Source organism: Garra rufa, chromosome 12 (genome assembly GCF_049309525.1).
Source record: "Garra rufa chromosome 12, GarRuf1.0, whole genome shotgun sequence".
Lineage (NCBI taxonomy): Eukaryota > Metazoa > Chordata > Actinopteri > Cypriniformes > Cyprinidae > Garra > Garra rufa.
The window spans coordinates 46,307,600-46,423,724 of record NC_133372.1 but is presented as its reverse complement, the minus strand read 5'-3'; the positions used below and the strand labels follow the sequence as shown (position 1 = coordinate 46,423,724).

Below are 116,125 nucleotides of genomic sequence, written 5' to 3'. Positions count from 1 at the left end.
TAAATTAAAGCTTCTCAAACTCTTTGAAAGAGGTCTCATATAAATTTATAAAGATTTTTTGAAGTACAATGACAGTAACTGCAGTGTTATGATTTTTGAAACTACTCCACACTGAAAAAAAATGGGTGTAGAAACAATTATTACTATAAAATTGCTTGTAAATTATACAAAGTATCACACAGAAATGGCAACACTGAATTAAACAAAATGTTTAAGTAAAAAAATCTGAAATAGTATTTTCTTGCGATTTAATCATCTTTGTTTCATTTAAAACTTTGAAAAATAATTTTTATAGTACAGTACACTGCAAAAAATGCTTTTCTGACTCCAGCCAAAATATCTAGAAATTCTTAAATCAAGAAGGATTTAGTCAAAACGAAGTGTGTTTTTGCTTGCAACAATTAAAATAATCTGCCAATGGGGTAAGAAAAATAATCTAGTTTTCAGTTTTGAAATAAATAAAAAATACCCCCATTGGCAGATTATTTTGCTTGTTCTAGCAAAAACTCACTTAACTTGTTTTTTTCTGAAAACAAGAAAATACTTTTTACTCATCTAAAAAATCTTTCTTGATTTAAGAATTTTTTGATATTTTGGCTGGAAACAAGACAAAAATATCTAAGTAAGAAAAGCTTTTTTTGCAGTGTAGCATGGGCATTTTTTGTGAGGTCATTTTTCCATGCAGGTAAACATTATAGACAACATCATAACCCCTGTTGGGTCAGAGAAGGCCGTGTGTGTGTGTGTGTGTGTGTGTGTGTGTGTGTGTGTGTGTGTGTGTGTGTGTGTGTGTGTACCTGGTATTCATCACGTTGTGGGGACCAAATGTCCCCACAAGGATAGGAATACCAGTAGATTTTGACCTTGTGGGGACATTTCTTAGGTCCCCATGAGGAAACAGGCTTATAAATCATGCACAATGAGTTTTTTTTAGTAAGTAAAAGTATGCACAATCTCCTGTGAGGGCTAGGTTTAGGTGTAGGGTAGGTGTAGGGCGATAGAAAGTACGGTTTGTACAGTATAAAAACCATTACGCCTATGGAATGTCCCCATAAAACATGTAAACCCAACATGTGTGTGTGTGTGTGTGTGTGTGTGTGTGTGTGTGTGTGTGTGTGTGTGTGTGTGTGTGTGTGTGTGTGTGTGTGTGTGTTTGTGTGTGTGTGTGTGTGTGTGTGAGTATGCATGCAATAAGTGAATGTGCAAACACAAAGGAAGCAGCTGCTTTGTGCATTTAATTGAAAGACGTTTATGTTCCGGTGAAACCTACTGACTTACTGATACACTGACATACTAACCCACAGACCCACTGAATTACTCTAATCCTGCGTCCATAAACACACACACACACACACACCCTACGCACTGATAATCTGCACGCAGAGTGATGTGTAAGACGTGTCCTCGTGAATGTCATGAACTGCTCACAGACTCGGGACATAAAGAACCATGACGTAGTGAGGAGTAGAACGAAACTTGGAAATAAACTTGGAAATAAAATGATCTGTCATCAGGAGAGAAAAGGAAACACAAGAAAACTACCTTTTAAACTGAACTGACAACTGAATTCTAAGATGAGCAACACTCCAGAAAAAAAGTCCAGCAAATATGATCATCTGCAGTGACCAAGAATATTTTCACTTCAGTCTCACTTATAAATGCCTGAATGTGATTATACACTGAACATGCTTTTCTTTCTTAGATTTTTCGTCTTGTTTCCAGCCAAAATATCTAAAAATTCTTATATCAAGAAGGATTTTCTAGACAAGTAAAAATTATTTTCTTGTTTCTTGAAAAAAAAAAAAAACAAGTTAAAATGAAGTGAGTTTTTGCTTAGAACAAGCTAAATAATCTGTCAATGGGGTAAGAAAAAAAAATCTTATTTCAAACAAAAAACAAGATTATTTTTCCCACCCCATTGGCAGATTATTTTGCTTGTTTCAAGCAAAAATGCACTTAATTGTGACTTGTTTTTTCTGAAAACAAGAAAATAATTTGTACTTGTCTACAAAATCCTTCTTGATTTAATAATCTTTAGATATTTTGGCTGGAAACAAGACAAAAAATCTAAGTAAGAGTATCATTTTTTTGCAGTGTATCAGATGCAAAATATAAAATCAAGACAGATGCACAGACAAAAGTTTGTTGTGTTTTAAATACTAAATCATTAGATAAAAACAATACACTTTCAGAAAAAAAGAACAAAGCTGTCACTGGGGTGATAAAAGCTAAAAGGTACATCTTGTACCTTATTTACCACTAACTACGCTGCAAAAAAAAAATGCTTTTCTTACTTAGATGTTTTGTCTTGTTTCTAGCCAAAATATCTAAAAATCTTAAATCGAGAAGGATTTTCTAGACGAGTAAAAATTATTTTCTTGTTTTCAGAAAGTCAAAATTAAGTGAGTTTTTGCTTGGAACAAGCAAAATAATCTGCCAATGGGGTAAGAAAAATAACCTTGTTTTCTGTTTGAAATAATATTTTTTTTGCTTACCCCATTGGCAGATTATTTTGCTTGTTCCAAGCAAAAAACACTTAATTTTGACTTGTTTTTTTTCTGAAAACAAGAAAATAATTTTTACTTGTCGAGAAAATCCTTGATTTAAGAATTTTTAGATATTATGGCTGGAAACAAGACAAAAAAATCTAAGAAAGAAAAGCATTTTTTTCCAGTGTAGTACATTTTAATACTTTTATATAAGTACCTTTTAAAAGAGCACAGCAACAGTGACAATTTCAGCTGATTCAAACACATTAAAACTTCATGCATGATAAAGAAATTTGATTAAATGACGTTCAGACATTTAGGAGAGAGACTTATTGAGACAAAGACATTTTGGCATTGCTATATGAAAAAAAAAAAAAATTTTTAAATCACATGCAAAGTGTTTATATGCATGTCTACATTCCCACAATGCAGTGCGTCAGCCACTTCAAATAACGTGTAAATCCACAAGCTGATCCTATTACTGTAGACCCATTTACCTGAAATATCCACTCAGTTACATCACATTTAGAGCACAAGCTCCTGAGAGACAGTGACCGCTATTCACTAGATCAACATCATGTGTCGTGAACTTAAGACCTCGAATCAGTCATTCTCCAAGGTTTTCCAAAAGTAAAAGACATAAAATTGTTTCAGTGAATGTCTTTAATTCAAATCAGACGGCTCGATTATGGCAAAAATCATATTCAGGATTATTTTGGTCAATATTGTAATCATGATTATTTAACACGATTATGACTGGGTCCAAAACTTTATATTACACTGTAAAAAGTTTTCGCCAGTTTCAACTTAAAAACTTAAGTTTAGCTGCTGCCTTAAAATGTTAAGTAAAAATTTTAAGGCAGCTGCTGAACTTAGGTTTTTAAGTTGAATCTGGTGAAAACTTTTTACAGTGTAGTGATTAATTTAAAGATAGCAATACAACAGAAAAAAAGATACAAATTTAAAAAAAAAACTGAATAATTTTATGCACGTCTAAAGTAGTCTAAAAGAAATTGAATGTTGAATGTAAAATAAAAGCATCTTCACTGTAAGAATTAAACATACTTTGTTTCTTATTAAAACTACAAAAGTCCTTCATTCAAGAGCACCGAGTGATTTTTCTCTTTGTATTTTTAAGTTTTATTAATATTAAGCACAGAGACGGCAGAAGGAATGTTATTTGTTGCCGCTTTAAGAGCCACACGGATCCAATATACTGTTACACATGTATTTTCATTCTCAACTGTTTATGATCATTTAAGACAGAACTGACAAGGGTTTACATGAATAATTACCAAGTGGCTCATTTTTAAATATTTTTGCGTGTATTTGAGCGTTTAGGCGCACCTTAAGTTAAAAGATAACTTTACATGTTCGTGTTCTGCTTTGTCTCTGAACACATACACAGAACAGCGCAAGTTTTCTTTCTCGCTTTTAAAAACACAACATCAAAGAAACATTAATAAATGAAGCAAGTCCCATTTTATGAAAGTCACGTTACTGATTTTGCTGATTTGCATGTGAAATTAGGTTTTAATGGAGGAGCGAAAGCGCACCACTGGAAAGGGGGCGGAATGGGGCGTAATAATCGTTTTATCTCGATTACTGCATTTTAATGATCGTTTGAAGCCGAAATCAAAATCGTAACTGAATTTCGATTAATTGCACAGCCCTAATTTACTTCAAATTCAACTGCTACTGATTGCAATGTGCATAATACAGTGTATATATATATATATATATATATATATATATATATATATATATATATATATATATACAGTACCTTGCAAAAGTATTCATACCCCTTCATTTTTTTCACATTTTGTTTGTTGCAGCATTGTGTTAAACCGCTTTAAATTACTTTTTTTTTTTCACATCAATCTACATCTCATACACCATAATGACAAAGCACAAAAAAGGTTTGTAATGACTTGCAAATGCAAATTTATTAGAAATAAAAAACTGAAAAGATAACGTTGCATAAGTATTCACACCCTTTTCTGGGACACTCGAAATTTAGCTCATAAGCATTCATATTGCTTCTAGATGTTCCTACACTTGGAGTGGAGTTAAACTGTGGCAAATTCATTTGAATGAGTCTGATTTAGAAAGACACACACCTCTCAGAAAAGGTCTAACAGCTGAAAATGCATATCAGAGCAAAAACCAAGATAACTGCCTGTAGAGCTCAGTGACAGACTTGCGTTAAGGCGATGATCTAGGGAAGAGTTCAGACGATTGGAACAACTAGGACTCTAGAAAATGTCCAAGCTGACAGAGATGGAGAGGTGAAAAGGTGAGGCAAAGAATGGCAGATAATTGCCAAATGCAGATGTGCAAAGATGCTCACATCAGACCCAAAAACACTTGAGGCTGTAAAGCTGCTTCAACTATGGACTGAGTTAAGGGTATGAATACTTATGCAATCTACTTATTTCAGTGTTTGATTTGTAATAAATTTGTAAAATTTGCAAATCTGTTTTGTGCTTTGTCATTATTATGGTGTATGGAGTGTAAATTGATGTGGGGAAAAACTAATTTAAAGCAGTTTAACATAATGCTGCAACAAAACAAAATGTGAAAAAAATGAAGGGGTATGAATACTTTTGCAAGGCACTGTATATAGGTTAAGAGCTTTTAACCAACTTTTTAAACCAAACACACAAAGGCATGTCTGTTTCCTGGCTCCTGCTTGCTCATTTACTAACGAACTAACTTACCATAAATGGACTATCATCAGCACTTCTAACAACACAGATGAATCCAGAGAAACATCTGAATTCCAGGTTATCATGCACAGGACAGTGACCCAAACACACTACGAGAGAAAGCAGCATAGTGCAATACTCATGACACATCTGGTGAAAGAATGATGCAAACACAACCAGGAATTGCACGCTCACGTTGTACAGGTCAACCAGGACAGGAACCCAAAAAAACCCACAGCCTCACATTTACAAATAAAGTCCATTTTCAAGGAATTCCACTAATCTGGGGTCAAATGGTGTTATCTCTGGAGAGTGAATTGCAAATACTAAAACATTAATAACCTTCCAACACAAACTGATGACAACAAACAAGAATAAGACAGCATCCAACGTGTATTGGAGATTGCAAATTAACTAATATTAACTAGCTCATGTAGATCTGCTCTCAAATGACCCAACTCTCAAATGCAGATGAGAATATCACAATACATTAATAACTAAAACATACACTACACTGCAAAAAATGCTTTTCTTACTTAGATTTTTTCTCTTGTTTCCAGCCAAAATATCTAAACATTCTTGAAAATGGAAGGATTTTCTAGCCAAGCAAAAATGGTTGTCTTGTTTTTAGTAAAAACAAGTCAAAATTAAGTGAGTTTATGCTTAAAACAAGCAAAATAATCTGCCAATGGGGTAAGAAAAACAATCTAGTTGTCTGCTTGAAATAAGATTTTTTTTCTTACCCCATTGGCAGATTATTTTGCTTGTTTTAAGCAAAAACTAACTTAATTTTGACTTGTTTTAACTAAAAACAAGACAATCATTTTTACTTGGCTAGAAAATCTATTTTGATTTAAGAATTTTTAGATATTTTGGCTGGAAACAAGACAAAAAATCTAAGTAAGAAAAGCATTTTTTGCAGTGATACACTCTTAAAAATAAAGGTGCCATTGAAAAACATTGTTTGTCTAAATGGTTTCATACAGAACTTTTAAAATCTGAAGAACCTTTCTGTTTCACAAAAGTAGCAGAAAGTGATTGTGATGAAAGAAGGTTCTTCAGATTATAAAAAGGTAAGAAAGAGATGGTTCTTTAAACAACCTTTGACTGAATGCTTCTTTGTGGAACCAAAAATCGCTGTGAAGAACCTTTTAAAGCACCTTTATTTTTAAGAGTGTACTGTTCAAAAGATCATTTGGGTACATTTTTAAAGAAACGAATAAATCGAGTCAGCAATGGGAGTATTATGATCACTTGTTCTTGTCCTGTTAAAATTCTAGCTGCAGAATTTAGGATGAAATGCAAATTAGGGTTGCATAGGGGCGGAACATTTCCAGGAAATTTCTTGGAATCATTCCAAAAATCTTACAATTTTCTGAAAGTTTCTAAAAATACTGGAAAGTTTGCAAAAAATCCAGAATTATCCGCCCCTTTGCAACCCTGCTGCAAATTATCTGAAGAGTGCCTAGAAACACCAATAAGTAACGCATTACAAAAAGTACAAAGATGAGAAGGTATCAGAGGTCTTGACCAGCGTTGGGGAAAGTTACTTTTAAAAGTAATGCATTACAATTTTGAGTTGCTCCCTAAAACAAGTAACTAATTAGTTACTTTTTATGAAAAGTAATGCATTACGTTACTTTTGCGTTACTTTTTAAATCTGGGCAGGGCTTGCTTGTTTTTAAATATAAATATTTATATTTTTGGCAAATGTAAAAGCCTTTTTACACCAAAAGCCTCATGATTAGAGAAAAGTACATTCACGTCTGTACGGTAGACCGCAGAAGAAAAAAAAACTTCAGCAATAAAAATAAAGGAAAACAAATGTTAGATTATCTTGACTTTTGCTTATTAGTATGATTGAATTGGATCATCGAAAATATAATCAAATAAATAAAATGGGATTAAATACATAAAGGATATTTGTATTATTTAGCATATTTAATTATTGCAGGTTTTTATTCATTTTGAGGAACACTGTATCTGTTTTTTAGTGAGTGAGATGAATGAATGCATGTTCACATTTATTCTAGAACTAAAGTAACATCTTACTCACAATTTCTCTCAACATGGGGACAGGAGAGCTTTTAATCAATAAATGGAGGGAAAGTAACTGGTGTTACTTATTTGAAAAAGTAACTCTGATATTTTCTTGTCAATTAAAAAGCAATGTTTTACTTTACTAGTTACTTGAAAAAGGTAATATTATTACATAACTTGCGTTACCCCCAATACTGGTCTTGACTATATTTCATACATGGAGGTCAAATAAAGAATCAAATATAACTTGCTGATTCCTCTTTTTTTTTCTGAAACTTTAGTACAGAATCATTAAAAATAAAAAGTGTTTGACCAGCCTTGCAAACCTGGTGAGGAGAGCCTATAAGCAAAACTTCAGTTTTATTGCTAGCCAGCCATGATTCTATCTAAAAAATGCATTTGAGACAGCTTCACTTTGACTATGTTTGCATTGCACTGCAAAAAATGCTTTTCTAGCTTAGATTTTTTGTCTGGTTTCCAGCCAAAATATCTAAAAATTCTTAAATTAAGAAAGTTTTTCTAGACAAGTAAAAAAAATGTCTTGTTTTCAGAAAAAACAAGTCAAAATGAAGTGAGTTTTTGCTTAGAACAAGCAAAATAATCTGCCAATGGGGTAAGCAAAAAAAAATCTTATTTCAACAGAAAACAAGGTTATTTTTCTTACCCCATTGGCAGATTATTTTGCTTGTTTCAATAATTTTTACTCATCTAGAAAATTCTTCTTGATTTAAGACTTTTTAGATATTTTGGCTGTAAACAAGACAAAAAATCTAAGCTAGAAAAGCATTTTTTTGCAGTGTGAATAAGCATAGTAACGATTCTTAATATCAAGAAAAGTCGGAAATAAAAACTAAAAAGTAAAGGTTCCAAAATAAATAAAATAAATAAAAACATGACTCAAACAAGCATGTAGGTAGAGGATCAAGCATGCAAGTGGTAATTTTCATACCTGAAACCACTGAAAAGCAGCATCAAGTTGCAAAAAGGAAAGCAACAATTAAAGGGATAGTTCACCCAAAAATGATCAATTTGTTGTCATTAACTTACACTCCCATCATTGTAAACCTTTATGACTTACTTTCTTCTGTGGAGCATAAAGTAGATATTTTGACAAAATATTTTCTTTTGTGTTTTGCAGAAGAAAGAAAGCCAGGTTTGGAATGATATAAAGATGAGTACATGATGACAGATACAGACGAGACACATTTGCATGAGACAGTGGGCTGTCACTCAAGATGTGACTAGACGTGAACCACAGACTATAAAATACATTACAAACACGTCCTTCATGTCTAACTGAACTTTCACCCGTCATCAGGCATCAGTGTTCCGTCATCAGACACAGCGTTCAAATATGAACTTTATACTTACAGTATACTATAGTTATGAAGTTACGTCACTGTACACCAATGCATGCAGTGTATGCACATACACTGAAAAAAAAAGCTCATGAATCTCTTGTTTAATTAAAAACAAACATGAATAGCAAGCATATTTGTGTCTATTATTTAACTATTAATTTAATCTTTGGTAGGAATGAACAAAAAATTGAAAGGTAAACAAAAGAACATATAAACATAGAACATAGAGTCTATAAACTCTATAAAACGTATCTCAAATTCTAGATGAAATGAACCTCTGCCTTGGTTACTGCTAAGATGCCAGGAAGCTTTACAGAACATTTAATTGAAATGCATTGAGCATTTGGTGATTTTCAGTTAAATGTCATAAGGCAGTAAAATTCCAAAGGACATTATTCTTGTATCAATTGTAACATTGCCAAACATTTTATGTTTTATTTTAAAGAAATTGTTACAGACACTACTGTCTGTAACATAACATGAATAAAAACTGCAAAGACGGTCAATCAATATAGACGCGAATGCTACTCAAATTATTACAAGTGAGAACACCGATGCTCCACTAAAAAGAGCGAAAAGCTTGTCTAAGAAAATAATGGAAAGCAACAAATTCTCAAGGACAATTGGTCTGTACCATTTTTAAGACGGGCGTAGCCAAGTGTCAATGGTGGCATGAGAAATTAACACTGATTTATCCATCATAAACAAAGAATTCTAGCTCTGTCACTGCAGGGCAGTTTCCACTAGGTGGCACAGTTTCAATAACAGGGAAAAGCTCAGGTAACTACTGGGTGCAATTCCCTTTTCTGCCACAAGAGGAACATAGTCACACCTCTTAGACCAAAGATCCTCAACCCTGCTCCTGGAGACCAACTGCGTCCTGCAGAGTTCAGCTCCTACCCTTATCAAACACACAAAACCAGCTAAGGACTTCAGGATTGATTGAAAACCAAAGTCAGGGGTCTTAAAGCAGGTTGGAAATAAATTTAGCTGGATAGAGAGTCCCCATGAGATTGAAGGGCTGGGCTTCAACTCTTATGCAGATGATACACGGGGCAACTTTTTGAGCAATTTTATCGGGCAACTTTTTTTTTGCAATATTGTTTGGGCACTTTCCCATTGAAAATGGGTAACAGATTTCTATCTGGATAACTTAGATCAATCGTGGGCCCTGTATCTCACCTGGTTGCCCATTGACGGCAACATTTGCCAAAGTTGCCCGGCAACATTGCTCAAAAAGTTGCCCAGTGTATCATCAGCCTTAGATGCATAAGCATGTACTTCCACCATCTACATAACATCTGCTTACTTTCTGTATGAAGTTAAGATATACTCTCACTTGTCGCTGCATCTCTAAATACAAGGCCGAGTGACTTAAGACACAGGTGACGCATCTCAGTATCTTAACGCATCGTGCACTGCCAACATCATGGGTTCGATTTCTCGCAAATGCATGAACTGATCAACCCATACCTCGAATGCAATATAAAATGTGATCATTGCTGCGCACTTTGACCATTATTCTGATATTGATGGTGTCTGGCAGGTTAGATATGACTCAAGGTAATGTAGTAGTGAACGTGAGGTAATAGTAAAGAACTCTTGGACTAGGTCATAAAGAGAAGGTGGTATACAGAGGACAATGACGACACTGCACAGTTCTCAGAAATGGCGTGTTAAGTGACCTGTTCGACACACTTTTATCACTTCTTTACCACTCGAGATGTTTTGCATGGTTGAATTATGATTCTAAAGCTGCATATAGAAGCACTGCTTTCACGCAGAGTAAGGTAAGATGGTTAACCAACTAAACGTATAGCATTTCAACACCTACATCAGAGTGACAAATATTGCTATCAGAAGTGTTTTTGTATTCTGAGACTGTTTAAAATGTATGGGTTTCTCAGACAAACCTTAATTCTATGATGCACGACCAAGGCCTTGTTTGTCCAACTTCTGACTGAACATCATTCTTGCCCCAACATGCAACTCTGGAGAAAAAACAACAACACAGTAGGTTAGAAAGTTGATCTTTTCAGGTCGTCATACCTTTAACAGGCAGCAGGTGGCGCCTGAGGATTTACATTTATTCATTTATCAGAGATTAATCAGAGACATTCATTTAGCAGACACCTTTACCCAATGCGACTTACAGAACACACTTAGTACAGATACGTATACGATCATCCAGGAAGAACCTGCGGGAATTTGTCTTTGCTCAAGGGCTTGAGGGCAGGGATCAATCTAGCAACGAGTTCTACATTTAGGCCCTAATTTTTGGATCCTCAGCCACACAAATATGATTGCAAAAGAGAATGTTTGAAAAGACTGAACTATTACACAATTCAAAGCCTCACTGGAAAGTCCTGATGTACGTAACTGTAAAAGCGAACCGTTCATCTGACAACAGAAGCATTTTTAATATGTATAGACACTGATTTGACTTTATTAGGTAACTTGTAGAGTAATGTGGTGAGGTTTAGTGGTTAAGGGTATCCATTTTTAACTGAAAGACCGCAGGTTCAAATCCTAGAAGATCTGATTCATGAACTACCACAGGGATCCTCAAATCTGGCCTAAGAATTTGACATTTCTGCAGAGTTTAGCTCTAACCTTGATCAAATAGACCTAGTCAATATCTTCAAGATCGTTAGAAAATCACAGGGTAGGTGAGTTTGATCAGGGTCGCGCTAAACTCTACAGCGCATTGGCTCTCCAGGGCAAGATTTGAGGACCTTGAACTATTCTGATTTGCCAAGGTTTCTACAAGAAGACTGTACCTGTGGTAAAGATGTACTGTAGGTCCAAACATCAGCTGAATGTAGAAAACCCAGAATAGAAATCAACTGGAACACACTCAGAGGGAGGGTTCTGTTTTGGAATTGAACTTAAAGGAGTTAGAAATTTGGTCCTCCAACCTTTATTCTTGGTCTCTTTGCTTGCAACATACTTTGAGTCCTCGACATACCTTGTTTGATCCCCGGTACCAAAGATGTGGATCAAACAGCTTCTTTAACCAAGGGTTGAAAAATGGGGGAAGACAAGACAGGGAACACGTTTATCAAAAACCATACCCAAGCTCAATTCTGGACTCCTAAGTTCAAAGGATATTGTTACTTGTTTGTGACAACCATAGGCAACAAAGTCGTTTTTGGCTGTGAGCATTAATTGCTGTGTTTGATAAAGAGTTCCTACAAATTGACACAGGAACTCAAGAATGGAAGTTTCTTGCATCATCTAGACCTCTCTGGTTCTACTCGCCCCGCTGCAAGTGGGATTCAAACCGGTGTTTCTGGCAAGGGAGGCAAGTGTGCTAATAAGGACGCTAAAGACTACAGTCTCTAGTGTCAGTCACTAGTCAGGTGCATCTTTAGATAAAGAGAGTGAGGTCTACCTGCACAGCTCTTACTAACTGGCCTCCGTTACATACAGAAGAAAATGAATGAATCACCAACGGAGGGTAATGATGTAGATCAGTGGTTCCCAACCACGTTCCTGGAGGCCCCACAAAACACTGCACATTTTGCATCTCTCCTTGGTTTGAAACACCCATTTCAGGTCTTGGAGTCTCTACTAATGGGCTAATGATCTGAATTAGGTGTGCTTGATTAAGGAGACATGGAAAACATGCAGTGTTGGGGGGCATCCAGGAACGTGGTTGGGAACCACTGCTCTAGAGGCAATGTCAGATTGGGAAACTTGGACACTGTGCCCACCAAAAAAAAAGGTCCCTGGCACATAGAAGAAAATGAGGCAACAAACAATCTTTTGGAGTCCTTACCTAGTCTTTGTTGTAGGTGTAGTCTACTGACGAAAGATCTGGACATGTAACAGATTGCTTAAAAACCCTGTAAGGACAGATCCTTGATCCCAAGCCCAAGCTGTTCAAGAGGACCGTCCCTACAAGAGAACATTGTGATAGCGAGTGAAAGCTGTGGGAACAAATTCATTCCAAGTGGAACTGAGATGAGAGACCTCTTTGTCACTGGGGTCCAAGTATTTTTGTTCCCATGCAATTCAATTGCAATGAAATGAGGACGAGATTGCTGGCAACAAAGAAGCTGGTTTAAATCGCCAGTCTCAATGCACTTTATCATCACTTGTTTTCATGTCTATCATTTTAAACAAGTGTCCAAGTTTTGGAAGACTTATCCCGGTCATGATTCCGGTATCAAAGATGGGGCATCGAGTAACTCTAAGATACAGACTTGGAATCTCTTAGAGATACTCAGTCTGAAGTACCTTCAACCCTGTGACACATCTCAGTTGATCCCACTGCACATAGAGTTGGTCTACTTCCAGTGGTATAAAGTTTTCCAATGCACAACAACCACCAGGACCAGTCAAGACCACAGTTTATCATCTGATCCAAAGAATGATGCCACTGTTCTGAGCTACTTGGACTGGCACAGACCAGCACCTTAGTTTTCTCCATGAGGTCTCTCATCCTGCTACTGTCCTGGCTCAACCTTGCTTATCCTCAGTGGGTATCTAGTCAAGAGCTGCAGGGTGATAGGCTGCTGGCGGACAACTCCCTCGGCAATATTTGCTAAAAAGGGTTGGGAAAAAAGGTAGAAGGTAGCAGTAGGAGGACTTTGAATGTCTCATTGCCTGACCCCATACAAACTGTATGGAGTTTTGGCATGTCACATCCCACAACTCAATCTTTGCCAAAAGCCACCAAGTTGGAGAGCCCAGAAAAGCTGAGGAGGTGAAGCGTAAGCACCACAAACAGGGAAAGTGCATGGCTGTGTTCTTGGCTGCCAGCTCAAAATGATTCAACTACAAACATTTGTGTTCTTTTGCAACATAAGGAAAATGTTCTAGCCTCATACATCAGTTATGAAACATTTGTGTGGTTTGGATCTACTGTCTGGCTCCAGGCCCACTGAAACCTCATTGTCCAGCCAAGTGGTTGTGGGAATACATGATAGCTGCTGCCATTAGCAGTGCTGAAATGTTATTTCAATAAAACTGACGCATATTCATATATGGTTTGACAGAAAACCACTCACCAAGAAAACATCTTGCTGACGTACTTTACAAATGACTACAGATTCGATTGGCTTGAGATCAAGCTCAATCCAAGGCTTCTGGATCTGAAAGTCTCTAGCTTGGGTTGTTTTTGTCTTTGATTATTTATGGTCCAGTAGGTGAAAATGGTGTATTTCTTCAACAAGACAATTATTTGAGGAATCAAATCCTCAAATGATCAACATAATGCTAGCAATGCCAAACCATGGGTTCCATTCCCAAGGGATGCATGCAATGCATATAGCAATATAGCGATGCACTTCTTCAGAAGTACCACTGAACGCGAGGTTGCATTCAAGATCCAAACTTGTTTACTAGCCAGTGTTTAGTTGGTCAGCTGACACCGAGACAAAAACAGGGCCCCCTATTGGCAGCGCTGGGTAGTAACTGATTGCATTTAATGTGGTTTACGTAATCAGATTGCAAAAATTAAGTACATGTCATTAGATTATATTACATTTTAAAATATTTCTTATTGATTACATGATTACATATTAACAAAATAGCAATAAATTAGTCATAATTTATTAATTTTGCCTAATTTAATTTTTTCATCTTTTACATTTTCCTTTCTAAAGTAGCCTATCGCTTATATTCATTAATAAAGCCTTTGAGTTTGGGGAAATTCACACAAAGACCAGTCAATAGTCCAAAAAAAAAAAAAAACTGAAAGGCTACACACCATTTTAACACTATATTTACAAAAAAAATTGCACTTCATATTCTTAACAAATGGATTGTATTTTCTTTCTGTTTGTATTTTTGTATCAATATGGTACAAGATTATCTTCTTAATTAATTTGATTGAAATAAATGATTGATTTAAATCCATGTGATAAACAAATTAGGTCAAACGTAATCTAAAATTAATCGATTACATTACCTAAAATGTTTAATGTAATGGATTACGTTACTGAATACAATTTTTGTCATGCAATTTGGAATCAGTAATGGAATACTAAGTAAACTAAATAAATATGTAATTTCTTAAATTAAGATGTAAATGTGTTAAATCTGCAGTATGATGAAATATTCTTGAATAATTGAGTGCTCAGTTTGAAAAGTAAGTCACAGTTATTCAATATTCAGAATAAGCTATTATATCACAATTTGCATTATGATATAAACTAAGCATGTATATCGTTATGTTATTCTCATAACTATGTCTTGTCTGTTATAAGACTGCTCTCTGTCACTATTTACAAGCTCTATTTGCACTATACTGTTGCATTTGCACTACTCATTACACATTTTTTTAGATTCTATGTATAATTGTATTATTTAAACATAATTTTAAAACTCTACCTTTGTATTTAATGTTACCTGTTATGCACCAAGGGTCTGAGAGTAATGCAGTTTCAATTCTCTGTATGTCCTGTACATGTGGCAGAATTAACAACAAAGCTGACTTTGACTTTTGACTTTGATTATGAGAGCACAGTGTTAGGTGTTTTCAGAAGGACACTGTGAGTTTATCTGGAGTAAGCTAGCATCAGTACAGGTCAGGGAATTAATGTCACCTGTCTTTTCATTCTCTCTAAACCCTTATTGGCTCAAAGCCCCAACCACTCACATAATTTCCTGAGCAGACCTAATTCTTGCGGATGGAAACTACTAGGCCATCTTGGAAGGTTCTTAAGCTACAGAGAGAGACACTTTCAACTCGTAGAGAAGAAAGTGTTTGTATATTAGTAGGTCAAGGGGGAAAGCCTCAGCCGCAAGCCTTAATTTATACTTTAGCAGTGGTTCCACCCAATTTAAAGGCATGCTAATCTCAGAAAAGCATGATCCAGATCACATTACATCAATAAAAAAGTACATAAATAATAAATAATGACAAAAATAATTATTATGTATGTTTTGATTATTATGTTAGTATACCTACCCAAAATGGTAGCTGATCACACAAATGTGCAAAACCATCAGATTGTATGCACCAGTGTTCAGTTGAATTTACTTACTGCTAGAAAGAAAGAGATACTATACTTTATGGATTTCTTTTCATGAAATGTGAGCAAATGTGAAAAAATGGTGATGGGAACATTCACATCTGTATTTTCTGTGATTGTGTATTTATTAATCATCATGTGATTTCATTCATTAATGCCTGACATACTGTAAACCAACTCAACGCATTAGTATCGTTGAACAGCACTGACCTCTGGTGGAAGAAACTTGAGGTGAAGCTCCCACAGAATCAGAATCAGAAGCTGGATTGTTTGTTCTTCTTTCTTCCCACTGCTAGAGTCAAAACTGATGCTGAAAAGGAAACCATTCAAAATGTAAAATGCCTTGTCTTCCTATTATAAAGCCATTTCTTTGCCCGAATAACGGTGAAATACGTATTGCTCTTTCATTTAATCCAATTTGATACAATTATTGAATATACAACGAATTTACAATGAATTCCACATAAAATAATCTGCATATCTTGAGATTTCATTGCAGATACTTGGAATCAAATTGTTCGCTGTAGCTGAAGAATTTATATTTATAGCTTCTTTTAAGCACAGAAATAATCAGACTTCACAGAAATCACTGATAGAAACTTCACCTTACAGTCTTTTGCTTCTAATGAATTCATGAACAATAAACTCATTTCTAATTATTTAACAGATAAAGATGCACACCTTTGCAACTTTAAAGCTAAAGAGATATGCGTGGTTTGTGCAGGGCTTCTGTAAGTTTTATGAAGTAAAATTTAAGACTTTTAAAGACTTTTTAGGACCAATTAAAGAAAATGTAACTGGCAGCACTTCAGAGTTTCCGTTACTCTTTTTTTATTAATTTTACATGCAAAAATTGGCTTATTTTCCTCAGTATTTTTTCTTGTTTTCCTGTGCAAATGTCTCTAAAGATTCTTAAATCAAGGTAGATGCAAAAAATGACAAGATAAGCAATCTTGTATTCTGATAAATTCATCAGAGTGAAGTGAATTTATGATTAAAACTGGAAAAATCTACTTAATTCAAAGGGAGAATGAGTTCACATCCTCCATTGACATTTATTTGTGTTTTAAGCATTAACTCACTGAATTTTGTTCTTGCAAAAACAAGATTTCATATCTTCATAATATCTTCTCAAATAAATATATGCTAATTTTTGGATGTTTAGATATTTGTATTGGACAACAAAACAAAAATACTGACAAAAATATTCATTTTTGCACTGCATGCAACATTTCATGTGATAACTTTATGAATTTAAAACTTTCAGCTCTAATTTAAGACCTTTTAAAGCCTTAATTCATAAGTAATAATAAAATAACAAAAATATTAATAAAGCATGATTAAATGTGGAAAAAATCAACTTAATTCAAAGGGAGAATAAGTTTTCATCCTCTATTGGCAACTATATGTGTTTTAATCATAAACTCTCTGAATTTTGTTCTTGCAAAAAACAAGACTTCATATCTTCATAATATCTTCTCAAATAAATATATGCTGATTTTAGGATGTTTAGATATTTGTAAAGACCTTTTAAAGCCTTAATTCGTAAGTAATAATGAAATAACAAAAACAATAATAAAGCATGATTAAAAGTGTCCATATATACAGACATGCTCATGCATGCTTACCTGTCTCTGCTCTGCATCTCTGCAGCAAATGCCTCTCTCTGTGCCGGTCTCTCCTCAGCCGTGTGTGCAGACGGGGTGGAACAGACGGGGTGAAAGCGTCCTTTTATGCGGAACGGTGTGTGTTATGCCGGTAGCAGGGTCGGACCCAGAGCCAATGGGAGGGAAACATGTGCACAGGACCATCTGCAATGGAAAAACAAATCCTGTAAAGACTGGATGGATTTCGTTGAGTGAGGGAAAGCTGCCCAGATGTCGAAAACCTGAGTAACAGATGTAGTTGTGCACTCTCTACCTAACATACAGGAACACACACATAGACACACACACAGATATTAGTGCGTGTATTAGCTGATTAATAAATTCAGAATTTGTTACAAAACCATACTGATTAATTAAATTATATAACATTATTTGTGCTTTAAAAAAATTATTGAATTAAAACAAAACTATTGATGTAAATTGCAAAAGTCATAAAAATGGTGAAAAAAATATTCATTTTACCCTTATGCATGCATATTTAAAATACACACTCAGCTTTATGCATGCATGCATATTTAAAATACACACTCAGCTTTATGCATGCATGCTTAAAAATACACTTAGCTTTATGCATGCATGCATACTTAAAATACACACTCAGCTTTATGCATGCATGCATATTTAAAATACACACTCAGCTTTATGCATGCATGCATACTTAAAATACACACTCAGTTTTATACATGCATATTTAAAATACACAATCAGCTTTATGCATGCATACTTAAAATACACACTCAGCTTTATGCATGCATGCATACTTAAAATACACACTCAGCTTTATGCATGCATGCATACTTAAAATACACACTCAGCTTTATGCATGCATATTTAAAATACACAATCAGCTTTATGCATGCATGCTTAAAAAATACACTTAGCTTTATGCATGCATGCATACTTAAAATAATTGCATGAAATAAAAGCATTAATTACTTTGTATTTTCACTGGCGTTGATGCTGCTTTGGAAAGTGATGGGCAAAGCTTTTACTTTTCACTCTGGTTCTGTGAATAGATCGCCGGTGTTCGTCTTTATAGCTCGGCTGACCGCGTGCCATCCCGCTAATCCAGAAAGAGTTGTAAAGCTCTCAATGAGCTTGAGGAGGTTTATGTGAATGAACACCTGCAACTTTTGTTTGGGAACCGAAGGCTCATACAGTTGATTCTATCACAGGTGGTCGATATTTACCTTTACCTGATTTAGACTGGACCAATTTAACCAGCGGACAGGTGCATTCTACAGAAAGCCTCTTAGGACACTTCTTTTAGTCAAGCAGCACAGACTGAAATGGCAGGTAAGAATAAACCATGTGCACTCACTCACACACAGAAATGAGGGTATTAGTAAATAGGCAATTAAAAGAATGAAACACAAATGACAATTTCAGCATGTGACAACTCAAGAATAGAAAATAGCTCATTCATAAAACTTTACAAGCCATTTGACTGAATGGAATGAGAATGACTTTGAGTGTGTGTGTGTGTGTGTGTGTGTGTGTGTGTGTGTGTGTGTGTGTGTGTACCTGGTATTCATCACGTTGTGGGGACCAAATGTCCCCACAAGGATAGGAATACCAGTAGATTTTGACCTTGTGGGGACATTTCTTAGGTCCCCATGAGGAAACAGACTTATAAATCATGCACAATGAGTTTTTTTGAGGAAGTAAAAGTGTGCACAATCTCCTGTGAGGGCTAGGTTTAGGTGTAGGGTAGGTGTAGGGCCATAGAAAGTACGGTTTGTACAGTATAAAAACCATTACGCCTATGGAATGTCCCCATAAAACATGTAAACCAGTGTGTGTGTGTGTGTGTGTGGGGGGGAGCTTAACCTGGCAGTCTGGAAGAGCCTGTGCATATGGTGACAGCATCTGTGAAAGCGTAAACCAACAAAAACCAGCCAATCACACAAGATCAACTTTCATTCACAATGTTCTTTAAACACAGACAATACTTTCTCAATGAGAGACGGTAAGATGATGACCAAACCAATAAATAATAAAAATAAACAAAAACAATAAATACATTTAACAAATAAAAAATAACAATAAATTACTAATAAAATAAATAATTATTTATCAAATCACACTTAAAATTTCAACTAAAATAAAGTAAAATAAAAAAAATAAATAAAATAAATTGTACATAAAACGTCATTAATGCACAACACTGCATATATTGCAAAATAATATGAAAATTCTAATTTGATTCTTATTGTCAGCAAACTCCTCAACATCACTTCAGAATCCGCAGAAGCTGTAGACTTTCCAAGAGAGAATAACACATTATAATCATCATAGATGTCATCCATAACAGTCTTTCAGCACAAATGACACTTTGCACATACGGTTTGATGATATGGACACATCTTAATAGTCACTAAAGGGGAGACAATGCAGGCAAAAACACTGTTTTTCATGCACCTGTCAAGATTTGGGCTTTTTGGTGTTTCATAAAGTGTTTTTTTAGACTAGTGGAAAGAAAACACCCAAAAGACACTGTTATGTGTTTCTTTTATAGCACTTTATCTGTTTGTGTCAATAGATTTCAATTACAATACATATATTTAAAGGCCGGTTTCTCAAAATTAGTTTTTTTCTCCTACACTGAGCATTAATTCTCCACTTATGAAACACTTACACACACCAAACTTTAAATTTTGATTCCTGTCTATCCTGAAGGTTTTTGCAAAGGTATTTGTTCATATAGATTTGCTTGATTTTATACAACATTTTATTCCTCAAAAATGGTAAAAAAAAAAAAAAAATTATTTATATATATATATATATATATATATATATATATATATATATATATATATATATATATATTGTTTTCTGTCTGTTCTAGGTATTTTCTGAATTATGGAGTGATACGCTGAGATACCCAAAATTCACTCTGTAAAAAAAATTTGACTCTGATATGTAAAAAAAAAAAAAATTAGACAAGAATTTTGAAACTGACTTCATCCAGTGTTTAGATTTTTGTAGACATGTATTCAAAGTAACACATATTTCATTAAATAATGCCTCATTTGCATATTTACAACTAACATTTTAGAAAACGTGTAATACAAAAAAATGTGCAATTATTAATGTAATCAATTAACTGGGTAAGCAATATGATAACTATTAGTTATTTTTTTTTCCATATTCACCTGCAGTGCCTCGCCTTAAGTCAACAAATACTTTATATGGAGGTTACATACATACTGATGGATTTTCACCACGCGGGTGAAATCCTGTATTTTTTTATTTTTTTTTAGTCGAAATCAATCATCAAATTAAAAACCCAAACTTTCATGGGCTGTGTCCAAATTCAGGGTCTACATCCTTCGGAGGACTCATTTGAAGGATGTTACGTCACAGCGCCGCGACGAAGGCTGTCCAAATTCATAGGTTGTGGCTAGAGGGTATACAGCTCAGACCGGAAACTAACAATGAAATTAATTGTTCTACCTATTAGATTGTGTTTTATTAACGTCTACACCTACCCCAACCCTAAACTTAGCCCTTACTATAATACAAAAAAAGTATTATTGTTGTACAGTGTGACAAAAATAACGTTAGACTGATGTGCGCATGCCCAGTAGCCTTAGCTGTATCCCTTGGTTGTGGCTAGAGGGTATACAGCTCAGACCGGAAACTAGGATCCTTCAAATGCGGCCCACAAATATGTCCTCCTTTTCCCCGAATTTGAAGGATGGGTCTGGTGGATCCTTTCCCGTCCTACCTATCCCACAATTCCTTTCGGCAGAGCGCTTCCAGTATTTTCATATAATGGCGGACGAAGCAAGCGGTAGTAATGATGGAAGTTTAAAAAAAACTGCCGTTTCAAAAAATATTTTTTTACAGCGGTTGTCTAGTTTGGCCTTTGGTTTAGCGTTAAGCTTTTTTTTTTTTTTTTTTTACATTTGTATGTATATATGATAAAAAACAGCACTTTCGTAAACTAGCTTCTTTCTTACTGCCTGTGTGAATATCCCCTTACACACAGCTAATTTCTTGTTAGTGATTGAAGGTGTTTTTAACGCTTTTAGGGCTGAAAGAGTAGTTATTTTGTTTTGTGCAGTACAGATAACCTTACTTCTTGCTTAGTGCTGTCACAGTTGCTAGGCGACAGGATATGAGCAACGGGGAAGGGAGGGAACTGAAAGAAGTGTAGGCTGTCCAAATTCACTGACACCTACTTCCAGGTTTTGCGGTATTCGGAGGACCCCTCCTCCTTCAACCTGGTAGGAAGGATCCTAAGGAGGATGCAGACCCTGAATTTGGACACAGCCATACTCACCTCAGTATGAATCACCTGATCTGATCTCACCTGAGTCGCAAATATCACGTGACTGACGGCTCTGGCGTTACAGGAAATGCCACGATAACGCTGGTACGCCGAAGATGTTCCGATTGATCGGCCGATAATCGCTTCTTATTAAACAACCACCGATTTATCAGGTTTCATAAGGACCAAAACACGTAGATTCGGCGTTCATGATTCGGTTTACGATGTTCGCGCCATTCTCGGTATGAAATTCAAACCCATTCCCTGCGCATGCGCAGTTTTCCCTCTACTCTCGCCAATATGAAGAGGCAATATAATTACAATAAAAAACTATTGTATTAAAATGAGCAAATAAAATATAGAAATATATAATAATGAAATGCAGTAAATGACTAATAATAATGTAGTGAAATGATAAATACATTTGTATTACTTTTATTTAATGTCAATTAATAACAACCAAATAGTGAACATATATAAAACATACTTCAAATATAGTTCATTTGTATAATTTATATTAATGCAGAATATAAGTCTTAAAAATATTTTTTTCTTTTGGCCATTTTTAAAAGTTAAAATGCGATCCAGTGTGTTTTTAACAGTCATTGTGATAGTCACAGCTCATTATACTGGATTATTGTAGACTTGCAGGTCACTTGCGGTGACATCCTTTACTATAAGGAAAGTTCTACAGATTGCCAATGTTGGTATGGGTTTGTGAGGAAGGTGGTTAAGATCTTGGCAAAATGCCGATGGCCTCGTCGCTCAAGGTCAGCGCTTTGTTAGTGGATTACAGCGCAAAACACCTGTAACCGGACACACTGCTTTCAGACCTCATCAACCCGCAACAAACCCTCCAGTGCTTCAGGATTCAGTGTGAACTGTGTGCGGAAAACCACTGGACAGACACCAGCAGAAACGAGATAGACCTGAATTAGACTTTACTTCCTTGTGAAGGTGGTATTTATACCAGAATGATATTATCTGGTTGATTTTAGTTCTACACTGAGTTTTTAGCGGTATAAACACGAATTTTCTCGACTGTTTGTGTCAGTACGCCCCCTTGTGAATTTTTAGGAACCATATTGCTATGTTCAACCTGGTACTGCAAACACGCACTTCTTTCAGAATAAAATGTTTATCAGAACGTATACGTATATAGATGAATGTGGATCAAAAATTTAATTCTAGTGCTAATACTCTGTTTAACTGACATGTTTAATGACATTTTGCCTGTATAACAGTCATAAAATATTAGGCTATTATGTAAGGGATAATGTACAGGCAGCCGGTAGTTATCGCAGAAATAAGCCCCGACAGTGTGATCAGGACCCGACGCGAAGCGGAGGGTCTTGTATCACACTGAAGGGGCTTATTTCGCGATAACTACAGGCTGCCTGTACATTATCCCGCTTATTACACGGCTACTTGCCACATAAGGAAAAAAAACTGGACATGAATATGAATTTGACATCTTTTATTGGCATATTTGTTTTAAATTAACATTTTTATCCTTCCGCGAAACGATATAGTACCACGTGACTAACATTCAAACTATGTACGTTAGTAAGACAATTTAAATAGATTAATGTCGAAATTTTCCATTGTTAATTGTGGTTGTCCAGTGTTTGTCACAAGATGGCGCCAAACGGTAATCTTTGTTGGCACAGAGGGATTTTAAACATACAAGTAGTACCGGCTATGCGTTATTACTTTGGAGCGTGATTATTTGAAAAGAACGAACCTGCAAATGTCTCAACTGACCAATCAGAATCAAGCATTCCAAAGAGCCGTGTAATAAATATAAATTATTACGCTATATATATAATTATATAAATATAAATATAAATATTATTACACTACTTAAAGACTTTTTAAAGTATTTTTTGGTGTATTTCTCTGCAAAGTCTTACCTCAGAAACATCTGTCCTGTCAGACTCCGTTTTCGCGCGCTTCTCTGCTTAGTTTAACGGTTTTTCGTGAGTGAGAAGTGTGTCTCATGTTGCTGTTCACATGGTTTAAACGATAACTACCGTTTACTTACAGTATGTGAAATGTTTAATTGTTTTTATAGCGTTAAAGACACAGATTTGCTGTTAAAGGTTTGTTTGTAAGCTTTGTTTTCTCTTTTTTTTAAGTAGTCAAACGTTGTCGAATATGTTCCACAATCGTTGTCGTGTGACCTGACTGCATTTTTCCACTAGGCTACAAGGTATGGTTAACTTTCCAAAATGCTTAATTGCTAAGATTGTATTTAATGTGTGGTTTGTAGAATGCTAAAAACGTAACCAGCATTAACGGAACATTAAGTTACGTTTTGTACTTAACGCTTAAAGGATTAATCCACTTCCAGAATAAAAATTTCCTGATAATTTACTTACGCCCATGTCATCCAAGATGTTCATGTCTTTCCTTTTTCAGTCGCAAAGAAATCACTTTTTGAGGAAAACATTCCAGGATTTTTCTCCATAGTGGACTGTGTGTGATGCTCAACAGTTTGAAGGTTAAAAATGCAGATTCAGTGCATCTTAAAGGATTAGTTCACTTTCATAACAACAATGTACAGATAATGTACTCACCCCCTTGTCATCCAAGATGTTCATGTCTTTCTTTCCTCAGTCGTAAAGAAATTATGTTTTTTTGAGGAAAACATTTCAGGATTTCTCTGAATGGATATAGATGGCGCCCCGAAGTTTGAACTTCCGAAATGCACTTTAAATGCAGCTTCAAAACGATCCCAGTCGAGGAGGAAGGGTCTTATCTAGCGAAACAATTGGTTATTTTTGAAACAAATTGACAATTTATATACCATTTAACCTCAAATGCTGGTCTTGTCTCATCTAGTCTCTGCTCAGTATAATCAGGGTCAATGCAGTTAGGGGATGTCTAAAAACTCCCATCTCGTTTATATCTTCAATGTCAGAATCGTCCTATAATGCTGTTTTACCTTTTGTAAAGGGTATGTAAAGGGTTTCTTTGTATGTTCACTTTGTAAACACTATGTCGGTACTTTTGCAGCGATCTAAGGCGATTTTGAAGTTAGGGAAGAAAACGAGATGGGAGTTTTTAGACGTACCCTAACCGTATTTATCCGAATCACACAGACTTCGTATGCGCTGCGCAGAGTTGAGACAAGATGAGCATTTGAGGTTAAAAAGTATATAAATTGTCAATTTGTTTCGAAAATAACCAATCGTTTCGCTTGATAAGACCCTTCCTCCTCGACTGGGATCGCTTAGAGCCTTTTGAAGCTGCATTTAAACTGCATTTCGGAAGTTCAAACTTTGGGGCGCCATCCATATCCATTATAAAGAGAGAAATCCTGAAATGTTTTCCTCAAAAAAAGGAAAACATTTCTTTACGACTGAGGAAAGAAAGATATGAACATCTTGGATGACAAGGGGGTGAGTACATTATCTGTGCATTGTTGTTATGAAAGTGAACTAATCCTTTAATGATCCCAGCCAAGAAAGATGGGTCTTAGCTAGCAAAACAACTGGTAATTTTCTAATAAAAATAAAAATGTGTATACACTTTAACCTCAAATGCTCATCTTGTCTAGCTCTGTGATGCGCATGTGTACTCTGTGTATTCCAGTTCAAGACAGTTAGGGTATGTCTAAAAACTCCCATCTCATTTTCATCCCACATCTGGGTCTGTACTTCTGCAGCGATAGGATGAATTTGAAGTTGGAGAAGAAAATGAGATGGGAGTTTTTTAACATACCCTAACTGTATTGAACCAGAGTGCAGAGTATGTGTGCGCATCGCAAAGCTAGAGAAGATAAGCATTTGTGGTTAAAAAGTATAAATATTAATTTATTTAAGAAAATGACTGATCGTTTCACTAGATAAGACCCTTCTTCCTCGGCTGGGATCATTTAGAGCCCTTTAAAACTGCATTTAAACTGCATTTTGGAAGTTCAAACTCGCAGGCACTATTAAAGTCCACTATATGGAGAGAAATCCTGAAATGTTTTCCTCAAAAAACATATTTCTTTACAACTGAAGAAAGAAAGACATGAACATCTTGGATGGCAAAGGGGTGAGTAAGTGATCTGTACATGTTTGTTCTGCAAGTGAACTAATTCTTTAATTCAAACAGTATTTTTTATTTATCACGTGCACAGTTATTTACAGAATACAAGTTTGTCTGAGTAGCTGAACAGGTTTACATTTCACTCAGTGTATTACATATATAAATAATAGATAAAGATAAGATAAAGGTAAATAAAATAATCATGACTCGTTTTTTATCATGAGATTTTTTATTGATTTTATCGGAGATACAAAGCCATGTGTTATTTACACAAGTCTAATTAATTCTGATGACTTTTATTCGACATTCCTCTCTATCTCTCCGATCATCACCCCCCTCCAAACCCAGACTCATTCCAGGCTGATTGCGCTCCGCTCCGGGTTTTGCGGTGCGCCGTGTGTCTGTCCACTCCAGACAGCGCACAGCGTTTCACCTTTGAGTAAAACAGTATTTTAGTGAAAAAAAAAAAGATTGAGTCCTATGATTTAGAGACATTAGACTTACGAAAAAAATGATAAAGCTAAAATATTCTTTCTTACAAAACTAAATAACACCACATGTTATTTTTAATATGGTATTATTTGTATTATTATTATCATTGGAGTTACTGATGCTGCAGGAATGACGCTGTCCAGCAGGGCTTTCTCTTTTTTCCCCTCAAGAAAAACAAAAAGTGAACTTCCTGTTTCGGGGTGGTCCACGGAGTCTGAGAGAGGGAGGGAGAGCGAGCAAGAGAGAGAGAGGGAGAGAGGGAGGGGGAGGTCTCGCATTCTCGCGCTGCCGCTGCAACTTTGGGCTCACGGGACCGGCGGCACCGAATATGGAATCGCTTTTCTAAAACCCAACTTTAGAGAAAACTTAAGTGGAGTTTGTGCCGACGTGAGCCCGAAGCGGAGAATAATATTCAGAAGAGGAAAGTTTAACGCTCATATCTACATCTGCATCTGTGTGTGCGCGCGCGCGCGCGCGTGTGTGTGTGTGTGAGGAGAAAGAGGGGCTTTATTGGAAATTCTCGAACCCCCATCGGGACGCTCTCGGCTTTCAGCTCCGCTCGCACAAGTTTTCCAAGGAAAAGTGGAGTTTGCTGGGATCAGCGCAGGGCCACACAGACTGATGAAGGCAGAAGCGAGTCTTCAAAGGTAACGCGCTATTCCTTCGTGTTACACAGATGTGTGCAACTTTGTATTTCATGTTTAGCGAACTTTCACAGGTGTGATGATACTTTGTATCATGTCAGCGAGAAAGCGTGAATAGGATCTTCAGTGCTGTCTGGAGTGTTAATCAAGTGGATTGTTTGCGTATTGATTAACAATCCAAACATGTGTGTCTATTACACACTCACGCTGAGGGTCTCTTGTGTAAATGATGAACACAAGAGTATTTACCAAAGCAACTAAAGCTTATTAAACTGGAGGGCATTTAATGTCAAAATGTCAACAACTTTTCAGCGCTGTTTTATTTTGAGTTTTAATATCTGTATGATCTATTGGATTTAATAATTCTCTTAAACATTATTTCTGCTTGTGAAGCGTGTATGATGGTGGTCTCTCGGGACTTTTGCTGTAGTGTCCCGGTGGTCTCGCAGTCGTATCTCAGACTCTCAGACATTGCAGCTAACTAAGAAAGCAAGTACAGGGTTTATTTGCATGCTTAACTGTTTCATTTGAAACTTCTTTTTCTTCTTCTTCTGCATGCATTTTGTCGTTTGATGTGATAGTTCAGTGTTGGAGGTCAGTCTGTTTTACAGGCCGTATCTCAACAGCTGTTTCTTGTAACGGGAAATACTTGAAGTGCCGAATATCTTTTCCAAATGTGTCTATCTAACCTGAAGCCCCACCACAACACTGACTAGCCTACGTGTCTTTTGACTGAAGGTCTTCATGCAAATACAAAAAAATGTTGCATTATACTGAATTATTTTTTTAAGCCCATAGGCTACATAATTTTTGTCTTGTGCAATGTTTATGTTTGAGTATTTACATTTTTCTTCTATATAAGTGCATTCCCTATATAATCCCAAGCAAACTATTTATATAATCCTCAAAGAATTTTTGCACTTTTATTAATAGGACTTTAATTATCCTGGACAGGGGGGGATTAGATATTGTGTTGTGTGGCATTTGATTGTGGTCATGGGTTCTTAAACACAAACTACATATTATGTGAGATCAAGGGAGAAAGAGCCACTGTGAAAGTTTAGAAGGGGGGAAAAACAAACATCTAATATAATCTTCACAAATCTGCGTAATTGCCGTGTGAAAATCTCAGATGAGTCACTGTAATAGATCAGTAATGAGGGGATGATGTCATAATGCCATAAAGCCCTACCTCTCATTGAATTTTGTGCTTAACATTAACATAAAGAGGGTTATGTAAAGTTGTTTTTGTGGAAGAAAAGGATACAACCAATTTAAAATCAGTTACTGGTCCATTATGTGATTAGGAACATTTTTATTCTGACCAGATTTTGATCAATTGTCAGGCTTGCTAATATGTCAACAGTTGATTTATCTTGTCAGCTATTAGTCATAACTACAGCTGTCATGCTTTTAGGTGCAATACAGGGGCTTTTGCATTGGTGAAGAGTGGTTGCGAATTCACTTCAGGTTGATGTGGTATCTGGTCTGGAGGTGAGAAAGACTCCGTAGGGTGTCTTCCTTTCCCCCCCGAGCTCATTAGTGTTTGATGGACCTGCCTTAGTGCCAAAAGGCTTCCGTTAGCATAGTCGCACTCACACAGATCTGGCCTGAAACCTCCCTCCGAGTCGGTCTTTCAGACAGCTTGAGATGTTACACGCGGAAGTGCTAAAGAGGCGATGCATGTATGTCACCTTTTGCTAACCTGTGGGTGGAGATCCAGAGATTGAACTTGTCAAGTGATAATTCAGTAGTAATGCTCATATAATATCCTGCAACTGAGAGCATTTCACACTTCTGCATGAGAGGCGTCTTCAGCTTTGAGGGTGTTTTGGAGCAACTAGAGCTGCATGGTTAATCTGAATAAAGGGGACATTGCGAAATGACTTAGTGTGGTCTTTGAGGTTTGATTAATAAGTATATGGAGCATGTTTCATAATGAAGCATGGCACTGGGTTCTTTTGCACACGAGCAGCTCGTGATTCATTATTTCCAGTGTCTTGGTAGTGACTCGGTTTGCAGTAAATGCATCAACTTTATGCATCTACTTAGAGTTGGAGTTACTTAAAATGTGGATTTGAAAACACAATGTGTTATCCATCTTGCTAAACTTTTAATGAGAAGTGCAAGTACAGCACACAAAGAAGTAATTCCAATTTTAAATAATTTGATTTTAATTTTGAGTTTATATCTCTCAATTTTACATTTTTTATTTCTCAATTTTCTACATTTAATGTACAGTATATCTCACAATTTTGAGTTTATATCTCTCAATATTTAGTTTATATCTCAATTTTTTTTTCTCAATTTTCTACATTTATATCTCACAATTTTGAGTTTATATCAATTCTGAGTTTATATCTCATAATTCTACATTTATATCTCACAGTTTTGAGTATATTTCTCTAAATTTTTAGTTTATATCTCAATTAAAAAAAAAAATTATTTCTCAGTTTTCTACATTTATATCTCACAATTCTGAGTTTATATCTCATAATTCTACATTTATATCTCACAGTTTTGAGTATATTTCTCTAAATTTTTAGTTTATATCTCAATTTTAAAAAAAAAATTATTTCTCAGTTTTCTACATTTATATCTCACAATTTTGAGTTTATATCTCAATTCTGAGTTTATATCTCATAATTCTACATTTATATCTCACAATTCTGAGTATATATCTCTCAATATTTTTTTTATTTCTCAATTTTCTACATTTATATCTCAAATTTGAATTTATATCTTATAATTCTACATTTATATCTCACAATTTTGAGGTTATATCTGGTAATTTTACATTTATCACAATTTTGAGTTTATATCTCACAATTTTAAATTTATATCTCACAATTCTGAGTTTATATCTCATAATTCTGAGTTTATATCTCCTAATTCTACATTTATCACAATTTTGAGTTTATATCTCACAATTTTAAATTTATATCTCACAATTCTTAGTTTATATCTCAGTTCTACATTTATATCTCAGTTCTGAGTTTATATCTCACAATTTTAAGTTTATATCTCACAATTCTGAGTTTATATCTCACAATTCTGAGTTTATATCTCGTAATTCTACATTTATCACAATTTTGAGTTTATATCTCAGTTCTACATTTATATCTCACAATTTTAGGTTTATATCTCACAATTTTGAGTTTATATCTCAATTTTAAGTTTATATCTCACAATTCTTAGTTTATATCTCAGTTCTACATTTATATCTCACAATTTTGAGTTTATATCTCACAGTTTTGGGTTTATATCTCATAATTCTGATCTTATATCTCATAGTTCTGAGTTATATTCTGCAATTCTAAGTTATCTCATAATTCTGAGTTTATATCATAATTCTACATTTATATCTCACAATACTTTTAAATAGTTTATATTTTGCAGTTCTGAGTTATATCTCTTAATTCTAAATTTATAGCTCACAATTTTGAGTTTATACCTCAATTCCAAGTTTATATCTCATAATTCTGACCTTATATCTCATAGTTCTGAGCTATATCTTGCAATTCTACGTTATATCTCATAATTCTGAGTTTATATATCGCAGTTTATATCATCAATCAGTCCTATCTCAATTCTGAATGTTTTTTCTCAGAACTACTAGAAAAAGTCAGAATTGCAAGATATAAATTCAGAATAGTGAGGGGTAAAAGTCATGTGTAATTAAAAAGTCACATTACATTTTTTTATTTTTTATTTTTTTAATTGTGTGATGGAAACAGGCTTCCTCACTCGTGAGCAACTATAGTGTGCATTTTTTTCTCTCTGTTTAGTCCAAATAGATGTGTGTATTTGTGGGTGGGATGTTCCTTGCTGTGTTTTACTGTGTGAATCCAAAAGTGTGAGAGACGGCGTTCACTAAAGCTCGCCAAGGCAGAATCCAGGCAGGCAGGCGGCAACAAGTGGTGTGTTTTTCCGCCAGATTCCTTTTTGGGGCTGCGCAGCAAGACTCGTGTCACGTGACACTTTCCTTTGCCTCCCCCTCTCGCCCTCTCCGCGGCGTGGAGACCACCCTCACGGGGATCGTAGACCCCAATAACACCCTTTCACACTACGTGAACCTGAAACAATCAACTTTTAATAGCAGCTGTCCATCCAGTCAGCGGCCCGAGCGGCACAGAGCCGGAGCTCAGAGACCCAAGCAGGGAAGGAAGGAGTCAGAGAGGGTAAAACCCGCTAAATACCCCCGTTCCCTCTTTTATGCCCCTCAGGCTTTTCCTCCATCCTCTTTTCTGTCCCTCTTTCATTCATGAAGGACAAGAGAGGCAGAATAAAGCTGAGGACTGATGCTGCGTGTCTTCTCAAGTCTTACAGTGCTGGAGTCTGCTGGATTGGCCTTTCTTTCTTTCTCTGTGTCTTTCTTGCTTTCATTATCTTTTTTACTGCCTTTCTTGCATTCTTTCACTCTTTTTACTTTATTTTTCTTGCTTTTTTGTCTTTTTGCTTACTATTTTTCTGCCTATTTCTCTCTTTTATCTCTCATGCTTTCTGTCTTTCTCTCTTTCTTGGATTCTTTTTTGCCTTATGTTTTGTCTTGCAATCTTTCTGTCTGTCTTTCTTTCTTTCTATGTTTCCTTCTTGCTTTCATTTTTCTTGCATTCATTCTCTTTTTTGTCTTCTTACTTGCATTCTTTCAGTCTTTTTGTTATATTTTTCTGAATTTTTACATTCTTTCTGCCTTTGCTTTCTGTCTTTTTCTACCTGTTTCTCTCTATTATCTTTCATGCTTTCTGTCTTTCTCTCTTTCTTGGATTTTATTTTTTATTTTTGTTTCCTTTTGTCTTTCTTTCTTTCTTTCTTTCTTGCTTTCATTCTCTTTTTTGCCTTCTTTCTTCTTTGTATTTCTAAGTCTTTTTGCTTTATATTTCTTGCTTTGTTGCGTTATGTCTTTTCGTTATCTTTTTCTGACTATCTATTTCCGTCTTTTATCATTTGTGCTTTCTGTCTTTCTCTCTTTCTTGGATGCTTTTTTGCCTTGTTTCCTTTTGCCTTGCATTGTTTCTGTCTTTCTTGCTTTTTGCTTTTGCTTTTTTCAGTGTTTTTTGCTTCCTTTCATGCTTTCTTTTTCGCCTTCCCATCTTGCCTTCTTTCTCTTAATTAAAGAATTAATTCACCCAAAAATGACAACGCTGACATTGTTTTCTTACCCTCGTGTCATTTCAAACTTGCATGATTTTCTTTCTGCATTAGAACATAAAAGTAGATGTTTATCACGCTGTTCTTTCTCCAATGCCTGTAAAAAAGAAAGAAAGAAAGAAAGAAAAACAAAGAGCAGCGTTAACATTCTGCCAAACATCTCCTTTTGTGTTCCACAGCAGAAATACACTCATACGGTTTTGAAATAACATGAGGGTGATGACAGAACCATCTTTTTAAAATAAATACAACTTTTTCTTCAAAGTATATTCAAGTCACAGGCGTCCTCGGATGACCATTTCAGGAGAAGCTTGCAACCAAGTCTGAGCGTTTCTTTAGGGGTCATTCTCATAGTTTGCGCTGACATTAAATGTGGGATCATCTGTCATCAGATTCGGGTGAAAAAATGTTGCAACGTCATGTTTGAACAGAACATAAGCAAATGTATAAATGTTTAAATAACGAAGCGCTGGCCCAGACCACTAAACCACCATTGTTTTCTCTCACCACACCTCTGCCTCTCTACATTGGTTTTCTTTCTCTGATTTGAGATCTGAATAAAGTGGTCAATAACTGTTTAATAGTCTTTCACTGTTTTTTGGACATTTTGCATTGGTGAAAGATGAGAGCACAGAAAGGAACCGCTTTGATTGCAGTGTAGCTTTCAAATTAGAGGCTGGATTATGTTACGAAACCTTTGGACAATTGAGCTTTACAAGCAGCCATTGTTCATGATGAAGACTATCCATGTATTATAATCACGAGTGTTTCAGATGGTGCCATGTTCACATTATTGATCTGCAGATCTCAGATGCTCTGCAAATGAAAGTAATTGCACTGTCGATGTAGGACAGGAAATGAGGAACTGTTTAGGATTTAAACAGCGAGACCTGTTTATCAACTTATTTCTCCTGATTCTACCTTTCACTCCAATTCCTGTTCACATCATGCCATTTTGACGTTTGCCCTCTGAATAAGTTAATCACTTTAAACCAGCTCAGCAAGTTTCAATAGTTGCTTCTGGTGCTTGAAAGAAAAGAAAGATCACTAATTATATATTTTTTTTGCTCTTAAACAGGAATGAAAACAAAAGGACACTTTCCGTTAGCGTTTCTTGCTTCTCAGATGTTTCTTTTGAGAAAAAGGCACTATTGATCTCACTATTAGTCTCCTTCGGAGTGTCAGAAGAGATCTCAACAATGTCCCAATCTCAAAATACAACTCATAGATCTCAATATTAACTAATGTTGCTCATCAAATGACCTAAGCTGCTTTCCATGCTTTCCATTTATTAATGAAGATTGTTGGAATTAATTCCATGCAATACATTTTTCTACTTCAAAATTTCATGATGATGAGGATTTCTCTTGGTTAAAGATTGCTGAAGTAAAATTTCATGCAATATATTTTTTTTCCTCAAAATTTCATGCATAACTCAGTTTTAACTTAGAGTGTATTTTCTTTTTGCTAGTTAATGTCATTGCATTGTACTAAAACCTAAGTTTGCTCACTAAATAGCTTTTAAAACTCTCATTATGCTATATTATCACCAAATATTTCCTTGAATCTTTCAATTGTCAGGTTTTGTATCTCTTTCTGGAACTGATTGGTTCATCTGAGCTTATGCACTTCAGTTTTTAAGTGAAAATTAGCGATAAAAATAATGCTTTTTTCACTTAAAATCTGGTGCATAAGCTCATATCAATGAGACTTACAATTAATCAGCTCCAAAAAGAAACACAAAAACAGTGTTCAATGAAAGAAAATTTTAAAAGGTAGCCATTCGGGTGGTTTGATCCTTTTTTTTGCCAATTCTTTGTATCCGTTTGTAAAATTTACTTGCTAAAATTTTGTTTCCCGGTGTAAGCTAATGCAGAACTATTGGAGACTTCCTTCCCAAACAAGTTAATAGTTGTTATACAGTAAAAAATGTGAAGAGTTTCTTTGCAAAAACTCAAAAAATCATGTTTTTTATGATGTTATCATGTTTTTATTGTGTTATTTAGCTGTATTTTTTTTTTTTTACCTAAATCAAAATAACCCAACTGCAGTTTGATTGAGATTAGTTGGAATGCACAATGAAAACATGATTTTTGAAAAGATGAACAGATGAACACTTCATATAGAGTTGCTGAGTTTGGGGTCTCTCTCTATCTGTACACATTTTCAGCATGTCATCATGTGTGTGTGTGTGTGTGTGTGTGTGTGTGTGTGTGTGTGTGTGTGTGTGTGTGTGTGTGTGTGTGTGTGTGATGACTCACTGGTGTCCGGAGCTGCGAGGGGGCGTGTTTATTATTCACTCGGTTGTCATGGAGACGCTGGAGTTTTGAACTCACATCATTGTAATTACGCGTCTTTGATGTGTTTCTTGCGCTTCGGATTTTTGGCATTTGACAAATTAGATGCAACCCAGAAGAATCATCAAAAGAAAGTCAAATTAATTACTCAGAGTATTTGGCTCCAGTATGTTTCAGCAGCAACAGCAGCAGCGCAGATAATAATCCAGACCCTAGCAGACAAACACGCATGCACAAACACGCATACGCTCACCTATACGCACGGGTTTACCTGCGCACGCTTTCATGTGTTTGTCTCATCGCATAAGTTTGCCGTCACCTCGCACGCATGCCGAGCGCATTACTTCCGCCGTTACGTACACGTATGCGCACACATGTTGCCTTCACTCAAAGGCAAACCCAATTAAGTCTTTACAAAAATAATATTGTTGGCCGGAGCTGAGAGGAGTTGAGTTTTATTAGCACTGGAGAGAATAATGCGCAGCGAGAGAGAGACTGAGGGAGAGAGAGAGAGAGAGAGAGAGAGCTGCAGATTGTTTGAAATGCGCTGTGAGTCAGGCTCTCAGATTTATGCCCATGGGCTGCTGCGGCTTCTTGGGTGGGCTGCACAGACGCAGTCGACCAATCACAGACGCACAAAGTCTGTGCTGCTTTCCTGCTGTTGCACACTGCTGCCCAGACGCTCGCTTTCTCTCTGTCTTTCTTTCTTTTTCTTTTTCTCTTCTTTCAATCTTTACTTCTTTCAGAACTCTTCTTACTAGAAGTAGTTGTCCAAAAATAAAAATGCATGAGTTGCCCACTGTGTCAGAGACTATCTTTTTAAACCCCTATGAGCAGTTTTTTCTTTATTCTGGAGACCATTATTAGTTATTATAGTTAACTAAAACCATCAAAAAGTTCATTTCTTGAAAAAAAATAACTACAAAAATATAAAAATGTACTTATTTCAGCTAGTTTCCAGGACAAAACACCGATTTCTCATTTTTGTTTAGTTTAACTTGATGTAATAAAATAACTAGAGCTGGGCGATATGACAACTGTAAATCACATTTTTTTGACCGATTCTTGATTTTTCTTTCTTTCTTTCTTTCTTTCTTTCTTTCTTTCTTTCTTTCTTTCTTTCTTTTAGAACTCTTCTTACTAGAAGTAGTTGTCAAAAAATAAAAATGCATATTTGCCCACTGTCATAGACTATTTTTTAAAACCCCTATGAGCATTTTTTTAGTGCAATTATTAGTTATTAAAGTGAACTAAAACCATCAAAAAGTTCATTGCTTGAAATAAAATAAATGATAAAATATAAAAATGTACTTATTTCAGCTAGTTACCAGGACATGACAGTGATTTCTCATTTTCTTGATGGATTTCTTAAAACTTGATGTAATAAAATAGCTAAAATTGGGGCTGGGAGATATTGTTTGTTTGTTTTTTTGTTTTGTTTTGTTTTGCAGTGTGGAGTTATTATAGTTAACTAAAACCATAAAAAAGTTAATTGCTTCTTATAATATTACTGAAATAAAATATAAAAATTCACTTATTTCAGCTAGTTGCCAGGACAAGACACAAATTCCTTATTTTTTAATTGTTTGTGACTTAAGGAACACAGGACTATATGTAGCAATAGCTGAGAATACACTGTATGCGTCAAAATGATTGATTTTTCTTTTATGCCAAAAATCATTAAAATATAAAGATCATGTTTCATGAAGATATTTTGTAAATCTCCCACCGTAAATATATCAAAACTTAATTTTTGATTAGTAACATGCATTGCTAAGAACTTCATTTGGACAACTTTAAAGGCAATTTTCTCAATATTTAGATTTTTTTTAGACCCTCTCGGTATCTCTGTCAAATATTGTCCTATCCTAACAAACCATGCATCAATGGAAAGCTTTTTTCCCATTTTTTTTTCATTAAAAAAATTGACACTGGTTTTGTGGTCCTGGGTCACATTTAGTAAAACACAACACAAAATAACTAAAACTGCATGTAAAAAAAAAAAAAAAAAATGAAAACAAAAAATATATAAAAATGAAAACTAATTTAAAATCTCAATTAAAACTAATAGTATGACAATAACACTAGTGACCATCAGTTGTCAGACTAAAAATGGTCTCATTGCTTTGATACTGTGTTTGCGCAGAAATGATTTGTAAAGCACAGTGCTGGTTAAATGTGTTTATGTTGCTGAGAAGTATCAGCGTAGGAATGCACTGAGGATGAGTTACACTGACCCTGTGTGTGTGTGTGTGTGTGTGTGTGTGATCCAGCTCTAGAGTTACACCACAGCCAATACGTTTTACATTATTAGTGCTATTCACTGAAACAGACGTGCTGCTTTTCTTTGATTTGTAGGTTGACGCTGTTTACAGTGAAACTGCAGTATGGGTGAGGTGTATGTGGGTAGTTGAGATTGAGTGTTTTGGTGTAGTTAACATGCTATATTTCATCTAAAACTATTTTAAACAACATTCTTGCATAATTATTCGGGATGCATTTTTATAAGCTCATATTAACTGAGAGTTTGCATGGATTATGTGTAGATTTTAATATTAAGGGGAGACACTGCAGGTGAATAGCGTAAAAAAAATGACTAATAGTTATCGCCTTGCATACCAAATTGCAAACATTTCTTGTATTACAAGTTTTCTAAAATGAAAGGAATTCTGGATATCTTATTTTTGTCACTCCATAATTCAGAAAATACTTAGAACAGACAGAAAACACTATTATTTTCACAATTTTGGGGGGAATAAAATGTTGTATATAATCAAGCAAATTCTATATGAACAAATCCCTCTGTAAAAACCTTCAGGATATAGACAGGAATAAAAATGTAAAGTTTGGTGTGTGTAAGTGCTACTCATTTATGATTTTTCACTCAATGTAGGGGAAAAAACTCATTTTGAGAAAACGGGATTTAAAAATCTATTGACACAAGCAAATAAATTGCTATAAAAGAAATGCTTAACAGTGACTTTTGGATGTTTTATGAAAAACCAAAAAGCCCAAAATCTCCAAAAAGTGTTTTTGCCTGCAGTGTCTCCTCTTAATTTATCAATTTATGAATTAGATGCATATACATTTTAACTTAAAATTGTTAGCCAGCTACCCAAATACCTGTCAGACCTCTGTATTAAAGTCTGTAGATGCGTTAACTGACTTCATGTTAATTTTTATCTCTGAAATCGTTTAATACAAATCATTCAAGAAAAGGCGGGCGTCAGAGGGACAGAGCGAGACGTTTAGAGACGTTTAGCGTGCCGTCGAGAGCTCGTTTCTGCTTGTTCCCAGTTCAAGTGCAGATCTGATAAGAGTTGCTCCGCTCAGAATGTTGTTTTCGTGCCAGTTTGCTCTGTTTGTTTTACAAAAGCAAAAAAAGTCGGAGGAAAATCAGGGCCCGCATATCCTCTGTAATTCCAGCAGGATTCGAGTGTGTACAGGAGATGTGACCGATAGACACGTGAAACCTGAGCCACAGCTCAACCTTTTCATTATTGTGTCACTAATCTAAAGCTTCCTTCAGCTCTGAATGCACTGTGTGCTTTAAACTTATTTGAATGTATTGTTATTGTTTAATAATAACAATTTAACCACAGCAACAACATTTATAATTAATACTAATTCATATATTTGTAGTCATTTCTATTTATTATGTTTAGTATTTCCAACTTACATCTCCAAAAAAGCAAACAAAGTGCAAATATTTTTGGTTTGACTTTAAAAGTCATTGTGTTTTTAGTTTCCTCTAGGGCTGCTTGATTATGGTCAATATTGTAATCAGGATTATTTAACGCGATTATGAGTGGGTCCGGAACTTTATATGATATGAAGATAGCAATACAAAAGAAAAAAAGATACAAATGAAACAGTTTTTTTTTTTTTTGGAAATTTAAAGTAATTAATTAAATGTAAAATAAACAGCATAGTCTTCACTGTAAGAATTAAACATGCTTTGTTTCTTATAAAAACTACAAAAGTCCCTCTGTCGAGAGCAGTGAGTGATTTAGTCTTTGTCTTTTGTTGTTTGATTAACATTAAACAGAGATGGCAGAAGAAATATTACTTGTGTCCGCTTTAAGAGCTGCACAGATTTTCATTTCTGAACCGTTTACGTTCATTTGAGACAAAACTGATGAAGGTTTACACGAATAATCACCAAACAGCACATTTTGACATGTATTTGCATGTACTTGACCGTTTAGGTACGCATCTTAAGCTAAACGTTCGCTTTACTTGTCCGTGTTCTGCCCCGTCTCTGAGCGCATTCACATAACAGCGCAAATTTTCTTTCATGCTTTTAAAAAACGCAACATCAAATAAACATCAATAAATCAAGCACGTCTTACTTTATGCAAGTCACGTTACATACTTTTACTGATTTGCGTCTGAAATTGTCTTTTTATAGAGGAGCAAAAGCACACAAAGGGGCTGGAATCGGTAGCAACAATCGTTTTATCGTTTGAAATTGAAATCCAAATTAGGGCTGTGCAATTAATCAAAATTCGGTTTCGATGATTTCTGCTTCAAACGATCATGAAAATGCAGTAATTGATTATTGCGCCCCATTTCGCCCCCTTACCAGTGGTGCGCTTTCGCTCCTCCATAAAAGCATAATTTCACATGCAAATCAGCAAAATCATGACTTTCATAAAACAAGATGTGTTTGATTTATTAGTGTTTCTTTGATGTTGTGTTTTTAATAGCACGTAAGAAAACTTGCGCTGTTCTGTGTTTGTGCTCAGAGACGGAGCTGAACACGGACATATAAAGTTATCTTTTAGCTCAAGCTGCGCACCTAAATGCTCAAATACACACAAAAATATTTCAAAATGAGGCGCTTGGTGATTATTCATGTAAATACTTGTCTGTTATGTCTTAAATGATCATAAACAGTTAAGAATGAAAATACGTGTGTAACCATATATGTGACCCTGGACCACAAAACCAGTCTTAAGTCGCTGGGGTATATTTGTAGCAATAGCCAAAAATACATTGCATGGGTCAAAATTTTAGATTTTTCTTTTATGCCAAAAATCATTAGGAAATTAAGTAAAGATCATGTTCCACGAAGAGTTTTTGTAAAATTCCTACTGTAAATATATCAAAATGTAATTTTTGATTTGTAAAATGCATTGTTAAGAACTTAATTTGGACAACTTTAAAGGTGATTTTCTCAGCATTTTGATTTTTTTGCACCCTCAGATTCCTGATTTTCAAATAGATGTATCTCAGCCAAATATTGTTCTATCCTAACAAACCATGCATCAATAGAAAGCTTATTTATTGAGCTGTCATATGATGTATAAATCTCAGTTTTGTAAAATTTTACCTTATGACTGGTTTTGTAGTCCAGGGTCACATATTGGATCCGTGTGGCTCTTAAAGCTGCAACAAATATTCCTTCAGCCGTCTCTGTGCTTAATATTAATTGAATGTAAAAATACAAAGAAAAATCACTCACCGCTCTTGAATGAAGGACTTTTGTAGTTTTAATAAGAAACAAAGCATGTTTAATATTTACAGTGAAGACACTGTTTTATTTTACATTCAGATAATTACATTCAATTTCTGTAGCATTGTTAGACTACTTTAGACTTGCGTAGAAGTATTCAGTATTTAAAAAAAATAAAAAAGCATTTCTTTTTTTGCTGTATTGCTATCTTTAAAAGAATCACTAATATAAAGTCATAATCGTGTTAAATAACCGGGATTACAATATTGACCAAAATAATCATGCTTATGATTTTTGCCAAAACTGAATTTCGATTAATTGGACAGCCCTAGTTTCATCCATAACTTGCGGTCTCTCTTTCTGTCACACTTCCGTCAGCCGTGTGGCCGCTAATTCAGCTTGAGGCTTTTATAGTAATAGTCGTTTGTGCTTGTGAGCTCGTAAGTTATTATTTACAGGCGGCGCTGCGTGTGTGTGTGTGTGTGTGTGTGTGTGTGTGTGTGTGTGTGTGTGTGTGTGTGTGTGTGTGTGTGTGTGTGTGTGAACGACTGACCTTTCCCTGTGTGCCGCATCTGTTTCTCATTGAGACACACTGTTCCTCCTCAGAGTTATAATAATTGCGCTCATTAATTACGCACGGACTGCACACACAGAGTTTCAGGACTTCATGTCGCTTTTATGCTCACCGATGGAGATTTTCTAAATAACGTGATAAAGTGTTATTCAGATTGACCTCTTACATTTGAGTTTCCTCATAAGTGTCCCATGTTCTGCTGAGTGTGTGTTGGACGGGACAGCTGCGTGGTTTTCCCGTCCTGATGGTTTGGTCAGGATTGTAGTGGTCCGGGGTGAATGGATGGGTTGGTAAAGTGTCATAGCTGCAGCAGCTGTTGTTGTTTCAGCTACTGACTTGATGTTTTTTCATTCACTCGCATGTAAACGCATTCACAAGTCCTTCTGTCGGGACTCGGGAGGATGTCCGCCTGACTGTGGGACAGTGAGGGTCTCTGATGTCATTCTGAAGAAGTGCAGGTACGTGTTTAGTGAGCGTCTTGTCTGAATACAGTGAGTCAATGTGGTGCTGTTGATGTCGTACTTTGTTCTGTGATGTCAGACGGACGTCCTTTGGAAGTCGGACATTGATCTGGGAAATCTCTTGGTGTCGTATTAGTAGGGCTGGGCGATATGGCTGAAAACTATATCACGATATCAGTGTTTCATATCGGTCGATATCGATAATTATTGATATTTTTATGACCCATTTAAAATAAGGACCAGGAGAAAAATATATTACACTCAAGCATTTTTATTTTAAACTTAACCTTCCTCTGATCATAATCCCCTCAGTTATTAAGACAGAAATGTCAACAACCATGGAAAACTCAAATAATTAAAATGTAAACATAAGTCTAAAGTCACAATATACACTTAATTATCTCTTAATCCTCAATTCAAACCCCATTCATTGTCGATGAAGTGAATGGTCAAGCTAATGTATGGCCCAGAAGTACGGCTTGACCACAGGTCAGAGGTTGTTGCAAAGTACTTGGCTGATTATATTTTTTTCTGCACAGATTGCTGGTTGCCAGTAGCCAACATTACTTCTTTCCCGGTACTTTAGCCTATACTTTGTGTAATAACAAAAATATTTATTTAAGTGAAAAAATAAGTCCAAAACTTTCAACATTTTGAACAATAGGGCCTTACAATCTTTTTTTTTTTCCAGAAATTCTTGTTTTAATTTTTCTGATAATCAAATGAAAGCAAAATCACAGATTTATTTTTAAAAATAAAAATAAACGGAGCTTTACTGTTAAAATTAATACATAGAAGAAAAATTATATTCAGTTAAAAAAAGGTTTAATAATAATAATAGTATTTTTTCAACAATTAAGCGTTGACTCTTTATTTTATTTTTTTATCATATATATTGTTTTATGTAAATTATATAAATGTGAACATATAAACACCTACATTATACTGTACAGTAATACAAGACTAATATTGTTCTGTTACATGTTAAACCGCACTTTTATTTTGACAGGTTGCCGTGAAGTTTCTGTGTGTATACAGTATGAATGATGCTAGTTTCACTTATGAAACGGTAAAATTGACAAAAAGTGACACTCGCAGCAGCTTTGGAGATGTATTTATTGGAGTTTGTCTGTTCATGCTGTTCTGCTTATTGAAACGGTCTTTTTGCATTTCAGTTTTCACAGACACTAGTCCATATCGCGATCTGAATTAATTAACAGACCAACTTTTGATTTATTGGTCCAAAAAGCTACGAATTCCGCGGCATTCCGCCCTATAGTAAAGTCCGTTTTTATGAATGGAGTCCGCGATCCCGTCTGTGAGGAGACATTGTAAACGCGCGATCACGTAGAGACAGAAATCAAATGCCGTCGTGTAAATAAGATAAATAACATAAGGCTATTTAGTTTGTTTAATACAACAACATGGACCCGTTCTGTAGGAAAGATAACCTTAACTTCTATTGTGATCTGGCGCTATGAACTGAACGTTAAAGGGGGGCTGGGCGGGCCGACGAAGAATACAAAATATCGAACGTTTTATCGAACACATTTTTTATTGATATCGATCTCTTGTCTATCGCGATACATATCGTTATCGTTTTATCGCCCAGCCCTACGTATTAGTCATAAGTTGAACCCTGATCAAACCACAACAGTGTTATTACAGACTGAGATACTTTATTTACACTCTTAAAAATAAAGCTTCCAAAAGGGTGTTTTTCCATAGAAGAACTATTTTTGGTTTCCCAAACAACCTTTCTGTCAACATTTTTTTAAAAGAACCATTTTAAAGAACATTTTAAAAATCTAAAGAAACTTTTCTGCATTTGAAAGGTTCCATGGATGTTCAAGGTTCTTCATGAACCCATCAATGCCAATAAAGAACCTTTATTTTTTAAGACTGTAGTGTTTAGTAATATTTTGAGCTAGTTATTGTTTTTATATTTTCTGTTTTAGTAACTTTGTTGTGTGTTTTTGTCATTTTTATTAGTTTTTTTTTATATATACACTACCGTTCAAAAGTTTGGGGTCAGTACATTTTTTTTTTTTTTTTAAGAAATTAATACCTTTATTCACCAAGGATGTATTAAGTTAATGATTAAAAGTTTATTAAAAGTTAATAATAAATAATTTACATTGTTATAAAATATTTATATTTTGAATAAACACTGTACTTTTTAAACTTGTTATTCATGAAAGAATCCTGAAAAAAAAAAAAAATCACAGGTTCCAAAAAATATTTGGCAGCACAACTGTTGATATTATCCAACATTGATATTTCTAATAATAAATCAGCACATTAGAATGATTTCTGAAGGATTTCTGAAGACTGGAGTAACAGAAAAATTCAGCTTTTTATCACAGGAATAAATTCTATTTTAAAGTATATTAAAATAAAAAACATTATTTTATATTGTAAAAACATTTTTCTGTATTTTTAATCAAATAAATGCAGCCTTGATGAGCAGAAGAGTCTTCTTTAAAGACTATCAGAAGTCTTACTGACCCCAAACCTTTGAATGGTAGTATATATATACCTATATAGTTTTTAAAAATAAAGTACATCAGGTTAAACTAAATGAAAATGAGAAATGTTGCTTGGCTGCATTTTTATTTCAAGTATATTTTTTCCATTCATTAACATTTTAAGTCAGTTTTTTATATATATATTTTTCATTTAAATTTTAAAGGTTTAGTAATGTTTTTTTTTTTTTTTTTCATTTTATGAGTTTTTGATTTTAGTTTTTATAAATTTTTATTTCAGTTTTTGTTTTAGTTAATCGGTAGCAATAATCGTTTTATCTCGATTATTGTATTTTCATAATTGTTTGAAATTAAAATCTAAACTAGTTTCGAAACTCATTTTTGTTTTAGTTATTTTAATACATCAAGTTAAACTAAATAAAAACGAGCAACTTTTGGCAACTAGCTAAAATAAAATATTTGATATATTTAAAATAACAGAGTTGCATATGTTTTGTTTTATATTCGTTTTATCATTTTTTATTAACTAACGTTAACAAAGATTAATAAATACTGTAACAAATGTACTGCTCATTGTTAGTGAATGCAATAATAATGTTACTAAATCTGACCTTATTGTAAAGTGTTATTATTTTTGTGCTATTGTTACTATTTTCTGGTTTTGGTTTTAGTTAATGATAATAACCCTGGGCAGAATATCTGATTATGACTGGTGTCTTTTTAATGTTGTCTCGTGAGACTCTTGTGAGGTGTGTGTGTGTGTGTGTGTGTGTGTGTGTGTGTGTGTCACACCTGCTCAAACGGTGTGTGTAGCTCCTCCTCAGGTAACAGACGCTGTGTTTACCTTTTCACTTAACTCTCTGCTGCGGTAAACACCAAACTGCGGGAACCTCACATGCCAATACAGAGACGTTTAGGGCATGATGAGTGCAGGTTTCTTTATTTTCTTCAATAGGAAATATTAAAGAGCTTGTCTCTTTGTTTAATAGCTAATAGTCTTTTAATTGCATGCATCAGAGCTTAATGATTGTTTGTTACTTGCTGTTGTCCGTCGCTGTCAGCTGATAGTTATAATATAGTGGGAGGAGCATTCTCATTCTAGAGAGTGTCTGATTGGACAAGAATTGGTTTAGTGCAGGATGAGTCATCAGTAATTTTGCTTTGTTTTTTTCTGAAGGAAGACTAATAGAAAATAGAAAATAGAAAACATGGTCAGAATCACACACTAAAATGCATTTCAGTTTAATTTGATAAAACTATCGTCTTCACCACAATCCAGCAAAATAAAGGTTTAGCTTTACTTGAAGAAATTATGACAGAAATATATTTCTATTTTTTTTTAATTATTTAAATAAATTATTTTGTATAACAATGTAAAAAAAAAAGTTTAATTTAATTTTTTTCAAAGATTTTATTAAAGTGTTAAAGTTTTAAGAATTTGGTTGATTAGACATGTTTTTGATGATTAAAACCATTAAAATGGAACACAAAACACAAACACAGAGTTTGGGAAAAACTGAATTTTAATAATTAAACCTTTATTTTGCGTCCTTTGGTTTTACTTGAAGAAATTATGACATAAATATATTATTCATAATTTTTTAAAAATTATTTAAATAAATTATTTTGTATAACAGTGTATTTAAAAAAAATGTTGTAAACTATGTTTAATTTTCATTGTTTCAAATATTTGATTAAAGTGTTAAAGTACTAGGAATTCAGTTGATTAGACCTGCTTTTGATTATTAAAACCATTAAAATGGAATCCAGAAAATTTAAAACAGAAAACAAAGAGTTTGGGAAAAACTGAATTTGAATAACTAAATCTTTGTTTTGCGTCCAGAAAAATCAAGGTTTAGTTTTACTTGAAGAAATTATGACAGAAATATATTATTTATAATTTAAAAAAATTAAATAAATTATTTTGTATAACAGTGTATTTTAAAAAAAAAATCTGTTGTAAACAAAGTTTAATTTAAATAAAGATTTGATTAAAGTGTTAAAGTATTAAGAATTCGGTTGATTAGACATGCTTTTGATGATTAAAACCATTAAAATGGAATCCAGAAAATTAAAACAGAAAACACAGAGTTTGCGTCCAGCAAAAAAAGGTTTAGTTTTACTTGAAGAAATTATGACAGAAATATATTATTCATATATATTTTTTAATTATTGAATAAATTATTTTGTATAACAGTGTATTTTTAAAAATTGTTGTAAGCAATGTTTAAATTTAAATTTTTCAAAGATTTGATTAAAGTGTGAAAGTATTAAGAATTTGGTTGATGAGACATGCTTTTGATGATTAAAGTCATTCAAATCTAGAAAAATTCAAACAAACATTTAATTTTTAATAAAACTTAATTAAATTCAACTTAACTTATTTTATAAAATTACAAAAAAAAAGTAAAGTTTTTTTGTTCATAATATCCCTTTTGTCTTTACTACTTGTAAAAGTTTTTATTTTTACTAATATTTCTATATTCTTTTACCTAATATAGGGCATAAAACCGCCTGCATAATAACTATACAAGAAATTCTGGTTAAAATAGATGGAATATAATCATTTTAGCTACCCAGCAGTGTTTCACGTGAGCTACCCACCTGTAGGTTGTTAAACAGTGACTGCGAGAACTCTTTCCCAGAGGAGGATGATGATGATGATGATGCCTTTCCCTGCCTCAACCATTGTTCATTTCCCAGATAAGCAGGTGTGTGAGAGACTCCCTGTGGAGACACCTGGACTCATGAGCTTCATCTGTTCTGTCAGCTGGACACTAGTTAGGAGAGTTTGTGAGAAAGTGTGTTTGTGTGAAAAAGGAATGACCGTCGGTGGCGTATTGCTTTAATGCTTTAAGTTCACGTCTGTTTGTTTGCAGTATTTTGACACTGATTGTCTTTAATGTGGCGAAGCTCATCTGAATTTTTTTGCGGCTCATATGCTCAAGCATTTCAGGATTTTTTTTTCTCACCTTCATCAACAGCTGACGAATTTCATTGGCAGAGCTGCATGATTTTCACGAACAAACAAGTTGCTGGCTAGTCGAACAGTGATAAAACCAGCAGTAAAGCAACACATAAAGATCTATAAAACGGAAATAGCTTGATCTTTGATTCCTGTTGCTAGTAGATATTCTACTTTATGAAGTTCAAACACTATCTTTGCTGTCATTTCTCAGAGACGCTCTTTCATGGCTTAATTGTGAGATGTAAATTCACAGTTGTGAGTTTTTTCTCACAATTGCAAGATTGTGTCTTTTTTTTCTCAGAATTGTGAGACATAAACTCAATATTGCAAGTTATGAAGTCCAATTTTGAGGAGAAAAAAGTTCACAGAATTACAAGTTTATATCATGCAATTGTAACTTTATTTCCCAGAATTGCAAGTAAATATCATGCAATTGTGAATATTTCCCAGAATTGCGAAGTTTATTTCATGCAATTGCAACATTATTTCTCAGAATTGCGAGTTTATGTCATGCAATTGCAACTTTATTTCTCAGAATTGCAAGTTTATATCATGCAATTGCAACATTATTTCTCAGAATTGTGAGTTTATAGCATGCAATTGCAACTTTATTTCCCAGAATTGCAAGTAAATATCATGCAATTGTGAATATTTCCCAGAATTGCGAAGTTTATTTCATGCAATTGCAACTTTATTTCTCAGAATTGCGAGTTTATGTCATGCAATTGCAACTTTATTTCTCAGAATTGCAAGTTTATATCATGCAATTGCAACATTATTTCTCAGAATTGTGAGTTTATAGCATGCAATTGCAACTTTATTTCCCAGAATTGCAAGTAAATATCATGCAATTGTGAATATTTCCCAGAATTGCGAAGTTTATTTCATGCAATTGCAACTTTATTTCTCAGAATTGTGAGTTTATGTCATGCAATTGCAACTTTATTTCTCAGAATTGTGAGTTTATATCTTGCAATTCTGACTTTATAACTTACAATTGTGAGTTTATTTCTCTCAATTCTGAGAAAAAAGGTCAGAATTGCAATAAAAGTACAGAGCTGTAAAATGAATGTGAAACAGCTCAAATTGTTTGATGAGATGTGTTTAAATTCATATTGAGATCTCTGACTTTTAATTATGGACTTTGGCTGATCTGAGCACAGTTTGAGACATTGAGATCCTCTGAAAATCAAGAGGAGACACTGAGATTTCAGTAAAAGTCTAGTTTAGTTTCACCTCGTCTCGTCTTGTCTAGAAGAAATAATGGCTGTTCATCTGAAGGACAGTTGTATAATCTGTGGATTATCTTAATTTGGAGTACCCTGGTTTAAAACATGCATTGAGGGGAAAATATATTTATTTATTTATTTATTTTTGCAATAAAAAAAAATTTTGCTTGCACAATTTGCCCCCAAAAATTGGTGATAATACATTATATAATAATACGGCTATGTAATAATAATAACAATTATTATTATTATTGTTATTACTCAATAAAATATAAAAAATACAAAAAACTAAATAAAATATAATTGTATCATTTCACTGTAAAATAATGAGATTTAAGGGGGAAATTATATTATTTTATTTTACATTACAACTGTAAAATTACACAAAAAAATGTAAAAATAAATGTAATAAAATAAAAAAATTGAAATACAATAAGCAGCACTTATTAAATTGTAGTTTAGTAATTAGCAATTTGATAATCGCACTTTGATTTCTTTTCAATTAATCTTGCTGCTCTAATCCATCAATATATTTCATAAATCTTATTTGTGATTGTTGTGTCCAGTAGGTTAAACATAAGCATTAATGTCTGTATTTTATTGCTGTGGCTGGATTAGGGTTAGTTGCTGTTATTTATCGTTGTTGACTGTTTTCAGTTGGGATTCCTCCAGTTAGTGAAGTTGTGTTTGCTAAACCTCTGAGGTGTGTGTGTGTGTGTGTGTGTGTGTGTGTGTGTGTGTGTGTGTGTGTGTACCTGGTATTCATCACATTGTGGGGACCAAATGACATTTCTCAGGTCCCCATGAGGAAACAGGCTTATAAATCATGCACAATGAGTTTTTTTGATGAAGTAAAAGTGTGCACAATCTCCTGTGAGGGCTAGGTTTAGGTGTAGGGTAGGTGTAGGGCGATAGAAAATACGGTTTGTACAGTATAAAAACCATTACGCCTATGGAATGTCCCCATAAAACATGTAAACCCAACAGGTGTGTGTGTGTGTGTGTGTGTGTGTGTGTGTGTGTGTGTGTGTGTGTGTGTGTGAGAGAGTGTGTGTGGGATGACAGGTTTAGACAAGCCTCCCGTCCGCCTGTTAAAATGCTAATGTCCCATTTGGCTGTAGGGTTCAGACTTTTCCTGATTTGGATCTTCTGCTGCTGCTGTCTGAGCTGGAAATGTGGTTCGTCAGCGAATCTTAAATGTGTTTGTGGTAACATCTTAATTAGAAAATTGTATTCAAATTAGTATGACTGAATCATTTTAAATCAAATTGATGACTGAATCAAAATTTTATTTGAATTGATATCTGAGTCAAACTGATAGGACTGAATCAACTTGAATTTAATTAAATTTTAAATTGATATAAACTGATAAGATTAAATCAACTCAAATTTAATTTAATATGATCGTTTCGACCAGAATCAGATGGATAGGACTGAATCAACTCAAATTGAATTTAATGATTGATTCAACCTGAGTCAAACGGATAGGACTGAATCAACTTGAATCAAATTTAATATGATCGATTTGACCTGAATCAAACTGATAGGATTGAATCAACTTGAATTGAATTTAATATGATTGATTCAAACTGAATCAAACTGATAGAATCGAATCAACTTGAATTGAATTTAATATGGTTGATTCAAACTGATAGGGCTGAATCAACTCGAATTTAATTTAATATGATCGATTCAACCTGAATCAAACTGATAGGACTGAATCAACTCTAATTGAATTTAATATGATCGATTCAATCTGAATTGTTAATTAACATGAATCATGTTTAATATGACTGATTCAGTTTGAGTCAAATGTAAATGACTCTATGAATTTGAATTAAACTTAGTATGGTCGATTCAACCTGAATTTTTAATTCAACCATTTTTTTTAAAATAATGGTTATTTATGATTGATTCAACTTGAATCCGATTTATAATTTAATCATCCTGCATCAAAATTAATATGATCAGTTTAACCCAAGTCAAATTTAAATGACTTTAAATTATATCAGTTTGAATCAAATGAATCAAAATTAAATCAGTTCAGCCTAAATTCAGTTGATATGACTGAATCAACCTGAATCAAATTTATATGATTTAATCAACCTGAATCAAGTTTAAATAACTGATTGAATGATTTAATCTACCTTAATCTCATTTATGTCTGAGTCAAACTCAATACGATGAATTCTGCTAGAATCAAACTTACACTGAATCAAATTGATTCTAATTGAATATCACTGAATCAACCTCACTACAACTAAACTAACTTTAACTATCAGGTCAAGAAGAAATAAACTTTTTAAAATTAATGTTTAAGATTTAATATGAGTTGAACTCGTGACAGTGTGTTTCACAATGTTGATGACTACAGAAAACCATTTTGACCTTTTTTCCAAGTTTCCCATGACACAATCTCACACATCTCTGGCTCTCTGCTGATGCTGAGTTTTGCATCCAGCTGGTTCTGGCACATGTGTTGAGCTGGTTCTGGCACATGTGTTGAGCTGGTTCTGGGTGTGCCAGGTTCAGAACACTGGTTTAATACGTCTGACCTCAGATCCACCGCAGCGACACACGAGCCGCTGAGCCGTGTTTTCCAGCTCCTGATGGAGCGAGGCGAGACTGAAGCGTAGCGGCATCATACACATCATCATCCTTTCCTCGGGAACTTTTCCAGATATTTACCCTGACATATGAAATAATCGTCAGTTTTTCAAATGGAACAGTTTATTAAACCTTTAGACAAAATATTTTTAAAAAGGTTGCGTGAGTATCAGATTTGCTCCATCATGCATGTCAGACATGTCTTTGGCTTATATAGTATGACATACTCAGAATAAGGAGGAAAAAACTGCTCAGTTTAAATCATAGACTCAAACTGAGCAAAAATAGGAACTTGATGCTGATATTCATATGATGAAGTTGTAGCAATAGCCAAAAATACATTGTGTTGGTCAAAATGATCTATTCTTGTATATTCTTTTATGCCAAAAAAGGCTTATCTTACTTAGTATTTTTGTCTTGTTTCTAGTCAAAATATCTAAAAAGTCTTAAATTAAGATGCTTTTACTAGATAAGCAAAATGGCATTAGATGTTTAGTCTCGTTTTAAGCAGCATCTACTTCATTTAGTCCTGGAAACAAGAAAATGATCTGCCAGTGGCGTAAGTAAAATAAAACGAGAGTATTTTACTTACTCCACTAGCCGATAATTAAATTATTTTTTCAAACAAACTGCACTTAATTTAGTTTTTTACCCCTGAAAACATGACTAAATATCTTAAGTAATTTTGCTTATTTAGTGAATGCATCTTAATTTAGATATTATGTAGATATTTTGTTTAGAAACAAGACAAAAAAAACTAGGCATAAGCCTTTTTTTGCAGTGTAGGATATTAAGTAAAGATCATGTTCCGTGAAGATATTTTGTACATTTCCTACTGTAAATATATCAAAGCGTATTTTATGATTAGTAATATGCATTGCTAAGAACTTTATAGACAATTTTCTCAATATTTAGATTTTTTTTTCCACCCTCAGATTCTAGATTTTCAAATAGTTGTATCTAAAAGCTGAATAAGTAGTTGAAAAGCTTATTTATCTCGCTTTCAGATAATGTATAAATCTCCATTTAAAAACAAATTTACCCTTATGACTGGTTTTTGGTCTATATCCCCTCTATATGTAATATGTCTTAGTAAAATGAGATTGAAATGATCCAAATATATAATGCAATGCAATTCAATAATGATTGAGAGATGAACAAATAAACATTCCTCAAAAGATGCGAGATGTTTTAGAGGCTTGGGAAGATCATTTCTCCATTGAGGAAGAGTGAAAGTAAAACTTCTAGAAACAAACATTCCTCAAAAGATAATGATGATCAGATTTGAGACTTTTTCTAAAAACTAATTAAAATCAAGTAAAGACAAACTGATTCAGTCCAGTAAGTGTTCATTTGGAAATATGTGACCCTGGACCACAAAACCAGTCATAAGGGTCAGTTTTTTTTAAATTGAGATTTATGAATCATCTGAAAGCTGAATAAAAAAATCTTTATTATAGTATATATATATATATATATATATATATATTTTTTTTTTTTTTTTTTTTTTGCACACTCAGATTCCAAATATTGCCCCATTCCCATTCTGTTAGAATGGGACAATATTTGAAATAAATAAATATATATATATATATATATATATATATATATATATATATATATTGAGAAAATCGACTTTAAAGTTGTCCAAATGAAGTTCTTAGCAATGCATATTACTGTTAAAAAATTAAGTTTTAATATTTTTATAGTAGGAAATTTACAAAATTTCTTAATGGAGCGTGATCTTTACTTAATATCCTAAGGATTTTTGGCATAAAAGAAAAATTGATAATTTTGACCCATACAACGTATTTTTGGCTATTGCTACAAATATAACCGTGCTACTTAAGACTGGTTTTGTGCTCCAGGGTCACATATTACTAGTTAATCTTACATTTACTTGAATAAAATAAAAATTTGACAGCTAAAACAAAAGTGGACATTGGTACAATTACACTAAAAGATCTTTTCCTATCAGTCAGATGACGGATCATGCATCAAATACAGTGCAGTAAGAACTATGAGGCAATTAATCCTCACACACTTTCACTGTCACTCTAAAGCCGTCATTAACAGGCCTTCTGTTTTACCTTCACATGTTAATTACTCATTTAGCACTGACCGCGCACACACTGGTGTGAGGAAGGAGAAGGCCGTTCCAGCGGTTGTGTTGCGTCTGCTTTGTTGCCCAATACACAAACCTGAGCTGGAGAGAGAGACAGGCAGACGGAGAGACAGACAGGGCTGAGGACAGGCGGACAGACGGGGGAGGGACGGGTCTTTGAAATGACGTGTGAAACGGGGACATTGGTATTAAGTGCTGGGCTCCGGTAGGGGGTCTATTGTTGGTGCTCGAGGGCCCCGGTGAGCCTCATGATCTGCTGCATTCATGTGAATGTGTTCAGGCTCAGGCCTGCAGTCCCGGTCAAAGAGCTACTAATGAGCCGCCGATTCGAACCGCCCACCGCCACACGCGCACATCTACCCATCATGCATCTGGAACGCCTGCATGTACTACTGCGCTTCATGCTGAAAGTGTTATTTAATGCATTCAAATAGATTTCCTATTTGTGTCTGAAACAAGTTTAAAAGCTAATGCAATGATCTGAATATGACAAAATACTGGCCAGTTAAATATTTTGTAGTTGTTGTCATTAGTAATTTGTTGCTGAAAGGTAATGACTGGTCAGTGGTGGTAAAGGAGAAGTTACTTTCCAGAACAAAAATGTACTCACCCCATTGCTATCCAAGATAGTCGTGAAAAAATGTTTTTTGAAGAAAACATTTCAGGATTTTTCTCCATATAGTGGACTTCTATGGTGCCCCGAATTTGAACTTTCAAAATGCAGTTTAAATGCAGCTTCAAAGGGCTCTAAACGATCCCAGCCGAGGAAGAAGGGTCTTATCTAGTGAAACAATCAGTCATTTATTTAATTTTTTAATTACAGTTGATATACTTTTTAACCTCAAATGTGACCCTGGACCACAAAACCAGTCATAAGGTTAAATTTTACAAAACTGAGATATATACATCATATGAAAGCTCAATAAATAAGCTTTCTATTGATGTATAGTTTGTTAGGATAGGACAATATTTGGCCGAGATACATCTATTGGAAAATCTGGAATCTGAGGGTGCAAAAAAATCAAAATACTGAGAAAATCACCTTTAAAGTTGTCCAAATTAAGTTCTTAACAATGCATATTACTAATCAAAAATTACATTTTGATAGGTTTACAGTAGGAATTTTACAAAAATTTTTAATGTAACATGATCTTTACTTAATTTCCAATTGATTTTTGACATAAAAGAAAAATCAATAATTTTGACCCATTCAATGTATTTTTGGCTATTGCTACAAATATACCCCAGCGACTTAAGACTGGTTTTGTGGTCCAGGGTCACAAATGTGCATCTCTGGTTCAAAACAGTTTGGGTATGTCGAAAAACTCCCATCGTATTTTCTCCCTCAACTTCAAAAATCATTTCCAAATCATCCTACATCGATGCAGAAGAACCGACTCAGTGTTTGCAAAGTGAACATGCAAAGAAGATCAAACACCCTTAACAAAAAAGGTAAAACAGCGATGTAGGATGATCTTGAAGTTGGGGGGAAAAATAAGATGGGAGTTTTACAACATACCCTAACTTTCTTAAACCAGAAAAAATGCAAAAAATGATTTTCTTCTTAAGTATTTTTCTCTTGTTTTTTAGTGTAAATATCTAAGAATTCTTGAATCAGGATGCATTCACTTGACAAGTGAAATGACATAAGATATTATGTGTTGTTTTCTGAAAAAATGATCCAAATTTTGTTCGTTTTTGCTTAAAACAAGAAAAATCTTAAAATAAACAAGATAATTTTTCTTGCCCCATTGGCAGATATTTTTGCTTGGGTATTTTTTTCAGAAAACAAGGCATAATACCAAGCAATTTTGCTTGTCCAGTAAATGCATCCTGATTCAATAACTTTTAGATATTTATACTAGAAAACAAGACAAACGTTATCAAGTTATTGCGACTTATCTCACAATTCAGACTTTTTTTCCCATAATTGTTGAGTTATAAAGTAAGTATTTATATAAAATCGCAATTCTGAGAAATAAAGTCGCAATTGCATGATTTAAACTTACAGTTAGATATTTATACTAGAAAACAAGACAAAACTTTTGAACTAATTGTGACTTATCTCACAATTCAGACTTTCTTTCTCATAATTGTTGAGTTATAAAGTCAGAATTGATATAAATTCGCAATTCTGAGAAAAAAGTCGCAGTTGCTTGATTTAAACTCGCAATTTTGACTTTTTTTCTCAGAATTGTGAGATGTAAACTCGCAGTTGCGAGAAAAAAAGTCAGAATTGTGAGATGAAAAGTCCCAATTACTTTTTTTTACTTTTTATTTAGTGGCAGAAATGGGCTTCCATACTGATATATAGCAGTCTAGGATGATATTAAGTTCTCTACTTGGTTGGTTTGTTATTTATTTTTTATTTTTTTTGTACTTATATATATATATATCGAAGACAAAAATACCAAGGAAGAAAATCAATTGTTGCAGTGCACAGCAAGACAAGATGAGCATTTGAGGTTAAAAAGTACAGAAATTGTCTTTTTTTTTTTGCTATATAAGACCCTTATTCCTCGGCTGGGATTGTTTAGAGCCCTTTGAAGCTGCATTTAAACTGCATTTTGGAAGTTCAAACCCGGGGTACCATAGAAGAGAAAAATCCTGAAATGTTTTCCTCAAAAAAACAATTTCTTTACGACTGAAAAAAGAAAGACATGAACATCTTGGATGAGTATATAATCTGTAAATTTCTGTCCTGGAAGTGAACTTCTCCCTTAATAGTGACCTAAACTGTGCGGCGTTTGCGATTATCGGCGTGTGGGTTCGGGACATTGGCACTGGAGCGCGCGTGTGTTTGAGAGAGCGATTGTGCGAGTGTACACGAGCATATTTGCACAGCGTTATCCTGCTTGTGCGAGGCCAACAGAAGTGAGGCGATTGTCAACAGTGGAAGTCCATAAAAATGTGCTTCCGACAAAGCGTGAGCAAACACTGTGATTTACTCAGGATTTCCCAACAAACACTTCAGGAGAGGATCCAGAGTGAATGAGAAGGAGCTGAAGAACCCTTCGCGCTCCTTCAGACGGTGAGACGCTCTCCTCAGCACTGACCCCGGGTCAGACGCGCCGTTTATATCGGGACACTGAGTTTATACGCCAGTGGGGTCCAAATGTGGCCGTTGTGACTGATTCCAGAACAGTTTGTCATGTGGATTGAAAATAAGTCATAAAATAGATGACCGGTGTAAGTTGGAAATTTATCACGTATGATAAAAAAAAATCTGAACTCTAATTTTTTTCATTTTTTTTTTTTACCACTGCCACTGAATTTTTTTATTGCATTTAAGTGATATATTTTTTCAATTCATGCACAGATGATTGCTTTTTGCAAATTAACTGTGTGCATATTTCTGACAGTAATTTGACACAATATTAACTCAAAATTCAGTATAAATATGTATAAAAAAAAGAATAACAAACCAACAAAGTAGAGAACTAAATATCATCCTAGACTGCTATATATCAGTATGAAAGCCCGTTTCTGCCACTAAATAAAAAATAAAAAGGTAATTTGCGACTTTTCATCTCACAGTTCTGACTTTTTTTTTCTCAGAATTGTAACATAAAAGTTAAAAATCATGCAATTGCAACTTTATTTCTCAGAATTGCGAATTTATGTCATGCAATTCTGACTTTATAACTTACAACTCTGAATAAAAGTCAGAATTGCGAGTTTGTATCACGCAATTATGAGAAAAAAGTCTTAATTGTGAGATAAGTTGCAATAACCTTTTTATTTTTTATTTAGGGCTTCCATACTGATAAATAAAAGTCTAGGATGATATTTAGTTCTCTGCTTGGTTGGTTTGTTATTATTATTTTTTTATACATATTTATACTGAATTTTGAGTTAATATGTCAGAAATATGCACACAGTTAATTTGCAAAAAGCAATCATCTGTGCATGAATCGAAAAAAAATTATCACTCAAATGCAATATTGCTTTGGATATTTATTAATATTTATTATATATTATATATAAAACAATATTGTTTAAACCTTGTTTACAAATTAATTTGTTTCATTAGTTAAATAAGTAATTAATAATTACATTTAATGACATTGAACAGTATCAAAACCAAATTAATTTATTAAAGTAATATGCATTAATAATGCACTTCTTCATTTTGTTTGTATAGAAATAAATCTTGGTCCAAAGCAACCTATTATTTTTATCTGAAACTTTCTGTCTAATATTCTGTACAATTATTGTCCACAAATATGTGCATTAATCATTTGCAAAAAGCAGTCATGTATCCATGAATTTAACTGAAATGATCGCTCGAATGCAATATCCTGTTGTTTTAAAGCGTTTGCCAAATGCATAAATGTAAAAGTAAATTATAGTTTTTAATAGAAAACACACTACTTCAGTATTGTAGATCACTGAGCCAATGCAAAAAATGAATTAAAAAATATTCAGTATTTTGTATCATAAGTATAACTGAGTCTTGAGTCTGAGGTTGTTATCAGCTTGTTTTCAGGCTGCTCTCTGCTTTGTATTGAGACTGTATGCGAGATGATCTGGAGAAACATCACAATAGAGCAGAAATCTAAAGCTCTGGAGCAAACAGAAGCAGATTATAGGAGCATCTCCTCTTTCTTCTCCACTCGACCATTAGTAAGTGTATCTAAAACAGCTTAAACCTTATGAATGCTGGTGAAACTCTGAAAGTGTTCATAGAAAATCTGGCAAATCCTGCTAACCGCTGCAAAGCTTCAGTTTGAATCACATTTAATATAATCAAAATGGAATGACTAAACCAATTCTAATAAAATTTAGTATGATCAGTTCTGTATCTTATTTATGTCTCAATCAATTTGAATAAAATTTAATGTGTTTCATATAACTTTAACCAAATGTATGACCGAATCAGTTTGATTCAGATTTAGTATGCTCAATCCAACCTGAATCAAATTCATATGACTAAATGAATTTGAATCAAAAGTTATAATTAAACCTGAATCAAAATCAAATTTATCAAATTTAGTATAATTATAATTATAATTATAATTATAATTAAACCTGAATCAAATTTAGTATGATCTATGTAACATGAACCAATCAGTTTGATTCAAATGTAGTATGTTCAATTTAACCTGAATCAAATTAATATTACTGAATCAATTAGAATCAAATATAATATGACCAATTCAACCTAAATCAATTTGATCCGACTGAATCAGTTTGAATCAAAGTCAATATGATGAATTAAACCCAAATCAAACTGAATCAGATTTAGTATGATCCATATAACTTGGAACAAATTAAAATGACTGAATTAGTTTAAATTCAGATTTAATATGCTCAATCCAATTTGAATCAACTTGAGATTCAGATTTAGTATGATCAATCTAATCTGAATCAATTAGAATCAAACATAATATGACCAATTCAACCTGACTCAATTTGAATCAAATGTAATATTACAAATTCATCCTGAATCAATTTGAATCAAATGTAGTCTGACCAATTCATCCTGAATCAATTTGATATGACTGAATCAGTTTGAATCAAAGTTAATATGATTAATTAAACCTGAATCAAACTGAATCAAATTTAGTATGATCCATATAACTTGAAACAAATGTATATGACTGAATCAGTTTGATTCAGATTTAGTATGCTCAATCCAACCTGAATCAATTTGAATCAAACATAATATGACCAATTCAAACTGAATCAAATTGATATGACTGAATCAGTTTGAATCAAAGTTAATATGATTAATTAAACCCAAATCAAACTGAATCAAATTTAGTATGATCCATATAACTTGAAACAAATGTATATGACGGAATCAGTTTGATTCAGATTTAGTATGCTCAATCCAATCTGAATCAAATTAATATGACCAATTCAGCACAAATCAAATTAATTTGACTGAATCAATTCGAATCAAATGTAATATGACCTACTTAACCCGAATCAATTCGAATCAAATGTAGTATGACAAATTCAATCTGAGTCAATTTGAATCAAATGTAGTCTGACCTGTTTGACCTGAATCAAATTCATATGACTGAATCAATTAGAATCAAATCTAATATGACCATTTCAACCTAAATCAATTTGATATGACTGAATCAGTTTGATTTAGATTTAGTATGCTCAATCCAATTTGAATCAACTTGAGATTCAGATTTAGTATGCTCAATCCAACCTGAATCAATTTGAATCAAGCATAATATGACCAATTCAAACTGAATCAAATTGATATGACTGAATCAGTTTGAATCAAAGTTAATATGATTAATTAAACCCAAATCAAACTGAATCAGATTTAGTATGATCCATATAACTTGGAACAAATTAAAATGACTGAATTAGTTTAAATTCAGATTTAATATGCTCAATCCAATTTGAATCAACTTGAGATTCAGATTTAGTATGATCAATCTAACCTGAATCAATTTGAATCAAATGTAATATGACCAATTCAATCTGACTCAATTTGAATCAAATGTAATATGACCAATTCATCCTGAATCAATTTGATATGACTGAATCAGTTTGAATCAAAGTTAATATGATTAATTAAACCTGAATCAAACTGAATCAAATTTAGTATGATCCATATAACTTGAAACAAATGTATATGACGGAATCAGTTTGATTTAGATTTAGTATGCTCAATCCAATTTGAATCAACTTGAGATTCAGATTTAGTATGCTCAATCCAATCTGAATCAATTTGAATCAAACATAATATGACCAATTCAAACTGAATCAAATTGATATGACTGAATCAGTTTGAATCAAAGTTAATATGATTAATTAAACCCAAATCAAACTGAATCAAATTTAGTATGATCCATATAACTTGAAACAAATGTATATGACGGAATCAGTTTGATTCAGATTTAGTATGCTCAATCCAACCTGAATCAAATTAATATGACCAATTCAGCACAAATCAAATTAATTTGACTGAATCAATTCGAATCAAATGTAGTATGACAAATTCAATCTGAGTCAATTTGAATCAAATGTAGTCTGACCTGTTTGACCTGAATCAAATTCATATGACTGAATCAATTAGAATCAAATCTAATATGACCAATTCAACCTAAATCAATTTGATACGACTGAATCAGTTTGAATCAAAGTTAATATGATTAATTAAACCCAAATATAACTTGGAACAAATTTAAAATGACTGAATCAGTTTAAATTCAGATTTAATATGCTCAATCCAATTTGAATCAACTTGAGTTCAGAATCAACTCAGTTTGACTCAAATGTAATATTTGTACTTTTTGTGAACACACTGATTCTCAAGACTGATCTGGTGGATGTTGTTGCGTGTCAGGACAGTGTCACGATGGGTAAAACAGACAGACGTACAGTGTGAAGGTGAGACGGGAGGTTTAGGGGTGAGACGGGGCGGCGGTGAGACGGATGATTAGAATTCATCCCACGCTGCAACAAAAGGAGGAATGAAAGAGAGAGAATGCAGAAGGCGGAGAAAGTGAAAGGATTGTACGGCTCCCCCCTTAAATCACGGCCTTTGACTCACGGCACAATCGCAGCGCAGAGGAGGGGTGAGCGCAACCCGCCACACTCAGAGAGAGAGAGAGAGGCGTTTATTATTCCGCAGGCTCTCCTCTCCGAGCAGCTCGGGCAGTTTCAACAGGAGGTCAACAATTGATTCAATTACAAGACAAACTTCCCAAGAGCCCTACAGCCGGCCGACTCGAGAGCTCTCGCTCACTCGCTTTTCTCTCCCGCTCTTATCTGTAAATGTTGGCGCTCCTCAGGTAGGAGAGAGTTTAACCTCCTCCAGCTCTCCAGCCTCGTCCCGCTCCGGCTCTTTGTGCGCTAATGAATGAGGAAATAGCTGATGACCCGTCGGGATCAGGTGGCAGGAACCTGTTTTTGTGGGACGACCCTCTTTAAATCCTGATCGGACGTGGAAACGTTACCGATGAGATCAGTGCTGCAAATGTTCATCAGACACGTGCTGGACATTTTCAGACTGGTTTAAGTGTTGTGATGGGTTGCTAGGACGTTGCATTGTGGTTGCTAAGGAATTGGGCGGTGAATTTGCATTTGTAGGGAGGTTTGTCACTCAAAACTTATAAATGAAGAGTTTAAAAGGCCTAATCCAAAGTGCACACATCTTTGTGAACTCCTTTTACACCAGTGACGCATCTTTTTTTTTTTTAAAGCATAGTTTTTTGTTTGGAATTAATTTGTGTGTATGAATTAGTGTTATTTTTGACTTTGGACCATAGAACCAAGTATTAAGTAGCATGGGTATATTTGTAGAAATAGCCAAAAAAAAAAAAAAAAAAAAAACATTGCATGGGTCAAAATGATTGATTTTTCTTTTATGCCAAAAATCATTAGGATATTAAGTAAAGATCATGTTCCATTGGGATATTTTGTAAATTTCCTACTGTAAATATATCAAAACTTAATTTTTGATTAGTAATATGCATTGCTAAGAACTTCATTTGGACAAATTTAAAGGCAATATTTCGATTTAATTTTGTTTTTTGTTTTTTTGCACCCTGAGATTTTCAGATTTTCAAATAGTTGTATCTCGGCCAAATATTGTCCTAGAGATACTATTATAATTTGTATGAATATTTTGAATTGTTTTGATTTTTATATTTTCATTTTAGTTAAAGTTTTAGTAATTTTGGTTTGGATGCAAAAATGTTGCAAAAATAAACTATTTTGAAATAAAATCATTTTCAAATATGTTTATATATTTTCACTAATTTGATTTCAGTTGTGCTTTGTTATTTAATTTCGTCAAGATAAACTAAATGAAAAATAAAAAGCTGAAATAAAATGTCTTTATATTTGTTTTGTGGTTTTAGTTAACTGTAATCACCCTAAACAAAAAAAATGCAAATATTTTATAACAACCCTAAAACAAAAAATAAATTAAATATTTGCAAATGTTTTGTAACAATCCTAAAACTAAAATAAATTAAATATTTGCAAATGTCTTGTAACGGCCCTAAAACAAAAAATAAATTAAATATTTGCAAATGTTTTGTAACAACCCTAAAACAAAAATAAATTAAATATTTGCAAATCTTTTGTAACGACCCTAAAACAAAAAATAAATTAAATATTTGCAAATGTTTTGTAACGACCCTAAAACAAAAATAAATTAAATATTTGCAAATCTTTTGAAACAACCCTAAAACAAAAATAAATTAAATATTTGCAAATCTTTTGTAACGACCCTAAAACAAAAAATAAATTAAATATTTGCAAATCTTTTGTAACGACCCTAAAACAAAAAATAAATTAAATATTTGCAAATGTTTTGTAACGACCCTAAAACAAAAAATAAATAAAAAATTTGCAAATCTTTTGAAACAACCCTAAAACAAAAATAAATTAAATATTTGCAAATCTTTTGTAACGACCCTAAAACAAAAAATAAATTAAATATTTGCAAATGTTTTGCAATGACCATAAAACAAAAATAAATAAAAAATTTGCAAATCTTTTGTAACAACCCTAAAACAAAAATAAATTAAATATTTGCAAATCTTTTGTAACGACCCTAAAACAAAAAATAAATTAAATATTTGCAAATGTTTTGTAACAATCCTAAAACTAAAATAAATTAAATATTTGCAAATGTTTTGTAACGACCCTAAAACAAAAACAAAAAATTAAATATTTGCAATTTTTTTGTAACAACCCGACAAAAAAAAAAAATTAAAAATTTGCAGATGTTTTGCAATAATCTTAAAACAAACAAAAATAGTTGCTTATGTTTTGTAATTACCCTAAAACAAAAAAGAAATTAAATATTTGCAAAAGTTTTGCACCAAAACTATTTAAAAAAAAATCATTATGCTCCAATAAAACATTAAGTTTTTGAAGCATAATATTTTTAAAACAGTTTAAACAGTGTAAAACATTTTCATAATTGTATTTCTTTTTTGTTTACCCTTTTCATAATATTATTACAGAATAATAAATAATTAATAATGAACTGAATGGAAAGGTAAAACACTGAATTATTGTATGATTTTTTTTTTTTTTTTTTTTTTTTTTACAAAAGTGTTCTAACAGCAATGAATATGTTGCGCTCTAATGCTGGAAATGTAAATTAGTCTTGGATGCAAATATTTGACTTTGTGTCGTTTAGCCGCATCAGACAGGTGTGAACAGGCCTGAACACTGTTTATTGTGTTTTGTAGATGAAATGCTGGTGTATTTAGAGTAACAAGAATTTCTTTAAACTGTCAACTGTAAATGCAGTTCAGATAAATAAAACTATTTATGAGTTCATGAGGATGATGATGATGAAGATATGTGTTCTGATAATGATTATCTATCTTACCTAACACTAAGCACTGTGGAATCTGCTCTGTTTCTGTATGCACACTGTATATATATATGTAGACGTACAGTGCGTGTGTGTGGTTGAGTGGAGCTGGAGGGCGTCTCAATGCCACACACAGTCGGACACACACACACACACACACACACACACACACACACACACAGACGCACACACACATGCTGCCGCCAACTTCCTGCTCCCACATTTTTTCCATCTCATGTTCAGCTCTGCGCCTAATTTTTTTTTTTCTTTAGATCGCTGGAAGTTTTCATTTCTTTGGATTATTCTCTCTTTTTCTGTCTGAGAATGTTCTGACTCACAGCTTCACCAGCCTGGAGAAATCAACCTTTACCTTCATAAAGAACAATATTAATGTACATTCACAAACATATGGTTACAAGTATTAGTGATTTTTATTATTATTTTGAATTAGCTTTTACTATTTGTATTTTCAGTTTTTATTTTAATTTTGTGCTTTTGTTTGTTTTTTCTATTTATTTAAATATTTGTATTAATATTTATTTTATTTATTTATTCAAACATTATTGATATACATGAATAGATTTAATGCAAATAATAAAAAAATAATTTCAGAATATTTTGTATTTTTATTTGTAATCTTGTTTATTTCTTGTTTTTATTTTGTTAAAACCTTATTGATAAATATAATATGAATAGATTTAATACAATTAATACAAATATTAAATTTAATAATACTTTTTTGTAGTTGTATTTTTATTTTACTATTTTTATTTTAATCTTGTGCTTTTGGGTTTTATATCTGTTTTTTTTTTAATATTATTTGTTTCTATTAATATTTATTTATTTATATAATATTAATAGATTTAATACAATTAATACAAATATTTTGTTTAATAATACTTTTTTGTAGTTGTATTTTTATTTTACTATTTTTATTTTAATCTTGTTCTTTTCGGTTTTATTTTTTTTAAATCTTTGTTTCTATTATTCATTTTTATAGTAAAACATTATTGATAAATATAATATGAATAGATTTAATACAATTAATACAAATATTTAATTTAATAATACTTTTTTGTTGTTGTATTTTTATTTTACTATTTTATTTTAATCTTGTGCTTTTGGGTTTTATATCTGTTTTTTTTTTTTGGAAATAATATTTGTTTCTATTAATATTTATTTTATTTATTTATATAATATTAATAGATTTAATACAATTAATACAAATATTTTGTTTAATAATACTTTTTTGTAGTTGTATTTTTATTTTACTATTTTTATTTTAATCTTGTGCTTTGGGTTTTATTTCTATTTATTTTAATATTTTTATTAATATTTATTTAAATTCTTTATTAAAACATTGTTGATAAATATGAATAGATTTAATAGATTTAATAAAATATCTATTTTAATAATTATTTTTGTAGTTGTATTTTTATTTTACTATTTTTATTTTAATCTTGTGCTTTTGGGTTTTATTTCCATTTTTTATATATTTTTATTAATATTTATTTTATTTATTTATTAAAACATTATTGATAAATATGAATAGATTCAACACAATTAATACAAATATTTAATTTAATAATACATTTTTGTAGTTGTATTTTAATTTTACTATTTTTATTTTAATCTTGTGCTTTTGGGATTTATTTCAATTTTTTTATAAGAAATAATATTTGTTTCTATTAATATTTATTATATTTATTTATTAAAACATTATTGATACATATAATATTCATAATAAAATATTTAATATAATACTTTTTTGCAGTTGTATTTTTATTTTACTATTATTATTTTAATAGTTTTAGTTTATTTTATTTTTGTTTCACTTAGTAATTTTAGTAATTCAACATATATCAGCAGTTAACCAAGGCAACATTTACTTTATAATAGTTTTACTAATATTTCTAATATTTATAGTTTAATTTCAATTAATAAAAGCGTTTCTTTTTAGTTTTAGTTAATGACAGTGCTTTATATGTGACCCAGGACCACAAGACCTTGGAAATGTATACATCATCTAAAATCTGGATAAATAAGCTTTCCATTAATGCATGGTTTACTATTTGAAAATCTGGAATCTGAGGGTGCAAAAAAATCTAAATACTGATAAAGTCACCTTTAAAGTTGTCCAAATGAAGTTCTTAGCAATGCATTTTACTAATCAAAAATTAAGTTTTGATATATTTACGGTAGGAAATTTTTCTTCATGGAACATGATCTTTACTTAATATCCTAATGATTTTTCGCATTAAAGAAAAATCGATAATTTTGACCCAAACAATGTATTTTTGGCTGTTGCTATAAATATACCCTTGTGACTTAAGACTGTTTTTGTGCTCCAGGGTCACACATTTATATTTATGCATAATATTTATATTAGTATTTATGTTTATTTAGTTTTTAGAAAGTGCATTGTAAATAAATAGTTTAATATTATTTATAAAATATGACGTTATCTCTACAAATGAAGGGCATGCAGGGCTCTAGACTAACTTTTTGCACTGGTTGCACTGGTGCGCCTAACTTTTTTTCTTAGGTGCACCAGCACAAAAGTTAGGTGCACCCAAATTTTCAACCACATCACATTCAACACCGCAGTTTTACAAGTTCACTTTTTTTTTTTACTTTTTTTTAACTTTTTTTTTTTAAATCCCTGTCCATATGGGCAAAATTGAGTTGTAAATGATTAACTAACAATCTGGTCAATATAAAGTTCTTTATTTGAAGCATTTTTTTTTCCCCCAGTACTTTACCCTACTTTGTGTAATAACGAAAACATTTCAGTGAAAAAATAAGGACAAAACTCTCTATTTTAACATTTTGAACAATAGGGCTCCACAATTGTTTTTTTATTTTTTTTATTTTTTTTAATTCTTGTTTTAATTTTTCTCATAATCAAATGAAAGCATAAACATGTATTTATTTTTAATCAAATGAAAAATAAACCTTTTTAATTTTTGGCAAACATATATATGATTTATAAATAGGAATATATAAACACCTACATTATACTGTACAAAAGTAATACAGGACTAATATTGTTCTGTTTCATGTTAAACCGTACTCTTATTTTGACAGGTTGCCGTGAAGTTTCTGTGTGTACAGTATGATGCTTTCTCAAATGAAACTGTAAAAGTGACACAGTAGGTTTGGAGATTGAGTTTATCTGTTCATGTGAGATGCAAATGCCAAAAATTAGCGGGAGCGTCACGCGTGCTTCAGTAGCCTATACGCCTGTAGTAAAAAAATACACGTCTCCACCATTAATACACAGAGGCAAACGGAACATGCAGGATTCATTTTAAACGGTCTTTTTGCCTTTCAGTTTTCATAGACACTAGTCCATATCGCGATTTGAATTAAGTGACAGACCAACTTTTGATTTATCATTCCAGAAATCAACGTATTACGTGGCATTCCGCGCCATAGTAAATTCGGTTTTTATGAATGGAGTCCGCGATCCAGTCCGTGTTTTTGCGGAGGAGGCATTGTAAACGCTTGATCCGTCCTTTATCTCTGATTGGTTTAGACCACGATATGGGTCTAATGTGTGTCTGTTGTTGAGCAACAGGGAGACTTTAAGAGTGACGGAGTTTCGTTTTTCCCCCCTCGAACGGCTGGTCGCACCGGTGCAACCTTTGATTTTTTTTAGTCGCACCATTGAGAAATTAGGTCGCACATGCGACCAAATTGGTCGCACTCTAGAGCCCTGGCATGATCGTGAAATGTTGTTGTCACATTTTCATATTTTTTCCGATGACATATGACAGTGTTGTCAGGATTGTTGAAATGTTGTTGTCAGCTCTTCTAAACTGGTGATTGGTGTTTGTTTAACTCTGGACGAGGCTCTTCTGAAGTCTTTCTGTGCTCTTTATGTAGATGTGAGGCTGTTATCTGCTATTGGGTGTTGAGAGCTGTTTGGCAGCCTGTGTGTGTGTGTGTGTGTGTGTGTAATATGATCGGCGAATCATTGAGGAACAGGCCACACACACGCTGGAATAGCGCGGTAGAGAACAGCTAACACTCATTTAGTTCTCATCTCTCTGTCTCTCAGTGAGTTGATGTGCTCATTTGTTAGTGTTTAGTTATGTAAATGGCCCTCGATGACGGAGCTGTTGTGTGAGTGGCTCGGTTTAGAGCTCCCGGGATCCGTATAGCGAGGAAACAAAAGCTTTTTCACCGCCTGAAAGAAGGAGCTGAAGTGTGGCGAACAAATGAATGTTCCCGTTGATGAGCGATCGCTCGCTCCGTCAGAGTTTACGTGTTCCTGCCTGGGCAAATATTTCAGAAAATTAGTCAACAGGATTGTGGATAGTTTTATGTCCAAAGAACTGTGATTATCTGATGATTTCTTGTGGTTTAATCGCAGCAGGGTTTGTAGGAACAGGCCTGAATGCTGTTACTGTAAGTTTTATAATTGCAGGAGCACACTGACTGTAATTAAATATCAATTTTTGCATTAACTAATTAACTTTTGCATTTAAGTAATTAACTAATGCAACTGCACTTTCAGCTACAAATATTTTGAGTTTGTGTTATCACTTTAAAAATTAAAAATATTGTAAAAATATACACTACTGCCCAAAAGTTTGGGATCTGTAAGATTTTTTTTTTTAAGAACTCTTATATGGCTGCATTTAATTGATCAAAGATAAAGAAAAACATTTAATATTGTGAAATATTATTACATTTTAAAAAAATGCCGTTCTCTAATAATATATTAGATTAGATTATATCAAATGTAATTTATTCCTGTGATGAATTTTTATCAGGCATTACTATAGTTTTCAGTGTCACATGTTTCTTCAAAAATCATTCTAATATGCTGATTAATTACTCTTATTATCAATGTTTTTTTTTTTTTTCAGGATTCCTGATGAATAAAAGGTTCAAAAGAACAGCATTTATTCAAAATAAAAAATCTTTTCTAACAATATAAGTCTTTGCTATCACTTTTTATCAATTTAACATATCCTTGGTGAATAAAAGTATTAATTTCTTGCAAAATAAATAAATGTACTGACACCAATGTTTCTGAAAAATCATGTGACACTGAAGACTGGGGTATTGAAAGTATGCTGAAAATTAAGCTTTTTATCAAAGGAATAAATTACATTTTAAAATATATTCACATTGAAAACAGTTACTGTCAATTGAAATAATATTTCACAATATCACAGTTTTTTCCGTATTTTTGATCAAATAAATGCAGCCTTGATGAGCATTAGAAACGTTTTTAAAAACCATTAAAAATCTCACTGATCCTAAGCTTTTGAGCAGCAGTTTATGTATTTATTATAAATAAAATATAGTATTTATTAGCTTACTGTTTAATATTATTGACGTCCAATTATGTTCAATTATGTAACAAATGTTCATGTTTTTTCTTATGTGATAAAACTGTGTAAGTGAAATGATTGAAGCTAAATGATTTTCAGAAATGTAATGAATTAATATCTGAAAGCTGTGAGATTCCTGCTGATGCGAGTCATTGAAAGGCCATTGTTTGTTACTGTGATGTTCAGGCTGGAGTCCAATCGCACTGTAACACTGAACAGACTCTCACACACGTTCTTACAGATGATTTACACATGCGTATAAACACTCGGAATGACTTTATCGCAGTGCAATGAATGAGTTCTGACCCAACAGGACCACACAGTGAGCCCATCCGCACACTTACAGCACTCTCATCAGATCCGCACACAAACACTGTTGGAGCTTCAGCGCTTTTTAATCATTTAATCAAGTGCCGTCTTCTTCATGTTTTTTTCAAATACTTATGAAATTTCTTCCTTTACAATAAATAACAGGATATTTTGTCTCTAATGAGTGGAATTTTAAAGTGTTTATTTGTATTTGAGTTATTTTTCACAATAATCAGTATTGTGGGTCTCAGCAGATCGTTGACAGTCTAAAGGTGTTTTTTTTTCAGTGATGATGTTCTGCTAGATTCCTCATGTTCATGTTCGTGTGTGTTTCCAATAAGTGCAGTGATAGTTGTGTTTGTTTACACTAAGAGTTCACAGCTGTTTAAGAACTAGACTGACATTTTCTGAAAATGAAAGTGATGCTTGCATCTGGAAAACTCATTGATATGATGCTGAAAAGTTTTAAGTGGTTGCCAGGGTGTTGCTATGCAGCTGTGGGTGGTTGCCAGGGTGTTGCTAAGTATCTGTCAATGGTTGCCAGGGTGTTACTATGTAGCTGTCAGTGGTTTCCTGGGTGTTGCCACACAGCTGGGTGATTACCAGGCTTTTTCTTTGCAGCTGTGGTAGTTGACTTTCCAAGGTGTTGCTATACAGATGCTAGGGGTAGCCAGAGTGTTGATACACAGCTGTGGGTGGTTTTCAGGGTGATTCTACACAGCTTTTGGTGGTTGCCTAGGTGTTTCTACGAAACTGTGAGTGGTTGCCAAGGTGTTACTGTGTAACTGTGGGTGGTTGCCAGGGTGTTGCTATGCAGCTTTGAGTGGTTTCCAGGCTGTTTCTGTGCAGCTGTGGATGGTTGACTTGCCGATATGTTACTATGTAACTGCATAGCAACACCCTGGCTGTTGCTACACAGCTGTAGGTGGTTGCCAAGGTGTTGCTAAGTAGATATGGGTGGTTGATTTGCCAGGTTGTTGCTATGTAGCTGTGAATGGTTGCCAAGGTGTTGCTATGAAACTGTGAGTGGTTGCCAATGTGTTGCTTAGGAGATATGGGCAATTGAATTGCCAGGGTGTTACTATGTAGCTGTTAATGGTTACCAGAGTGTTGCTATGTAGCTGTGGGTGGTTACCAGGCTATTTCTTTGCAGATGTGGGTAGCTGACATTCCAAGATGTTACTGTGCAGATGTTGGTGGTTGCCAGGCTGTTTCTATGCAGCTGGGGATGTTTGACTTGCCAATATGTAACTGTAAATGGGTTCTTGCCATAGTGATTCTATAAGGCTGTCGGTGGTTAACTTGTCAAGGTGTTGCTATGCAACTGTGAGTGGTTGCCAAGGTGTTGCTAAGCAGATATTGGCAGTTGACTTGTCTGGGTGTTGCCAAGTGGCTGTGGGGGGTTGCCAGGATGTTGCTATGCAGCTTTGAGTGGTTGCCAGGGTGTTGCTATGCAGCTGTGGATGGTTGACTTGCCAAGGTGTTACTATGTACCTGTGAGTGGTTGTCAAGGTGTTGCTAGGCAGGTTTGTGTGGTTAACAGGATTTCACACTGAAAAATATTTCTCTCCAGTTTTTCTGTCTGCTTTTTTAGTTTTCTAGTACAAATATCTGAACATTCTCAAATCAAGATATATTTACTGGAGCTCCAAAATAGCTGTAGATATATTAAATCTATCTTGTTTTCTGAAGAAAAAAATAAAGAGAAAAGAAAAAACAATATTATTTTTCTTACCGCACTGAAAGCCCACTTAAGCATAAACTTACTTAATGTAGATTTTCTTTTTAGAAAACAAGACTTAAAATAATTTTCATCACCAGTAAATGCATCTTAAACTTAAATATTGACAAATGTTTGGATATTTGTATTGGAAAACAAAACAAAAATACCAACTAAAAGCTGTTTTTGTAGCTTAGGTGTTCTGGGTGGTTGCCAGGGTGTTGCTATGTTGCTATGCAGCAATTAGAGTGTTATGGGTGGGCTAGTCCTACTCATGACTGACTAAACCAGCACTGGAAATCTCTCTCAGACACACACACACACACACACACACACACACACACACACACACATCAGTAGGGCCGCACATGGTGATTATGGGTATTCTGACTATTTTACACAATTCTTGTGGTCACAGGAACTCTGCTATTATTACAGTGCTATTCTGGGCTAGATTGGTCATAGAGGAAGAGTGTGTGTGAAGGTAAGCACACATGTGTCCAGCAGCTGGATGTTGCTGGAGCTGCTTCACTTCTTCAACCAGTAGAAAAGACAAGCTGATTTTGAGTACGGTGGTGTGTAAATGATGAAATGAATGAGGAGAGGGAGAGCAGATGGAGGTGTGAGGCTGGTGAAACCACAGGTATGGACGGCACAGGAGAGAGAGAGAGAGAGAGAGGTTGGAAAAAGAAGACGCCCTTTACACTAAAGTTTCCTTTAAACAGTTTACCGTTGCCATGACGACAGCCCAGCGATTTAATTCCAAAAGAATCTTTCTTGCGACATTTGTTGCAACAATCTGGCATTCATGTACTTAAATTAATGCTTTTGTGAGATATTAACTCACTCGCGCTACATTTTTCAGCTTGCCTTTTCTCTCTCAGGTCAAATCATGTCATGTTTATTATTTATATAGCGATACAAAATATTTCAAAGCAGCTTTGCAAAAATTAAATTCATTGATTAAGAAATTAAGTTTTTAAAAGTTATTTGTTGTAGTTTTTGTTATTTATGTATATAAATATAGTATATATATTTTTTATTTTAGTGGCTTTAATTTAAGTTTGAGTTTTAGTTCTATAATAACCCCGTTGTGATCAGACTCAAATGCTGTAGAAGTTGCATTTTAATGAGCTGCTGCTGGAGTTAACTAGTTGTAGGTTTAGTAAACGGGTTGTTGTGGTGTTTAGTCCTTCGCTCGGAGGAAATAACTGACTGAAGAATTCATCGAGGGGCGTTTGAGTTGGGTTATGAAAACAAAGCCGGAGTTGGAAAACAACATTTACCATTGAAGAAAAACAGCGATATTGAGAGAGACGGAGGGGAAAAATGAAGGTGGAATCTGGCTGTGGTTGGTCCGATCCCAAACCCGGCCCATTTCTCTCATTTTGGGCCACATCAGGAACGGCTGGCTACATTAGAGCTGCCATTATCCTCTCCAAGTCATAACAGCCAGAACACCCACCTCGACAGAGAGGAGGAGGAGGAGGAGGAGGATCCAGAGGGAGAGGGGGATGGGAGGAGAGATGGAGCGAGACCAGCAGCCAACATAGAGAGAGAGAGAGAGAGAGAAAGAGAGGAAAAGCTGTTGCAGATGAGGGCGTACGAGACTTTAACAACTTTTACACCCTTTTACAGTCTGTCTGCTGAAAGACGCCAATAGAGTTTACACTCAACATCACAGAAAAGATGCATCATCAAAATCACGGATCTGTCACATTTGACTGTTTCTGAAAGAAGTCTCTTCACTGCAAAAAATGCTTTTCTTACTTAGATTTTTGTGTTTTTTCCAGCCAAAATATCTAAGAATTCTTAAATCAAAAAGGATTTTTGTCAAAATGAAGTGAGTTTTTGATTAGAACAAGCAAAATAATCTGCCAATGGGGTAAGCAAATTAAAAAAAAAAAAAAAAATTTCAAACAGAAAACAAAACGTTTCAATCAAAAACACACTTAATTTTGACTTGTTTTCTTAAAACAAGGCAATCATTTTTACTCGTCTAGAAAATCCTTTTTGATTTAAGAATTTGTAGATATTTTGTCTGGAAACAAGACAAAAAATCTATAAGAAAATAATTTTTTGCAGTGTTCCGCTTACCAGAGCTGTATTTATTTAATTAAAAATGCTGTAAATTGTGAAATAGTTTTGTGATTTAAAATAACAGTTTTCTATGTGACTATCTGTGATCAAACCTGAATTTTCAGCATCATTACTGCAGTCTTCAGTGTCACATGACTTTTCAGAAATCATTCTGATATTTTACTGCTCAAGAAACATTTCTGATTATTATCAATGTTGCAAAAACCCAATATTTGTGTGGAAACTGTGATGCATTTAATTTCTAGCAATCACAGATAAATAAAAGTTATTCTAACATTATAAATGTCTGCACTGGCACTTTTGATGAACAGAAGTATTCATTTCCTAACTCCACTAAACTCAATCTGAGTTTTGTCCTAAATAGCAACAAGTGATGAGTGAGTTGTTAATTATTTGGTTTTAATTTCTGTGTTGTTGTTGTTCTGTGTAGCCCCGCCCACAGTGAAATCTCATTGGTGCAAAGTCTTGCTCTAAATACTGTGTCATGTAACACTGAATTGAAACCTGCTTGTTGCTTGAAACATGCAGCATCATGTTTGGTTAGGACAGCTTGTCGGACAAGGTTTCCCAACCAGGTTTGTAGAAAGTAAATGTATATTAGCCATCCTATAGGTCAAACAGAAGAGCATGGTGCTTGCAACACTAAGGTCATGGGTTTGATTCCCAGAGAATGCATTAAAAAAGGACACTGTGGATAAATGCAACTGCCAAATGCATACATTTAAAATGTAAATAAAATGTATTTTATAGAATAAAAAATTTAATTATATTAAACAAGTCTTAAGCAGCATGGGTATATTTGTAGCAGTAGCCAAAAATACATTGCATGGGTCAAAATTGTATTTTTTTTTTTTTATGCCAAAAATCATTAGGAAATTAAGTATCATGTTCCATGAAAATATTTTGTAAATTTTCTACCATACATATATCAAGACGTAATTTTTGATTAGTAATATGCATTGCTAAGAACTTCATTTAGACAACTTTCATGGAGATTTTTTCAATATTTAGATTTTTTTTTTTTTGCACCCTATTTGTATCTCAGCCAAATATTGTCCTATTCTTTCAGATTATGTATAAATCTCAATTTCAAAACATTAACCCCTTATGACTGGTTTTGTGGTCCTGAGTCACATATAATAAATTTGCTTTTATTTTTACACCTAAAATCAAATTGTTAGTGATTCTGTTATGTGCTTTTGTCTTTTCTATTTATGTTTCATTGATTTTATTTTACTTTTAGTTTTTATTTATTGTATTTCCAGTTCAAACTTAAACTCAATGAAAATTACTAATTGGTATTACTTGAAGTTATATGTGCTTTTGCATTGCTAAGAACTTCATTTGGACAACTTTAAAGGTGATTTTCTCATTATTTTGAATTTTTTTTGCACCCTCAGATTCTAGATTTTCCAAACCATACATCAATGGAAAGCTTATTTATTCAGCTTTCAGAGATGTATAAATCTCAATTTTAAAAAATTGACCCTTATGACTGTGGTCCAGGGTCACAAATTATTATTATTATTATTTTTTACAATTTTTAAATAAATTAAAAAACATATTTTACCTGTTTGACAGGTTATTTTTAGCTGACTGATGGTCACACAGTGACATTTTTGTCCCTGTCATGCCTATGATTCCTCTGTGAGTTCTGACAGGTGTGTGTCCATATGTGCTGTGTGTGTGTGTGTGTGTGTGTGTGTGTGTGTGTGTGTGTGTGTGTGTGTGTGTGTGTGGACCTCCCTCATGGTATTTATTAGAGCAGGCAGCTGTGGCTTCATACAAGATCTCTATTTAGCGCTTGAAACTCATTAGCACACGTTACCAGATATACACCTACACACACATGCTGTGTATTGCATATCCATGTAGGTGTCTAGAAAAGTCTCCTTTACTTAAAGTACTATGTTGGTACTTTATTAAACTCCTATTGACTTTAAATACAAGTGCATGATGAAAACAGAGTATTATGTAGTTCAGTAAGCTGTGTTGTGTCAGGTCTAATGCTGTTGTGTGTTTGTGTGTGTTCTGCAGAGGTCTGTGGCTGTAGCGGTGTGTTCGTCTCAATGCCAGTGGATATGCAGCCGCACCAGGGGCTGTACCACTACGACAACACCGCCAACCAGCCGAGCAGAGGGTACGATCACTCACATTACCCACAATCCCACACCGTAAAACACATCTGATTCATATCAGCCGTCCTCCACAGGAACGGACAGGTAGAGCAGAAACCAACAAACAAACAAAACCTGTTCAGTGTGAAGCTCATGTGTTTATAGTTAGATAATGCATATTGTATAGATCAACCGCTGATTCTGGAACACAAATAATGCTTTGCTGGAATTATGCACAGGGTTTACAAAACTTGAGTTTGTGAGGGTCTGCAGGGTTTGATGAAAAGTTATCAGTTGAATCAAAAAATATAAACTTGCATAAGTAATTTAAAGTAAAAAACAAATGTGTTTAAATAAAGTTAATATGTATTTATTTTAAATAATAATTATTGAAAGAAAAAAAGTGTATAAAAAATGGGTTAGTAATAGTGAATAATGTAATAGCCTTAGTGAGCTATAAGTTGTTTTGGCTCTAAATTATATATATATATATAAATATGGGTCAAAGACGTTAAGATGTCCACATCAAGAGAAATTTACAAAAGTGATTTTATGTCTATAGAAAGCATGTTAAATGTAAGTAAAGTGTCTACTTTTAAGGTTTGTCATTTTTTTTGGACAATAGAATGTCCAAATTTGGTTGAAATAATGTTACATTGTCATTCAGTGTAACAATATTTATGCAACAATTTAAACAACATGTTTATTCTGACTTATATAATAGAATAAGGGAGCATATTACACTTTTATTGTGTTTTAAATGAGTTAAAACTTCTTACTGACAAATGGGCAAAACCTAGGATAGTGGCACATTTTAAAAATGTAGAATTACAACTAATTAGAAAGTAATTCATCTTTTAATATGTCTTAAATTGATTTTTGTTGGTGATTATAAATTATAAATTATTTTTTTTTGGTGTCTTCTGTAAATGAGGGAAAAATGTATGATACTAAACAAACATGCAATTAAATTAAACAGAAAACATTTTTTTTATTTTTTTTTGAAAACAACAATTTAAAGCAGTATTTTTGTTTTTATGCTTAAACCCTTTATATATATATATATATATATATATTATATATATTTTTTTAAATATTTTATTATATATATATATATATATATATATTTATTTATTTTTTTTTTTTTTTTTAAAGGAACTACAGCTTTTTTTTAAATTTAATATTTATTAATTATTTACAATTACTTATGACTGGTATTTTTCAAGGTAATTGTCAAGTTTAAGTATTTGGCTCATTCTCTCTGATCCTGATTATTTTTTAACTTTTTATTAGAAACTAGAATGCAACCACAAGAATTTGACCTTTGCAGTTTTTTAAAACAAAGAAACATATTAGAATTATTTTTAGTTGGTGGTTTTGTCGATCTAATGATCATGCTCAGGTTTATTTAGGCTCTTTTGAGTTTAATGATGGTTATTAATGATGAGGTCAGATACAGTCTCTCGCTCCTCCTCCTCCTCCTCCTCCTCCTCCTCCTCCTCCTCCTGCTGAATGCCACCCATGTTGAGCCGGCGTCAGACACTCGCTCACTCTCTCTCTCTCTCTGAGCTTCTCTGTGTCTCTCGTCCGCTTTCTCTCTCACAGCTGCTTATTACTGGTCAGAGAGCAGAAACTCTCCGCATGACTGACCAAACCAGACTCAGGTTACCTCAGAGAGAGAATTGAATTTTAGAATAACAACTTTATTCTGTCGTGTCAAACAAAAAACAATCAGATCTTAATAGAATAGTTCTTACAAAAAAGTCAAACACTGTTTAGAAAAGTTGACTACTTTGTATACGAAAACTTTGCAAAGGAAAAACTTCCTCAGCGACCCAAAAACATAAATGAAAGTATGTCTTTTACCTTTTTTTTTAGTACAAACATCCGAACATCCAACCTAAGTTCACTTGAGAAACAAAACTGTTTTATTTAGAGCATTTATACAAACTAAAACAAGCGAAACTTGTTATTTTTTAAAGATAAAATCATATTAGTAAAAAATAAATAATCTAGTGAATCTAAATATTTCATATTTCTCTTTTAATAGCATTTTAGCTTATCAGATCATCTTTTAGGAATGTTTAGGAAAACAAAGGAGAGACAAAGATGCTCATTAAGAATATGATTATTTCCAAAAAGAGAACAGAGATGAATTTGCACAAGAGAGAACAGATTCACAGCAGTGTGATGAGAGAGAGACATGCAGAAAGACAAGGAGAAAGACAAGAGAGAGAGTGAGAGAGGCGTGTTGGATTAGTGTGAGGAGATTAAAGTGCTGGAATACACACAGAGACAGACCACCGTCACTGAACACCACACTTCATTACATCACACAGAGACAGATGGGAAAAACTGATCAATATGGGAAGGTAGAGAAAGAGGAAGGTTGAAGAATGTTGGGGATTCCCACTGATGTGGATCTAGTCTTTCCTTGGTGGAAGTTTAAAGAAAAGATGAAGGAAGTGGCGCCTCTTAGTGGCCATGTGGATGAATCACAATAAACCCTCACAGATGTTTAGTACCCCCACTTTATTTAGTACTAAGTCAAGCATCTGTAGTACTAATTCCCAAAGTGACTTCTTTGATGCCAAAAATCATTAGGATATTAAGTAAAGATCATGTTCCATGAAGCTAGTTTGTAAATGTTTTTATAAGTAATATGCATTGCTAAGAACTTCATTTGGACAATTTTAAGGGCAATTTTTGTTCAATATTTTGATTTTGTTTTCTTTCCTTTTTTTTGCATAAAAAATAAACATTGTTTTAATACAATCTCTAAATTTTGTAAGTATAAGAAGTATTAAACCTACTACTTCTACTTTCTAAATATATGTGCATGTATTTAATTTTATTAATATATTTTATTTTGTATGTATGTAGAGCACAAAACCAGTCTAAAGTAGCGTGGGTATATTTGTAGCAATAGTCAACAATACATTGCATGCAATAAAGCATATACATACTTCTAAATCTTTTAATGTAAAAGAATGCAAAATATTGTTCTTATAAAATATATAAAAGAAATATTGTTTTAATAAAATACATTTTTATCTGTAAATTTTATAAGAAGTATTAAACCTACTACTTCTACTTTCTAAATATATTCTATATGCATGTATTTAATTGTATTAATATATTTTATTTTGTATATATGTGGAGCACAAAACCAGTCTAAAGTAGCACAGATATATTTGTAGCAATAGGCAACAATACATTGTATGGATCACAAATATTGATTTTTCTTTTATGCCAAAAATCATTAGGGTATTAAATAAAGATCATGTTGCATTAAGATATTTTGTACATTTTCTACCGTAAATATATCAAAACCTAATTTTTGATAAGTAATATGCATTGCTAAGAACTTCATTTGGACAACTTTAAAGGCTTTTTTATTTCAGATTCCAGATTTTCAAATAGTTTTATCTTGATCAAATGTTGTCTTATCCTAACAATATATCAATGGAAAACATATTTATTCGACTTTCAGATTATGCATAAATCTAAATTTTGAATAATTGACCCTTATGACTGGTTTTCTGGTTCAGAGTCACAATATACTATATATTGATTATATTACTATAATTTATTTATTTATATTTATACATGCAATAAAGCATATACATACTTCTAAATCGTTTAATGTAAAAGAATGCAAAATATTGTTCTTATAAAATATATAAAAGAAATATTGTTTTAATAAAATACATTTTTAGCTGTAAATGTTATAAGAAGTATTAAACCTACTACTTTTACTTTCTGAATATATTCTATATGCATGTATTTAATTGTATTAATATATTTTATTTTGTGTATTTGTGGACCACAAAACCAGTCTAAAGTAGGTACATTTGTAGCAATATTAAAAAATGCATATTGTAAGGGTCAAAATGATCATTTTTTTCTTTTATGCCAAAAATGATTGGGATATTTTGTAAATTTTCTATGGTAAATATATCAAAAATTAATTTTTGATTAGTAATATGCATTGCTTTGATTTTCTCAGTATTTAGATTTTTTTTCCACCCTCAGATTCTAGATTTTCAAATACTTGTAAAAATCGTATCCTAACAAACCATACACCAGTGGAAAACTTATTTTTTCAGCTTTCAGATGATGTATAAATCTCAATTTCAAAAAACTAGTTTTGTGGTCCTGGGTCACATATAACAATTGAACTGAAGTGTGTGTGAAGTATGTGAAGTATTTTCTGTATAACAATGAATTGTGATTGTGTTTCTGTGTGCAGACTGGCTCCGTCAGTAAGAGTGCCCTACAGCGAGGTGTCGTCTGTGTGTGCGGCGCCGCCAGACAGCAGAGAGATGTACAACCCCTCCATGACCCCAGGAGCCTGTATGGACCCCTACATGCGGCCCCCACACGCCCCTCCGCCGCACAGCATGATGGGACACCGCGGGATGCCTCCGCCTGAGGGTGAGCTCTCGTCATTATCACTCATCAGACACAGATGAGGAGTCTCAGAAGTTGTGTTTTAAAAGCATTGTAGTTGTTTTAGGTGTCAGCGGCGCCCCCTACTGTAACCAGAGCATGATGGGATCTCATCACAACCTCTCGCATAACCAGCCGGGATCTGAACACATGGGATCAGGAGACGGTGAGACGACAAACTACATTACAGTCCATCACAATAAACCTGACGACTGCATTTCCAAAAACATGACAACTTTATGACATTTGATAAATCTAGGTTAATGTTCATTTATAGGTACACTATCGTATTTTGTTAATTCATGTTAATTCATGATACATAGAATCTCAGGAAATTAGTATGAGTCAATTTTTATTTGTTTTTAAATGTATTTATTTAGATTATTAGCTTTTCATCAGCTCACAAACCCTGCATTAATTAAAGTTATTTTATCAAAGCTAAAATGTTTAAAATTATTATTGTTAACTTATTTTTTCAATACATTTTTTTTATTATTATTGTTAGCATTTAATCTACTCGCAAAAAGTTTTGGAAACCTTGCATTAACAAAAGTAACTGTATCCAAGTTTAAATTTTAATATTTAATATTGTTTGTTTGTTTTCTTTAATTATTTCTTTTAATTTTACATTTTTATGATTTAATTAAATATCATTTTTTTATTAACTCACAAACCCAGTTTTTGAAACATTATCTGAAGTTGATTTATTCCAATTTAAATTTTAAAAATGTAAAAGTTCAATTCTGACTGTTTTTATTTTTTAATTATTAATGCAGTTATTAATTTCAATTAATGACCAGCTTTTCATCAACTCACAATCCCTACTTTGTGAAACCCTGCATTAACTAGTTAACTTATCCAAACTGAAATATAAAAAAAATAAATTAGCTGTTATTTTATACTTATACTAAATTTTAATTTCAGTTACATTTTTAGTAATTATTTTGTCTTTTCTTTTTATTTAGAAGCCTAAACTCAATGAAAATGATTCATTTTATTATTAAATTTTTATTTTAATAATTACATTTTTTGTCATTTTTATCATTAGTGTATTCATTATATATTGTTTTTGCTTAATGTTACTATTTAGCCCTAATTTATTTTTACTTGAGTTTTGGTTCAACTCTAGTTTTCGAGCAAAGCACCAAACCCAGTTTGTGAAAATCTGCATTATCTGAAGTTAATTAATCCAAATTGAAATGTTAAAAATGTAAACGTTCAATTCTGACTGTTTTTATTTGTACATTATTTATTTATTGCATTAATCATTTAAATTAATTAATAGCTTTAACTCACAAACCCTACTTTGTGAAACCCTGCATTAACTAGTTAATTTATCCAAACTGAAATATTAAAAAGGTAAGTGTTTAATATATATTTTTTAAATTAGCTGTTATTTTTGCACTTTCACTATTAGTTTTTATTTATTGCGTTTAAAGTTAGTCATTTCAGTGCTTAAAGCCTAATGAAAAGCTTAAACATTTTTTAATAATTAAATTAAATTATTAATTTTGGTATGTTCTTTTGTCATTTTTATTATTAGTGTATTGATTATATATATTTTACTTGAGTTCTGGTTCAATTCTAGTTTTTGCGCAAAACACCAAACCCAGTTTGGAAAACTCTGCATTATCTAAAGTTAATGTATCCAAAATGTTAAAAATGTAAAAGTTCAATTCTGAGTTTTCACTTTTAAATTATTTATTTATGCATTACTTCCAAAGAATTACCAGCTTTTCATCAACTCACAAACCCTACTTTGTGAAACCCTGCATTAACTAGTTAACTTATCCAAACTGAAATGTGACCCTGGACCACAAAACCAGTCATAAGGTTAAATTTGACAAAACTGAGATTTATACATCACATGAAAGCTCAATAAATAAGCTTTCTATTGATGTATGGTTTGTTAGGATTGGACAATATTTGACTGAGATACATCTATTTGAAATCAGAAATCTGAGGATGCAAAAAAACCAAAAAGACTGAGAAAATCACCTTTAAAGTTGTCCAAATTAGGTTCTTAACAATGCCTATTACTAATCAAAAATTAGGTTTTGATAGGTTTACAGTAGGAATTTTACAAAAAATCTTAATGGAACATGAACTTTACTTAATTTCCTAATGATTTTTGGCATAAAATAAAAATAAAAAATGTTGACCCATGCAATGTATTTTTGGCTATTGCTACAAATATATCCCAGCGACTTAAGACTGGTTTTGTGGTCCAGGGTCACAAATATTAAAAATGTGTTTATTTAAAATTGTTTAGTGTTATCTAATGATATCTAATGCATGCTAACTAATCAAATCTTATTCTAAAGGGGGCAGCCGTGGCCTAATGGTTAGAGAGTTGGACTTGTAACCCAAAGGTTGCAGGTTCGAGTCTCACTGCTCCGGGTGTGTGTGTGTGTGTTCACTACTGTGTGTGTGCACTTGGATGGGTTAAATGCAGAGCACAAATTCCTAGTATGGGTCACCATACTTGGCCTCAATTCACCTCCTTTCTTAAAGTGTTTCTAAACTCATCTTAATCTGGTCGTTCTCTGTCTGTCTGTCCAGCAGCATCTTGTTTCTCGACGCCTCGCTCCATGCTGAAGTTGAGTAAGAAGCGTGCTCTGTCCATCTCGCCCCTTTCGGACGCCAGCGTAGATCTGCAGACGGTCATCCGCACCTCGCCCAACTCTCTGGTGGCGTTTGTGAACTCGCGCTGTGGGCAGAACGCTGCCAGCTCATACGGACATCTGTCTGTGGGCACCATGAGGTGAACATCTTCTGTTCAGTCTGAATATTCCTCAACAATGCGCTTGATTCTGATCCTAACGTGGGTTGTCTGTGATTTCAGTCCGTCGTTGGGTTTCTCCAGTTCCATGAACTACCCTTCCAGACCGCAGGGGAACATGTACGGCTCTCTCGCTCATCCAGGCCCATCGTGCCACGGGCCGCCGCCTCGCCTGCCGCCACACAACCCTAGGCTTCACGCTCCGCCCAAACACACACACGTGAGTCCCATCACATCACACCCCGCTCTCACTCTCCCCGTGTCACTGGCATTGTTTTAGTTTTCATTATATATGTGACCCTGGACCACAAAACCAGTCTTGAGTAGCATGGGAATATTTTTAGCATTCGCCAAAAATACATTGTATGGATCAAAATTTTTCTTTTATGCCAAAAATCATTAGGATATTAAGTAAAGATCATTTTTTGATTAGTAATATGCATTGCTAATAGGGATGCTCATATTGACCGTTTAACCGTTAACCGACCGTAAGAATTTTAACCGATCAGTTAAACGGTTTAAAAGGTTTTTTATATATATATATGCACCGTTTGCTGCATGGTGAAAGAAAAAAATAATGCTATACATAAGTTGTCTGTTTACATACGTGCAGTGTGACTGTACAGACATATTTCGCTGAGCAAACACCTACTTCACCTTCACTTAATTAACTGATGTATTAAATGCAACACAATGGCAAGTGGCAATATTGCGTTATCAGATGTTAAATCCGTGAGTAAATGTATTCAAATTCTGAATGGATTATAGTCTAGAAAGTGCGCAATAGGCGCTCCCGTTACAATCACTGGAAAGCTGTCACTCATTTACTGTAGTTCATCGCAATCCCAAAAAGTTAATAAAAATTAATAAAATAACCTTTACACTGCACAATTAATCTCTTATTTATATAATACCTACACTTTCTTTGTTTTAATGAGAGAGTTTGCGAACGTGTAGAAATCAAAAAAACTGAAACCGCCACTTTGAGTGGTAAACGGATTGTAATTTAGCCGCCTCCGATTGGCCACAGCGATCATCAAATGTCTGTGATTGGCTATTGCTGAACGCTGTAAAAACACGCGTCTCCACACCATATGACCAATGGATGAGAACTCCCGAACCGCAAATTGAAAGGATTTTTGTGTTGGTGTTTTTGTCGCGGATCTAACAGTTAACAGGCAGCGTTCCAGTCTATCCGTACAGCATGTCCACATGTTAAAAACTAGGCACACTGAGGTATAGGCTTGTCCGCTATATATGTTTATGTCTGACGGGAAGAACAAGACTGGTACCGTTCTTCAAAGCGCATAGAAGGATTCAGTGTGTTTTAGTTTTGTCAGCTTAATTAGGTAGTTATTAAATGTATATATATTTAGTGTAGGTCTATTTATTATATTCTTTTTTATATACTTTATACTGATTTTCTCTGTTCTCAGAAGCGCTGCTGATGCGTGATAATTTGAGTAAGTTATATGTGAATACAGTTTTTGTTGTTGCTCCGTTGCTCTGTATGCTGCTGTTTGCACGTTGAAATAAAACATTTGCTTGTATTTTGTAGAGTTGGGGTACTCGGACTTGTACTCGGACTCGAGTCCGGTCTCGAGTACAATTTTTAGCGGACTCGGACTTGTCACGGACTCGGATGCATTTTGACTCGGACTTGACTCGGACTCGAGCTTTTCGGACTCGGGAATTATTGCCGAGTCCAGCCGAGTCCAGGGACAGTTGATGGAAATTTTACTGACTCGATGCATTATTACGAAAGTGACATTCAGTATTATTGGCATGTGTTTTAAAGTCTTGCCGGTACTTGAAAGCCTGCCTCTCAGTCAGCGCACAATGCTGAATTAAACTCTTTCTCTATTGCTACACACTTACACGAAAGGTAATGTCAAAATGCATCGTCTTGGAGAGCATTCATGTAAATGCTATCGGTTTTGTGTTGAGTTAGAAATACAGATGTGTCAAAATATATGATCTGTGCGTCCGGTCTTAAAGCGACAGCAGTGTAAACCTGCCACAGACTGCGTCATAATCAAACAACAAAATAAAAAGAGAAAATCACTCACTGCTCTTGATTGAAGCAGTTTAGCAATTTTAATAAGAATCATCTATATTTATTATATACGGTGAAGATTGTAGAGAGTTTTATTTTTACATTTATTACTTCATTAAATGTTTGTAGTACACTATTTCTGTGGTATACTTTACTATATAGATCAATCTGAAAAACGTATAAAACTATTTCATTTGTATTTTGATTATTATATTTATTTATGCTTTTGCTTGTAATTAATTATTAGACTGTTTATTTTCCTTCAGTAAGCTTGAGAATGTTTTACTTACTTACTTGGGTGTGCATTATTTTCTAATAATTCAATGGCCCGTTGTCAATAGACCAATTTGGAGTAGACGTTACAGTTATGTCAGTAAAAAAATACTATTTAAACCTATAACATTTTACATTTACCTATTTTATCTCAGAATTCAGAATTTTTTTATGTCGTTTATATGTTGTATTTAAGACTTTAGAACTCAATTTAACGCAGCAATAGCAAGTTTGTCAGTTCTGAGGGAAAAAATAAACTCATGACTTTAGCTGAGAGGAAAAGGGAGAATGTATTTTCTTATCAGAATTGTGAGATATAATCTCGAAATTGAGAAAATAAAGTCAGAATTTTATTCTTTTATTCCATGACTTCCATGTCATTAACCCTCACAGCCTCATTTTCATCTAAGAAAAATATGTCACTAGCTGTCCATCTCTTCACCTACCCCTCCCTTTATCACAGATTCATTCTTTTACTCGTAGGTACAGTCCTGTCCTTCCCTTATAATTCCCACATTGTCCTTCCCACATTCTAAAAGCTGTTTCACTCTGAAATATGTCATAATATCAAGTCAGTCATAACTTCTGTTACATGACTTTAAGTTTGCTGAGCAGGACACTAATGAGATGGTGTGAAATAAAAAAATCAAAATGGCAATATGCAACAGAGGTTTCCTTTTGTTACATTTAAATTGTCATTGCCTTATTGTAGTTGTACAAATTAAAACAAGGTTAAGATACTGACAAACAGTAGTTTTTAGTTGGACTCGGTCGGACTCGACTCGGACTCGACCCATTTGGACTCGGACTTGAGTCCGACTCGCCCCATTTTGGACTCGGACTTGACTCGGACTCGACTGGTTAAAGACTCGGACTCGACTCGGACTCGACTTACGTGGACTCGACCCAACACTAGTATTTTGTATGTATCATCACAGATACTAGTGCGTTCTATTCTTAAACTAATTTATTATTCAAATTTGATCAGTTAACGGTTAATGTTCGGATAACGAGCAGCGGTTGTCGGTCAGGAAAATTAACCGAAATGAGCATCCCTAATTGCTAAGAACTTCATTTGGACAACTTTAAAGGCAGGTTTCTCAATATTTAGATTTTGCACCCTCAGATTCCAGATTTTCAAATAGTCGGACAAATATTGTCCTATCCTAACAAACACATCAATTTCAGATGATGTATAAATCTCAATTAAAAAAATAATAATAATCCGTAATGCTTTGTGGTTCCTTTTATTTTTATACTTCAGTTTTTGTTTTTTGTTTTCAGTTAAAATTTTGGGATTCTGTTATGTGCTTTTGTCTTTTTTATTTAGGGTTCATTAATTTTATTTTACTTTTAGTTTTTATTTATTGTATTTCTAGTTTCCACAAACTTAAAGTCGATGAAAATTATTAATTGATATTAATTTAAGTGATATGTGCTTTTGTCATTTTATTATGTATTCATTATATAGTGCTTTTGCTTAATGTTACTATTGAGGTTTAATTCATTTTTATTTCAGTTTTAGTTTTCATTTATTTTATTTCAATTAGTAATTTTACTACTTCAACTTTTATGCTTTTCTATTTTTATTAATTTATTTAAAATATTACTATTTATGTATGTTTTGTTTTTATTTCAGTTTTAGTTAAAGTTTAATTTTTAATGATTTTATTTTCCTTTTATTGGTTGTAATGCTTCAGCTTAAACTAAACAAACAACTGTTTATTGTTATGTGCTTTTGTCTTTTTTTTTTTTAAATATATATTACAATTTAGGTTTGATTTATTGGTAACACTTTACAATAAGGTTCATTAGTTAAACATTAGTTAATGTATTAACTAACATGAACTAACCATGAGCAATACATTTGTTACTGTATTTACTTATCTTCGTTAACGTTAACGAAATACAGTTGTTCATTGTTTGTTCATGTTAGTTCACACTGCATTAACTAATGTTAACAAAATTTTAATAATGTATTAGTAAATGTTGAAATTAACATTAACAAAGATTAATAAATGCTGTATAAGTGCAGTTCATTATTAGTTCATGTTAACTAATGTGGTTAACTAATGAACCTTATTGTAAAGTGTTACCGATTTATTTTTTAGTTTAATTTTTTTTGTGCTTCAGCTTTAACTAAATGAAAATGAGTAGTTTTACTATATTCTTTTGTATTTGTTATTATTTCTTTTAAATATTACTATGTATGTTTGATTTTTATTTTAGTTTTAGTTAAAATTGAGATTTTATTATATTTTATTTAGTCATTTGTTTTAGTGCTTCAGCCTAAAATAAACAAACATTTGTTTTTTGTTATGAGCTTTTGTCATTTTTTATTAATATTTTATATTTTAATACTACAATTTAGGTTTGATTTATTTTTTAGTTTTAGTTCAATTTTTTTTCTGTGCTTCAGCTTTAACTAAATGAAAATGAGTAGTTTTATTATATGCATTTGTATTTATTAAGTTTTTGTAAAATATTACTATTTATGTTTGATTTTTATTTTAGTTTTAGTTAAAATTTAGATTTTATTATATTTCATTTAGTCACTTGTTTTAGTGCTGCTGCCTAAAATAATCAAACATTTGTTTTTTGTTATGAGCTTTTGTCATTGTTAATTAATATTATTATTTTTAATATTACAATTTAGGTTTGATTTATTTTTATTTCAGTTTTAGTTTTAGGTAATTCTCAGCTTTAACTAAATGAAAATTAGTAATTTTGTTAATTGCATTATTTTTTTATATAACTATTTACATTTGATTTATATTGATTTCAGTCTAATAGTTCAATTACAGTTTTATTTATTTGATTTCCAGTTAGTAAGTTTTCACAGTTAATCTTTGTTTATTTTATTTTTATTTAAGCAATTTTATTTACAGCTTCAATGCAATTAACAAATAGATGTAAGTTTTAGTTAATGACAGTAACCCAGCTGTGTGTGTCTTCAGCTGAAGACAGAGCCGGTTCTGGGCAGTGTGATGGACAGCATAAACATCAAGAACCTGGAGGAGCATTCGGAGGGAGACGTGGCGAGTCCATCCTCAACTGGAACCCAGGTGAACTTCCAAACATTTGCTATTGCTTGACTAACAGATTAACATCCTCCGAAACTTTGGTTGCAGAAAAATGGATCAATATTCATGTTGTTCTGCACTGTTCTACAGGATCCTCTTCTGGGTTTACTGGAAGGCAGAGATGATCTTGACAAGGAGGAAAAACCTGAACCAGAGGCCATTTATGAGACCAACTGCCACTGGGAGAGCTGTATCAAAGAGTTCGACACTCAGGAACAACTTGTGCATGTAAGACAGAGAAAGAAAGCTTACATTTCGTTTACTCAACAGCATGTCATTTCATGCATTTAACCTGATTTTCCTCTGCTTTTCTTTCCAGCATATCAATAACGAGCACATTCACGGGGAGAAGAAGGAGTTTGTGTGTCACTGGAAGGATTGCTCTCGAGAGCAGCGGCCCTTTAAGGCCCAGTACATGCTTGTGGTCCACATGCGCAGACATACGGGAGAGAAACCTCACAAGTGCACTGTGAGTATGCTCTCTGATAGTTATATCTGTGTTTGAACCTCTTCAAAACAGTGTCATATAAATGTTTCTGTTTGTGCATATCAGTTTGAAGGCTGTAATAAAGCGTACTCGCGTCTGGAGAACCTGAAGACTCATCTGCGCTCGCACACCGGCGAGAAACCCTATGTGTGTGAACACGAGGGCTGCAACAAGGCTTTCTCCAATGCATCGGACCGTGCAAAGCACCAGAACCGAACACACTCTAATGAGGTAAACTCGTGCATTAATAAAAAAATAAACTAAAAATAAAATCTGCATATGTATAATATATATGTTACAAAAACGTGCTTTTGCAGTTTTGAAAATGATGTCAAGTTATCTGGTTATGTGTTGCATTTTACTTTTTTGTGTTGATTGAAAGTACAATGTTTGACTAAAATGAATAAGGCATGACAATTCGCAGGATGTTTTTGTCAAAAGACAAAAACTATGAGTATAAAATCTGTAAAAATTAACACTGATTACAATTTCTTTATTGGATAATTTTTTTTAATAAAACAAAATAGCTTATTTATTGAAAAAGGTAGCAGATAGGTAGCAAAGGTGCAGATTACTTTGTGTCATAGACCAAAAATTTAATTTAAAAAACTACAAACGCTCATTGAAATTTTTTTTATTGCATTAATTTATTTAAAAAAAAAAATTGCTTATTTATTGTCAGGTTTTATTTTTGTCATAGAACAAAAACTCACTAAGAAACTGCAAACACTGATTGCAGTTTATTATTGCATTAATTTATTATACAATAAAATTGCTTATTTATATGATTTTTAGTGATTATTGAATACTAAATTAAATTACTGAAAATAATTGTAGGTTATTTTTTTTGTCAAATGACAAAAGCTATGACTAAAACACTTACAAACTGATTGCAATTTATTGTTGCATTAATTTATTTAAAAAAAATTGATTTTTTATTGTCAGGGTCAAAAACTTACTAAAACAAAAAATGTCATATTATTATTTTGTCATAGAACAAAAACTCACTAAAAAACTACAAACGCTGATTGCAATTTATTATTGCATTAATTTATTAAAAAATAAAATTTATTATTTATTGTCAAAGATCAAAAACTTACTAAAACAAAAAAAAGCTGATTATTTTTTGTCATAGAACAAAAACTCACTAAAAACTACAAACGCTGATTGCAATTTATTATAAAATAAAATTCATGATTTATATGATTGTGATTTATTATTGAATATTGAATTAAACTACTGAAAAAAAGTAGGGTTTTTTTTGTCCAAGGACAAAATTTATGGCTAAAACACTTTCAAAGACTGATTGCAATTTCTTATTGCATTAATTTATTAAAAAATAAAATAGCTTATTTATTGTCAAAGGACAAAATCTATGGCTAAAACAAAACTCTACAAAACATTATTGAATTTTATTATGTATGTTTATTCTTTTGGCAGAGAACAAAAACTATGACTAAAATACACAAGTATGAGTAAGTTTTTGTGTCAAAATGTGTTTCATTTAACTTTTTACCTTTTTTTATAAAGTACATGCGGTTCAATGGAACCTTTGAGGTTCATCTATAAATCCTTTAATCAGTTGCACTGATTTATTATTACTATTTTTTTTTTAAATCTCTTGCTCCAGTTTTTTTTTTTTATTTATTGCTTTTCTTTTCCCAGTTTTAAAAGCACTTCTAAACAGCATTTCTATTTTATTTCAATGTATAACACTTTTCATTATATAAATACAGCAGCAAAAATGCCACATGACCTGAAAAAAGCAATAAGCCTGTCGTTCACTGAGCATAAATGTAGCTTTGTTTCCAAATGATTGGCTACATCTGTAGATTACATGCCAATAACATTCTCCTGTTTTTGGTCTTTAGAAACCGTATGTTTGTAAGATCCCGGGTTGTACGAAGCGCTACACTGATCCAAGCTCTCTAAGAAAGCATGTGAAGACGGTACACGGACCCGAGGCTCACATCACTAAAAAGCACCGCGGAGACACCGGACCACGTCCTCCGGGTCTGACCACTCCAGGACAGAGCTCTGAACTTCTGATAGAAAAAGAGGAGAGAAGCAGAGAGGACTGCAAATTACTCGCTCCAGAAACCACACTGGTCAGACAAGCTTTTTGTTCACTCTGCGCTTCATTCATTGTAATGGATAGTTGTGCGCGTAATAACTACAATACGTCTTGATGCATTTCTAGAAATCCCAGCCAAGTCCTGGCGGCCAGTCGTCCTGTAGTAGCGAACGTTCTCCACTAGGGAGCGCCAACAACAACGACAGCGGAGTGGAGATGAACCTCAATGCGGCGGGGAGTCTGGAGGACCTGACGACACAAGAGGACAGCGGGAACACCGGTGTGGCCGAGTCAAGCGGCGGCGGGTCAAGTGGAATGTGCATGTCTGTTCAGGCCTTGAAGAGATTGGAGAACCTGAAGATCGACAAACTGAAGCAGATTCGCCGGCCAACACCACCTGGACGGAGCGCAGGGAATAAACTACCGGCTCTCTCAGGAGGTAAAAGACTGATTACGAACAAAGAACAAAGATTTGCGTAGTGTCAATCTGATAAAATTTTTTATTTTATCAACAATAACAGATGAAAAAAAGTACATCATGATGAAGCTAAAAGGAGTCTATGCTAGATGAGATGAATGCACACTGTGAACAATATTACAATCTGCACACAGTAATACATTTGCACAAGTAAATTTGACTTTTCGTACTCGTCATTATTGTAAAATGTTAATTTTGTCTACTAAAATTAGATGTCATTTTAGACTTAAAACTATAATCAGTAATAATAAAATGACAGAATTTGCTAAAAAAAAAAAGTACAAAGATTTCAGTTGAAATTAATTGAAATTAATTTATTAGGTTGTTTTTGTTGTAAGAAAAAAGCTACAACTAAAACCGAATGCGCAAACACTAATTGCAATTTGTTTTAATAAATTGCAGGTTAAGAAGACACAAAGCACACTGGTTTTGATTTACTTTTCCATTGTTTGCAGGTTATTTCTGTCAAAGGACAAAAACTGTAAAAATGAACACAATTGCAATTTATTGCAATTATTTTATTATAAAAAATGGATGTTTTTGTTGTAAGACAAAAACTGTGACTAAAACAAAAACTGTACAAACACTGATTGCAATTTTATGTTGTATTTATTTTAATTAATTCTAAAACCAGGTATTAGAATGCAGGTAATTTCTATTAATAAAAAAAAAAAAAAAACATTTATTGTGCTAGGTCGTTTGAATTGTGCTGTGGTTAAAGGTCAAACAACAAAAACAAACCATTATTTTTTTATAATAAATTAATTTCATAACTTCAATCATTTTTTAGTCAAAGAATTTTCTCTTTTGACCAAAATATCCTGCAAATTTTGTCATTTCATTTCATAATTGTAATATATCACCCTCTAGCCCAAGCTTGGTCGCCCACTGAAGCTAAGCAGAGTTGAGCCTGGTCAGTACCAGGATGGGAGACGACCAGGGAAAACTAGGTTGCTGCTGGAAGAGGTGCTAGTGAGGCCATCAGGGGGTGCTCACATTACTGTGTGCAGATTGTAATATGCATTCATTATGATACATTATGTACATTTTTCATCTGATATGTGTTATTGTTGATTAAATCAAAATACCTTTTGCCAACAAAATGTTTCAACAAATCAGATTTTGGCATTTCTAACCTCATGCTTTTCCCGAAAATCTGCCATCATGCTAACTGTCCTTCCTTCTCTCCTCCTTTCAGCAACGGGAGAGATGATGGGCATGTGTGCGCCTTCACCCTTGCTCTCCAACCGGCGTGTAATGGAGCTTTCTGCCCCGGAACTGGGCGGAGTTAGCACAATGGGAATGCCCTGTCCACCGAATGACCGGCGGGGCAGTGGCACCAGCAGCCTCAGTTCTGCCTACACAGTGAGCCGCCGTTCATCCATGGTCTCACCCTACCTATCAAGCAGGCGCTCCAGTGACGTGTCCCAAATGGGCCACAGCCAGTCCGTAATGGGGACCGATATGCCTGGCGACCCGCTGTCTCCCCAAAACAGCCAAAGGCCTGGATCGTGCCAGAACTCTGGTGGATTGCCAGGTTTGCCGAGTCTGACTCCTGCGCAGCAGTATAGTTTGAAGGCAAAATATGCAGCAGCAACAGGCGGTCCACCGCCAACCCCGCTACCTAACATGGACCAGCCCAGAACCCCTGGAAGATTCCTGAGGGAATGCCACGGCCAACCTCTTCCACCATTTCTGCAGCAAGGTGGCACAAGGAGGCACAGCGCTAATGCCGACTATGGCACGGGAGTGATCTATCCACATCAGGCACCTGGCAACAATACGAGGCGCGCCAGCGACCCAGTACGCTCGACTGCCGACCCGCAGGGTTTACCCAAAGTGCAGCGCTTCAATAGCTTAAGCAACGTGTCCCTCATGAGTCGCCGCAATGCACTGCAGCAGTGCGGGTCTGATGCCGCTCTCAGCAGGCACATGTACTCGCCTCGTCCACCGAGCATCACTGAAAATGTCATGATGGAGGCCATGGCCATGGAACCCCACGGGACTGCCGAAGGCAGAGAGCAAGGCATGATCCAAGGTGGAGACCGAGCCTACATGGGCTACCCGCAAACTCAACACCACCTTCACAATGCCAGTCAGCTATCTCCCGGACAAGAAAGTCTGGGATGCTTGGATCAAGTCTACCAGACTCAAATGCAAGGTCCGTACCAGGGCCAGCGTGAGGAGATCTGCACCTCCGGGATGATGGGTCAGGCTGACATTGCGAACAATCTTCTACAGCAAGCTGAGTACGGCATGAGCAACTGTCAGCTCAGCCCCTCCGGTCCACACTATCCCAGCCAAGGCGATGGATCAGGACCTTGGGGACAGACCAACCAGCTCCAGGGTCCTCAGACTGATATGCAGTACCAAGGTGCAGGCATGCAAGGACAGCACTACACTCAACAGGGTGTATACAACCCTACATCTGACCCTGGCCATCAAAGAGTTACTGTAAAACCAGAGCAGTTCCATCCATCCATGGGAGGGTCCAGCTCTTGCCAGAACACCAAACCTCTACACCAACATCGGCATAATGCAAACATGCAGGCGTATCCTCCACAGTCAGGCCAGGGCCTCATGAGCAGGTCCTCCAATATAAATTGCGACTTCCATCAGGGCCAGATGGGAACCCAAGCCGGTCTTCCACAGCAGAGCCAGGCGGGATCGTTCCCGAGTGGCGGAGGGATTAATCTTGCTCTGGCGGAGAGCCGTAGGTCCCAGACGCCAATGCATCAGATGAAGGAAATGATGGTGAGGAACTATGTGCAGTCCCAGCAAGCGCTCCTGTGGGAACAGCAGCAGGAGCAAAGGGTAGTCGACGGTCTCTCTGGGAAGCCTGATGGCATGGACATGGGAGGACAAACGGCGATGATGCAGCACAGTCCGCAGCATCAGCAAGTTAACCAGAACCTTTATCCTGGTAACTCTTACCAAGGCTACCCAAATCAGAACTTGATGAGCCCACCACAAAAGCTCATTCCCAGTTCCATCAAGGAGCATGCAGCTGGGATGCAGGGATCATGCTACGGTCCGGACATGGTGCCACGACCACCTCAGGGACGAAAACCTCTGAGTCGCCAGAACAGCCTCTCTCAGCAGGGAGGTGGAACTTACCTGGGCAGCCCAACTCACCTCAGCCCGGTCCACTCCACCGCCAGTCCTCGAAGAGGAGTGCGGCTCCCACCGGTTCAGCAACAGCAGCAGCATTCGGAAAACTTCACCAATAACAACAACCCCATGTACTACTCAGGCCAGATACACATGCACCACGACATTGAGAAGACTCAGGATGGTCCGTGCCTGGCCCAGCAGCACCTGACAGGGATAGACCCTAATACCAAGCCCACCTCGATGGCCTACTCGGACCCTGCACCCATGTCCAACGCCTTAGAAAACCTGGACTTGGAGAACGCTCAGATTGACTTTGCTTCCATCATCGATGACCCAGAACCTTCATCTTACAGTCCTATAAACCCACCGCTTGGACACCACCAGTGCTCTTCTCAGACCTCCTCCCGCCTCACCACACCCCAAACCTCCATCACCCTTCCAAGTGGCCTTTCTAATATGGCAATCGGGGACATGACCTCAATGTTGACATCCCTTGCTGGGGAGAACAAGTATTTGAACACATTGTCTTAAAGTGTTTATACATATAATAGGGCCAAAGTGAGCATGTAGACTCTATTGCCCTCACAACACTAAAGAGTCCTCCGGACATTGGTTTCTTGCTCATACGCCAGTTACTGATGGCTCTCCTGGTGTCCTACAGGGACAGTTTTGTAATTGTGTAAAGTATGTTGCTAAACATTACCACAGAGGCCTAATGATTTACTGAAGGGGCATTCCAGTCACTACTGTGAGACTGTTTACGATGGAAATCTTGTTTAAAATGTAAATATGAGTTTTGGACTGTAAATGGTGGCAAGATAGTATAAAGAAAATCTACTTTTTGATACATGGCACAAAAGCCACATGAACTCTACATAAGAAGACTGAAATACTAAGTGAGCGAATGTGTAAAGGAAGAAGCCGGTTGGCACGTTCTCTAGAAGTATTGGTAAAGACAGGACTCAAGTGCCTTTGACCGTTGTGGCCTCTTTGATTCCTCACAGGTACGACGTGTTGGAAAAACAAGACAGATGGATAATTTTAGTGTAAAGCCCAAAGTATACTTAAGTTCACAAACACTTGGTGTACGAGTACAGCCAAATGCATAACCTTTCAAAGTATACTCCATTTAGTGCACTAGGAAGTTTAATCTTTGCCGACGTCTGCGCTATTCCTCTACAGAAGTTATAAGCAATAAAAAACCTCTTTGTACTTTCTCGTTGCGCCTCCAGTAGATTGTTGTTTCACCTCTTTTGTTTTTCCACCGTGAAACAACCAACGTCGCCACCTTGTGGACCAACTAAGTAATGCAACAAATAAATTCAAGGCATTTGCACAAGCTGACCATTAAGAGTACTTGCATATACTTTGGGCTTCAGAGAAAGGGTGTTCTCACTAAAACGCATCGCTAACTGTCATAATGGCAGATTACAGAACAGTATTTTGAAGCTTTTGTCAGTTATTTCTAGGTCTAGACAAGAGCCTTTAAGTCATAATATTCATTCAGAGTTTTAGTGTTTGTTTTCTGATATTCGACTAGTCTGCTTTCAGACAGATGCGTTAAAGGGTAACGGCACTGAGTGTTTTTTGTAAGGTTTCTTTTAGTCTACGCTGCGCTACGTAACCCAAGCTAGCATGCATATGCATTGCACTGACAACAGCACTGAGCTGAGGAGAAGTGATGAATTTTTATTAAAGGTTCCATATAGTATGAAAGGTACATACAGTGCAGGTATTTTAAAGTCCTCTGATATTGCAACACTTTGTCATTGTGCCTAACTCGTTTTAAGTATCATTTTATCATTTTAAGTGTTATCGAGGGCTGCAACCCTTCAAAAATCCCAGTGTTTCCACTTTCCGTGGCATACCAAAGACGAGCGGCACTGAGACGAGTCCACACTTGATATTTGCTAGACACAACGTCATGTGCTTCCATATTGCTGTGATAAAGAATGTAACCATGTTCTTTTTTATCATTTCCTCTTTTTTAAAGAAAAAAAAAAAACATATTTTGTGGTTTTTGCATTTCGGTGTGTTTTTATATCTGTCACAGTTCACTCAAACCTTTTTGCTGGCAAAAGTTCATAAAGTAGTAACAGATTTATGATATTAGCATTTATCTCATCTATTTACAAGGAAACTAAGTGATATTTTTGCGTACCGTTTTCTACATTTTTGTACAAAGGTACTATATTATACCAGTTTATAAATAAACAGAGCCTGTGATGGAAGAAAATCATGTGTTGTATTATGCTTCTTTGTGCATTTCCATGTCAGTGTTATTTTAGTAAAATTGAGATCTTTTAATGTTTTATTTTTATGCTGTTAAGTTCATTTTTATTAGTATTTGTTTATATATAGTAGTCAACATTTGAAGTGGATCCAAAGAGTTGATTAAAAAATCAAAGCTGTATTGTTTTGGTTTTACGACAACTCTAATGAAAGGTTTTGATCCACTTCAAATGTTGACCACTGTAGTTTTGATCAAATTTCAGAATTAGTTTATGTAGTACAAGTTAAACAATGAAAATGAGAAATGTTCTGATCCATCTAAAACTTTCTCAATAGTAAATACACTGGGGGGAAAAACAATATATTGGTGCATGATGCATTTTGAACGCTTCAACCTTGCCACCTTTATTTTTTCAGGTAGAAAGATGTCAAATGTCCTCTAGATGGCGTCAAATCTACAGCTCACAGTCTTTGTGAGGTCTTGAAAGCCACACACAGGGTTTATGTTACACTGGCATATTAGATCCCTCCTCCTTTAGTTACAAAGAGAACATTTTTGCTCACTAATACTGAAATCTCTGTGACAAAGCTAATCCTCTCCATACTTGCCCTTTCCCTGTCCCTGATTATGAGATCAAAAGAAAGATTTTCCTGGACTACATGCCAGTGTGTGCGTTTGAGTCTGTAATGCTGTGGCTCCCGGTCCCTGGTACCCTGATTCGGCCCCACAGATCTAATGCTGCGTGCGGCATGTATCCAATGAAGACCTGCCCTCGACATCGCCATCGCCAACTCCGCTGACTCAAGTCTCCCATCTGTTATTTGCTACATAACTGACTGATCGTCTCCGCTTCCTCCTTTCGCTCTGTACCTTGCTTCCATCCTCATCTTGCATTATCCCTCCTTCATCATTAGTGGTTTTTGCTCAGGCAAGGATCCCTTTACTTTTGCTCATACTTAGGGTTACCTCAAGTATCGAAGCTGTCCCGCACTGTTTGTGCTTTGAACATGAACGATCTCTCAAATCATGTGGCGTGTTGAGGAGTGCTGTCATTTCGGGGTTTTTTTTTTTTTTTTCAAAAAAGTTTGCTATTATTTAAATATTAAAGCAATTAAATAAAATAAATGTTTACTTTGCAATGCAAACAAATGCTGCAACTCCAATCAGTGCAACCCTTAGTGCTACACATGCATGCACTCAATTCTCGTTGCACAAATGCAAAGGAAACATACTAGTCGTTCTATAATTAACATCTGCAGAACACAGCATTCAGTTGATTTCTAAAGAGAGAGTGCAGAGGTTTAACAGCGCTCTGATCTACAGCCCGACTTAAGCCACAATCTACCGAGCTGAGGTTGCTGATACAAATGGAAATGGCAAAATAAGCGCTGAGGTTTTCACATGCAAAGAAGTGAAACCAGCATAATGACTTTTCTTTTCTTGGTTCGCCATTCAAGTCGAGGCTTTTTATTCTCTTTGTCACAAAGGTTGGCATATAATTAACTCCTGTTTAATATGCTGTTAAGGAAGACTCCTCCCTTTGCTCCCTCTCTGAACCCCTGCCAAACTCACGCGCGCTGGAAACCCCACGGGACACCCCACCCTAGGGCGTCCCTCGGCGGTGTACGGAGGTGTTTGGGACCATTTGGTGCCCAGATTCTTGCGCTTACTGGCTGTTTTTAGGCTCGTTGCACACGGCAAACTGCACTCTTTGTTTGCACATAAAGAGACAACGGTACCTTGTTTATAACGTTCATGTAAGAAACACTTTCTTGCCGTCATCTGCAGGGGCAGAGGTGAAGTGGTGAATGAGGCTTTTCTTTGTGTGCTCCTTTACTCCTCTCATCCAAGATCCACAGCAGGGTGTAGGTTTATGACCCATTCCATCTCCTTTCCTCTCCTGGACAAAAGGACTGTGACCTCTCATCCCTTCTCCTTTTCTTTGGCTTTCTCCACCTGAAACCCTCTATTTTATGTCCCTAAAAAGACAAATGTCCATTAGAAACAACAAACACAAGCTTAGCATATTGCCTTTAAAATGCACAGGATTCACTACTAAAAATTGCCATGGTTCACACAACTTGAAGTACTATGTAAATACGTTGGTACACGAATATGGTAATTATTCTGTCCCTCAATGGAAATTAAAGCACTATAGTATTACCTTCTGATATGTGTCCCTGTCTTAAGTAGCACTGGTATATTTGTAGCAAGAGCCAAAATACATTGTATGGGTCAAAATGATAGATTTTTCTTTTATGCCAAAAATCATTAGGATATTAAGATCACGTTCCATGAACATATATTTCCTATATATTTTCCTACTGTAAATATATCAAAACGTAATTTTTGATTAGTAATATGCATTGCTAAGAACTTAATTTAGACAACTTCAAATGTGATTTTCTCAATATTTAGATTTTTTTGAACCCTCAGATTCCAGATATTAAATAGTATGCATCTCTGCCAAATATTGTCCTATCCTAACAAACCATACATCGATGGAAAGCTTATTTGTTCAGGTTGTATACACAATAAACACAAGCTTAGCATTGTGGTAAATGAACAGGATTTATATTAAAAAGTACCATGGTAATACACTTTATTTGTTTTAAGCACCTTAGTGTACTGTGTAAAACCCATAGTACATGAATATGTTAGCTAATTATTCAACAGTACACAACAACAACAAACCGCAAAAACCTGATATAAAACAAAGCAGTCTAGAAATCCCCGGTAAGTCGTAATTTACGACGTTTATGCTAAGCGAAATATCCAAGTAAACTATACAAACCTTTTTCTTTCATATCTCGGTCATCCTGTGGTAATATTTAGTGTTGTGGGTTTTCATGTAATGTCTGTAAGATGTTTTTTCCAGACTAAAAGGAGAAATCCGCCCGCTGTTGTAAAAACAACAATTAAGATAAAGTTATTTTCCCCTCAGAATCCATTGCCGCGCTTTTTTTACTGGCGCGAAACAAGACATAATCAAGACAACGTGAATATAATCGATAGTTTTCAAAGAGCAGAACATATTATGATATATCACAGATGGCCTGTTATTTCAGATCAATGTGTGTTACCGTTGTTAGCTAATGCGAGGGAACAGAATGACATTCGTATTAGTAATAATAATTAACACGATATTATAATAGAAAGCAGAACGACTTAACCATTAACATCATTTAAAGTGGAAAAAGTCATTTATTTGGGAGCGCTTAGGGATCAAGGTCCACCCTACCTCGCGCACCTCGGGAAGTATTGCGCGGGCATTATCATGACACTGCGCGCTCCGGCACCGCTGCGCGTTCAGGTGGGGGTTGGTGCGTGTGAATGCCAAGGAAGGGGTCCTGGAACGGTGTGTTTGAGTTTTTCTGATGTTTTCTTTTTCAGTTGCTAAACAGATTACCGTTCAATTACTCGGACAAAAGAGGTGACAATACAATACTTCCTACAGCGATCAACAGGAGTAGAGGCCGATGGGGGGCGCGGGAACAGGTGCGATTCGCTCTCAATAAAACGCGTACCTGCGCATTAAAGCGTTTGCAAGGTTTAACCGATGTTTTAAAAGGTAAATATATTTATGTACGTGCATTTACTCAAAACAGTAAACTTTAAGCACTTTTGCAAACCTAAATTAAATAATTGACGCTTTTTCAAAAACAAATAGCTATTCAAATATATGTTTAAGTATTCTTATATATTATTGCTACGCTCATATATAAGCCTACTTACAGGCTACATTATACCTAACAGTGGTGTTTATGACTAGAAAAAAAAAGCAGACATAAAATAAAAAGTAACTCCACCTTAGGAGATCATAACACACTCTTAAGTGCGCAAATTGTCCTTTCTCAGAACACACTTCACAGTTTGGGGTGACACGGGCTGACACCAGACCTGCCTCCAATGACGACATCAGAGCCGCTGCTGAACGCGACGCGGGTTTGAGCGCTACTGCAGTCACGCGCTGTCGGGCGCGAGCGATGCGGAGCGACACTTCGGTCATTTACCCGCACGATCCGTCCGCGCGTTCACCGGGCACATACGGCCACGACATGGCAGAGAGGAGCCGAGGAAAGCGGAGGAAACAGGCGAACCCGCGGAGAAACCAAGGTTAGTGGTGACTACAGCCGCCTTGGAAGTCTCGAGAAGTTGTGCGTTTTTCTTTTTTTTTGCACTCATTCATTCCGTTAGGAAAACTGGATTAACACGTTTGCAACCGTAGCTGGACATAAGCACTATTCCTAAGATATTATTGCATGTTTACAGTACTCTAATACATTAGAACATTTATTTTTCTTACTTTTGACGGTCAGCTTTAAAGTTTGCAGAACTTGCGGTCCGCTTTGCATCATTTCTGCAGTCCTCAGCATCACATTTTCATTGGGTTTAACATTCAGCTGCACTTTTTTTCTTGCACTTCCTCAGATTCTCGTGTCTTACAACTGATGGACAGAATTAAAGTCAATTAATTTGACTTTAATTAAACATTCCTTAAAAATAGAACAGGGATTTTGTTTTACTTTGATGTTACGGAATAATATACAGTATAGTAAGTAAATTACAGCTGACTTTAAAATGAATGTGACTGACATTTTTAAAGAATATTTTTTTTTAAATTATTCTTAGTATTATTGTTAACATGAGCTACAGATGCATTATTATACATGCAATTATATAATTGTTTATCACAAATCAAAAACACTCTCACTGTTTATTTAGGCTTATGGTACTTATTCTGAAATTCACTATTGTTGTACACTCTTAAAAATAAAGGTGCTTTATTTGAAGAACCTTGAACATCCATGGAACCTTTCAAATAAAGAAAATGTTCTTTATAATCTTTAGATTTTGTAAAATATTAGGAACCGTTCACTGAACCAAAAATGGTTCTTCTATGGCATCACTGCAAAAACACCCTTTGTTGGAATCATTTTTAACAGTGTAAAATGTCAGAATTGTAGTGCAATCATAATTAAAATGCTTTAATTTAAACACTTTTTACAAATTAGAAAGCTTGCAGCTCATCTATTGATTTCTATTTACATTTTGCAACTTCTTTTTAACTTCTCAGTAAATAAACTAAATGAACTAAATACCTCTGGTTTTCTCGAAGAAAAGTTGCTCTGTTTGGGCCTTTAAGAGTTCCGTCTCGAGCTCTGAACACCTTCACATGGCCTCAAATATTCACTTGTAGGTTTTATATGTATACCCCACAAAAGTCACACTCAACAGACTAATTAGTTTCACATTTCACATTAGTTTATAGATTGTGTGTAGATACCCACGAACACAAGACAAGCTTAAAACCTAGACAATCGTTCCCGGCGCTTACCGCACGTTCCGGAGATCCGATACGTTAGTGCTTTAGAAAAGGTGAAGAAGTGTGAAAGTGCTTTGCTGGACCATCTAAGTGATTGTGTTTCTTAACAGCGGTTCACGATCGAGGGCGTTTAGTTTGACATGCATGTAGGACGGTGTGTATTTGAGTGCATGTGAGTGTGTGTGTGGTTAGAGAACTTCCTCATTTGGATGCGGCCTAAGTGTCGTTTTTGTCGACCTCGCACCCGTGTGTGATGGCCAGAGCTAACGGGCAGAAGACCTCTGTGTCACCTCACACATAAACACACTGTGCTTATATACAATTGACCCTACCAATTACTTGCTTCCCTAATTCTAAGTAACATAAAATAGGACGGTTTCAGACATCAGCTACTTTGTGTTTCACCAGTGGTCAGTTTAAAAGTAGCAAGTGTAAATAAATCATTTAAATATGCCAAAGTATGCTGCAGGATCACTAACATCACTTCGTGTTTGAGTCTCAGTGTGTTTGAAATAGCTGGTTTTTAGTGGATGTGTAAAGTCAGCAGCTAAATGTAACTAAATTTGTCTTTTAAGACTTAAGCTTAATCTAAAAGTAACAGTGTTTACCTCTTGATTAACTACTAGCTGGTCTAACTACTAAGTTTATGCAACCAGCACTGGTTCTCCTTAAACTCTCACAGGCGTTCATTAGAGCAACCACAGGTGTGGAGAATTACATTAACTATCAACATAATCTGCTAACTAACCACAAACTAACATTTAATCTTCAACACTGCATCTACTGATTAGCAGTTCAAACTTTTGTCAAATATTTAATTTGAAAAGCATGTGTGCATTTTTCCTTTTAACGAATGCTTTAGTATTTAATATCTGTGTGAAGTGAGGTTTTAGGGTCAAAAATTTGTCAAAAAATGCTGGAAAGCGCTGAGCGATGACATGCAAAAGTTGTTGATAACGCAGCCTTACATTATCTCTCTCCTTCCCGTTCTTTAACAAAAATGTGTGAGTGTGTGCATATGTAGAACAGATGATTGTGATGAGAGAAAAGACACAATTGCATCAAACACAGTGAGAATTCCCTGGCGCATTCATTGCTTGTTTCATGGCTCATCAGCGCATTTTTTAAGTATTAAGTGTTAAACAGTGCAGATTCTGATTAATGATCAGTATGTGCACACGTGTGAGTTTGTGTTTTGTATATGTGGCGAATAGTGGACAGTTCTCAGAATTGTGGCTAACATAAATCTAAAAAGCATCATTAATAGAACATCTGCTTTTAATTAACTTCTCAAAGCAAAAGCACAAATACATCAATTTTTCAATGTAACATTTTTCAAATGTTACTATTTGTTTCGGAATGTTCAAATCATTCAAAAGTAACTTTTAAAAGTAACTCTCATTATGTTTGTAAAATGTTACAATGGGAACATTCCATTGTAACATTTAACAAACATAATGAGAGTGACAAAAAAAAAAGTTTTTTTTATATTAGCAAATCATTCTTAGAACATATGTTTGTTAGCTGGGCATTTGCATCCGTTCTAAAACATGAATCAAAACGTTTTCCGTCCTTTTGTGTTTGTGTTTTGCCGGTGTCACTCAAGACTGAGCACTTTCATCTGACCAGCTACATAAAACGCTTTGCGAAATGAGCATGAGAAGCGCAGATGTTGTTCATTCCTTCAACATCATCCTCAGTAGCGAGAAGGAAAGTCTTCTCAATGGAGGAATAGGGATACTGTGACGTGCCGCGTTAGAAAATGCACCGATTTCAGGGTGGCGTCCGCATCACTGTCCTTTGTCAAAACCCCAGCCAAGTTGGTGATTGGATGATATCAGATTTCAGACATCTTAATGCAAGATGTCATCCGTTCTGAAACGTCGCATCTTTGTTATCTGCGATTACGGATGGTCTTTGACCTTCTCTTTTGACGTAGTGCTGCAGTTACAGCTCATTTCCTTGCCTATTGTCTCTTAGCGTTCGCTCGCGCGCGTGTTTTCTCTCTCTCTTTCTTTCTCTCGATTGCCTCTTTGCGTTTTCTTTTTTCAAGTGCCAATTTATTTAAACTCTTTTCCCTTTTTCTTCATTCGCCTTCATTGATTTCCAAACCCCAGCCTTTGTAGGCAGCTGGGGTCCAGCTGTGTGTCTGCTGTCGAATGTGTGTGTGTTTCTCTGGCACAGTCTTGTCACAGTGGGCAGAATGCGCAGAAAACGACAGACAGAGAGAGAGAGAGACTAAGAAAAAGTCGCTTGTCATTTTGGACAACAGAAGAGAACTGGGCAAGGAATCAGAGAGATTTGAGCGGAGAGAGAGCGAGAGCGAGACAGCGAGGAGTCCAGGCTCCAAGGTTTATTAGTGGCGCTCCCCAAACGAGAGAGCTGAGGCGTCAGACGCAGCAGGAGAGAGAAAGAGGAGAAATAAAAGAAAGGGCCAGAGATTGGGACAGTTAAAGTGGCGCAGAAGATGTGTGTGTTCCACTGCGAGATCGCTGACTAAATTAAATCGGACCAAATTATAACTCTGCCTAACTGTATCTATATCACAGCATAGTCGTTTCTTTTTAACAATTTATATCACAGTATAGATATTTCTTTTCAGAAGACGTGTGTGTTTTATTATGAGATTGCTGACTAATTTAATTTGGACCAAAATACAAGCAATTTTAACACTGTGTATTTACTTTTGGAGACGGTAAAAGCGTCTCGGGAAGATGTGTGTTTCACTGCGAGAATCAATTAATTAGCAATTAACAAGCAATTTCAACACTGTGTTTCAATTTATATCACAGTATAATTATTTCTACTAAACAAGTTATTAAAAAGGCATTCTATTTTTAACTTTTAGAGACAGTAAAAGTGTCTCGGAAGATGTGTCGAAAGTAACTAAATTCATTCGGACCAAATTATAACGCTGCGTAACTATATATATATCACAGTATAGTTGTTTCTGATGGACATTTTAGTAACAAATGTGTTCTGTTTTAAACATTTTAAAGATTGAGACAGTAGATGTGGCTTGGAAGATGTGTGAGAGAGTTTAAAGATTAATTAGAGACAAAATATAAGTCATTTTAATGCTGTGCAACTCTATATATCGCAATACAGTTATTTCTGCTTACAAATGTGACCCTGATCCACAAACCAGTCATAAGTACATATATATATCTGTACCAATAGCTGAGAATACATTGTATGCATCAAAATCACTGCTTCTTCATTAGGATATTAAGTAAAGATCATGTTCCATAAAGATATTTTGTAAATTTTCTACCATAAATATATGAAAAATTAATTTTTGATTAGTAATATGCATTGCTAAGAACTTAATTTAGACAACTTTAAAAGCGATTTTCTCAATATTTAGATTTCTTTTGCACCCTCAGATTCCAGATTTTCAAATAGTTGTATCTCGACCAAATATTGTCCTATCCTAACAAACTAACAAACAAAATAATAAAAAAAGGACCCGTATGACTAGTTTTGTGGTCCAGGATCACAAATATAAAAAATATGTCCTATTTGAAACATTTAGAGACAATAAAAATGTCTCAGAAGATGTTTGTGTTTTATTAAGAGTTAATTTGGACCGAAATAGTCATTTTAACACAAAAAAAGTTATTAAAAAGACATTTTGTTCTATTCCATTGGCATTATAGTTATTAATAATGCATTCTATTTTTAACTTTTAGAGACTGAGACAGTAAAAGTGTCTCGGAAGATTGTGAGACTGCTGACTAAATTAATTAAGACCAAAGCAAAAGTCATGTATTTAGCAGATGCTTTTATTGAAAACAAAACAAAATTGAAACAAAAGCGATTAATCAAAAAGCCAACAATATTCGTAATATTAAAAAATGCATTCTATTTTAAACTTTTATGTTTTTTGTGACCCTGAACCACAAAACCAGTCATAAGTGTAAATTTTATTATTTATAATTAGGACAATATTTGGCCGAGATACAACTATTTGAAAATCTGGAATCTTGAGAAAATATTGAGAAAATTGCCTTTAAAGTTGTCCAAATGAAGTTCTTAGCAATGCATATTACTAATCAAAAATGAAGTTTTGATATGTTTACGATAGTAAATTTACTAAATATCTTCATGGAACATGATCTTTACTTAATATCCTAATGATTTTGGCATAAAAGAAAATTTTATAATTTTGACCCATACAATGTATTGTTGGCTATTGCTGCAAATATACCCGTGCTACTTAAGACGGGTTTTGTGCTCCAGGGTCACATATATTAAATAAAAATGAATGTGCAATTGCAGTGAAAATCATCTCATCATATTATATCTTATTTGGAAGCATAATGGAACGTTCCCAGAATGTTCTAGCAATGTTCTTTCAAAGTTATGAACAGTACAGTTATAGTAATTTGAATAGAATGTTTATTCAAAGTTATGTGTTTTTTAATAATGTTTTTTATACATTGTTCGTGAAACTTTTTTTAGTTGGATGTTTGTCTGACGTCTTACTAGGAGTTTTAGAACATTTAAAGAACATTCAAATGTAACATTTCCATAATGACCAAGAAAAAACATTTTTAGAACATTTAATGAACGTTCAGAAAACATTTTTTTTAGAATCAACAATGAGAATGTTAGAAAAGCATTTATTAGCTGGGCATCATCATCAGCTCTGGTCTTAATTAAAGCAGAAAAATGTAAGTTGTCAATAGAGTTCTCATACATGAGAAACACGATCACGTTAATGTCTCACATACATGATAAGCGTGTGTAGCGTGTGCGTGAGAGGCTGCGGTTTCCGTGCGTTTCCTCGGGTCACGTCTGTGTGTGTGGCCGCTGCTGTGACTCAGATGTTCAGCTTCGGTCACATTAAGTCCAGCGTCTTATAAAAGACAGAAACACATAAAATGTCCTGCAGCATTAAATTGCTTTGGCATTTGCATTTGGGAGTTTCGAGACAGAAGAATCACACTGTTCAACTCAAAAGATCTCCGTTATTAAATAGAGAGCAAATGGAATCTGTATTACGTTCTGTTTGTATTTCTTTTGATGCGTTTCAGGAGACAAAGTCCATTCGGCCTCCCGAGCTTTAAGAAAGCTCTAAGCAATAACATTTTCCCTGTGGGTTTGTGTTTGAAGTTTGGAGAAGTAAACAGGCGTCGTGTGCCATGCTTTAACGCAGGACGAACCGCTGATGCTCACCCAACTGATGCATTTGCAGTGTTGATATTGTTGTTTGCTTGTCAGAGTAAGTCTAAACACACACCTATGCAGGAGCGGACGCTTTAAACATTCACACACACACACACACACACACACACATCGAGTTCGCCCACCACGGTAAACACACGAGCGCATACACCCGTAGAGAGTTTTGTTTGTGTGCAATGTGTCGTGATGGACTGACGCGGCTGTAAACAGTGTATCTTTGCTGAGTGAAGTCTGTTTGCCTGTTTGCGTCTTGTGGTAGCGAACTGCCATGCTCAATTTACACACACACACACACACACACACACACACACACACATAGAGATGGTACGTAATGGAATAGCTCGTCTTAACTAGAAGTTTTCATTTGGTTTTGTCCTGGATTGACTTGTTCTTATAGTCATGTGCTCGTATTGTAAAACATACCATGAGTGAAACATTATACTGCAGTTAGTTCATGAAATCAATACTTTCAGCTCTCCTAATTGATGTTCCCGTGAATGATTCATCAGCATTTTGTTTCTAAGAATTTTTTAGACTTGACTTTTAGCCACATCACAGTCAGAAGATTTAAAATGAACCACTTATTTGATTAAAGGAAGGCGTTTAATAGGCCATCCTGCTGTGTTCATCGAGTGTGAAAGCAGCACCATGTTCATTCCAGAGCGGTGCAATCCGACTATTAATCTAACATTCGTCAGCAAACATGCATGCATCGTTATGAACAGAAATCATAATTGCAATCATGATTCCCACCAGTAATATCCTCTGTTGTGCAATTCACTATTATAACAAGATCTTAGAAGAAAAATATGAAATAATAAATAAGGTTCTTTTAAAGTTACATTTTCGGATACGCTTTCAGGACATTCATATAATGTTTTTAAATTATTACTTGTTATAAAACATCCCGAGAAGGTTTAAAAGTAAGGTTCCCATAATGCCACATAACCCATGAAAAAATGTTAAAACATTAAAAAAAACTGGACATTTTAAACGTTTCGAGAACATTCTGAAAACGTTTTTATAACTTAATGAGAACGTTTGGAAAACGTTTCTATTCGTACAACATCTGAGAACAAGTTTAGGAGACGTCATTGTGATTGTGCAGAAATAAATATGAACAAAAAAACTAAATACAATAATAAATCATACACTCTTAAAAATAAAGGTGCTTCACAATGCCATAGAAGAACATTTTTTTGTCTAAATGATTCCATAAAGAACCTTTAACAGGTTTTAACCTTTCTGTATCACAAAAGGTTCTTTGTGGCAAATGAAGGTTCTTCAGATTATAAAAAGGTAAGAAGGAGGTGGTTCTTTAAAGGACCTTTAATTTAATGGTTCTTTGTGGAACCAATAATGGTTCTTATAGCATCGCTGTGAAAAACCTTTCAAAGCACTTTTATTTTTAAGAGTGTAGGTAAGAAATACTAAAGATTAAATTTAATTCAATTAAATAAATAATAAAAAATATTACTTTAAATAATAAAAATACATCTAACAGTAACCTGCTATAGGAATCAGGAAAAAAAAAACAGTAATGTAACATGTTAGAAACTAAATATTTTTAAAAATATAGAATATATAGAATGTTTATACACTAAAATATATAGCTTGCTGTGAAAAGTTAGTCCCTCATATGGGTCAAAATTATCAATTTTTTTTAATGCCAAAAATCATTAGGGTATTAAGTAAAGATCATGTTCCATGAAGATATTTAGTAAATTTCTTACCATAAATATATCAAAACTTAAATTTTGATTAGTAATATGCATTGCTAAGAATTTAATTTGGACAACTTTAAAGGTAATTTTCTCAATATTTTGATTTTTTTACACCCTCAGATTGCAGATTTCCAAATAGTTGCATCTCAGCCAAATATGGTCCCATTCTAACAAACTACACATCAATTGAAAGCTTAATTTTTCAGCTTATTTATTTATTTTAGATGATGTATAACTCAATTTTAAAAAATGACCCATATGATGGTCCAGGGTCATATATGACATTATTTTTTTCTTCAGAACAGCATGCACTAATGAATAAATAACAGCAAGACCTGTAGCAAGAATTGCAACTTAAGAACTTTGGTTTATGCTCAGCTTAGTAACATATGAAGACCTTGAGTTTTGAGACTGAAGGAGTGAGAAATACTCCCTAAACCTCCCTCATGCTGTACCTGTAGTCAACAGGTACAAATACACACACACACACACACATTCCTCTGAGGCTTTATGAGTGAAGATCTATCACAAAATCAATGGTTTTAATATGAAGTCCGAGTCAAGTCAGTTTGATTTTTTTTACAGAAAAGGCTAATATTTATAATATCTTACTTTGTTCATTCCTTATAGTTGCATTTATCAGATCAGAGCTGGATGATAATATAGTTACATTTTGCTTCAATATAAACAAACAGTCAGGAATTGCAACAGTGACAGAAAAATAGTGAACTCCAGCTCTTCCACAGGTCTCAGTGTATTAACAAGGACATTTTTGACTAGTGAGGACATTGTAAGTAAAGCGAAACAAGTCGAAGCATTGAGCCAACACGTTTCACTGGAAAGTCTGATTATTAGAAGAGAATTCGAGCAGATCTGTCTTGCAGTTTCTCCTGTACACGTCACACATCTCCGGCGCTGCGGTCAGGAGCGAGTGTGTATGAAGTGATAATGGAGATGGTCAGATTTGATAAGTCCAGGGATCTGACGGCAGGAAGTCGAGTCGTGAGAAAGGAAGTCAGCGCCGAATCCAATTACATCACAGAGCAGAACATCAAACGCATGGATGATAGGACACAAACTTTTATGATTCTCATAGAATTCCTCAGGAGTATTAGAAGTAGTAATGAGTCATACACTTTTAAAAATAAAGGTGCTTCACGATGCCATAGGAGCTCTTTTTGTCTAAATGGATCCATAAAGAACCTTTAACATCTGAAGAACCTTTCTGTTTCATAAAAGGTTCTTCAGATATTAAAAACATTGCAAAAAACATTGCTTGTTTCCAGCCAAAATATCTAAATAATCTTAAATCAAGAAGGATTTTCTAGTCAAGTACAAATTATTGTCTTGTTTTCAGAAAAAACAAGTCAAAATTAAGTTTTTGCCTAGAACAAGCTAAATAATCTGCCAATGCCGTAAGCAAAAAAATCTTGTTTCAAGCAGAAAACAAGATTATATTTCTTACCCCATTGGCAGATTATTTTGCTTGTTTCAAGCCAAAACGTGCTTAATTTTGACTTGTTTTTTTCTGAAAACTAGACAATAATTTTTACTCATCTAGAAAATCCTTCTTGATTTAATAATTTTTAGATATTTTGGCTGGAAACAAGACAAAAAATCTTAGTAAGAAAGGCATTTTTTGCAATGAAGGTAAGAAAGACATGGTTCTTTAAAGTACCTTTGACTGAATGGTTCTTTGTGGAACCAAAAATTGTTCTTCAATGGCATCACTGTGAAGAACCTTTCAAAGCATCTTTATTTTTAAAAGTGTAGAGTACCATGAGAAATCAGTTTATAATGACATCAATGACTTTTGTATTGTAATATCCCAGATAACAGGGAATGCTTTCAGAACTGTTACATTTTCTGAAACATTGGTCGTTCATCTAATGTTACATTGTTACTTGTTTCAGAACATTCCGAGAAAGTTTAAAAGTAACATTTCCGTCATTTGAAATTAAAAAATTTTGAGAAGATTCAAAAATAACGTTTTCATAACTTAATGAGAACATTAGGAAAACGTTCCTGTTTCTTTTCACTTCGATGTGAGATGACTGGGTGTTTTTCGCAGGCGAAACATCTGAACAAGTTTAGGAGAAGTCATTGTGATTTTCTGATTTGTCTTTCCAGCGGGTTTGAGCGCGGATCGGATCGGAAAAGCACGTTATTTAATCGTTGCCAAACCAGAGAGACAAAACTGGGCCTTCCTTAAAACACATAAATGTCTGTGGTTGATGGCAAAGCGACGACGAGGGAGGAAATATTATTGATTATGAAGTTATTTGGCACTGATTCACCGTATATGAGCAGTGATGCGTCACTGAGGTGTGAATGTCTGTGTAACACACACTCTCTCTCTCACACACACACACACATATATATATATATATATACGATTGGAGGGGAAAGAGACTCCTGCGCTCCGTTCGGTCCCTCTGACGCCACACACAGCTCCCTTCCCCCCCGAAACCACATCACACACACATCAAACACACACGGCCCACGAGCCCTTCTGCTTTGACTTACAGTAACACACACACACACACACACACACACACAGTCCTCCAGTGATACACATCAAAGATTCTCTTAAAAACCCCGTTTGCCTTTTTAAACTTCCCATTTTTCCAACCCACTCAATTTCATTTTATTTAGTTCTTTTTTCCACTTTTCTTTCTCTTTTTTGGCGAGAGGATCAGCAATCACACACACACACACACACACACTCAGTTTCTTTAGGGTTTTTTGCCATCTCTGCACTTTCGGTGACTTTAATTAGAGTGTTTTTAAGACTTTACTTTAGATTGTCATTAACACGCAAATGAAATCAAATCAAACAAACTATATATAAACACAGACACACACACATACATTTACACAGCTTCTCTAACCATATAAATAAGATTTTTTAGATTTGTGGGTGACACGGATACCACATATATTTTCTTTTGCTCTCCAGGGCTGCATTTATTTGATTAAAAATACAGTAGAAATTGTGAAATATTATTACAATTTAAACTAGCTGTTTTCTGTGTGAATTTATAGTTAGCTGTAATTTATTTCTGTGATCAAAGCTGCATTTTTAGCATCATTACTCCAGTCTTCAGTGCAGAGGCGGACAGTAGTGAAGTATTTTTACTCTGCTTTAAGAGTACTTTTCAAGTGTCTGTACTTTAGTGAGTGTTTTTCTTTACTTCACAACATTCCAAAGCATAATATTGTACATTTTACTGCACTACATTTTATATTAAATATAATTCAATACTTAATTGCATTAGATATCTAGTGCTTTCTTACTTTTACTCAAGTAAAAGTAATTAAAAGATTTACTTGAGTACAAGAAAGTACTACATTTTTAATGTTCTGAAGTATTAAAGGTAAAAAAACAAGAACTTTTATTTATGAAATGTAGTGCAGTAAAAGGTATGATATTATGCTTTGGAATGTAGTGAAGTAAAAGTTTTCCAAAGAAAAACACTCTAATAAAGTACAGATATTATTTTAAGTTTGTGGGTGACACAGAAAACCACATGTATTTCCTTCTGCGCACCAAGGCTGCATTTATTTAATAAAAAATACAGTAAAAATTGAGAAATATTATTATAATTTAAACTAGCTGTTTTCTATGTGAATATATAGTAAAATAAAATTTATTTCTGAGAACAAAGCTGCATTTTTAACATCATTACTTCAGTCTTCAGTGCAGAGGCGGACAGTAGTGAAGTATTTTTACTCTGCTTTAAAAGTACTTTTCAAGTGTCTGTACTTTATCAGTGTTTTTCTTTAGTAAACTTTACTTCACAACATTCCAAAGCATAATATTGTACTTTTTATTGCACTCCATTTCATATTAAATATCATTTAATGCTTAATTACATTAGATATCTTGTTCTTTCTTACTTTAACTCAAGTAAAAGTAATTTCAAAGATTTACTTGAGTACAAGAAAGTACACAATTTTGAATGTTCTTAAGTATTAAAGGTAAAAAAAAAAAACTTTATTTATAAAATTATTATGCTTTGGAATGTAGTAAAGTAAAAGTTTTCCAAAGAAAAACACTCTGATAAAGCACAGATATTTTTTTAAGTTTGTGGGTGACACGGATACCATATATATTTTCTTCTACTCTCCAAGTCTGCATTTATTTGATTAAAAATACAGTAAAAATTGTGAAATATTATTACAATTTAAGCTAGCTGTTTTCTATGTGAATATATAGTTAAGTGTAATTTATTTCTATGATCAAAGTTGCATTTTTAGCATCATTACTCCAGTGTTCAGTGCAGAGGTGGACAGTAGTGAAGTATTTTTACTCTGCTTTAAAAGTACTTTTCAAGTGTCTGTACTTTGTTTTTCTGTTTTTTTTTTACTTCACAACATTCCAAAGCATAATATTGTACATTTTACTGCACTGCATTTTAAATACATACATGTACATATTAAATATAATTTAATACGTAATTACATTAGATATCTAGTGCTTTCTTACTTTTACTCACGTAAAAGTTATTCAAAGATTTACTTGAATACAAGAAAATACTACTTTTTAATGTTCTTAATTTATAAAATTATTATGCTTTGAAATGTAGTAAAGTAAAAGTTTTCTAAAGAAAAACACATATACCACATATATTTTCTTCTGCTCAACAAGGCTGCATTTATTTGATATAAAATACAGTAAAAATTGTGAAATATTATTAAAATTTTAACTAGCTGTTTTCTATGTGAATATATAGTTTAGTGTAATTTATTTCTATGATCAAACCTGCATTTTTAGCATCATTACTCCAGTCTTTAGTGCAGAGGCTAAAGATTTACTTGAGTACAAGAAAGTGCTACATTGTTAATGTTCTTAAGTATTAAAGGTAAAAAAAACAAGAACGTTTATTTATAAATGTATTATGCTTTGCAATGCAGTTTTTCCAAATAAAAACACTTTGATAAAGTAGTGATTTTTTTTAATGTACTGTCCACCTCTGTTTTAGTGTCACATGATCCTTTAGAAATCATTCTAATATGCGGATTTGCTGTTTAAGAAACATTTCTAATTATTATCAATGTTGAAAACACTTGTCCTGCCCAATATTTAAGTGGAAACTGTCATATATTTTATTTTTCAGGATTCACAGATGAATAGAAAGTTCAGAAGAACAGCATTTATTGAAATAGATCTCTTATAAATGTCTGTACTGTCACTTTTGATCAATGTAATGCATCCTTGCTAAAAGAAAGCATTAATTTCTTTCCAAAAAAAAAAGACTGACCTTAAACTTTTGAACAGGAGTGTATACATCCATGTCAGCAACCTGATGTTTTAAATATAGCTGATACTAATTATTTGCTTGGTTTCTGCCGTTTTCCACTGAGTTTAATCCAAGACACCATTTGTAGCACGGTATAATTTGAATTCAGTCACAGTTTTGCCTAATTAAAAACACTTCTGTGTGCTGTAGAGTCTCTTACAGATCCAAACGTGTCCACAAGGTGGCGCTCAGTCAATGCAGAACAGAAGGAAACACAGAAACCTGTCTGCAAAGATCACACAAAAGTCATTTGATGTTGTTCTTCTTCCTCTCAGAGCGAGTGGTTTGAGCTCCTCGCATTAAACAACACAAGCTGCGAGATTGTGGATTCTTTAATGACTCGAGGTAGAAATGCTTTGCGAGTTCGTAAAAGCCAGCTCAGGCTCTCGCCACGGATAGCGGGCATATTTGCGAAACCCCAACGCTAATTTCTCAGCGAATGTCGCAACTGATGTGCAGCTAACCGACTTTCACATTATCCAGCTCAAAGAGGAGCTTTATTTAGCCCCCACCCCGCCATTAAAACTTCAAAACGGCCCCGTTCCCTCTTGCGCCGGGCCCTGAGAATGTTTTAATATTCACCGACCGCTATTGTGCGGTCTGCGCCAATGTACAAAATAAAGAGCCACATCAGAAAGCCTGGAAGATGTTGCAAACATTTTCTTGCGTCGAGAGACGGAAAAAAAAGAGGAGGAAAACAAATTTGGGGGGGAAGCAAAGGTATTTATAGTGCGGTGTGAGAGCGAGAGAGATTTGAGACAAGACAGTAATGACGAGGGATTGGTTTGATTCAGAATGTGGTGTGTGTTTGCCATCATAGACTCGCTGCGACATTCCTGGACTGCAGCACTAACCAGAGACACACACACACACATGCAACGCAGATGCATGGACACACACACGTTAAATAAAATAAAAAGTGCATGCACAGATACACAGACGAAACTTTCTGCAGCTTGACTGCGGTTCGGTTTGTCCTGGGTTTGCGAAATAAACAGAAAATTCATGAATGAGGTCTCTTTGAAAGTGCTATTGTTTTTCTTGGAGGTGATGGAAAAACTATATGCAATCAAAAGTCAGTGTTGTGCATGGCCAAAATTGACTCATTTGGGCCTGAATGATGTAAAAGCAATGCCTGAGCAATAAACTCGAGAGGCCTGGATTCACACAGCCAATGCATTTGACTGATAAACACTCTGCACTGCAAAAAATGCTTTTCTTACTTATTTTTTGCCTTGTTTTCAGCTAGAATATCAAAAAATGCTTAACCCCTTAACTGTAACTAAATCCTACACTGCAAAAAATGCTTTTCCAGCTTAGATTTTTTGTCTTATTTCGAGCTAAAATATCTAAAAATTCTTAAATCAACAAGCATTTTCTAGATGAGTAAAAATTATTGTCTTGTTTTCAGAAAAAAAGTCAAAATTAAGTGCATTTTTGCTTGAAACGAGCTAAATAATCTACCAATGGGGTAAGCAAAATAATCTTGTTTTGTCTGTCTGAAATAAAAAAATTTTGCTTACCCCATTGGCAGATTATTTTGCTAGTTCTAAGCAAAAACTCACTTAATTTTGACTTCTTTTTTCTGAAAACAAGAAAATGATTTTTACTCATCTAGAAAATCCTTCTTGATTCAAGAATGTTTAGATATTTTGGCTGGAAACAAGACAAAAAAATCTAAGCTAGAAAAGCATTTTTTGCAGCGTAATCTAATCATGACAAACTATATGTCATTGGAACGGTCTCCTAAATAGATATTTGACATTTATTTTGTGTTACAAATTATGTAGGAAAAATTATAGATTAATTAATGACAAGAGTGCACCTCAAAAATCTGCTTCGTGACAGGATTTCTGACCTTTGTCACAAACAGACTTCCTTGTTGTTCCTTGTTCCCAATCACACTTTAGAAATCATAAGAAATGATATATCAGAAAACTTAAAATCTCAAAATTCACCCTTTGAAAGCCATTTTAAAATCAGACATTGTATTAACGTGGAAAATCCACGTCAAAATCATATTACAAAATGTTTTCGTCCATGAATTATAAATATTTAAGTTTGAATTCTTTATTTTCACGTCTCTGTTTAAAAATGGAAGTGACAGTTAAGGGTTAAATCAAGAAGGATTTTCTAGAAGAGTAAAAATTATTGTCTTGTTTTCAGAAAAAACAAGTCAAAATAAGTGAGTTTTTGCTTAGAACAAGCAAAATAATCTGCCAATGGGGTAAGCAAAAAAATCTAATTGCAAACAGAAAACAAGATTATTTTTCTTACCCCACTGGCAGATTATTTTGCTTGTTTCAAGCAAAAACAGGCTTATTTTTGACTTGTTTTTTCAAGTGTTTACTCGTCTAGAAAATTCCTCTTGACTTTAAGAATTTTTAAGATATTTTGGCTGTAAACAAAACAAAAAATCTAAGCAAGAAAAGCATTTTTTGCAGTGTTTACATTCCATGACAGAAAAACTTGATGTGACAGAAGCAACATTCTCGATGCACGAACACAAAAAATTGCCCTTGGCGTGCAAATAAAACAGTTGGCTCTTCTTCTTTTTATTAATTGCAGCATAAAATACATGGTTTAAATTACAACGTAAGAGCGATAGTATGATCTGCACGGAGGTCATTAAACAATGTGAGCTAATCAAATCAAAATCAAAGACACAAGTGCTTACTAAAGAAAACATCTGTCTTAAATCACGCGTCGTCTTACTATTTTTACCTCGTAATGTGGCTTCAGATCATCTACAAAGCCAAAAGTTTGATTTTCTTTCATTTCGGAACTGTGACGACACATTCTTGACTTCGAGCCACCAAAACAAAACATATAAGGACTCGTCGTAATTTAGGCCTGTGTAGTTTGTTTTAAGGCTTTAGGTCAGGATGAGTGGAAGTTGCTGATCTTTTTTTCTGTATTGTGGTGTGTATTAGAGTTCAAGTTGATTATCAGGAAAAATCTGGTTTGGTGCATCAGTTGTGGGTTGGATTTTGAGATGTGAGTCGACTGTAAGAACTTAAGACCGTAAACAAAATGATTGGGGAAGTCATGCATGTGTCAAAAAGATCCAGAGATATTTTTTATTAAAAATGTTAAAAAGAAACATGGAAGAAGCAATCACAATACGATCAATAAATATGCATTTATTAAATGGATAAGGTGAAATTTAACATCAGAAATCGATGTTTTTGCGATTATAGTAAGTATTCTAATTTATGTTAGGATATATATAATTTTGCATTATTTTAAAGGCATTAAGTCCATAGAAAGCACATTAAATGTAAGTAAAGTGCCTACTTTTGGCATTTCAATTAAGTTTTTTGAATAATAAAATGTCCAAATTTGGTTGAAATAATGTTACATTGTCATTCAGTGTAACAATATTTATGTAAAACCTTAAACAGCATGCTTATTCTGACTTGTGCATATTAAAATATATAAAAGAATAAGGGAGCATATTAAATTTTAAGTGTTTTAAGAGTAAAAATGGCAAACCCTAGAATAGTGGCCAAGTTTAAAAATATAGAATTAGAACTAATTAGTACTTGGGATGAAAATAATTAACCTTTTAATGTGTCATAAATTGA

At 34.2% G+C, this 116,125-nt stretch overlaps 2 protein-coding genes across 2 annotated transcripts in view; both read left to right on the top strand.

Annotated features, from left to right (window-relative positions):
- The first annotated feature begins 26,378 nt into the window (after positions 1 to 26,378).
- On the top strand, positions 26,379 to 94,984 carry gli1 (GLI family zinc finger 1). The gene is made up of 13 exons (XM_073852141.1): positions 26,379 to 26,704; positions 73,884 to 73,986; positions 78,216 to 78,400; positions 78,483 to 78,581; positions 80,981 to 81,179; positions 81,261 to 81,417; positions 86,484 to 86,591; positions 86,700 to 86,837; positions 86,929 to 87,078; positions 87,163 to 87,327; positions 88,968 to 89,204; positions 89,297 to 89,609; positions 90,847 to 94,984. Exons 2-13 carry the CDS (start codon positions 73,916 to 73,918, stop codon positions 93,291 to 93,293), a joined length of 4,269 nt encoding a protein of 1,422 aa, XP_073708242.1. The 5' UTR covers positions 26,379 to 26,704; positions 73,884 to 73,915; the 3' UTR covers positions 93,294 to 94,984.
- A 3,288-nt stretch (positions 94,985 to 98,272) lies between these two features.
- LOC141347640 (zinc finger E-box-binding homeobox 1-like) overlaps positions 98,273 to 116,125 on the top strand; it is a 53,538-nt gene continuing 35,685 nt past the window's right edge. Inside the window, exons 1-3 of the mRNA XM_073852624.1 lie at positions 98,273 to 98,308; positions 98,389 to 98,566; positions 98,854 to 99,111. Coding sequence (XP_073708725.1) covers positions 98,273 to 98,308; positions 98,389 to 98,566; positions 98,854 to 99,111 — 472 coding nt within the window. The remainder of the gene's footprint in view (positions 98,309 to 98,388; positions 98,567 to 98,853; positions 99,112 to 116,125) is intronic.

Excerpts from the sequence above, each read along its gene's own strand:
- gli1 (XM_073852141.1), top strand. The coding sequence starts at position 73,916 with ATGCCAGTGGATATGCAGCCGCACCAGGGGCTGTACCACTACGACAAC. Across the intron at positions 73,987-78,215 it reads GCCAACCAGCCGAGCAGAGG|ACTGGCTCCGTCAGTAAGAG; the intron begins GTACGATCACTC and ends TTCTGTGTGCAG. Across the intron at positions 86,592-86,699 it reads CATCCTCAACTGGAACCCAG|GATCCTCTTCTGGGTTTACT; the intron begins GTGAACTTCCAA and ends ACTGTTCTACAG.